The sequence below is a fragment of the Eretmochelys imbricata genome, chromosome 5 (genome assembly GCF_965152235.1).
Source record: "Eretmochelys imbricata isolate rEreImb1 chromosome 5, rEreImb1.hap1, whole genome shotgun sequence".
Lineage (NCBI taxonomy): Eukaryota > Metazoa > Chordata > Testudines > Cheloniidae > Eretmochelys > Eretmochelys imbricata.
This window is the reverse complement of record NC_135576.1, coordinates 135,050,675-135,193,505: the sequence shown is the minus strand read 5'-3', so window position 1 is coordinate 135,193,505 and position 142,831 is coordinate 135,050,675. Positions and strand designations below refer to the sequence as shown.

Here is a 142,831-nt window from a genome sequence, read left to right as displayed (position 1 = left end):
GATATTGAACAAAATCGTTTCCAGGACCGATCCTTGGGGCACTCCGCTTGATACCGGCTGCCAACTAGACATGGAGCCATTGATCACTACCCGTTGACCCTGATGATCTAGCCAGCTTTCTATCCACCTTATCGTCCATTCATCCAGCCCATACTTCTTTAACTTGCTGGCAAGAATACTGTGGGAGACCGTGTCAAAAGCTTTGCTAAAGTCAAGGATCAACATGTCCACCGCTTTCCCCTCATCCACAGAGCCAGTTATCTCATCATAGAAGGCAATTAGATTAGTCAGGCTGGACTTGCCCTTGGTGAATCCACGCTGACTGTTCCTGATCACTTTCCTCTCCTCTAAGTGCTTCAGAATTGATTCCTTGAGGACCTGCTCCATGATTTTTCCAGGGACTGAGGTGAGGCTGACTGGCCTGTAGTTCCCAGGATCCTCCTCCTTCCCTTTTTTAAAGATGGGCACTACATTAGCCTTTTTCCAGTCATCTGGGACCTCCCCCGATCGCCATGAGTTTTCAAAGATAATGGCCAATGGCTCTGCAATCACAGCCGCCAATTCCTTTAGCGCTCTCGGATGCAGCGCGTCCGGCCCCATGGACTTGTGCTTGTCCAGCTTTTCTAAATAGTCCCGAACCACTTCTTTCTCCACAGAGGACTGGTCACCTTCTCCCCATGCTGTGCTGCCCAGTGCAGCAGTCTGGGAGCTGACCTTGTTCGTGAAGACAGAGGCAAAAAAAGCATTGAGTATATTAGCTTTTTCCACATCCTCTGTCACTAGGTTGCCTCCCTCATTCAGTAAGGGGCCCACACTTTCCTTGACTTTCTTCTTGTTGCTACCATACCTGAAGAAACCCTTCTTGTTACTCTTAACATCTCCTGCTAGCTGCAACTCCAGGTGTGATTTGGCCTTCCTGATTTCACTCCTGCAAGCCGGAGCAATATTTTTATACTCATCCCTGGTCATTTGTCCAATCTGCCACTTCTTGTATGCTTCTTTTTTGTATTTAAGAGCAGCAAGGATTTGACTGTTAAGTCAAGCTGGTCGCCTGCCATATTTACTATTCTTTCTACACATCGGGATGGTTTGTCCCTGTAACCTCAATAAGGATTCTTTAAAATACAGCCAGCTCTCCTGGACTCCTTTCCCCCTCATGTTATTCTCCCAGGGGATCTTGCCCATCGGTTCCCTGAGGGAGTCAGTCTGCTTTTCTGAAGTCCAGGGTCTGTATTCTGCTGCTCTCCTTTCTTCCTTGTGTTAGGATCCTGAACTCAACCATTTCATGGTCACTGCCTCCCAGGTTCCCATCCACTTTTGCTTCCCCTACTAATTCTTCCCGGTTTGTGAGCAGCAGGTCAAGAAGAGCTCTGCCCCTACCTGGTTCCTCCATCACTTGCACCAGGAAATTGTCCCCTACATTTTCCAAAAACTTCCTGGATTGCCTGTGCACCACTGTATTGCTCTCCCAGCAGATATGAGGGTGATTGACATCTCCTGTGAGAACCAGGGCCTGAAATCTAGTAACTTCTGCAAGTTGCCGGAAGAAAGCCTCGTCCACCTCATCCCCCTGGTCTGGTGGTCTATAGCAGACTCCCACCACTACATCACCCTTGTTGCTCACACTTCGAAACTTAATCCAGAGACTCTCAGGTTTTTCTGCAGTTTCATACTTGAGCTCTGAGCAGTCATACTGCTCCCTTACATACAGTGCAACTCCCCCACCTTTTCTGCCCTGCCTGTCCTTCCTGAACAGCTTATATCCATCCATGACAGTACTCCAGTCATGTGAGTTATCCCACCAAGTCTCTGTTATTCCAATCACATCATAATTCCTTGACTGTGCCAGGACTTCCAGTTCTCCCTGCTTGTTTCCCAGGCTTCGTGCATTTATATATAGGCACTTGAGGTAACCTGCTGATCGCCCCTCTTTCTCAGTATGAGGCAGGAGCCCTCCCCTCTCACGAGCTCCTGCTCGTGCTTCCTCCCGGTATCCCGCTTCCCCACTTACCTCAGGGCTTTGGTCTCCTTCCCCCTGTGAACCTAGTTTAAAGCCCTCCTCACTAGGTTAGCCAGCCTGCTTGCGAAGATGCTCTTCCCTCTCTTCGTTAGGTGGAGCCCGTCTCTGCCTAGCACTCCTCCTTCTTGGAACACCATCCCATGGTCAAAGAATCCAAAGCTTTCTCTCCGACACCACCTGTGTAGCCATTCGTTGACTTCCATGATTCGATGGTCTCTACCCAGGCCTTTTCCTTCCACGGGGAGGATGGACAAGAAGACCACTTGTGTCTCAAACTCCTTTATCCTTCTTCCCAGAGCCACGTAGTCTGCAGTGATCCGCTCAAGGTCATTCTTGGCAGTATCATTGGTGCCCACGTGGAGAAGCAGGAAGGGGTAGCGATCTGAGGGTTTGATAAGTCTTGGCAGTCTCTCCATCACATCGTGAATCTTAGCCCCTGGCAAGCAGCAGACTTCTCGGTTTTCGCGGTCGGGGCGGCAGATAGATGACTCAGTCCCCCTGAGGAGAGAGTCCCCAACCACCACCACCCGCCTCCTTCTCTTGGGAGCGGTGGTCGTGGAATCCCCAACCCTAGGACAGTGCATCTCATGCCTTCCAATCGGCGGAGTCTCCTGTTCCCTTCCCTCAGACGTATCATCTGGTCCACTCTCCGCATTAGTACCTGTGGAGAGAAAATGAAAACGGTTACTTACCTGTATCTGCCCTGCTGGTACCTGGACGCTCCCCCTTTTTCTTCTGGAGGTCACATGATGCCAAATTTCTTCACCATCCTTCTGACCCCGCAGTGCAGCCTGCTCTGAATCTTCAGAACCTTGTGCCCGTAGAAGCATATCCTGACGTCTGTCCAGGAAATCTTCAGTTTCTCTTATGCAACTCAGGGTCGATACCTGTTGCTCCAGACCTTGAACCTTCTCTTCCAGTATGGAGACCAGCTTGCACTTTGTACAGACAAAGTCGCATCTGTCCTGTGGAAGAAAGACAAACAGGGCACATCCATTGCAGGTCACAACAGCTGAACACCCCCCATCCATATTACCTTCCTTCTACGAGCTTCCCCAGGAGTTGTAGTAACTACTCAGAGAATCCGGCAAGATGTAAGCCTCAGTGGGCTCTCCCCAGGCAAACTCCCAGGCAAACTCCTTTTGTTAGCTGCTCTGCTGTTCGCTGCTGAGCTGGTTCGCAACTGACTGGCTTTTTATGCAGTCAGGCCCACTTAAGGCTCACCTGGAACAAAGCACACCCAGTTCCTGCCCTTTTCAAACAACCATTCAAGCACACAGTCACATTGTCCTCACAGCAAACACTCAGATACTCACCAACACAGCCTCCTTAATGCAGTCCTTAGCGTACCTCCTCTCAGGCAGATCCCAGGCAAACTCCTTTTGATAGCTGCTCTGCTGTTCGCTGCTCAGCTGGTTCGCAACTAATAAACTAAGAGGGAATATCATGATAAACGTCTCCACAATGGGATTTATTCACCTGCGGAATAAGCCCCCAAAGGACAAGGTGGAAGGCCCTTCACTTGGCATGTTTAGCCCTGGGCTGCCCGAGCACCAGTTAATACTCCCACACCAAACCTCCCTCAGGAACAGCACTCTGGTTCATTTCCTAGTGGTGCATTCGCTAAAACCCAGAAATCACCAGCTAGCTCAGTAGCCATGTCCACACACGCCTTCTCCAGCATGTCTTCCCTCCCAGCACCCAGCCTCCTCAGAAAATGCCCTTTCAGAGCCATCTGGCAGCCAGCCACTGTGTACTCAATGCCCAACCTTGGCTTGATATCAGCTGTGAATTACAGAGACCCACGCACTGGCAGAGCCTAGAACTGCGGTACTTGTAGAAGGAGCAGTAAGATGCTGGGGTTAGTGGGATGTGGGGAGCAGGGCTGTACTGAGGGGTTATGGGTAGGGCAGCAAGGCTATGTGGGCATTACAGAAGAAAGAGAACAGGGTTTCTGGTTAGTGGGCACGGGTAGGGGAAGTGGTGGAGAGCAGCATTCCTCAGCTGACCTTTAGGAAGCTCATTGGAGCTCAGCTCCTCTGTGGCTGCATGTCCCCCCTCCCCTGCCCCATAACCTCACTGAACATCCCCTCTGCCCCGGCCCAGTCCCATTCTGCCCATACTCCCCCATGGAAAACCCTGCTCAGTCCCACTTCCAGCCTCCATCTGACCTGAGGGGGGGCAGAGAAGAGCTGGCTCTGATGAATTCCCTGTGGCTTCTCAGCATGCAGCTCTTCTCTGGTCTCACTTCTCCCTCCAAACCATGCCCCCCTCCAGCAGAAGCCCCTTTCAGCTCCCACCACTCCCTGCCCACAGCATCTAGTCAGTGGGCATGTCTGTGAGAATGCAGCTCTGGGGTTGGGGTTTGGCTGGGCAGGGCTGGTGGAGCTGAGCTTTCCCCTACGCTGGCTCTGAAAGCTGCCCTATTCCTGTGCTCTGGCGTTGATCTGTGCGCATCAGAGGACTCGGGGCTCTTTCCTCTGCCATAGTCAGTACATCTTTAGTGAAAAAAAATCATGGAAAATGCTGTTATCCTTGACAGAGGTATGATGATAAATGGAAAGACTAAATTCAGTGCTCACGGTGTAAAATAGAAATGCTTTAAATATCAAGTCACAGCACAACCTTAACTAGCCAACATGCCTCCATAAGACAATAGGGTTCAGAGTAGCAGCCGTGTTAGTCTGTATCCGCAAAAAGGACAGGAGTACTTGTGGCACCTTAGAGACGAACCAATTTATTTGAGCATAAGCATCCGATGAAGTGAGCTGTAGCTCACGAAAGCTCATGCTCAAATAAATTGGTTTGTCTCTAAGGTGCCACAAGTCCTCCTTTGCTTAAGACAATAGGGAACGCTATTACAGTGGTGCAGGATGAAAGTATTATAGGCATTTAGCATCTCCAGAGTCTGAGGTATTAGGAATTATAATTCCTTCCAATTGTCTTTACAGCTAGTTAAACTATTTATAACACTCTGGGGAGGTAGATATGTATTTATGTTAAATTTAGACACAGAGATGTTAAGTGACGTGCCCAAGTTGACAGAGCCAGGAATAGAACCCAAAAGTTGCATGCATGTGCTGGACAATCGTGGCTTTAGTTCCCAGGAGCAGATGGCAGATGAAATTCAGTGTTGATAAGTGTGAAATTATGCACATCGGGAAACATAATCCCAACTCTACATACAGAGTGACGGGGTCTAAATTGGCTATTACCACTCAAGAGAGATCTCGGAGTCATTGTGGAGGGTTCTCTGAAAACACCCACTCCATGTGCAGCCACAATCAAAAAAGCGAACAGAATGTTGGGAACCATTAGGAAGGGCTAGATATTGAGCCAGTAAATATCATGTTGTCTTTATATAAATCCATGGGACGCTCACACCTGCAAATCTGGTTGCCTCATCTCCGAAAAGATCTATTGGAATTGGAAAAGGTTCAGAAAAGGGCACCAAAAATGTTCACGGCTATGGAATGGCTTCCAGATGAGGAGAGATTAAAAAAACTGGACTTTTCACCTTGGAAAAGAGACAGTGGGGGTGGGGGGAATGACAGTCTATAAAATGGTGACTAGTGTGGAGAAAGTGAAAAAGAGGTACCCCTTCACATAGCACAATAACCAGTGTTACCCAGGGATGCTGGAACAATTTGTATAGGAGGGGTGCTGAGAGCCACTGAACCAAACTGTAAACCCTGCATATGAATGGAAACCACTTCAAACCAGAGGGTGTGGCAGCATCCACAGCACCCCTAGTTCCAGCACCTATGGGGTCACCAAATGAAATTCATAGGTAGCAGGTTTAAAAGAAACAAAAGGAAGTGTTTCTTCATACAACAGACAGTCAATCTGTGGAACTCCTTGCCACAGAATGTTGTGAAGGCCAAAATTATAACAGGGTACAAAAAAGAACTAGATAAGTTCATGGAGTATAGGTCTATCAATGGCTATTAGCCAGGAAGGGCAGGGATGTAACCCCATGTTCTGAGAGTGTCCCTAGCCCGTGACTGCCAGAAGCTGGGAATGGGTGACAGGGGATGGATCACTTGATGCTGACCTGTTCTGTTCATTCCCTCTGGGGTGCCTGGCATTGGCCACTGTCAGAAGACAGGATACCGGGCTAGATGGACCTTTGTTCTGACCCAATATGGCTGTTCTTATGTCCAATCACTAGACATGCTCCCTTCCCATGGTACCGAAAAGGATACTAGCAACAGACGCTGGAAAGCAAGTGTTGTTCCAGACAAGTTTAAATTGATCCAGGCAAGTTTAAATTGATCCAAGAATTGTGTGTGTGTGTGTGTACACTACCTTATCTTTAGAGCTGTGCAGAGGACAGAAATTCCATTTTGAGAAGGATTGAGATTGGAACAAACCTGAAAATTCTGAAGTTCTATGCAAAGGAAAATTCCTAAATAAATTTGTTTCCTGTCAGTCAAAACATTTTGTTTCTATTTTGACTTTTTAAATTTTATATTATAGTACAAAATAAACAACAAAAAAATTGGAAATGAGATGTTTTGACATTGTCAGAACACTTTCCTCCCTGGTTTTCTTCGAAAATGAAATTTTGGCAAAAATTATTTGATTTTGTGAGAGAAGGTGTGTGAGGTAATATCTTTTGTTGGAACAACTTCTGCTGGTGAGAGAGACAAAACTTTTGGCTTACGCAGAGCTCTTCTTGAAATCTGGGAAATGTACTCAAGAAGTTGCAGCTAAATTCGAGGTGAAACGGAAGTTGGTCCAATAAAAGATATTACCTCACCCCCTCCTTTCCCCTCCCCATCTTGTGAGGTATAGCTCATATCCTGGGACCAACATGGCGACAGCAACGCTGCATATGTCATTTTGAGTGTGGTAGAACTGCATATTCTGACAGAATGTTATCCCATCGACATTTCTCCGACCAGCTGTAATTTTCTTGTGAAATAAGAGTACCGTGCATTGTTGCTAAGGCTAAGATGATGTAATTGAAATCACAGAAGTCGCGGAATCCATGACTTCTGTGACCTCCGTGACATTTTCCACTTCAGTCTCGGTGTGGAGGGCTGGAGCTGTCAGCTGGCAGAGGCCCTGAAGCTCTGAGCTGCCATGAGCAGAGGGGCCCCCCACAGCTCCCAGCCACCATGGTCTGGACCGGGTCCAAGCTGCCATGGGTGAGGGTGGGGCCCCTGCAGCTTCTAGACACCAGGGGGGGACCTGGAGCTCCCAGCCGCTGTGAGCTACGGGCGACCCAGGGCTCCCAGCTGCAGCCGCGGCAAGGGCTGGACTCCCCCCTCCTTTCCCCTCCTGCAGCGGGGCTGGGGCTCAGGCCCATTTTGTCCCTGTTATTTGTAATAAAAATCAGGGACAGGTCAAGCGCTTCCATGAATTTTTTTTTATTGCCCGTGACCTGTCTGTGACTTTTACTAAAAATAACCGTGACAAAATCTTAACCTTGGTTCTTGCTGATGCACACGCGTGTTACAACGCTGGTCAGGAATCAGACTTCTACGGATGCAGCGATGCAGGTTTAATTCTATGTATCGACTCAGAGCTGAGATTGTCAGTCACTCCAGGCCTTCCAGCCCTTTCAATCGGAAATGCCCCTAGACCAAACGAAGTGCCGTTACGGGAACAGGCCTGACACTTTATTTTTGCCAGAGCGGCGACAGGGCACAGGGAAACTCCTTCCCCTTGCCTCGGCGTAATCACACTCAGAATGGAAAGTGAAAACGGGCCGTTGGATGCAGTGCCGTGCATAGCGCCTTGTGGCTTTCCATTTCATCTTGAGAGACAGCACCAGGCAGCTGCTTCTTTGTGCAGGCTAAATATAGCCCCGTTCAGGCGGGGTGCTGCTTCTTAACAGCTGTGGCATGCAGTCTTTGTTCTCCTTGTCAGTGACTGTGTCCCTGCTGACGCTGCCGTCAGACCCAGGACAGAAATAGTGCCGAGTGACATTCCACGCGGAGAGCCCCGGGCCTGCTATCTCCTTTGCCAGGCCCGTTTCCCGGACGAGTCCTGGTTCCCTGTGTGCTGTGCGTGACTTCTCCCCTTGCACTACCCCTCCCTGCAGCAGCATTCTGGAAGCGCGCCCCTTTGTCTCCTCGGTTGACACGAGCTGTCTAATGCTGCAAGCAAGGCTCCTCCGGGGCGACTGACCCTTCTGGCCAGTGAGAGAAGTCACTGATCTCCCCATGCAGTGCGGGGCGGGGGACGATCTCCCCTCTGGTGCAGGGCTGGCCTCTGGACTCCTGCTCTCACTGCTCAGGGGGACAGACTGGGGGCTCTCTCGCTGGTAAGAGCGACAACCTCCCGACGGGCCCAGCTTCCCCAGCAGCATAGGTGCTGGAACTCGGGGTGATGGGGGGCTGCTGCGCCCCTTGGCTTGAGGCGGTTTCCATCATATGCAGGGTTTACAGTTTGGTTCAATGGCTCTCCCCACCCCCACGATACACCCTGCTCCAGCCCCCCTGCACAGCAGGCCTGTAGCCAGACAGGACGCGGGGAGCCCTCCCTCAGGAAATGCTGAGATGTTCCCCTCCGCGCCGAAAACTCAGGCACTGCACTGCTGCCCTCCTCCCCACACAGACCCATTGGGCGCCTGGCCGCCGCTCTGGTCAGGGTGCTGGGAACGCCAGGGTCTCACTCCCCCTGCCAGCAGGGTGGGCATCCCTGGCGCCCCATTGCCCTGGCGTAGGAGGAGGGGCAGCCCTGGGGTGGGTGGTGGGAAGCGTTAGGATGGCGGAACTGACAAGGGAGGTGGTGGGCAGCCGATGGGGAGGCTGCACCTCCCTGGAGCCACAGGCCTGCCCCTGAAGATAGGGATAGCAGAGGAGTCTGGGGCAGAGGCGCCAACTTTCCAAGTTCCTGGGGGTGCTCGACCCCTGCTCTGCCCCAGGTCCTGCCACCACACCACCCCTACCCCCAAGCCCTCACCCAACCCCACCTCTTCCTGCCCCCGTGGCATGGGAGTTCATCATTACAGTAGCACCTAGAGATCCCCACCATGATCAGGGCCCCCTTGTGTTAAGCACTGTACAGACATAGTCTGAGATTATTCCTGCCCCAAAGAGCTTGCAGTCTAACGGAGCAAAGGTGGGAGGGGAAACTGAGATGCAGAAAGGGGAGTCCCTACCAACTGGCCCTCCAGGGGATTTAAGGGGACCTGGAGCAATGGATGGTTGGGGGCCTGGAGCATGGGGTCATCATGGGACTGTGCGTGAGGCAGCAGGAAGCTCAAGGGTTGCAATGGGAGAGCGCTCTCTGCCTATATCACCAAGCTATCACCTGGTGGGCCAAGATGACCTGACCATCACAGGGGGGGAAACAAGCAAGAGGGGGAAACAAAGCCAGCGAATTCACAGGAATAGTTCTTCAAGGGGGTCAGTGCTCTGTTTATCATCTACACCTGAAAGTGTCTCGTTCCTTTTCCCCAGAGATTTCTGACCTCTACAGCAAGTCCTTGGTTTCCTGGGGAAAGCCTGAGCTGGTGCCCTGCCCTCCCCAAACACAGTGCCTGCTCCATAGGTGTTCGGCTCTATGCAAGCTCCTTTCTGTCCTACATACGACTTCAGGATTGCAGAGCAGGGGTTTTCAACTGGTTTTCATTTGCAGACCCCTTGGAAAATTTCAAATGGAGGCACAGACCCTTTGGAAATCTATTGTCTACAAATAGAGTTGAATGCTGTTCAATCTAATTATTTCACAGCCCCCTTAGATATAGTCCGTGGACCTCAGGTTGAGAACCACTGTTCCAGAGCACTGTCGTGTCGTTCTCTCTCCTCCCTTGCAATGAGCTGGGGCTGCCCCACCACGCCACAGGGGGCCCCACAAAGCTAAGATACATCATAGCTACAGAGTCACTGTGGGTAAATGTCATGCGAGTATGACAGTAATTTCATCTCTACAAGTGGAAATAAAGCACACTAAAGCTGAGGTGTTCAAACTGTGGGGCCCGCAGATAGGGTTCCCTCCTGGCCAGGATTTGATCGGTCTGTTTTTTTTTGTGGCTTTGCCACTTGCCAGAAAAATAATTTAATCTGCTGGGTTTTTTAGGTGGGTGTAAAGATTTGCATTATTCTCCCAATACACGGAGACGGGGAAGGATTGTGTGTCCAGCGAAGGCCGCTGCAGCGTTCGCGGTACCGCGGGTTGAGTGACGACAACTCAGAACTGTTGAGAACAGGGCAGCTGCCCGCCCCCGCCGCGCCAGCCCGGGCCTGGGGGAGAGGGCTTGAGCCACGGGAGAGTGAGGAGCCGACGATGTTCTCAACCCCCTCTGTCTGGGGGCTTTCTCCAGGTCCTGTCGGTGGCTGGCTGACACGAGGGGGGGGTGTTGCCTTCTGGTTGGAAGCTGGAGATTGCCTCGTGGAGGGGGGCGGGTTGCTGGATTTTTGCCTACCCCTAGAGGGTGCAGAGGAATGTTGAGGGAGGCGAGCCTTGCCGGGCGGCTCAGGTTTCAGCCCCAGGCGGTGGGGTTTAGGCTTAGGCTTCGGGTTCTAGGGAGGCATGGGGGGGGGGCCACTGCTTAATTTCTGCCTTGGGCCCCAGCAAGTCTAACCGGGCTGTGGGCCTGCTTCTCCAGGCCCAGACCCCTCCCATGCCCAGCAGCCTCTGAGAGGATGGCTTAATGGAGTGCTCCATGTGACAGGTCACTCTGTCGCAGCCTGGCTCTCCTGCAGTGCGGCCACTGCCCTGTGTGCTGATGGGTGCTAGAGGAAATCCAGTTGGCTCTGCTGGCTTGTGCGCTCCCCATCACTCTCACTGCTGCTTTGCTCCTGCTTTTCCTTCCACCGAGTTCAGCCTGCAGCTTCAAACAGCAGTGATTTGCTCACAGTCTGTGCAAGCTGTGTTGCTCACCAGGTGTCTGCACGTGTTTGGAAGCTGCACGTATTTGATGCTGCATTTGGAGTTTGAGCAAATGTTGTTAGAAAAGGCCACACAGGATAAGACCCATTTATTTCTCCTGGGTCCCTGATCGGCTAAGTCTACCCCTATGTGGCGAGAGAGGCCGTTTCAGTTGGCTTCCCAGAGAACAGTTCTGTTCTAGTCGAGCTCTCTGATCAGATGGCAAATCAGAGCAAACAAACATTTTCTCCCTGCCCCGTCTTCCTTCCATCAGCTGGTGAAAGGCAGCTGTGCTGGTGGTCAGCTCCCTCCAGCAGGCATGTGGCTACAGTTATTACAGCCTGGTTAGAGCTTGTCCAGGAAAATGGTTCCTGACTCCAAGCAGTTGGGCAGGAAGCTTCCCCAGTGCCTCGAGGAAGAAGAATGATCTCTATCGCCGGGACTCAGGGCTGGCGCTGGACTTCCCACCCTGCCATGGTGCAAAGCCTATGGCTGCCTCTGACCCTGGGCAAGTCACCTCAACTTTCTGAGGCTCTGCAGCCACTTGGGTGAGGTAGAGGGAGACATGTGGCAAGGGGACATTCAGGAAAGTCTGTAAAGTGCTTTGAGATTTTTGGATGGCAGCTGCTATAGACCCATAATGATTAGTGTTCTGCACTAGCTGGGTTCAGACTCCCTGCTGCGCAGACTGCCCCTGGGTACCTACCCCCACATCCCCTCTTTGGGGACCACTGTCTTTCCTGACAGTCTGCACACCTTCCCTGCCTCTCTGTTGTCCATAGGTGTTTCCTCATCTCTGTGGTCTTCACTCAGACGCTTCCTCAGACTCCAGTTTCTCTCTCTCTACGACTTTGGTATCCCCTGCACCGCCAGACTCTAGAGTACACTGGTGCCCTGTTAATCTGCAGGGTAAGACTTGCCCCTCCTGGTGCCATTTCCCCTGACAGTGCACATCTGCTCCTATATTCTGTGGCTTCTCTCCCTCTCTCTGCAATACTGTTACCCATGCCCCCTGATTTGCCGTCACTACCTCCGCCCTCCTCTCTCCCCTCCTTTCTCCCACAATTATTTAGAGAACTGTGCCTGTGAATGTGTGTGGTTGCTCTTTCCTGTCTGTTTCCCAGCTAGATAGTTGGTGAAAAGACAATGCTCAGACCCAGATTTGGTCTAGAGGAGGCTTTGGGTTTGGATTAGACAGTCCAAGTCCTTGTGAATTGGTTTTCTGAGATTTTTGGTCCCAAGTGGTGGAAATCTCATGAGATCAGTGTTTCTCACCAGACTTCTCCTGCCTTGGAACTAATCCAGATTGAATATGAAAAACTCAAACTCAGAAACACAGGGGCTGGTTTGGATCTGGGCTTTCTAGTCTGAACCATCAACAACCACCACTCCAGAAACCTGGGGAGGGAGCTTGGAGTTCCAGTTAAGACCTGTCTTTACTCCTATGTAAACCACGGTGATATTTTCCAGTATGGTCAGTGGTCGCAGTGAGCCTGCAATCCCCTGACTGTGTGTGAACCCAAACTTGGCCTGGGGTTCACAGTAACATGGGAGAACTGGGTTACTGGGTTACCCAAGCCCTTTTGAACTTGAGGCCTCTCCTTCCCTAGGTTGCACATGAGCGGAGGTCTCTTGGAGAGATGCTGTGGTGCTATGTTTCCAAGGTCAGTGGAAGGGCAGGACCTGCCTCTGGAACTTGCTCCCCCAACTGCCCTTCAGATCACAGCTTGAGCCAGCTCCAGATCAGGCTGCTAGGCTCTTGGCAAAATGTTGTTTTCTGTTTTTCTATTGTGCATTTGCTGTGGTCTATACTGGTCTGGTTAGCTGAATGCCTTCAGCCAGGCCTATTTCTGTGAAGGGCAGGACACGTATGAGCTCCGGGCACTGTGTGTTTTTGATAAATGTTGTTCAGTTTGTAGGTACTGTTGTTATACAGAGGCCAGTAAATATATAAAATTCCCTGGCCTGAGAAGTCAGGCAAGTCACTTCTGACCCAGAGAGTTGCAGGAGTCCATTTAGAATAAATCTGAGATAGATTTGTAGAGCTCTGGAGTCTGGGCTACATTCTGCTTGCCTGTGACTTCCTAATTCTGATTAGGGTTTCTTTGCTCACTGCTCTAGGATCCATAACTCATCCTCCAGGTAAAGCTAGTCAGAGGGCAGAACACACTCCATGCAGAGGGTCAGCAGCAGGACTAAGCACCGTATACGTCCTTCTGCACTGCAGGGAATTTCACCGAGAATTCTTTGGAAGTGAATCTGTGCACCAAGTAAATCTGACTCAGTGATCGCTAAACAGGAGCCAGCAGCTGGACTGCCATTGACATCACTTTGTATTTATAGGGAAAGTCTGGGTCCCCAAGCAGAAGCCAATCGACCCTGTTTTGGAAAGAGTAACACTGGAACCAGAGCTGGAGGAAGCCCTGGCTAATGCATCTGATGCAGAACTCTGCGACATTGCTGGTAAGATCCAGTTCCAGTTGGGAGGGTCTTACAGACCTGTCTGTTGTTACTCCTCCTCGTTTGTGGTGTGGAACAGGTTACTGCCTTCTTCACAAATGCTGCTTTCTGCTTTTTATTTTAATGTTGTTGCTTAAGATTTGGTTACAAAGTCTACCCTGCGCTGGTAAAGTGTTTGGTAGGATTTACTTAGTGACTACAAAGGAATTATAGAATAAAGTCTGCCTATCTGTCTTTTCCAAACCAGAGGCCAGATTGATCTATGGGTGGGGAGGGTGTTAAAGTATCTACTCAAAAAAAGAGGAAATATTTTCTGCTTTTTCTTCTTTCTCTTTCTGAGTCTCTGCATTTATTGTCAATACTCGCAGCTTCTGCACATGAAAGCACATCCCATGCGAGTGTGTCCTTTAAATGAAGCACATAGAACGTAGTCTGACTCTTGTCCATTATGGGTTTGGTTTGTTCGGGCAACCTATCTGAGAGTTGGTGGATTAGAGCAGTAGAAGGGAGGGGGCCAGTTTCTAAAGGGACCCTTTCTGTGTACTGGAAAGGTTTTGTTTCATTGCAATTCTTTCTGATAGTCAAATTTTGCTATGTTAGCTTCAGAAGAGGGTGAATCCGAATGTAGGAGTGTTGCCCCCTGTAGCACGTCGCGACTCACTGGTGCGGTGTCTCCTGCTGGTCATCCTGGGAATTAGCTCTCCAGCCTCCGGAGCACCCTCTGCAGGCCGGTGTCCCGCTTGCGTCAGGTCCCCGTGTCCCTCCCGGACCCCGGTGTCCCTGCTCTCGGGGTTCTGCCCTCTGCAGTACCCCCGCAGTCACTGGGTCTCCCCGCCCTGGGGAATCCCCACCCTCTATCCCCACCTTGCCTCAGCGGCTACTGCAAGGCTTCATCTAGCCCCTGCACACTGGGGCAGACTGCAGTCTGTACCACTCATCATGGGCAAGGAGGGTTTGGACCTGCTGCCTTTGCCTAACCTTGGGCTGCCCCTCTGCAACCCCAGTACCTGCTTTAGGCCTTCAGCAAGGCCTGCAGGCTGGGGGTTTTCCAGCCTGGAGCCCCCCAGCTCCTCTGGCCTTTCCGCAGCCCTGCTTTACTCTAGGTACCCTGGTGAGCTCCCAAGCAGCCAGGCCCGTCTCTCTCCACAGCTAGAGAGAGACTGCCTGAGCCCCTGGCTCACAGCCTTTTCTAAGGCCAGCTGTGGCCTGATTGGGCCATGGCCCCCGCTGTAGCTGCCTTCCCCATCAGCCTATCCTTTGGCTCCCCTGGAACATCCCTTTCCCGGGGCTGTTTTGACCCCTTCAGGGCTGGAGCGGGTGCCCACCCTGCTACACCCTCTATCTTGCAAACTAGGATTTACTGGGGAATGTCAAGAAGATCAAAAGGTGGCTTTATTACAGTGTGTGTACCAGATACTAAAGAGCTATTTCATTTAGCAGAGAAAGGCATGACAACTACCCATGGCTGAAAGTTAAAGCAAGACAAATTCAGATTAGAAATAGGCACAAATTTGTAACAGTAGGATGATCTCCTTTCATATGCATTGCAAGTCGATCTCTACTTGTTTGGCCATTTAATGGCTGCATCATCAAGGGTAGTCAGGAGTTACAGCCCACCCACCAGTCTTCTGAGTTCTCCTCCACCACGTTGACCGTTTTCATTGCTGCCCCATAGTCACACTGGGAAGATGGGGCTAACCCAAGTTTCTGCATGGTGGCAGCCACTTTGGCCATTCCAGTCACGAGCCAGTTAAGCCTAGTCCAGGATCTGCGTCCCCAGTTGCAAACATATGGATGTACGCAAGGGCTTCTGAACTTCGTTGGCATGCCAGTTTCTCTAGCCCAAAGTTGCTGCGACACTACGAGGACGCAGCCGTCAGCCCTGGCATGCGGCTGTTCATCCGAGATGGCGCTAGACCAGCAGTGCGGTGGTCGTGCATGAACCAGCACCACAAAAGGATGTTGCCAAGTCACTCATGGCAAGTCAGCAGCAACTGCGGGTGTAGGTGTTTTCTTCTGGAGGTGGGTGGATCTTGTGGGAAGTGCATATTGCTCATTTGCACCTACTGGAACCGTTGTCAGCCTTGTGTGCAGCAGGCTGCACGTTATTCCATGGGAGCAAATACCCCTGCCAGGGCCGAGGTTCGTAGAACATTTGCCTCTGCTCCCCAGTAGGTTCCTGCTCGCGTCTGTATCACAGCAGTGCTGGAGGTGATCGTTTCCTTCACGTGTTCCAGGGGCCGCTTTGGTAGAGTGTGGCCCAGCTTGGCTCCTAAGGAAATGACAACTGTCTGGAAAGGGAGAGGATGACCCTCAACACAGATTGTCAGGGGTCGATTGGTCGGGATCCTTCAGCTGGAAGGTTGTGGCCCCTGTCTTAGACGTACTTACCTTTGTGAGTGGAGACTTACATTATGTGGCCAGAGCATTCATGTCCTGGCTGAGTGACCCTTTGCTATCATGTGCATCGTCACCCACATCAGCAAGACAGATGTCATCTGCACATATGTACTTATCGGCCTTACTTCTGGGTAGGTCGTAAGTATGTATGTTGAAGAGGAGAGCAGCTAGTCTGCTACAGAGCTGCCTAAACCAGCTGACTTTGTCTCCAGTTCATAGGCGCCGACTTCCTCTCTACCCGGGGAGTGCTTGACCCCCCCCCCCCCAACACACACACACAGCTTTTCTGCAGCATTCAGGAGGCGCTGGGAGGGAGGGAGAGGAGTTGATCGGCAGGGCCGCCGACGGGCAGGAAGCACTGGGGGAACTGGGGAGCTTGGCTGCCAGTGGGTGCTAAGAACCCACTAATTTTTTTTCATGGGTGCTCAAGCCCTAGAGCACCCACAGAGTCAGCGCCTATGCTCCAGCTAGCAAGATGAAGCTCTGATTTGGTATCATTTTCGTGATAAACCACATCATGGGCCTACAGGGAACAGTCTGCAACAACTTAGTGGTCAACCCCACATGCCAGACGGTATCACCTGCAGCTGACAGAGCCTCCAGAACAGCACCAGCTTTCTTGCTCTTCTCAAAGGCATCCTCAGTGTCTTCTATTAAGTGACAGGTTTCAGAGGAGCAGCCGTGTTAGTCTGTATTCGCAAAAAGAAAAGGAGGACTTGTGGCACCTTAGAGAGTAACCGATTTATTTGAGCATAAGCTTTCCTGAGCTACAGCTCACTTCCACTGAATGCATCCGATGAAGTGAGCTGTAGCTCACGAAAGCTTATGCTCAAATAAATTTGTTAGTCTCTAAGGTGCCACACGTCCTCCTTTTCTATTAAGTATGTGACTTGGTTTTGGGTATAACGTCCTCGTCTGAAGTCAGCCTGAACAAAGGGACAACCACTGAGGATGATGCCCAGGGGAGTGATGGATTCTCCATCTCTTGGTCCTCAGATCATGGCTGGATGCCTTTCTGGAAGGCCTGCTTTCCCCCTTCTCACCATGCATCATAGCCAGTAGCTGCTGTGCTTCTAGCTGAAGAGCACAGGTGTGCTGGAGGTAGCAAGTTGCAGGATTTCTTTTGGAATTTCTCAGCAGTAGAGTCTTTGTTTTTGCTCAGACGGCACAAAGGGAGCAGAGACCAGCCACAAGTCCCCAGTGCGCACCCAACAGCTCTTCTGCAGCCCTGCTTGCAGGTGGAGAGTGAGTGCTGAGCTGCAGCTGACCCCATCTGGCAGGTGGTTCCCTGGGCACCATTACCAGATGGCATAGCGTAAATCAGCCCCTAGGCTCCTCCAAATTGTGCCACGGGTGGCCCAGATCTGGCTAGAGCAGGGGTAGGCAACCTCTGGCACACCTGCCAAAAGTGGCACATGAGCTGATTTTCAGCACCGGTCCTGGGGGCTCTGCATTTTAATTTAATTTTAAATGAAGCTTCTTAAACATTTTAAAAACCTTATTTACTTTACGTACAACAATAGTTTAGTTATATATTATAGACTTATAGAAAGAGACCTTCTAAAAACGTTAAATGTATGCCTGGCACGCGAAACCTTCAATTAGAGGGAATAAATGAAGACTCAGCACGCCACTTCTGAAAGGCTGCCGACCCCTGAGCTAGAGGCTCCGGGAACAAGCATCAAGCTCCCAGGCAGGCTGCCTGTAGTGGAATGCTAAACTGTATGATATGTCCAGCCACTAGGTGGCACTGTGTGCAACAGCCGGTGCATCCGATGAAGTGAGCTGTAGCTCGCAAAAGCTCATGCTCAAATAAATGGGTTCGTCTCTAAGGTGCCACAAGTCCTCCTGTTCTTTTTGCGAATACAGACTAACGCGGCTGCTACTCTGAAACCTATCTTATTTTAGCTAACCTCAGCCATACACCTGTCTCAGTCCTCGTCCTCAAAGGACACCGGCCCAACGCCTTCAAAGGACAAGCCTGGGAGCTTAAATTCATAACTCTCTGGACACTAAAATCACGGTCTTCATAAAGATGCTGGATTTATGGCTTATTACCACAATCTGTAACCCATTAACCCCCCTTTTTTGTCCTATGGCTGCAGGGGTGTTAATAGGCCACTCTACCTTGACCGGTCCTGTAGAATATGTGCTAACTACTTATGCTAAACAATCTATTCCACCTGGCATTTAGCTGTGATGCTCCGTGTATGTTTCCCAGACCTGAAGAAGAGCTCTGTGTAGCTCGAAAGCTTGGCTCTTTCCCTGACAGAAGTTGGTTCAGTAAAAGATGTTACCTCACCTACCTTGTCTCGCTAATATCCAGGGATCAACTCGGCTACAACAACACTGCAAGCAACAGTGGAAGTTATTTGTTGATTGTCTGTTAAAACAATTCCACCTGACTACATGGCCTGGGGAATGCCATAGCACATTAGGGTCACGTCTGCTTGATGCCCTATTAGATCTTTGTGGTGGATGACAGTAAATTCAGTCTCTATTTTAAGTTCTCCATGATTCATCATATGTGAGATAATTAATATAAATGTTTGTGGGGGACCATTTTTTCTTAACAATAGAAATGAAGAATTAAAAAGACTAACTGACTTTTTTAGTAGTTTTAGTGCTCAACCTTCAGTCTCAAGAAACCATGGGTGTGTGCCCCTGAGAGATAAAGAATTTACTCGGTTGGTTTTATGGCAGCCACAGCCATGGCTGAAGAGACCCACTCGAGAGAGACAATCTCTCTCTGCCGCATCTGTCACATTTAAAAGTGGTATTTCAATCCTTTGGACTCTGCCTTCTGCAAGCTCTTTTCTCCTCTGCTAAGCTGGACTGCTTCCTCTCGTAACTCTGGAGATCCCTGTTAAGCCCTTGTTTCCAAAGGCTGCAGTCCTGAGTGTGATCTTCCCAGGTGTCTACATCCATGTCCATTTCTTTGAGGCCTCGCTTGCACATATCCTTGAAATGCAATTTTGGGTGTCCTTTGGGTCTTTTTCCAGATGCCAGTTTGAGGGTGTCCTTTGGGATGCGCCCATCATTCCCTTGGCACACATGCCCAAGCCAGCAGAGGCGTCTCTGTTGGAGGAGTGTTTGCATGCTGGGTATTGCTGGCCCATTTGAGCACCTCAGTGTTGGTGACTCTGTCCCTCCAGGAGATTCCAAAGATTTGACGAAGGCAACGCACATGAAAGCTGTTGAGCCTCTTTTCCTGGTGAGAGTATCAGATCCCTGTCTCGCTCCCGTACAAAAGTGTGCTGATAACACGTGCACAGTATACGCAGATCTTTGTGTGTTCTGTCAGTTTGTTGTTTTGCCAGACCCTCTTGTTCAGTCTAGACATTGTTGTGGTAGCTTTTCCAATATGTATGTTGAATTCTGTTTCACATGCAAGGTTGACTGTGATAGTGGACCCCAGGTATGTGAACTTGTTCACCACTTCAAGTTCTTAGTTGTTGTTCTTGATGGAGGGTGCTTCCTCAACTCCTTGGGATGTTAGGTTTGTCTTTTTTAGGCTTCTAGTAAGGCCGAAGTCTTGGCAGGCTTTGGAAAAACTGTCCATGAGGTTTTGGAGATGGGCTTCTGTGTGGGTTGCCACTGTTGCATCGTCAGCAAAGAGAAGGTGTTGGATGAGGGCCTCCCAAGTCTTGGTTTTAGATCTGAGTCTTGCAAGATTGAATAGCTTTTCATCAGCTCTTGTGTGCAAGTAGATTCCCTCCGTTGAGGAACCAAAAGCTTGTTTTAGTAGCAGGGAGGAGAAGATCCCAAACAGACTTGCGGCACGGCCTTGCTTAACTCCGCTACGAATCTGGAAAGCCTCAGAGACTGAGCCGCCATATTGGACTGTGCTGTACATGTTTTCATGGAAGGATCAAATCATGCTTAAGAGCTTGGGGGAACATCCAATCTTTTCTAGAAGTGCAAATAGTCCACTTCTACTGATAGGGTCAAAAGCCTTTGTGAGATTGGTGAAGGCTATGGAGAGAGGCTTCTTTTGTTCTCTGCATTTCTCTTGTAGTTGTCTCAGCGAGAAGATCATGTCGAGAGTAGACCTTTCAGCTCTGAAGCCGCACTGTGATTCAGCACAGATTTCTCTGCCAGGGCCGGCTCTAGGTTTTTTGCCTCCCCAAGCAAAAAACAAAAAAAACCTCCGAGAGCGCAACTGCCGAAGCAAAAAAAAACAAAAACCCCACCCCACCCGGAATGCCCCCCCCCAGAATTATGCCGCCCCAAGCACATGCTTGGTTTGCTGGTGCGTAGAGCCGGTCCTGCTGTCTGCAAGGGTCTGAATGCTGTTCAGGCCAACTCGGGCAAAGGCTTGTCCCATAGTACTAAGAAGGGAAATGCCACGATAGTTGTTACAGTTGCTCCAGTGACCCTTGTTTTTAGAGAGATGTTGATGGTGATGTTGGTGTCTCTCATTTCTTGTGGTACTTCGCCTTCTTTCCAGCACAGGCAGAGCAGCTCATGAAGCTGTTGCAACAGGACGGGTTTCCACATTTGATGACCTCTGACAGCATGCAGTCTTTTCCAGGGCCATCTATGGCAAGGCTAAGCTCCTCAACTGTTGGTTCATTGTCGAGTTGGTTCATTACAGGTAGGCTTTCGATGGCACTGATGGCTACGTCTGGAACAATATTTTCACAAGAGTAAAGCTCACAGTAGTGTTCTACCCAGCGATCCAGCTGCTTGGTGCGGTTGTTGATTGTTTCCCCTGTTGTTGATTTCAGTAGGGCTGTCTTCTTTGAAGTTGGGTCCAAGGCTTTCTTGATCCCATCATACATATTTCTGATGCTGCTTGCAATCAGCTGCTACCTGGATGCTTTTGCACAAGTGCAGCCAGTAGCCATTGGCGCACCATTGAGCAGTTCGTTGTACCTTGGTTCTTGCTGCTCTCAACACATAAAAGTTTTTATTTGGGCTTGCAGTGGGGCGGTCACCCTGCTCCGGCCCTGAAGGGGTTAAAACTGCCCTGGGAAAGGGCTGCCCCAGGGAGCCAATAAGCTGGGCTGATTGGGGAAGCAGCCGCAGCTGGGGCCACTCCCCAATCAGGCCACAGCTGGCCCTATGAAAGGGCTATGAGCCAGGAGCTCAAGAGGACTCTCTCTAGCTTTGGAGAGAGAAGGACTGGCTGCCTGGGAGAAAAGGGTACCTGGAGTGGAGCAGGGCTGGGGAAAGGCCAGAGGAGCTGGGAAGCTCCAGCCTGGAGAGCCCCCAGGCTGCAGGCCTTGCTAAAGGCTGGGAAAGGTACTGGGGTTGCAGAGGTGCAGCCCAGGGTTAGGCAAAGGCAGCAGGTCCAAACCCCCCTTGCCGATGATGAGTGGTTTACAGACTGCAGTCTGCCCCAGTGAGCGGGGGCTAGATGGTGACTGGCAGTAGCTGCTGAGGCAAGATGGGGATAGAGGGTGGGGGTTCCCCAGGAGGGGAGACCCAGGGACTGCGGGGTACCGCAGAGGCAGAACCCTGAGGTAAGGAGCACCAGGGTCCGGGAGGGACACGGGGGCCTGAGGCAAGCGGGACACCGGCCTGCAGCGGGTGCTCCGGAGGCTGGAGCGCTAATTCCCAAGACGACCAGCAGGAGTCGTCACGTCGCTACAGGGCCTCTCTCGTAGTTGGTTTGGGCTGTGCGTTTGGCCTCTATGGCTGGTATCAATTCACTGGAATATGCATCAGACCAGTCGTTCGTCTTGCTTTCCTTCTTCCCAAAGACTGACAGAGCTGTGTCGTAGATCGTGTTCTTCAGTTGCTCCCGCTTCAGGTGGATGCTTGTGGCACCATCACTGAGTCCAGGACTTACTGTCGTATGTTCTGGTAACTGCTGTGACTTTTCTTGGTCCGCTAAGGCAGCGGTTTTTAAACTTCTTTTCTGGCAACCCAGTTGAAGAAAATTGGCAACCCAACAGAGGTGGGGATGAGGGGTTCGGGGTGTGGGAGGGCCTCAGGGCTGGGGCAGGAGATTGGAGTGCAGGAGGGGACTGGGGTCTGGGCTGGGTGTGTAGGCTCTGGGGTGGGGCCAGGGATGAGGGGTTTGGGGTTCCGGAAGGGGCTCTGGTTTTGGGGGGGCTCAGGGCTGGGGCAGAGGATTGGGACGCGGGCTTGGGGTGCAGGCTTACCTCCAGCCCGGTCAGCGGCACAGCTGGGGGGCAGCGTGCAGAGCCTCGTGCCCCTTCCCCCCCACGGGAGCCAGACCTGCTGCTGGTCGCTTGCAGGGCACAGCGCGGTGTCTGAATTAGCCGGGCAGCACCACCGATGGGACTTCTAACTTCCCAGTCGGCAGTGCTGACCAGAGCCGCTGTGACCAGCGCCTTCCATTCCACAGCCCAGTTCTGGGTCATGACCCACCGTTTGAAAACCACTGTGCTAAGGTACCGATGTTAATACAAGGACGCCCTTTGACTTCAGATCTGTTTATTGTCTTTGGTTTAAGTCTGACCTTGCTGCAGTGAGCACTTTGATAACTGCGGGTAATGAGGACGCTGTTAAGGCTGGTACCCCTTGTGATGATAAGATCCAGTTGGTTCCAATGGCCAGATCTGGGATGTTTCCAAGACCCTTTGTGCTGTGGCTTTGTCTGGAAGAATGAGTTTGTTACACAGAGGTCTTAATAGGAACAAACTTTTAGCAGGCTCTGACCATTTCCATTCTTTTATCAGTTCCGTGTTGACCAAGACAGTTGGTCCATGCTTCATGATCAGCTCCCACCCTTGAGTTGAAGTCCCCTAGCAGGGAAACATATTCGTGCTTCGGAACCCTGCTGATGGTGGTGTTCAACTGGTCGTAGAACTGGTCCTTTGTTGGGGCGAATTCACTCGCAAGGTTGACTGGGCCCTCCGAGGTGAACAAGCGTGGGGCCAGAATTCTCTCTGATCCATTTGTAGGTGGCTCAGTCTTCCCCAGAAGTGAGTTCTTGATGGCAAATCCCACCCTGTGCTCTTGCATTTCTTCAGCACTTTCCTCCTGTCTGAAAAATGGGTCCACGTTAGCAGACCTACAATTACTGGCATTTATTTGTCCCAGCAGGTTTTCACCAGGTAGGTCCCTAGCAAGAACCACCCTTCTCACGACAGTCCCCGCACTCTGCAGCCAAAAAACCACATGGTCAGGGAAGCTCTGGCAATTTCTGCTTCTGGTACCAGCCAGACCCGGGAAGAGCCATTTGTGGAAAAACTAAGAGAAAACAGCTGTTGGGACCTTGAAGGTCTGTTCTGTGTGAAGTTGAGAGGAATTTTTGTTCTTAGTTTATTTTATGATTTGCCCATCCGTAATAAACGTACGTTCCCACACATATCCCTGTGTGTACAAACAGGCATGTGACATTCTATATCGAACCACAGGAGAATGGAAAATTCATTGCTACAGGGCTTTCTCCAAAACGAATTTTCTGAGGGCAGCAGGATTTCTTTTTTAAAACGTTATGTTTGGTCGGTTGGCTCTGTGCTGCTTACTCTAGTAGGCGCTGGACTGCTGAGGTTCTGGAACATACATAGATTGAGGCTGGGTCTACACTTCAGCCGCTACCATGGCACAGTTGCAACATGTCCGTGTAGCCACTCACTGCGGCGACGGGTGGGGATCTGCCATCACCGCAGGTGATCTGTCTCCACGAGAGGCACTAGTTAGATCAACGGAAGGGTTCTTCCGTCGGCTTAGCGCTGTTTTACGCCAGGGTTAGGTCAGCTTAACTGCCTCGCTCAGTGGTATGGGTTTTCACACCCCAGAGCAACGTAGCTGGGTTGACTTAACTTAGTTTTTAGTGTAGGCCAGTCTCTTTCTCTCTCTCTCTCTGTATGTATTGTTTTAGAAAATTAGAGACTGAAATGCGTTTGTTATCTGAAACTTGGCTGCTGTCTTCTCGCAGCATTTTAATTCTGTTTACAGTACTCATGTTTCTGTCTTCAGCAAGTCACCATGGACCCCGGCACTGCTTTCAGGCTTTTGTGACCTGTTAAAGAGTGCAAAGCTCAAGTCAAAGCTGCCTTCAGTTTGTGTTGGGTATAAACAGAATGCCTGTTGCCAAAGCACTTGGGATATATACACTGTTCTGTAGTTGACTGGATGAGAACATCTCATTCTGCCGCCGAGCGTGCCAGGTACAGTGTTGATGCCATTGTCTTAAACAAGTGTGGAGAGCCCCTCCCACCCAGGCTAGTGGCGGGTGGAAGGCACATGGTCAACTGCAGGATCAGGCTTGAGATTGGTAACTCCTCATGGCTGTTTCTATGTTTTGTGATATTTATTCTTCCTCTCACTTTTTTTTTTTTTTGGTTTGGCTCCAACCTAGACACTCCATTCAGCTTGATTATTGGGAAACTGTTCCCACGTCTGTGCCTCCATTTAATATCTTTCGGCATTAATGCACAGCCCAGACCCTTGCTGCCTGCAATGCATATACCTTTCCCTGCACAAATCGTGCTACCCTTTCGTAGAGAGAAAATGGCCATAGCCTCAGTGTGCTGTCGGTACCTGACGTCACTCAGCACAGTGGGACTCAAACTGCGGGCTCATGGGTGCCATCTTTCTAGCTTTTCTACATTCGCACAAAAGCAAATTTCTTACTGTGGAGGCCCACATTTTAGGTCACTTCTGGGAAGCTGTGTGCTCTTGAGGCTTTGCCAGAATCCATCTTTTCTCAGCATAAGGGGCTGCAATAACTTGGTTTTTTTTCCCTTTCTTTTTGATGTAGCCATCCTTGGCATGCATACATTGATGAGTAACCAGCAGTACTACGAGGCACTCGGGAGCACCACTATAGTTAACAAGGAAGGCCTGAACAGTAAGTATGTTTTACAGCTGTTCCGAAGTATTTGCTTGAAAGACTCAAAGTTGCTAGTGGGCTATTGACTGTGAATTATTTTTAATAATATTTTCTAACCTGATTTGTCTCATTATGTCAAATGCCCCTAAGAAGCCTGAACCAACACAGGGCCCTCTTATATTGCCAGAACTGTAAAAGTGTGAGATCTGGTGCATCTGGGATGGGCAAAGGGGAAAGCATGTGGCTTTCATTGCTCGATAGCCCCCCCGATGCTCACCTAATAGCATGGGACTGACCGTGACCGTACAGGAGATGATACGTTCTCTCTAGAGCTAGTCCGAGAATCAACATCTTTCTCACAAGGAATTTCAGACAAGTCCTTGGTTTGGAAGTTTTCAGCTGGAAGATTTCAGTTTTCCCATGGGAAGTTTTAAAACAAAAGGTTTGTTTTGACTTGGAATTTCAATTAAATGTAATTTCATTTTCTTTAAACCAAAAAAACAAAGTGACATTTTAAAAAAAAAAAAGAAAATGTTTGTTTAGATATTTTCCTGTGGACAAAATGAAATTGTGGTTTTTTTGGCCGAGAAAGAACTTTTGGCATGAAAAATGTGGAACACCTTTAGTTCTGTGCTTGGAGTCCGAGCCTGTAACTGGCATGGGGGGAGAACAGTGGCTCCAGACCTCATTTCCAACAGACAGGCAGCAGAAAATAGCAGAATGCAGTCAGAGAAAATCCTAAAATGGCTGAAGCATGCAGGTTGTGACTTGTTTGACTCTTAGTACATATTGCTTCCCCCTCTCCCCACCCTTACTCTACTGTATCCACGTACTCTGGTCCAGGGAAACCAGTGGGTCAGAACCTCCGCTGGTGTAAATCAGTGTGGTGCCACGGAAGTTTAATGGAGAGATGCTGATTTATAGCAGTTGAGGATCTTACCCCATATATGAATTGTAGAAATGTCATTGACTGAGGAACAAACTGGTGACATGCTAATATGTATTAGAATATGGCTTTGTCCGTAGCAACATTCTGATTGGCCTTTGTGATGACATCTGACCTGTCACATGCCAGCTACCAACAATGTTCACGTTGCAGCTGGGACCCCATTGTTAAAAAGAAATAAAAGGAAGATCCTCCCTCAACCCCAGTTGTTAATATTTTTTAAAGGAAAAATACACAGGAAGATTCTTACTCTTTTTACCGTATTTCCCTTCCACCTGCATTTAACACAGTGGCTACAGGGAATTTCCTCAGAAAAGTATTACTCCTTCTTAGAGAAGTTGTCACTGTGGGTGCCCCATGGGAGGTGGGTGCCCCAAGGGAGGTGGGTGCCTGTCTGTGCACTCTTAACAGGGCAGCCCTTATGGCAGATCCACCCTTCACGTTTTTTCACCAGGACAAGGTGACTCCGTCCACATCCTCCTTTCCTGCCCAAGGACTCATCGGACTTTCACATAAACCAGGACGTTTCCAGACTAGCCCGGACTTCACACTTCAAGGGAAGAAGCTAGTTTTCATGCGCCAGATGTGAGACGAGGCCTTGCATTCTACCTCCAGAGAATTAAGCCCTTCAGAGCCTCTCCTAAGCTCTTTGCCCTCTTTCAAAGAGGATGAAGGGAGCCCCTGTTTCCACCCAAATATTATCAAAATGGGTCTTAAAGTGCATTTTAGCACGTTACAAAGTTTCTCAGCTGTGCAGCCCCTGGCTAGGGTGACTGCCCATTCCACAAGGGCACAACCCACCACGATTGTCCATTACGGACACCTGTAAAACTTGTCTGTGGACTGTGCGGCTCTTCACGCCTGCAGGGCCGATGCGGCCTTGGGTGTGGTGGCTCTTCACTAAGTACTAGATCCAGTAGCGTAGCCGGGGGTGGGGGGAGTGTGGGGAGCGGCCGCTCGGCGCCTTTTTAAATTTTTACTCACCCGGCGGCGCCCTGGCTCCTCGGCGGCAGGGGCCTTCACGCGCTCCAGCTCCTTGGCGGCGTTTCGGCGGCGGGGGCCTTCAGTGCCGCCGAGGACCCGGAGCACCACCCGGTGAGTACAAGCAGGTGGCACCTTTGTTTATGTCAGCTGCCCCTGTTGGCTCCACCTCGCTCCGCCACTGACTAGATCCGTCAGCTCAGCTTCACCCCCGTAGTGTGGGCACTGCTTGGGAATCACCTGGAGTGGAACACCCATAGAGACAACTGCTCGAAGAAGAAGGAGGTGTTACTTACTTGTACAGTGTGATCACGGCTTACGTTCTCATATAGTATTTCCTGGAGCCCCCCACCCCAGCATGCTATAAAAACTCCAGGGGGTTTGAAAACGTTTACCAGAGCACCGTTCTGCACCGCTCCAGTGAATTTAAGCGCTGAGTGTGATCTCTGAGGATCACCAGGACCAGTAAGGGGTGTCTCAGCTCCTGCCTTGTGTCTTTCGGTGTTTTAATGTTAGGCTGCTCCGGTTCAGCCTTGACACCAGTCCCCAGCGTACTTGCATACGGTCCCACCCTGGCTCCCACCAGCCAAATCATGCCTTGCAGGGTGACCTCAACTGTCCTTCTGGTGCCAAGTATCCCCAAATCTGTGTACCCCAAGTTCTTAACTACCAGACATTTGGACTTTTCCCCTCTGGTTCCTCACCCCAAAGGAGTGTTCTCAGTTCATTCTCAGTTCACTTTGGCACAGTTTGCACGACAGAGATCTGTTCAGGGTAAAAATAAACAAAAAGTTTATTTAACAGTGAAATCACAGACTCAGAGATGAAATGGCAAGGGAAGCAAACACGGACAGTATGTTTTTAAACCAAATAAACATAAAGTTGCAACCTCAGGCTTATGCTTTGGTATTAGACAAATAAGTTACCTATTTCCCCTGCACACTTTCCCAGTGTGCCTCCTGTCACAGAGGAACTCCATCATTGCCTGGAGAGTACCCCATTTAGACACTGGCCCTCAGTTTCTAGATGTCCTTCACTTCAAACCGTCTCTCTTGCAGACTGTGGTGATTCATGGTGGGGGAAATTCATGGGGGGCCATACTGGCTCAGACCAAAGGTCCATCTAACCCAGTGTCCTGTCTTCCGACCATGGCCAATGCCAGGTGCTTTAGAGGGAAGGACTAGAACAGGGCAATTATCGAGTGATCCATCCTCTATCACCCATTCCCAGCTTCTGAGAAGGAGTAAATAACACTTCCTTATTTACTTTCTCCACACCACTCATGATTTTATAGACCTGAATCATATCCCCCACCCCCTTAATCGTCTCTTTTCCAAGCTGAAAAGTCCCAGTCTTATTAAACTCTCCTCATATGGAAGCTGTTCCATACCCCTGATAATTTTTGTTGCCCTTTTCTGTACCTTTTCCAATTCCAATATATCTTTTTTGAGATGAGGCAACTAGATCTGCACGCAGTATTCAAGATTTGGGCGTTCCATGGATTCATATAGAGGCAATATGATATTTTCTGTCTTATTATCTATCTCTTCTTAATGATTCCCAACATTCTGTTCACTTTTTTGACTGCCGCTGCACATTGAGTGGATGTTTTCAGAGAACTATCCACAATGACTCCAAGATTTCTTTCTTGTGTGGCAACAGCTAATTTAGATCCCATCATTTTATATGAATAGTTGGAATTATGTTTTCCAATGTGCATTACTTTGCATTTATCAACATTGAATTTCATCTGCTGTTTTTGCCCAGTCATCCAGTTTTGTGAGATCCCTTTGTAACTCTTCACAGTCCACTTGTGACTTAACTATCTTGAATAGTTTTGTATCATCTGCAAATTTTGCCACCTCACTCTTTACCCCTTTTCCCAGATCATTTATGAATATGTTGAATTGGACTGGTCCCAGTACAAACCCCTGGGGGACACCACTATTTACCTCTCTCCATTCTGAAAACTGACCATTTATTCCCACCCTTTGTTTCCTATCTTTTAACCAGTTACTGATTCATGAAAAGGCCTTTCCTCTTAAGAGCCTTTGCTTAAGAGCCTTTGGTGGGGGATCTTGTCAAAGGCTTTCTGAAAATCTAGGTACACTATATCCACTGGATCCCCCTCGTCCACAAGCTTGTTGATCCCCTCAAAGAATTCTAGTAGATTGGTGAGGCATGATTTCCCTTTACAAAAACCATGTTGACTCTTCCCCAACAAATCATGTTCATCTATGTATCTGGCAATTTTGTTCTTTACTGTAGTTTCAACCAATTTTCCTGGTACTGAAGTGAGGATTACCAGCCTGTAATTACCAGGATCACCTCTAGAGCCTTTTTTTAAAAATTGGCATCATATTAGCTACCCTCCAGTCATCTGGTACAGAAGCTGATTTAAATTATAGGTTACATACCATAATTAGTAGTTCTGCATTTTCACATTTTGAGTTCCTTCAGAAATCTTGGGTGAATGCCTCCTGGTCCTGGTGACTTCTTATTGTTTAATTTATCAATTTGTTCCAAATTGCCATCTTTCTGAGGCCTTTTCAGAGTTTCATCGAGAAAAGTTATGTCAATGACCAAAAAGCACTATAATAACATTGCTGTTGCATGTTCACACTATGCTGCTTCTATCAGCAGAACACGTCCGTTCTTGGTGCTCTCGCATGGACAGTGAGAGCAGTGCACTGTGGGTAACTATCCCACAGTGCTGCTCCCCACCTTATGCTGCTAGGACTTGGGGGTTGGTGGAATGTACCACAGCGCATCATGCGTGTGGGCTTAACATCCCATGATGCATTGCTTTCTGTCCCAGCATTCTATGGGCTTACAGCTTTGGTTCGCAGCTTATTTCAACGACCTTAGTTTGCTGTCTGCCTGCCATCTCTGTGCGAAAGGATGGATCCTGCATTGCTTTCTACTGCTCTGCTAAATGTCATTAACACATCACAGATGGCAGTGCAGTTAATCATAAAATTCCTAACTGAACAGGATTCAGACTTGCCCGACCTGCTGTGTGATGTGGATAGGAGCAACATATGATGACTTGTGGCATTCACAGAGCAGCTGCACACAGTGGACCACCACTTTTGGGCTCGTGAAACTAGCACTGAGTGGTGGGATCGTATCGTCATGCAGGTCTGGGATGACGAGCAGTGGCTGCAGAACTTTCAGATGTGAAAAGCCACCTTTCTGGAACTGTGTGTGGAGCTCACCCCAGCCCTGTGGCACAAGGACACCAGAATGAGAGCTGCCCTCTCGGTGGAGAAGTGGGTGGCGATTGCAGTGTGGAAGCTGGTGACTCCAGACTGCTACTGGTCAGTCACAAATCAGTTTGAAGTTGGGAAGTTGACTGTTGGGGCTGCGTTAACACAACTGTGCAATTAATCGCATCCTGCTGCAAAGGACCGTGACTCTTGGCAACGTGCATGAGATAGTGGACGGCTTTTCAAAAATGGATTTCCCTAAATGCAGAGGGGCAATAGAGGGCACACATACCCCAATTTTGGCACCAGGCCACCTTGCAATGGAGTCCGGCAATAGAAAGGGGTATTTCTCCATGGTATTGCAGGCATTTGTGGATCACCGCAGCTGTTCACCGACATAAACGCTGGATGGTCTGGGAAGGTGCATGATGCACATATTTTCAGGAACACCAGCCTGTACAGAAAGCTGCAGGTGGGGACTTTCTTTCCAGACCAGAAGATTCCAGTGGGAGATGTTGAAATGCCCATAGTGGTCCTGGGAAACCAGCATACCCCTTACTCCCCTGGCTCAAGAAGTCTTACATGGGAAACCGGGATAGCAATAGGGAGCACTTCAACAATAGGTGCAGGATGACTGTGGAATGTGTGTTTGGCAGATTAAAGGTGTGTTGGCGATGCCTTTCTGGCAGGTTAGATCTGAATGAGGAGAATATTCCCATGGTCATCGCCGCCTATTGCACTCTGCATAATATTTGTGAGGCTAAGGGTGAAAGGTTTGCTCGGGGGTGGACTGCTGATGCACTGGGCCTGGCAGCTGATTTTGAGCAGCCTAATACCAGGGCTATTCAAGGGCACAGCAGGGGGCAATTCAAGTCAAGGAAGCTTTGAGACAACACTTTGAGAATGAGAACCAATAATGTATATTTCTATGCTGCAAACTGCAATGCTTCATTAAATCAAGTTTTCTTAAGATGCACCTGTGATGATTCATGATCTAGGATTTCAGTAAGCAAAGGATTACACTGCTTGTGTATGTCTTGCTGCTGCCTGCTATCCCCGTTTGTAGGACACAAATAAAGACCAGTTATCTTTCAGATTCTTTGTTTTTACTAAACAAACGATCCACACACACACAAACGCTCAGTGGGAAAAGAAGGGACCATGGAAGGGCAGACCGTCAGAGCTGTGCATGGGTCCAGCTATCATTTTGAAAACTGTCTGAGGGGGTGGAATGAATGGAAAATGGAGAAATTCCAGAAAGCATAAGGGAATGCATGGGTGGAGTTGAGAGAGGCATGGAAAACCGTTCTGAATGTGCTGCAGGGGAGGGGAGGCACGCATCTGTTGTGACTGCAGTGTTATGAGAAACTTAAGCATCTCTATTTGCCCCTCCATTACTTTTATCATCTGCTTAGTAGCATCCAAGAAAAAGTCCTGATTTTCTTTTCTGTCCTGCCGTTCAATTTCTCTCCACTCCCTGCGTTCCCTTTTTACTGCATCAGAGTATTGCAGGACTTCCTGGAACATGTCCTCTTTGCTCCATCTTAGCCACTTTCTTATCTGGCAGAAGCGCTCCACTGGTGTGTAGGGGGCTCCCCTGAAGGCCACATCTGCAGAAGCACAAGAAACAATACACAGAAGCATGATTGTTAGTTCATGCACAACATTGAATCATTGCAGTTTAGCACACCCCTTGTAACATACCAAGCACTTTCTCACTGCACTTGGCAAGCACATATCTCGGCGAACACGCCAGGCATGGTGAGATTAGCCCAAGGGGGGAGGGGCATTCTACCTGGGGTAAACAGCAATGGTGCTTATGAAAGGGTCGTGGTGCAGTGACTAGAGACAATATTGTAAATGCTCCAACACTTTTCCCCGGGCAGGGGTCATTGAAGCAGATATCTCACTCCTGAGGGTAACCAAGGAAGCAAGGCTGCAACTGCTGCATGCTTGCAGCTTCCGACTGGTCCCTATGCTGCTCGCCTGTGTGCAGCTTTGGTTTGCACAAGTAATTGCCAAGTGGCACGGGAAAGTTTCATGCAATGGAGGAAGGAACAAAGCAGCTCTGCCTAGGAACCTCCAGCAGAGGACTACCAAGTACCTCCAGGAAAGTTTCCTAGAGATCTCTCTGGAGGATTCCTGTGAAATCTCAGTGTGCATCAACACACTGTTCCACTGCACTGCTTAGATGCACAGGAAAATGTCCAACACACAGAAACACAGCCAGCCTTGTACATTTCTATCCTTTCACCTACTTCTGCAGTACACAAAGCAAATGAAAGCTGAACATCATGAGCACCATCAACTCAAAAAAACCACTTACCAAGGGTCTCCTCTCCTGCTTCTTGCTCGCCAGAGTGGGAGTGCCAGGACTGGCTAGACCTTTCCGGAGTGGAGAACAGTTCTTGACTGGCCAGCCCACCTAGCGAACCCGCCGTGGGAGCCACATAATTCCCTAACTCCACCTCCTCGTCCATGACTTCATCCTCTGAGTTAGGTCCACTTTCTGCCACCTCCAGCCCCGCCAAAGCATCCATGGGACTCTTGGCAGTGGAGGTGGGGTCATCACCAAGGATAGCGTCCAACTCCTTACAGAATAGGCAGAAGGCCTTCAGGACAGCACCAGAGCGTCAGTTTGCCTTTCTTGCTTTCTGGTATGCCGGCCTCAGCTCCTTTCTTTGTTCTGCATTGCTCTGTGTCCTGACTGTATCCCTTTTCACACAAGCCCTGGGAGACCTGCCCATAGGTATCAAACTTCCTATGGAGCATAGCTGCAACTGCATAGCCTCCTCTCCCCAAATACTGAGCAGATCCAAGAGCTCTGCACTGGTCCAAGCGGGAGACGGACCTGGTTTGCAGCGTGGAGCCACCATGGTCAGCTGGGAAGAGGCGATGTGAGCTCTCCACGCTGACCAAACAAGAAGTGGAATTTTAAAAATTTGTGTGACTTTAAATGGGGAGGGGTGGATGGTTGTTTATATGGCTGCAGGGCAGCAGAGTTCGAACTGCTGATCAGAGCTGTCAGGATGGGCACTATGGGACACCTCCTGGAGGCCAATTAAAGTAATCAAATCAAGCGCGGTATCTACACTGGCACTTTGCTGCTAAAAACCCTGTGTCTCTCGTCGAAATGGCTTTATTTTGTCGCCAAAACTGAAGAGTTTTGTCACCGAAAGTGGCATTGCAGTGTGCACACCTCCACCATTTTGCTGCCAAAAGCTGCCTTTTGCCGACGAAACTGTAGGGTAGACAAGGCCTTAGTTTTCCAAGACTGGGGTTTTCTTTTTAGTTTCAAGTTAACTGAAGTCTAATGGTCCACCGTTGTCTTTTCTTGGCTGGACAACGGGGGGTACCTGAAGTGAGGCCTTGCCTACACTACACAATTCTGTTGGCAGAAGGCAGCGTTTGCTGACAAAACAGTGGAGGTGTGGTGTACACACTACTTTTGGTGGCAAAACTCTGCTGTTTTGCCGACAAACTAAAACCACCTCGACGAGAGGCATAGAGCTTTTTGCAGCAAAATTAAAGTGACAAAGCATCAGTGTAGATGCTGCCATTCGTTATGTCGACATAACTGGCCTCCCCCAGTATCCCACAGTGCCCACTGTGACCGCTCTGCTCACTGTTTTGAACTTGGCTGCCCTGTATCTAGCTATGCCTGCAAGCGCCCCTCCCCTTGCAAAGCTCCGGGAAGCTCTGACATTCCTCAGCGGTGAGAGTGGAGGCTGTGGGAGAACCTGGAGGGAATCACAGAGCCATTAATGTGGAATCGGCAGGCAGGCAGAGTGGGCTGCTGCCGTGGGGGGAAGAGACTGCTGTGCTGTGCAGAGCCAGGGGCTGGTGTCCCTCTTCCCCCAGGACTGGTTGCTCAGGCTGCTGTCTGAACTTAGAGAAAGCCTTCCGACACACTGTCCTTCAACACACACACTTCCCCAACATACACTGTCTCTCTCTCTCTCTCTCTCACATATTTCTTCCCCCCTCACACACACACACAACACACACACACATTGTTTCTGTCACTCCTCTCTCTCTCTCACACACACTCCCTGTCACAGACTCACCCCCTCCTCTCTCCACCACACACTTCAGTTGAAAAGCAGCTGGCAATCTAGTTGGATGCCCCTGGAAGGATGGGATTGAGAAATCTGCATCATGTGACACTGTACCTGCCCCATGAGGCATTGCAAACCTCTCCCAAAGTACCCTGCAGCCAGTTGCACAATGGGATAGCTACCCACAGTGCACTGCTCTCTGTGGCAATGCAAGAGGTGCGAGTGTGGACGTGCTCTGCCGACAAAAGGAGCACAGTGTGGACACGCAGCAGCGGTTTAATTAAAGCGGTATAACTTTTATCGACAAAACTCTGTAGTGTAGACAAGGCCTCAGTTTCATGTGAACAGCTAGCTAGGGAGGATCCACTCCCTGCTGGGAAGCATACTTGGCGTCGCAGTGCCGGCCATGAGCATACTATTCTATATACATAAATTATATGTATATAGAATAGTAAATTCTATATATAGAACCCCAGTCTGTGTACAAGTCTCATAGTGATCATCAAGTTCAGACCATTTCATAAAAGACTTTACTCGATACGCTTTTATAGTTGCATAAAATCAGTAGATTCAACGTCTTATTCTTTGGGGTTCAGACCCTGTTCTCCCCTTGGGGCGTCAGGACCCTGATTGTCACATGCAGTTACTGGAGTTCTTTGAGATGTTCTCTCTCTGAGTGCGCCGCTCTCTGCCCTCCTTCCCCTCTACTTTGGAGTCCTTGCCTCTGGCCGGGTTTCGTGGGTGAGAAGGAACTGGAGCAGCGGAGGGGCTGTCCTTCCCGTACGCCCTCAGATTGGGGCACTAGGGTATATACAGCGTGGGCACGGACCCCGCACACTGCTACCACAGATCCCCTCTTGAAAGCGCAGAGTTGCACGCACACCTAAAGGGAAGCGCCCGTAGAGAGGGAACTTCTCAAAGAACTCCAGTTACTATACACGTAAGTAACCTCTCCTTATGTTACAGCCAAGATCCGACTGAGATCAGGACCCCTTTGTGCTAGGCACTGTACGTATTTAACCCACTGGCGAGTGTGTGTTGTAGGGTGTCGTCTGTGCCAATTCTCAGAGGATATGAGTTGTTACTGCCTCCAGATGCAGAGGGGCTTTAGTAGCTTTTAGCGATGGGGGTCCCTTGCCCTCATGTGCCAGCAATGCCTCTTAGCCATGTGCATTGACCAAAACGGACAGTCTCTATGCAAAAGAATAAATGGACACAAATCAGACATCAGGAATGGTAACATTCAAAAACCAGCAGGAAAACACTTCAGTCTCCCTGGACACTCAATAACAGACTTAAAAGTCGCAATTCTTCAACAAAAAAACTTCAAAAACAGAATCCAACAAGAAACTGCAGAACTGGAATTAATGTTCAAACTGGACACCATTAAATTAGGCCTAAATAAAGACTGGGAGTAGCTGGGTCACTACAAAAACTAATTTCTGCCTGCTGATACTCACACCTTCTTGTCAACTGTTTGAAATGGGCCACCTTGATTACATTGGCCTTATTAGCACTACAAAAATGATTTCCCCTCCTTGTCAACTGTTGAAAAAAGCCCACTTCCACCTTAACTGAATTGGCTCGTTAGCACTGACCCCTCCCCCCACGTGGTAAGGCAACTCCCATCTTTTCATGTGCTGTGTATTTATACCTGCCTCTGCATTTTCCACTCCATGCATCTGATGAAGTGGGTTTTAATCCACAAAAGCTTATGCCCAAATAAATTTGTTAATCTCTAAGGTGCCACAAGGACTCCTCATTGTTTTTGCTAGTACATACATTGTAAGGGATAGTCCCTGCCTTGACAAATTTACAGTCTAAATAGACAAGACAGACAAAGTTTACTTAAGTGACCTTCTGTCTTCAGTTAGAACCTTCATCAACCAGTTGATTCCTCCTTTCCTCATGTCCTTTTTATGACAGGGAAAAAATAGCCCAAACCTGAGAGTGGCCTAAAGAAAGTGTCTTTCCACCCCATCTGATTTTTTCATGTTGCTTTTTAATTGCAGGTGTGATTAAGCCCACGCAGTATAAACCAGTTCCCGATGAAGAACCCAATTCAACAGATGTAGAAGAAACTTTGGAACGAGTAAAGAACAATGACCCTAAACTCGAGGAAGTCAACCTTAATAATATTAGGGTATTCAGCCTCCCCTTCCTACGACAATTAACACTTCACAGTGAGACAGGATGTGTGCTATCTAGAGGACAAAGGCCAAGCACACCGTGCTGTGCAGGAGAATAGGTTATTGTCACAGCAGGCTGTGTTGGCCATTATTGGCAAAAGGACAAGTTATGGTTAGGGCTAGATTCTGAATTCCTTGCTTATGTAGAAATCAACAGGGCTGCTTGCAGAATAAGGCACCGCTCAACAGAAGTTAGGCATCGGAATCTGGCCTTGACTAGTTTTAGGATGTTTTTGAGGGGATTTCACAGTATGTCATTAGAGCCTACCTACAGTCAGAAAAAAGTGCTTTGGGTTTGCATTGTATTTCCAGGGAATCCTAATTGTGCATGTGGCTAGATGTCATGTACAAACACACTGCAAGACTGGCAGAGCAAGGATCTTTCAAAATAATACACACTGAGTCCCTAGGTCAATGTTAGCTGCTTCACTGCAGGAATTTCTTAGTGAAACCCTTGCAGAAAAATTACACAGATGTAACACTAAGGCTGGTAATTTAATTACACAAAAGACAGTGTTTCGCATTGCCCTCTTGTGCTAATGATACTGTATTATCTGCCAAAGGCTGTGTGGCACTGAACAGCGTGGCATGGCTTGTAATGAACGAGCTCGTATAGGTATCTGTGCATGGCCGGGATGCTAAAGCTGCTGTGAGAAACCACCATTCTGCATTCCCTGACCTGGCTCATTAAAATCTAGGCTTTTCTCTGGGCTTTTCTAGCTAAAGGTGACATGCAAAGGACAAGCAAATGTGCTTGTACACTCTTCTGTTTCTCTTAAACCTGCTAAAGGAGAGGGTAAGGCGTTCTAGTCAGGCTGTTAAAAACTTGGTTTCTGTTAACTTCTCTTTAACTCCTGTTGTGGGCAACATGCCTTCATTGCTGTTTTCTTTTGGGGGCTGGGAAAGCGCCCGTGACTGTTTTCTAGTCCAGTCCAACCGTGGAGGGTAAAACCAAATACTCAAGTTAAAACAAGCAGAACTTCCCTCTTCCCTACCAGCTGTTTCTTTTCCCCACAGACCTCCCATAAAGAAGCAACTCAGGGCACATGCGCAGCTCGGCAGGTCACCTTTTAAATGCGCTCACGGTACCGAATGCACACACGCCAGCTGCATGATGATGGCTCCCGCGCCTGCCTGCGCCCTCTGTGTGCGTTCGAGGGCGTTGTGTTCAGATACATGCAGATGAGGTTCCTGTGTGTGCAGTTAGTGCTGGTGCCGTTAACTCCATGTGCACAGTCCTTAAACCCTGGCACCTGTGCACAGCCAGCCAGCTGCAACTGTCCATAGATAAGGTACTGCATTTTCAGAAGTGACTTGTGACGTGGGGTGCAACTTGAGACCCCTGGAGAGGAGCCTGACTCACAGGTGGCAGGGGCTCAGCACCTGTGAAAACCTCGAGGTGTCTCTAATTGGACTAAAGATTTGGCGTGCCACTTTTGAAAACCTGGGCCAAAGATACATGACTGCATTATTCACAGATGGGCTTACGGGTAGTGGTGGTAAGGCCATATCATGCCAGCTGATCCCAGGGAAGCACTCCTCGTTGAGGACTATGGAAATAGTCAGTTTGAAATTTTAAAGAGTCCCTTGGAAGTTATCAGAGTCTGAAAAGAGTTTGTCAAGTATTGAACAGGAAAGAAATACTCTGGGCTGGTGAGAGCTCAGAACAGGCACACAGATGTTTGTCAAACTCTCCTAGTTCTCCCCCAAAAGTTACCAGTGACGGAGGGAGAGAGAAGAGTGGGCCTGATTCTGAGAGTTGAGGATGAGCTGCTTAGCTGTCAGGGTCAGGCTGTGATCCTGCAAGTGGATCCTTGCAGGCATAAGCGCCATGCAGGCCTGCTCGCTAGATCGAGGCCTGAGGAGGGTAATTATTTCCCAGCCATGACTTGGCTGTGGCTGGTGCAGTGATATAGCACTGTTAGAACTTGTGTACGCCCAGGGCTTTACCTACTCAAAGCACTCTGTAAACCTCAGCTACGTAAAGCCCCACACTGCCCAGGGAGGTGAGCAGGTGAGTACTGGCCCCATCTGCCAAGTGGGGAGCCCAAAATGTGCTGAGGTGACTTGCCCAAATCCAGGCAGCGAGTGAGGGGCAGCTGGGATCAGAGTGGAGGCATTCCCGTGCAGCTTGGGCCATGCTGACCATTTCAAGCACTACTGTACAATCTAGGTTCAGCTTTCTGTCCCCTCCTGAATATCCAGTTGTGCCATTTCCACTGTACAGTAAGCTGCTTGTATTTCGTACACACAGTGCATGCTCCTTTATACAATACTTTTTTAAGGAGTGTACCAGGAATCTGGATAAGGATGACTGACTAATGCACCTTTCCGGGCCTTCTTTTTGCAGAATATTCCCATACCAACTTTAAAAGCATACGCTGAAGCACTAAAGAATAATTCCTATGTAAAGAAGTTAAGCATAGTAGGAACAAGAAGCAATGACCCGGTAGCCTATGTAAGTACCATACCATGCTGTGTGTGATGACAGGCTAATGGCTGGGGGACGGTTGTTAGTGGAATTGTTTTCTTGCGAGAGAGATTGTTTAAAGCAACCTGAAAAGGGGAAAAAATTGTGGTGCCCTTTTTTGTACTTTTATATTGTATGAAAAATGCCAGAGATGGGAAACTGAGGCATGGAGAGACTAAGTGACTTGCCCAAGGTGTCACAGGCAGTCTATGGAGAAGCAGAGGCTTGAACTCAGGTCTCCAGCATCCCAGGCGAGTGCACTGGGCCACTCTTCCTATTATTTATTATTCAATACTAACACTCTCCCCTTCGTGACTGCAGGCACTGGCAGAAATGTTAAAAGCCAATGGTGTATTGAAGAGCTTGAATGTGGAATCCAACTTCATTTCTGGGTCCGGGATCCTGGCTCTGATCGAAGCACTCCAGTACAATACTTCACTGATCGAGCTCAAAATTGACAACCAGGTAAAACAAATCCCAACTTGACCTCTTAGATTGAATAAAAATGGTTTTGTTGGGAGGCCTTGTATCAGGAAACGTGGGGTTTGGCTCACCTGATATTTTCTGGACAATCACTCTAAAAAAAACCAACTGGTGGGGGGGATAGGGAGAAGTCTGTGTAGTGGGCTTGACAAGTGGCTAGCCCACATAGAGGATTACTGCCAGCTAATGGAGTAACTCCCTTAGGCCGAGCAGTAGAGCACTGTGCTGAAGGTTCTGGGTCCATACCCTGCTGATTGCCTGTGGTTTTGGGCCTTGTGTACATAGTCAAAACTACACAAGGTTTCTCTGATGATTCAGTATTAGTCAGCCAACAAATGACAAGATAATTTAGGGCCTGATCTTTCAAGCTGCCCATTTGCATGGAGCACTTGATGGACTGGACCCTCCATAAATGGAAACAAAATCCTGCAGGCTTCATCCAGTGCCCTTGTGCCATCATTTATAATCCTCTGCGGAGAGCCTTTTGGAGAACTAGGCTCCTAGCTTTTTTCTGAAGAAAGCAGGTTGGGACTTTTTTACAGCAATAAAACAGATGTCTGAAAAGCTGGAAAGCCCAGGATCCAAACACTGGAGATCCGTGGGCATGCCAAGGTGAGTGATGGACCCAGATTCGGTAGCTCGCCCCGATCTCCGCTGAGTTTGCTGTCTCCAGAAGGCTGGGCAGTGGTGGGGGAAGGCCTGTGCAATGTTTGCTGGTACTGATGAGATGTACTGTGGAGTCAGCAGGAGGCAGTCCAGGGATCAAAGACCAAAATAACAGGGCAGCCCTCAGTTGTAACCTGCTTTTCCATTATCTTTTAATAAAGAGCCAGCCGCTGGGCAACAAGGTGGAAATGGAGATTGCAAACATGTTAGAAAAAAATAGCTCCCTTTTGAAGTTCGGGTATCACTTTACACAGCAAGGTCCCCGGCTTCGTGCATCTAACGCCATGATGAACAACAACGACCTGGGTGAGTCTGCCTACACGCCTGCTTGCATGCATTCTTCCATGCTCCCCATAGTCCATGGTGCTGGCGCTCCCCTGCGGTGTGCTTGTCAGGAATTCCTATCAGCTGTGAATGTAGCGGGTGCGTATTTCCCCTCCTGCTCTCTGGCGGGCACATTGACCGAGACTCTATGTAAATACATCTCAAGGAAATAAACAAGTCAGGAGAAATTTCACTTGAATTAGGAAAACATCCGTTTGAATCGGAAGGGGCTGGTGCTTGCTAGGGGAGAACCTGATTCTCTTCCCGCTTTCTCCTGCTGAGAGGTACCGGACTCCACCAGCAGTTCCATTCAGTCATTGGGGCTGGCGGTGGAGTAAAGCGCTACTCACTGTGAGTAAGACAATCGGCTTCTGGCCCAGAGTAAGATGCTGTGCAGGGCAAGGGTGGCAGAATCTGGCCTTAACCAAACAGGGTCTCCCGTGATACTCAGAGGCAGTGAGCTCTAGTGCTGGGGAGTTTGGCATTTCCATGTGCTTTGTTAAGCCGTAGTTGGCAGAGTTAGTGCTGGGAAGCCCGGGCTGCTGCTGGCATGAACTGGATCAGCAGAGCCCTTCGCTTTCCTGGGCTGCCGCCCTTTCACAGACACTGCTTCCATCCCCGCTTTAATGGGGAAAGGACAAGCAGAAGAGTCAAGCTCTGAAGACTGACAAGTTTGGCCCCTGCCTTTGAACAAATCAGGTCTGTTGTTAGTTGTGTTCAGGGGTACAAGGCCAAATTCTGTTCCCAGTTCTATCTGGGCGCCCCAACTGAAGTTAACAGAGCTGTGTGCGATGACAGTACTTCTCACTGATGGGTGCGGTGCTGTAGGCATTCGCTGACGGACGCTTGCTTGGCGACAGCCTCACATGCTGCACTGGAAGACTACCCAGTGGAGCCTGTTGGGACCTGAGAACAGACCTAATTTCCAGAGATCTTACCCGTGGAGGAAATTAACATATAGCTCCCTAGACAGACTGGCTAAGAGGAAGTGCCTGGTGAAAGATTTACCATATAAAAGTCTGCCCTGAATAAACAGCAATAATCTGGAGCCGTATATTTTGCTCTTAACGTGGTTTTCCAGCACAGTCTAACCATTTTGTGTCCTTTATGACATGAGTCTACTTCAATTTAAAAAGCTATTGAATTAGCGTACCTCTAAATGAGACTAAGGAACTGCTGTGCTGAAAAGCACTGACTTATGACTTGGTGCTCTCTGTTCCATGCAGATGTCCGTGTATTACTGTGTGTGCACGCGTGTTCAACCTGTTGAGGTTTTTAAACCAATGGACTGGATTTTGTCTCCAGCTAGTCTGCTGTTCTCATGGCAGTGTAATAATACATTGCATTTACACAGAATACTCCTGGGGGGGATTCTGCACCAAAGAAATGAAAATTCAGCACACAATATTTTAAAATTCTGTAAAAATTTTGCGTATTTTATTTGTCAAAATAACCCAGTATAATCACACCAGTTTCAATTATTTTGGTAATTTATTTCAAAATACGTCAGCAATTATGTCTGTGACAATACAAACAACAAAAAAGATTGAGGAAATGTTTTTTTGACAAATAGATTCCTTACAAGGCATATTAATACAGAACTCTGAGTAATAATTCATTTAAACTTTGGGTTTCCCACTCGTCAGATGGGGCCAATACTCACCTGCTCACCTCCCTGGGCAGTGTGGGGCTTTATGTAGCTGAGGTTTACAGAGTGCTTTGAGTAGGTAAAGCACTGGGTGTATACGAGTTCCAATATATCTATATATATCTAATATATCACTGCACCAGCCACAGCCAAGTCATGGCTAGGAAATAAATGCCCTCCTCAGGCCTCGATTAATCTAAATGCATTTCCTGCAGCCCTTAGAAACAATGTAAAGGTTTGTGGGAGTCAGGGGTAATGGAGGAGCTGAGGGACAGGGAAGTAATTGCAAGGAAGGAGCCTGGGAGTGAGCCTGGAGGGTTCTTGGGTGTGGGTGGGAGAAGTATGGAACAGGTTATTTTGAGGGCAGGGAGGGATTGTTAGGGAGCCTCCCCCATGCAGACCCTGGCTGACCCCTAGCTTCTCCCATTCAGTCAGGTTCATCTGCCCCTGTCCCCATGTGTCCCTGAACCCTCCCATCCCTACGTATCCTTGCACACCCACTCAGGCACCCCTCCTCCCCCCAACCCCATGTGTCCTTGCACCCTCCTACCCTATCCCCATCTGTCCCTGCACCCCTTCGCCCCATCCCCATGTGTTCCTGCACCCCCACTCCCATTCAGTTCCCGCCCCAGTCTGTCCCCACCACTAGCCCTTCTGAATCCCAGTCTGTGACCTCTCCAAACAGCTCCACACTGTCTGTCCCCCCCCAAATGCCATGCCTTCTGACCTGGCCCCACGGGCAGAGCGCTGTGAGGAAGGCAGCCTCTTCTCTTCCCTATCCGCAGCTGGGGCTGGCCCGGGAGTGGCTGCTCTCTGTTCTGGCACCACAGCGGCCCATGGTGGGCAAAAGGCATAACGGCAGCACCTGTCCAGCAGAATGGATTTTCTGCAGAAAGAGAGCTCCGCATGGCACATGAATTATGTATGTGTGCAGTGGTGCAGAATTATGTATGTGTGCAGTGGTGCAGAATTTCCTCAGGAGCAACAGAACCTTACACCTCGGAGTGCTTCCAAATTGTGGCTCTGATTCTGCAGACACTTAAGCGTGTGCATACCTTTATACACATGAGGTGTCCTGTGGGACTACTTGCATGCATAAATGCACACACAATTCCCCAACACAACTAATTTCCCCCTTTGTGCATATGCATTTCACCTCAAATTAAGAGTTTCTTGCATGGCACAGTGCAAGGAGGATTTTCTCTGGAACTAGAAAATGGATAAAAGCCACAATTTCAACTAGAAAGTCACTGCTCACTGACTCTCGGATCAGAGTTGGTTTTCATGAACTTGGAATGTATGCGCGTCACCACGTTACTCATAAAAAAGGCATTACATTTAATTTGTCACTCCTGCTTCTTTTTGGTTGAGAAGTTGGTGACTTTACCTGTCATGCAGCTGTTGTATACTTTGCCTCCTTGATCATGAGAACTGTACAGAAGATATCTGATTTGGATCTTGTTTGCAGCTCGTATACGTCGCTCTGATGGCCCCTGGCATAACTTCTCAGCTCTGCAACTGGACGATGTATAAGTACAGACAGAATATTTTCCCTACTGGCAATAGCTCTCTATCTGTGCTCCACGACTTGTGCTCTCAGCTGCCACCACCTGACTCAACTCAGACTTGGTTTTACTCTCTCTAGCTTCTGTTTTACTGCTCTTGGCTCAGCTGCAGGTGATACATTGTATGATCTAGCACGTTAGATGGAAGGCTTTTTACATTCATCCTATGAGCTAATTTCTGCATTCTCCCTTTTCTGGCTGCTTTTTCTTTCCCTCTGTATTTATTTCAAATATATAAACTGTGTATGTATCCAGTTTAAACACCTTCTCTGAAAATGCTCACTAAAGTGTGGAGGAGCAGAAAAACACAGCTCAGAGATTAATGAGGGAAAACCTGTTTTGGCAAGGGCACTTTTTCTGAGGTAGGAAGGCCTTTATTAAGCTATACAGAAGCAGTAAAAGATAAGGACTGGATAAGAAGCCATACTCTCCTTGCGCAGCTGCAGGCGTTCACCAGCTATTCTCTACCTGCCTCTTATATGCTGATCATTACCTGATGAGAAGCAATCAGGGAGAGATGTAATTGAGCTACCAAACTCTTGTTTAACAGAACCCTGTGAGCTCTGTCCCCATTTGAAGCTGATGACAGTTACTTCAATTTTTGAGCTCTTTTTTAAACGATGTAGATTTTTAAATTGATGTTAAAGACCCTGGTCTGTGTTCTCAAGGTCACACATCAACTTTAATAGAAGAGATGAGGCTAAATCCCCTGGACTGCTTTGAAAATCTCAACCCTGAATCAATGGATGGCAGCTGAAGCCAAATGCATTCAAATTAAAAATTAGGCACAAATTTTTAACGAGGGTGATTAACCACTGGAACAAACACCCACGGGAAGTGGTGGATTTTCCATCTCTTGATGTCTTCTGATCAAGACTGGATGCCTTTCTGGAAGAGATGCTTTAGCCAAACACACATTGTTGGGCTCAATGCGGGCGTAACTGGGTGAAATTCTCTTGCTTGTGCTATACAGGAGGTCAGGCTAGCTTATCTAGTTATCCCTTCTGGCCTTAAAATCTATGGAAAACCCCCCAAACTCTTCCCCTCACATGAGTTTTGTTCTGGTTTTAAACTATCTGTGGATATACCCGCTATCCGCGTGTGCAGCATCTGCCTTGACTGACCCTTGTTCCTGTTCTTTTTCAGTGAGGAAGAGGAGACTTGCAGACTTGAATGGGCCTTTCTATCCCAAGTGCCGAACTGGGGTGTAGTTCCCGGCTGTGAGGCTTGCGCCTGGTGGTTTGTGCTATACCCTGGAAATCCGAAGGCAAAGTGCCTGCACAAAACGTCTGTGGTGCCTCAGTTCTGTGTTGCATAATTATGCACTAAAGGTTTAAATTAACTAGTGAGTGTAGGTGACGATTTGATCAAATATGACTAATGATGTTTTCTTTAGTCAAGCTGAGTCAATCCAGTTACGAGTTGCCAATTTTAAGCAGTCTCGGTTTAGAATACATCACAGCACAAATGTGACTGTTAATTCACCTATGACTTAATTTCTCTTAGGATTTCCTGTGTGGTGTTTCAGATATATTTAGGATGTGTTATGCATGATTGGAAAAATTACTGCTCTATACAAGTTGCATAGGTATTTAAAAAAATATTTTTTCAACTTGCTTTCCTGTTTGACAAGCATTTCTACTCTCCCACCACATTGCTACTATCCCTTTTAAGGACTTGTAAATTACAATTAATTACCAACATTTGCTGACTTTATTTGCAGACAGGATGTCAAAACCACCCATATTTTTTCCCAAAAAGAATTCATGTCTTTTTTACTCCCCCGGCGCCCAAATGAAAAGAACGTAAGGCCACTGATTATAAAGTAATGGCTCCATAAAAACAGAGCAGTAGGTATTATTAGATGGGACGTTAAAATCTTCTTCTCTCCTTTCCCATGGATATGTAAAACCATTGCTTTAAGAGATTAGGAACGAAATCCTGACTTCACTGATGTCAGGAGCAAACTCGCATTGATTTCCCCCTGAATTTTCTCTTGGAAATGTGCCCCATGTGCTTTTACTCAGTCTGGTAATGAGCGTGCTGGAGCCCTCACTTGTAATTCTGGTTTTCTGGCTGGATGACCATTTTATTTATCTGCAAAACTTCTTGTTCTGCTAGAAATTTTATTTTACCAACATCCCAAATTTCTGAGTAGGGCACCCTAATAAAGAAATTACTTGAAAATACCCTGCCTGGGAATCCATGTAGTCCAGGATGCCATTTGAGTAGAGTTGCATAAACACACCAGGCAATTGGGTTTGTGTGGTGATAAAAACCCACTGCCTTTCTAGGGAGGAATTTCCAGCAGCCACATGCAGCCTCTGATCATGCAGTGGTTTCCTCACCTGCAGGCCATTTATACCTACACCAACTCCCATTGACTCCAGTGGGAGCCTGGTCTGCACAGCGTGAAGTCTGCCCATGCAGAGCCATTGCCAGAGGGGGGCCTTTGTTTATACCCCTAAAGAATCCATCCTAGCAATCTTTTTCACGTAATAAACAACCTTCTGCCTGCTGCTGTTCCCAGTGGAGTTCTGCAGTCTGTGCATTGTGTAATACAGCAAAACTGCCACTAATTTCAACAGAATTTTTGCATGAATCAGGATTCAGGCTTTAGCCCTGATTTGCTCTCTCTGAATATTACACTTTAACCTTGAGTGGGAAATACAAACACGTTTGATTGTTGTAATAAATGTGTCAGAAATGACAAATAAAAGGTGTCAGTGCAATTTTTTGTAAAATCCCATACAAAAGATTAGAAAATACTGAAAAACCAGAAAGGGGCATGATTAGCATAATGCCAGATGGACAGCGCTATTCCCACCCGACACCTCCCAAAGGCTTTAGAAAAATCAATGAAAACATCCGTCCAGGTTCCACTTGATAGCTAGCGGCAGAGTTGTCTGCTCAGATTTGCCCAGAACTAACTCGGCATCTGTGTCTGCTCTTCCACTGACTCAGAGGAATGGAAATTGTTCTCCCCCTGTTAAATGCTGCTTGCCCTGATGCCCATGGGGAACCTGGGTCTGTGGGGACAGTGCAGAATGCTCTGAAGGGGACCCTGATGTGAAGACCTGAGAGGATTTTACCCTACGTGAAAATAAAATAGTCCTTAAAAAAAGCAATAACCTTTCCCTTTTTCATGCTGTAGTAGCATCTAAACTCCCCTGGCAGTTGAAACATATTGTGGGATGACTCTGGGCATGTGTGTGAAAGTCACACTCATGCTGGTGAGCCCTCACTTGCTGAGTGGTGACTGTGCTGGGATTACATGGGTAAGTGAGCAAGCACTTACCAAGTAGAGCAAGGACTGGCACAGTTGCCTGGGGAGAAGCATCAGGCTCTGTACCAGCTGTCCTGTCGAGCTGTGATAATGATGAAGGGTCACGAGCTCTTGAGGAAAAGGGGATTCCCTCCCCTTCCAGAACAGCAAAGCACCCCAGTCTCCTGCTCCTCCTCCACAAAGCACTGGAACCACCTCACCCCCGCCATAAAGGAGCCTATTGCTTCTCCTGCCTTGTAGCGGGTCTGAGCACTGGTCCAGCCTCCTTAGCCACTGCCTGCCCACCTGGCCATCCCACCCCCGGCATGGGTAATGGGGAGACTTTCTCAACACTAGGGGAGCAGGACCCAGTGGGGTTTGGGGGTAAAGCCCCTCCTAGAGGCCAGAAACTCTCCATAGACCAGCACCTTGCTAGCAGGCTGCTTGCTTAGGAATGAGCTGAAACCCAGCTGGCATTCACTGGGACACTAACAGGTTTCCAAAGGGTTAAGAGCAGCCCACGCCCTGATGAAGAGCGTTTATACAGCTCTGTGGCAGCATCAAGGATGACGTGTCACCCTGTCATATTTAGAAGTTCATGCTAACATGCAGTTGACACGGTTTCCCGTTCTGTACTGAAAACGGACCTGGCCAGGGCCTTTCATGGGGGTTACAGGACGGTAATTTAGGCGGTAGGTTTGTCAGCTGGTTGGGGGTTTTAAAACATGACATCTGAAAAATACCACAGTGCAACAGACTCGTCGTGGGATCCCGTTCCCAACCACACCTACTGGCAGTGATGTAGGCTGGGAATGCAACATGTGCCTGATGGCAGGACGCTGCTTCTGGGCCAGCTTGCCAACGCAGCTGGGAAAGGTGCTGCAAGCAAAGAGGCATCGACCTAGTGCTAGGAACACCCGCTGCCTAGGGAAATAGGGGCCTCTTCCAAAGGCCATTGTTGTCAGTGGGTGTCACTAGTCACATCAGGGGTTTGGGCTCAGCCCCTGCATTATCAGTATTACCTAACATCAGCTCTAGGGAAGGGTCCCACAGTTGACCTTAGAGCAGATCTGAAAGCCCAGCTTGGAGAACACAAAGCAGCACCCCAGCAATTGTTGAACAGTCATGGGAACAATGTCAGAGAAGACAGGGAATTAATGCAACCAGTGTATTACATTAACGTCAAATCTAAATCTGTTGCAATGCCTTCCTCCCCATGCTTTGGAAAGGGACCATGGCTGTAACTGACAATAAGCAACTGTAGAAACTTGAGTGCGATGGGGCACCGCCCCCCCAGCGCAGGTGTGGTCAAAGTGGCAAGAGAGGCCAATTAGCTTAGGCTGCACCTGCTGGGGAGCTCCGGGGCAAGGCACCTGGTTGAGCGCACGGCTCACCTGGGTGGGAACAGGGGGGGCTGCTATAAAGCCACAGAGCTGAGGTGGGGGTGCAAGGAGGTGAGTCTGCAGGCACCCTCCCTGGTACACATGGGACAGTAGGAGCCTGACAAAGGCAGGCTTGGACACAGTCCAGGGAAGGAGGAGCAGTAAGGGGTGACAGGGACAGACCTGACCTGCTGGGTTGAGGGTCCCTGGGTTGGCGCCTGGTGTAGAGGGCAGGCCCGGATTTCCCTGACAGCCAGTGCGGGAGTGGTGCAGTCAGTGCAGTGGAGATGGACACTGCCTGAGACTTTGAGGAAGGGAGACTCTGATAATAGCCCGGAAGGGGAGGCCCCTGGGGCCTGGACCAGAGGGCTAAGCCATGAAGAAGCAGTGCTGCAGAGAGCGAAGGGCCACAGTGCAAGTGACAGAGGTAACACACTGAACGACCGCCGGATGGTGGCGAGCTAATTCCCCAGATGAGCCACGAGGAGGCGCTGCTGAGCAGCGAGTAGCAGACCCCATGATACTGAGCGAAGGGTTTTTTAAAAGCCATTGTCAGGACATAGCACTAAGTGACTTTACTGGTCATTAGTACGGACGGGGGGATACATTTCAAAGGGGATTTTCTTCACTAGTGACAAGTCTTCCAAACGATTAATAAAATCTCTTTACAAACTTGGCATTGTCAGTGCTTGACAAGCCTGGCTCAAGAGAAGGCCATCTGGTGAGCCTGGCCCTGGCCCAGTGACTTTAGTCAGGGCATCAAGCGATGGGACAAATTCCAGTTCTAGTTCCGTAGGTTCCTGAAGGCCTCTTATGCCTTTAACAAGGGCTGAGAGTCAAGTCTGACATCCCACAGCAGCAGAGCGACACAGGTCCATGCCGGTAAGTGTAACAGTACCACTCTGGGTCCGTGGAGATGCATTACACGGATCTCATGTGTCCATTGTGTGCAATCACGTGGGGACTCCACACATCACCACTCCTACTCCAATGATGCTCATTAATATTTACATCACGTCCCATGCTTTCCTCAGCAAATGGCTGCATTTCAATGCATTTCAGAACCCCGCCGGTGTTCTGCAGCACACACAGCACGATGCAAGTCCTGGGCTAAGGGCTGTATCTTGAACATTTAAAAACTCAGTCACGTGAATTCCCTTCTGCATGGTAACACCTGGGCACTGACTGCCACGAGAGAGGGGCAGTGAGTGGGTTATACTTCTCCCTCTTCCCACACAATATGCCCCGCCAGATGAACTTGACTGAGGTTGTACATGGCCATTGAGTGTTGCCAGCTTTCACTGGGATGAAGTCGTGGGTCCAGGTTCTAGTCTCACACCTGCTGGCTGCTAGTGTAAACCCAGGGACTTGTGTAGCTAGCCTGACTTACACTGGTGTAAGGGAGAGAAGACTCAGGCTGCTGGTGTTTATGTGGAAAATAGCCTCAACCACAGTCTGTTTGTGTTCCCAGTGATTAAAAGCCTGTTACTTCCATCTCCCTAATCCGTGCAGAGTGTGGGGGGTGGGCCCAGGACACACACACGGCTCAGTGATGGTGGCAAAGACAGCATAGACCTTGCTTGTTCCTTCACCTTCTGGCTCCTGTTTGGTTGTGAGTGGCTGAATCCCACGGCATGTACTGTACTCATAAAGTTCTCCCTGGCGCCCATCACATTGTGGGAGGCAGAGCAGTAACTTCAGTGCAGCGGCAGGAATCCTGTAGCACCACTGTTGTTTGATGCTCCATTAATTTACACTTGGCCAGGGGGTAGTTCATGGTGCAATCAAGCGCTAAAGAGACACTGGGGCTGAGCGTTTCAAAGCCACTTCAGGGGTCTCAATGTACAAATCCAATGAAAATAACTGGGAAGCAGGCACCCAAATTTGGAAGCCCCATACCCTAGAACGCGAGTGTATATTATGGAGTGTCTCATGTTTTCCTGTGCTTCTCTTACATGTGTTTGACTGGGACCCGCTGCCGTCTGTCCGTGCATTCACATTCCTCCTTGACCATCCATCCAGAAGGGTTTGAAGACAGCTTGAGTCCTTTCTCCTGACAAACGGGACAGCAAGCCGTCAATCCCTTCACTCGACAGCTTGGGCAGGTCAGGACAAGCTGCCGGCAGTGCAGGCTGGAGCACAATTTGTACTGATCCCATAGCGTCCCGCAGTACCTGCATTCTGGGGAGAGGAGAAGTGGAGTTAAAACCCATCCTGCCCTGCCTATCACACTTGCACTGGGGGCACTGTGGTCTCCTGCTAGGCAATCCTTTGCCACAGGGCTCTGCCTTAAGAATGTCCGGCAGTATGGTCTGAATGGGCTGCCAAAATTCATTCAAATGGTGACCCTTCATCTTCCAGGGTATTGCATTCACGCTCTGGCCCTGCTTCCCTGCCCTTCCTCGCCAGAACGAGAGCTAGCCCCTGCCCACAAAAGGGGCTTTTTATTTTGATTTCGATGTTAACAAACTTAGGACAAACTCCTTCCTGCCATCCAGGGCCCCATGCGCAGCAGCTGGCTGTCCCTAGGCAGTAGCCCATGCCTCCTTGGGGCTATCATGTACAAACACGAATGGTAGTGCTGCATTTGGAATCTGCTCCCAGGCTTGGGGGGACAGAGTCCTAGAGGCTACACATCCCTAAACAACCCAGAGCACTTGTCCTTTACTGAGCAGCTTTCTTCCCGACTCAGCTGCACTGCTGGGAGCTAACCCTGACTAGTCTAGCGTGTAGCTGTTTGCTGAGCCATGCTGCTTCCCCTTCAGTCCCTCTTAAGCATGGCCAGGGCTTCAGAAGGACATTTTATTCCCAGCACAAAGCCTGTCACCTTCAAGATGGATAAACTTATGGCAAATGAATAAGTTGAGTCAGCTGCTATTGAGCTCACAGTGGTTATCCATCTAGAGACAGCAGCACCATCCTCAGAGCATGCACTGACTCCACTTCAGATGCAGCAGACAAGCCACAGGCAAGCTTAGCCCAAGTCCTTTGTTGGTCACTTCTCACCAGCAATGTCATTCCAAGCTGGAGCTGAACAGCTGAAGAGCAACACCAGCTGGAAAGCCAGGGAATGTTCACTCATCTTCAGCTTTTACTAGAGTGAAATACAATTCTCTGGGCTGCGTAAGCCTTGAAAGCTAGAAACAGCTGAGCACCCCATGGGCTGTTGCTACCAGGTTTTCTTCCATAGTGTGGCAGCCTAAGGTTAGTGGAGCCAGCTCTGTGTGGCGGTAGAAGAGTCAATGGCTGGCTCAGAACGGTTTGATCAGTGTAAAGGGGTGACAAAACCAGTACTGAGGGTAGAAGTGCTAGCGACCTACATTACAATCTGCTCCTCCCCAGTGGGACAGTGTGCTGTGCTGTCCACGACGTCACAGAAACATTATCTCATGGCCCCCTGCCCTGCCAGTCCTGAGTGCAGACAACTCCCCTCTCACTCCTGATCACAGAGCGTCCCTGTGCCATTGACTGTCAAAAAAGCCGTATTAGGAAAGCATTCCTTAGATTTTTAGCTGTCTTTAAAGCAATTCAGTAGCTGGAAACAAGGCAGCAAGGCCAGCACCCCTGAGCCCAACCTGCTCTCTGCTGTACGTGCTCCCCAGACCACAGTGTGCGAGCCTCTGTCCTAGAGGGCTCTGTGGTGACTATTACAGCTCTTGTTCTGTGATCTGAGATGTGATGGCCCTACCTGCAAGGACATCTTCATTGGAAGAGATGGTGTAACGTTCGTCAAACACAAACAGCTTCCCCCGGTAGAACCCATCGGGAAACTCCTCCAGGTACTTGTGGATGCCGCCCTTGAGCTGGTAAACCTCCCTGCATACAGCCTGTTTAAAACAAAGAACCAGAAAACCCAGCTTAGGCTGTCCCAGCCAGCTTGTGCCAGACTGCCCAATGCTCAAACAGGGAACTAGACCCCTTGGAAAAGGAGCAATATCCCAGTGACAGCCATAAGACACTATGTATGTGCCCACGGTCAGTCCCTACTGGGTATTACTGTGGCTGCCAATACTGCATAGCGGCTGATTGACACGGAGCCAAAGGGTCACTGCTTTTGTGGTTCATGAATGGTGTTTGTGGTCTGGATTCTGAAAGAATCCAGATCAGCTCCAGAGCCAAGAGGACGCTATCTTGAAGAACGGTCGCTGTATTATACAGTAAAAGCTCTTAGGGCCTGATTCGCCCATTGCTTACACCAGTTTTACACCAATGTAATTCTAGGGACTTCAGTGGAGTTCCTCTGGGTTTACACTGGTGTAAATGGATCAAGCCTCAAATCTCCAGAGAAAGTTTATCTGGACTGATCTCTTGCTCTCTCTGGGCAGGGGATAAGGAATAGAGGTGAGAGAGAGGGAGGATGGTCATGTGAATGGGGTGCTAGACTAGGACCTGGGAGATCTAGACTCCATGTCCAGCTCTGCCACTGATCCACTCTGAGACCTCGGGCCAGTCACTTAATCTATCTAGTTCCTGAGTTCCCTGTCTGTGAAAGGGGGATAAGCCTTCAGAGCTTCCTAGGAGTCTTGTGAGGATTAAGCCTATGATTGTGAGGTGCTCCGATAGTGGGGTGATGACAGCATGGCACAGGGCAGCTGGCCCCAAAGGCAGTCGCTCCCAGCCTACCTGTGCCAGGCTCTGCTGAAGAGGAGCCAGCCCAGACCCATCTGGGGATAACCGACAGCCTAAGCAGCTAGGCAGTAGTTAATCAGTTAAGGAACACCTAGGCCTTATGAAGGATGGTGTGGGCTCCGGCAGGAGAGAACACAGGGAGGAAGTACCTGGGGCATGAACTCCTCAGGAGAACTGGCTAGGCAGCTGCTCCCACGGGGCGTTCCCTAGACAACAGAGGCTTCAGGGAAGAGAAACAGTCCCCAGAACACAGAAAGAGAAAGCTCCTAATGGGAGAACTTCTCAGGGGAGCTGGTGAGAAGGCTCACTGGGAAAGGAAACATGCTCCTAAGTGGGAGAGGCTCTGAAAAGGAGAAAGGATGCCATGTCTCAGTGAAACCTGATCCCAATGGAAGGACTTCACCAGAAAGCAGCAGGAGCCCAAGATCAGAGGAATTATGTGTTCTTCTGAGAAAGGGCCGTCACAGAATCACAGGACTGGAAGGGACCTCGAGAGGTCATCTAGTCCCGTCCCCTGCACTCAAGGCAGGACTAAGTATTATCTAGATCAGTGGTCTCCAAATTTTTTGGCTCATGCACCCCCAGGTGAAGACCTGCCGCAGGCGGGCCGCCGACGGAAGACCTGCCGCAGGCGGGCCGCCGACGGAAGACCTGCCGCAGGCGGGCCGCCGACGGAAGACCTGCCGCAGGCGGGCCGCCGACGGAAGACCTGCCGCAGGCGGGCCGCCGACGGAAGACCTGCCGCAGGCGGGCCGCCGACGGAAGACCTGCCGCAGGCGGGCCGCCGACGGAAGACCTGCCGCAGGCGGGCCGCCGACGGAAGACCTGCCGCAGGCGGGCCGCCGACGGAAGACCTGCCGCAGGCGGGCCGCCGACGGAAGACCTGCCGCAGGCGGGCCGCCGACGGAAGACCTGCCGCAGGCGGGCCGCCGACGGAAGACCTGCCGCAGGCGGGCCGCCGACGGAAGACCTGCCGCAGGCGGGCCGCCGACGGAAGAACGACGGAAGACCTGCCGCAGGCGGGCCGCCGGAGGGGAACACCAGCCGTGGACATGCAGAGCTTCCGCAGAAGAAAAATAAAAACGGCGGAGTACCGTCCAGCAGCACTCCTGCTGCCACGCACCCCCTGGATCATCTCACGCACCCCAGTTTGGAGACCACTGATCTAGACCATCCCTGACAGTGTTTGTCCAACCTACTCTTAAAAATCTCCAATGATGAAGATTCCACAACCTCCCTAGGCAATTTACCTACACTTTGAGCCTGGGCCTCAAGCTTCTCTTCCCAGAAAACAGGATCCCGGAAGTACCTGAGTCTGTCCTCAGCTGCAGGAGGTGCATGTGTGTACATGACATTTCTCTCCACCCAAGCAGGAAGTACACTGGGTTACCCAGCATTCCTTGCACAACAAACACAGTCTCTACATAGGTTAGACTGTACAAGGAGAAGGGGGGGAGGGGGGCTGAAAATTGAGATCCCCCCCATTGTGATTCTCATTTGACAGAAGGCTCCAATGGAATGGTTGTTTTGGGCACATGCCTTCTGCCCTTCTTATGATTCCCACCAGATATACGAACATACGGGCCTGACACTCCATCCACCCTATAAAACACAACTTCACCAACCAGCAACAGAAAAGACCACCCCCATATAGTCCCTCCCAGGCTTGGCAATGAATGCCCCAAGCCCCTGACCCAGGTGCTCCCAGAATGGCTTCTCACCTTGCTCCTGAGGTAGGCGGAGCCACGCTCACAGCGGATCCCTCCTGTGCAGTACATCAACACGCGCTTGTTTTTAAAAAGCTCTAGATTTTCATCTACGTAGCTGGGAAAGTAGCTGAACTTCCTGATGTCTGGAGCCAGGCAGCCCTGGAAATGACCCTGTAACAAGAAGAGATGGCTGTGTGATCGACAGCACTGGCAAAAGGAGTGGGAACACTGGCTGAACTAAAGAAAGAACCAACCCTTTGGGCCTGACCCTCCAGGTCACTGCAGCTACTTTGGCTCCTCAAAGGGTATTTAGGCACCTAACTTCCATTGATTTCAATGGGAATTAGGTGCCTAAATACCTTTGTGCCTCACAGCATCTGGATTCTGGTTCTAAAGCCAAGATATCCTACCCTGTTACCCCAGTGTGAACGGGATCGCCTGGGGAGGGATAGCTCAGTGGTTTGAGCATTGGCCTGCTAAACCCAGGGTTGTGAGTTCAATCCTTGAGGGGGCCATTTAGGGATCTGGGGCAAAATTGGGGATTGGTCCTGCTTTGTGCAGGGGGTGGGACTAGATGATCTCCTGAGGTCCCTTCCAACCCTGATATTCTATGACATAACACTGAGGCTCCTCCCTGCGGCTGGCACAGAGGGCGTGGCTGGAGGATGGGGACTTGGTCAGGATGTCTCTCTGCTGCACTGATGGCCAAGGCAGGGTGGGCTTTGGCTGTCTAAACCAGATTTGAATGGCTTTTCTCTGTTGTTAAAGCTTTGGCATCCCCCGTCTGTTTCACGTCAGACTACACATGCTGCTCCACTGCTGGGCACTGAGCCGTCGGGCCACCCTCAGTACGGCACTGAGAATCCAGGCAGGTCCTTTGCTGCTTGAAGCGACGTACCATTCGTGAATTGGCACCACCAAGCTGCAAGGTAGCATGGCAATCCCTTCCCCTCAGTCACATCACCCACACATGCGGACAGGGTGAAATGATCCCCCCAACCACCAACAATACCTCACAGGGAGCAAATACTCAGCACTTACTATTTTACTTTCATAAAAGTTCCTGCAGTCCAGTAAAATGGTGTCGCTTTGTGCTTGAGGAGCCTGAGATAAATATTTTTCTACTTCTTTATGAAATTCCTCGGGGGATAAATGGATTCCTAAAAATAAAACACATGGAAAGAAGCGCTGAAAAGCTGAGCTGTTTTAAATGCTGACCAGTTTAGCAATTCCGCTTGGCCTCTCTTCTAACCCAGCAGTGACACATGTGCATGACAAGCTTCTCTGGGAAGTGAGCGCTACTGGAATGTCAGCTGGTCTCAGCCCAAACATACTGGGCAAATTTATCTGTAATGTCACTCCACAGGCTTCAGTGAATGAACAAATGCATCACAGCATGAGTCAAGGGAACGAAGGATGCCAAGCTGCCATCTGTCTTACAGTGGGCTGGGTGGAACAGCAGTGCTGAGCCTTTGCTGCCTTGCCCTATCATTTACACCCCTCGTGTGCAAAACACTGCCCTGCTGACTGGTGGCACTTTACACTCACTCCACCTGGGTGTAAATTGTGACACAAGGTGCAGGGCTGGGGAGGATCAGACCCTGAATGGTCTGGGCTAGCAGGATCTGAACAAAGGTAGCACAAAGGTATCCCCACCTGCCGCCTCTACACTAATGAGCCTGCCCTGGAGGAGGTATCAAGAAGTGGCTCACACAGAGCCAACCTGCTCTGTTACGTCAATGTAAGCCCAGACGAACTCCACCTGCTTTCCACAGCATCTCCAAGCAACAGTACCCCAGGCATCATTTGTCTTTGTAGAGGGCTCCGTCACATCTAAGGGAACAGGCTGGTTCGCCTGCCCGCTGGCGCCAAAGATTGGATAACAATGCCGTGTTTACAGAAAGCTACCTTGGGGGACAGCACACGTGCTCATGAAAGGTGTTGCACTGTCAGCCTTGGAGAATGAAGCAGATCAGGGTGGCCCAGCACTTGCTAACCTACCTCAATCCTGACCTAGATGGATGAAAGAAGAGCTTCGTCTCCAGGCCCATTCAGTACTTGCTCTCTGTACGATGATGTCAAGGGTGGGGAGGGGCTTGGTGGTCTCCCGGGAGCTAATTTAAGACCATCCAAGAGTCATGTACTTGCTGCCTTAGATGGTATCTGAATCAGTGGCTTAGCAGTGAGCAGCTCTGTAGCTTCATTTGTCATGCAGATGTTTATGGTCGTTCGGGTCTACAGACTACTGGGGCCACTGTCCGCAGGCAGCACCTAACGCTTTTTGGACATGTTGCAAGGATGCCACAAGACGTTCCAGCGAACGCCATTCTCAGGGTGGTTTGTAACATCCGGGATAAAATTCCGCCAACTGAGGGGTGGAGGCGGCCCAGAGGCAGACCCTCCTGTTACATGGGTTCATCAAGTCTGTTCCGATGTTGGACTCTCAGGCCGTCAAGCCTTTGCAGTTGTGCAGGAACGGACCAAATGGCGAACGATCGCTACAGCCGACTGTCTGGCTCAGTGTTGAAGAAGAAGCTCTGTAGCCCACTACCAATCACTGGAGCCATACAGTCCCTCTTTGGTGGGCTTGCACAAGTCCCACAGACTCTGGGTATTCTAGTGTATTGTGCTACTATTCTACTATCTTCAGCAGATCCTTTACCTTTTTGAAATAAATAGAATCATAGAATATCAGGGTTGGAAGGGACCTCTGGAGGTCACCTAGTCCAACCCCCTGCTCAAAGCAGGACCAATCCCCAACTAAATCATCCCAGTCAGGGCTTTGTCAAGCCTGACCTTAAAAACCTCTAAGGAAGGAGATTCCACCACCTCCCTAAGTAACCCATTCCAGTGCTTAACTACCCTCCTAGTGAAAAAGTTTTTCCTAATATCCAACCTAAACCTCCCCCACTGCAACTTGAGACCATTACTCCTTGTTCTGTCACCTGCTACCACTGAGAACAGTCTGGAGCCATCCTCTTTGGAACCCCCTTTCAGGTAGTTGAAAGCAGCTATCAAATGACCCTCATTCTTCTCTTCTGCAGATTAAATAATCACAGTTCCCTCAGCCTCTCCTCAGAAGTCATGTGTTCCAGTCCCCTAATCATTTTTGTTGCCCTCCGCTGGACACTTTCCAATTTTTCCACATCCTTCTTGTAGTGTGGGGCCCAAAACTGGACACAGTACTACAGAAGAGACCTCACCAATGCCGAATAGAGGGGAATGATCATGTCCCTCGATCTGCTGGCAATGCTCCTACTTATACAGCCCAAAATGCTGTTAGCCTTCTTGGCAACAAGGGCACTCTGTTAACTTACATACAGCTTCTCAGTCACTGTTACCCCTAGGTCCTTTTCTAGCCGCTCGGTCCCCAGCCAGTAGCAGTGCAGGGATTCTTCCATCCTAAGTGCTGGACTCTGCACTTATCCTTCTTGAACCTCATCAGATTTCTTTTGGCCCAATCCTCTAATTTTTCTGGGTCCTTCTGTATCCTATCGCTACCCTCCAGCATATCTACCACTCCTCCCAGTTTAGTGTCATCTGCAAACTTGCTGAGGGTGCAATCCACACCATCCTCCAGATCATTAATGAAGATATTGAACAAAACCAGTCCCAGGACCGACCCTTGGGGCACTCCGCTGTGCTTACTGACGCTCTGGGACATGATATTGTGGGGCAGTGCACAGCTGCACCACAGATGAGGTTGCACCAATGTCTCTGTTTAAAGTCCAATTTTCAAACCTCTTCAAATTCCACAAATAATATCAGATCATCTTGAAAACTGGTACGTCAGCTCCAGGCTCAGGGCAGTTTGTGATGCAAATCTGGGGTCATTTGGGCCAGAGATTCTCTGCCCTCCGCTGCCCCAAAAGACTTGTTTTTAAAATTCCAACTTTCTTATAACACTTTTTTGTGCGGAGTTGAGGGGCAAAACCCATGGATAATATCTATCTGACACTTATAACATGTGCCCGCCCCAGCTGCGATCTAGTGACTGGTACCAAGAACAAGCTTCAACACCTCCTAAATAAAAAATAGCTCTGATTCCAGAGAGCGAATGCCAGGCCCCTGCAAGGGACCCTAGCACTACATGTAGGATCCTGGCTGGAGCTGAGAGAGATTCTCACTCTTGGCACACCCTGGAGTCTAGGGGAATGGACCTGCCCTGCAAGCCAGGAACCCAGGCATTCAAGCCTCTTCTTCCATGACTGCCACACGTGTGTCTGTGCCTCTCGCAACCTTTGTATGAGTCAAGCCTCCACAGCAGCATTGCCCCTATCTTAGAGGTAACAGAGGCCACAAAAGGTGGAGCTAAGAATAAAACCCAGGTTTTGGATACAGCAGATCCAAGTCTCAGCCACTCAACCTCTTCAAATGCACATGCCAGATCTATGGGCTTGTGCAGCCTGTCTCTTACTCCTGCTCTAAACACTAGCCCAGATTTCCCTTCCAGAACCAAGGAATCCTGATTCTCAACACTCTGCTGCTTTCTATCAACTAGCTGCATAACTCACTGGCAAAGTACGTTAGCTCAAGCAACGCCAGGCTGTAGTGTGGTTCTGAGTCCCCTCTTCAAGCCCTCCTGCTGAGCCCTGGGGGGAACACTGGGATGTCCCAGGATGGGACTTCTCCTTTGCCAGTTAATGCTGCAACTCAGTTTCTGTTTAAAACCAAATTTTACATCCTCTCTAAAATCCACCAAATTAGGATAAATCAGCCTGAAAATTGGTAGGTTAGGGGCCTGGCAGCAGCTCTACAAGGTCACTTCTGGCAGAACCAAAATTAGAACCAAATACTTCACATAATAAAGCTAGCGTGTAATCTCTTAGCCAGTTGGGCTTTGAGAAAGGCTAAGCCAAATCTATGTGCTTGTCTATTCTGTCTGTATTGGTGCATGTGGGATTCCTGCACACCAACCTCAGGGCCTTGTGAGACACACCGATTAAGTGCCAAACAGCTGCGCACAGGATGGAATGCCTGTGCAGCGAATGGGGGAAGTCTGGCCTGAAAGAAAAAGGATGGTTCTGTGGCGAAGGTACTGGACAGGCTACGGCACTACCTGACTTTGCCACACACTTCCCGGGTCAGCTACTGTTCTGCTGCTGGAGAACAGGAAACACAGAAGTTACGTTTATTCCATACTCCTCCTTTTCAGTTTGCTCTGCAGTATAATCCAAGAGTGGCTGGCCATAGCACTCATACAGTATAGCTGAGAGTAACTTGCATGCTGGAGGCTGGGTGTGGGCAGACCAGAGGTGGTGGTTCTCTCAGCCAAGCAGTGTAAAAAGCACCCCAGGTCGGACAACTGAGGGGACACAGCATTTAACAGTCCAGATTGTTCCCTGAGTAATGTCACACAGAGGCCTAGGCGAGAAGATCCCAGTGCAGGACTGGGGCCATAATTTGCACTAATCAGCTTGCAGTAAAGACAGCATGAAATAGACTTCACGTATCAATATGATATTCTACAGCAGTAGAATAGCAGAACCCACAGTTAGGGCCTGATCCTGCTCCACTGAAATCAATGGGAGCTTTGCCATTAACTTCAACCAGAGCCAGACTAGGGCCTTCGGTCCCAGTTTAACAAAGCACTTAAGCACATGCTTAAAGTTAAGCACAGGCTTAAGTGCTTTGCAGAATTGGGATGTTAGGATCTGTTCCAAAACCTAGAGTGATAGACCCAGGCCAGTTGGGTACAGCAGAGTAGCCTTATTGGGATCCAGGAAGTGGGCGGGCGAAGCTCGCCCACTGCTAAAGGATCCCCCCCAGCCTAAGGGGGGGATCCACAGGACCTGGGAAACCAAATAATTACGGGGGACAACTAATGAACAACAGGGACGGGAGTGCGGTCAAAGGGTCAAACGAAGGGAACCGGCGGGAACACCGAGCAGAGAACCCCGGACAGCGTCCACCGCTCCTCAAAGGCGTCAAGGGAGTCAGTGGACGCCGCCCAGAGGAACTCTGCCCGGAGGCGTGAACGGACAGAGGATCAGAAATAGGCCCCGCAGTCGCAGGAGACTCCATCGGCCAACCTCCTCACCCTGGTTTTATAGATGGCCACTTTAGCCAGGGCCAGGAGGAGGCTGACCAGGAGGTCCCACGACTTAGTGGGGCCATGGACAGGGAGTGCATAGATAAGGAGGTGAGGAGAAAAGTGCAACCAAAACCTTAACAAAATATTCGTGAGGAGCCGGAATAGGCGTGCGCCAGGGTTTCCCTCACGCCGCAAAAGGGGCAGGTGTCCGGGATTGGGGTGAACCGCGCCAAGTACACGCCCGTGCTCACGGCCCCGTGAAGGAGCTGCCAACTGATATCCCTGGCGGGCCTCGGGACTAAGGTGGAATAGAGGCTGGCCCACCGGGGCCCCTCACCCTCTAGAGGTGGCAGGAGGTCCCGCCACTTTGTGTCAGGGCGGGACGTGAGGGTGAGGACACGAAGGGTGTGGAGCACGAGCGTGTAGAGATGTTGTTTTGGCGTGGTCTGGAACCGGACTGGCTGCAGCTCGCGCAGCCAGCTCACGGTGAAGGGGCGGGGGGGGGGGGGGGGGGGTGTCGGTCGGGTCCACGGGGCAGGGGCCCGATGAAAAGGTCCGGAGGGCCTGGGGTGGAGGGTGGGCGGGGCGCGCCCTCTCGCAGGACCCAGTCGAGGTAAACCCAAGCAGTGGGCGGCAAAGCGGCCCTCACCTCCTGAAGTACGCGCAGGGCAGTACGAGGTCTGGAGAGCCCCATGCGCTGAGCGAGCATCAGGGGATCCAGCCAGTCTCCCCGGTTGTAGTCCAGGAGGTCTCCGACTCTGGTGACTTCTGCCAGGACCAACCTCTGGCACACCGAGGGGGACTCCGCCGCCTGCACAGGGAGCTGGGGGTTGTGTAGCAGGGGCTCCGTGAGGAGATCTTCTCCCACGGAGGCCGCCACGGACCTGGTCGCTGCGAACAGTTTCCAGGTCCGGAGAAGGTCCTGGTAGAAGACCGGCAGCCCGGAGAGGTCTCGCGGAAGACCCCTCGGATGGAGATAAAGGAGCTGCCGGTCATATCGGAGCCCTCGGATACAGCAGAGTAGCAGAAGGCAGATATACTGGCCACTGGGTTAACAGTTTTCTGTTCCCTGACTGACCAGAGCAGGGGCTGCTCCATGCAAATGAGAACACCTGACTCCAATTAACCTGCGAAGAGTCAGGCGAGGCCATTAAGCTAATGTGACCACCTGACTCTAATTAAGGCCCCTCTGATAATTATAAAAGGGCTCACTCCAGTCAGGAAGGGAGTAGCCAGAGGAGAGGAAGTGCAGCTGAAGGGCTGGTTAATGAAGACACCTTCAAGTCTTTAGTAAGGGAGCCCTAAGGTAAGGGTGAAGAAGGGAGAAGCAGGAGAGCTGTGGGGAAGTGGCCCAGGGAAATGTAGCAACTCTGGCAGTAAAAGGTTGGCTGCCAACAGTTGCTACCATTAGGGTCCCTGGGCCGGAACCCCGAGTAGAGAGCAGGCCCGGGTTCCCCCCAACCCACCACTACAGAAACACCTCCTGGGAGGGGAAAAGAGGCCCATCAGGACAGGAGGCTAAACTGTTTTGGCATGAGGCTGTAGGAGCAACAGAAACCGTGGGAATTCTCTCACCAAGCTCCATTGCTGGCTTATGATGAAAAGGGCTCAGTAGACTGTATCCCTGACCCTAGAGAGAGAAGGGCTATGTGGAGGGTTGCAGTGAGCCTCTGAAGCTAGCATAAACCGCCTGGAAGCACGGGACCCATGGGGACAAGGTTGGAGCTCTGCCACACTAGCGACACCAAAAGAGGGTCGCCCATTGACCCCAATGGGCTCTGGATCAGGCCCTTCACGTAGCGTTTGGACCGGAGGAATTAACAACAGGCTACCTGCAGCAATGTTAGGCTCTTTGTGCAATACCAGATGCAGCAGCAATGCTTACACAGCAATCTCTACCAGTCTCTCAGTATTTGTGCCGTAAAGGCAATTTCAGAGCGGTCTGACATATCCACATCTCATGCATATTTAAAGCAATTATAAATATTTCTTGTGCTCAAAAACTCCTCCAAATCATTCCATTATTAATTATATATATTTTCTCCTTACATCCTTTCTTGCCCTGGATGACTTTTCAAGTGTTATGTCAGACTCAGTGACCTTAACTACTACTAATTTGGTGAAATGAAATGGATAGCTTACTCTCGAGCTGCCAAAGTAGCTAAATATTGTGCAAATCAATGACCTGATCCAGCAATTTCCCTATGAAGGGAACCCCCATTGCAAGCACGGCAGCTCCCCTGAACGTTTTCTAACAATGCTATCTATGCTTTTGTCATATCCTGGTTACTGTGCGAAGATGGTGTTCTGTTGACAGTGCGTTACTCTCTCATTTACTTCACAGTTCAGTTCCAATCTCTGTTATTAACAAGTTGTTATTGTTCATAAAATTAATGTACCGGTTTCTTTGTAGGAGACTTTGTTTGGATTGATGCCCATGGGTACGATCTCTTCAAATACGCCAACTCGAAAGTCTGGGAAACAGTGAGCTCCTCCAGCACTGCTCTGGGAAATTAGAAATAAGGTCATGCCACCAAAGAGACACCTTGCCGTCAAATTAAAGACTCGCCAACAAATGTACAGATCCCTTCAGACTTGTTGAGACTCCACTGTATTTCTAGTTTCTAAAATCATGTGAGATGTCAATACAAGCAAGTCGCTTTGGGGGGACTGGATGGCACGAGGGATTGGTGATGGCTTCTCTCTGTTCAAGGTTGCCTCTCTGAATCCACCAGAGAGGGGTGGTGGTTTCAGTCCAGTTCCCAGTGGACAGTTATTTGAATAACTGTTTAAAAAAAAAAAAAGTCAACTGGCCTCTAATGGATGCGCCATGGAAACTGAGCCAGCCACTCCCTGCTAGCAGCAGTTCCTCTTGGCCAGAAACAGACCTGTTAGCAGGCAGTAGAGGGAGTCCTGCCTTGCCACTGTATATGCTGAATCTATTTTGTTGATTAAAGAAAGGTTTTTTTTATCTGGGACTGGCAAGCTGGGACCTTTCACCAACACTAAATTCACGTCAAATTTAAAAGAATAAACAAAATTCCCTTCTGATCTCTGGCTCTGCTGGTGGGTTTGTGGCTCATTGCAATCTTCAGCCAGAACAATCCCTGACACAGAGCACCGTTTGGCCTGGTGTGACTGTATGTAATTGCAATCTGCAGTGATCCATGAGGCTCGCTGGACCCTGATGTAATACATGAGGGACCAGCCAGATTCAGGGTTTTACTAACAGCAATGTGCATGCAGGAGGAGCTCTGTGTGTGAAAATTCCATCCTGTGTGGGCAGGTGTGAGAACGTGCCAATTGCACATGCTGGTGTTTGAGCTGGGAGAATGCGATGCATGAGTGCACATGTGCAACTTTGCACATACACAGGTGAAGACTTTGCTAGGGCCCTAATGAAAAAAGTTTAAAATCAGCACTAGACTTTTATAAGGACTTTTAGTTTAATGATGCTCAATTATTTCATCTGCTTGTCTTATTTACAACATAAAAAAGTTTTCTCACTAGACACGAAACTATCCACAGGACAGTAAATAATAATAAAACAAAACAGTTTATCCACAAATAAACTGTTCCTTGGGCCAATACTGCAGGAGCTGAATTCCTTGTGTTCAATGTGGATTTTCAGTGCAGTAGAAGGATGCTACCAAGAAGTAACATTTATTTCTAAAAGAAATTTTGAGGATGAAAACAAACATTGGAGTAAATAATTCTGTATGTGTGTCCCTTTCTCTTACCTTGAAATCCTCTCTGCACAAAATGTTTTTGAAAAGAGGATGGGAAAGCATTGCCTCTATATAAAGATTGGTAGCTACTTTGCTTCCACCAACTGTCCCATTAATGCCTTCTGAAGCAATGCGCACCTAGAAGCCAGAAAGGAAAGCTAGATTTAAGATCTAGTCATAATGCAAACCAATCAAAATGAAACTAATGAACCAGGACCAGCTGGGAATGAGAGGAGAGTTGTAGAAAAATGTTCAGGAAAAGAGAAGAAGTGGGGAAAAAAACTATAGTGATCCTGAATGAGAGAGGAGAAGTGCAGCTAAAGAAAAACTGCAAAAGGTAGGCATTGTTCTATGGCCAGTTTTGCTCTGTACTCCTAAAAAGGATAATGAGGAAGTCAGAAAACCTTGTGCAGGAAGCAGAAAAAACAATTTACCAGTAAGGGGCAAATTTTGCAGTAATTAGTCAGACACAACCTCCAGTGGGAGTTGTAGCTGAGTGAGGACTGTGGGATTAGTCCCAATAAAGCAAGTTGAAAGCAAGGGCGAAAGTGCCTGTGTCGCAATGAAATCTATCCAACTCGGATGCATCACAGCTCGACCAGTAGAGATTTTTTTTTTTTTTGAGTGAAGAAAATCTCAGAACGTATGGAAGCAAATTTTGACTACATCGAGAGAGAGAGGAAAAGCATGCAGCTGACAAGGGCAAATGTAACACCTGTCTTTGAGAAGGAAGGACTTTATTTTTATTTTTTGGTAGTCTACATTTAACACAGTACTGTACTGTATTTGGGTTTTTTTGGTCTCTGCTGCTTCTGATTGAATACTTCTGGCTCCAAATGAGGTGTGTGGTTGGTGTTCGTAACTCTGAGGTTACACTGTAGTCCATCAACAAGAAGTGTCAGAGGTCACGGACCCAGTTCATAAATAATTTCAAGGAAGATAGACTACACATGTCTGCAAAGGAACTATTTGTACTCTAAGAAGACAGTAGGACAAGGAGCAAAGAGCTGAAGCTAAGGAAGGAAGAGTTTAGGGTAGGCACTGGGGGAAAGACTGTAGGAGCAATGGAGCAGCAGAACAGAGTAGGAAGGCAGGTAGTTAGGGCACCATCACTGCAGATGTTCAGGACAGCCTGGAGAAGATGTTCATGGGTATTATCTACTGTTGCATAGTGACTAACCCTACAAAACGCAGGGAATCAGGCTGGATGAGCCAAGCCCCATCCAGACTGGAAGGGTTAATGTGCTGCTGTGAACTAAATCAGCCCTGCCTGTTGCACTGGTCGGAAGGGAAGGGCTGAAGAGGGGAGAGCCTGCTCAGCGGGGGAGGAACACAGATGGTTGCCCTTCATGTGGTAACAAACGCAGGGCTAGGACTGAAGCCTGATGGAACCGCCTTGGCACAGGACTATTTGGAGGGACCTGGGGACCTGGCAGGGGGTGTCTCACCTGAAGGGGAAGTACAGCGCTTGAGAGCTGAACCCAGAGGGTAGCTGGATGAGTAACTTTAATGGGACTGAGAACTCCCCTTTATTTTGTGTTTGTGACTTTGGACTCTGCTAGCCCAGAAGGGGATTGAGCTTCTGTAGTGACCTGGTTGGAGGGCTGAGCCACATAAACCTCTAGAGTGGGCAAGAAACAGTAGTTGGAGAAACTGAGGTAGAGGCAGGCCTGCAGTACCATGCCTCACCATGAGATGATGGACTGGGGCCCCTAATGTCTGTGAAGTTGTGAGACACAAAACCATGCCTGACAATAAACAATCCTCTCCCTTATGAGGCTCTCCATCGTACAGTTCTCTGTAACTTGTTGAATTCTCTGCTCTCTCCCTCAATACAATAGTGCCGATTACAGCCTGGCTCTCTGGGGCACATCATTTCTCACTAAACAGAGACAAATATGGGGAGGGGAAACAGCCACTCCTTAAAGACTTACCTTGCCAGTAAGATTAAGGTGCTGGCACAGGGACTTCTGCCAAGCACAGAGCCCCCCTGGGTCTTCCACCTCACAGTAACAGTAATATAACAGCACTCCTCCCACGCCGCTGCCACAAGCGCCGCCAGGGAGAACAAACAGGAAGAGTATTTTAGATTCTGCAGCACACAAGACTATGCAGTTAATACAGTGATTGGTGTCAGACAGGGAATTCATCCTTAGAGAACCGGCCATTTTCCTCCAGGCTGTTGTCAAACGGTTTTGTGGGGCTATGCTGTTTATTTTCATTTACTTCAAGAAATGGAAATAAGTCAGAGATGATGCAGATCTCCATAGCCCTAGTTTTTTCTGTAGTGGCCTTGCCAATGTTGACAAAAAACTAATTAACCCTGAATGGCCTGTCAGTGCCAGTAGCTCATACCTCATTCGCATTTGAGAACCAGATTTCTTTAAACACATGCAACGCGAGGACTCGTGTTTTCCAGACATGTCAGAGGCTCCTTGAGGACTACGGCTGAAGTTTGAAAACTAAACTTAAATTTGAATTAGCCAAGTGAAAAAAACATCCACTTCTTTTAAATGGCCAATCAGGGGCCAAATTCTAAGGTGGTGTAAGCTGGACTCTCTTACAATCAGTAACACTCATGTACACCCACAGACAAATGTTATAACCCACAGGCTGGAGAGCCAGGAGAGGATGATAATAGAGGGTAACCTGCATATTCTCACCCTCTCCCGCTAGTTGCTTTCCTTGAGAGATGCCTTTTTATGGCCTCTGAGCGTGAGTTCCTCCACCCCAGGCCTTCTTCGACTCAGTGGGAAAAATACAGAGATGGGGCCTGATTCTCCACCGCCTTGCACGGTGTGCAGTCATTTACGCCAGTGTAAAGCGGTGGTGAAATGCTCCAAGATCAGTACGGTGAGGCTTCACACTCCCTTCGCACAGGTCACAACGGCTGCACAAGGTGCGTTTAGTCAGTGGGAATGAGTCCACGGGGTTCTAGGTCACTAGATAAATCATAAGGGTCCTGGAGGGATGAGATGAAGGTGGGAAGCTGCATCAACTAAGGCCTTGTCATATACAAAAGTTGCATCAGTTTAATTAAAGCTAACTGTAAGTGGCTGTAGTTAAACTGGTGCAAACAGTGACATGGATGCCTTTCCATTGGCTCACCCCAGGCTTACAGTGAGAAACACAGTTTTCATATTGTTGAGGCAATTTCTTACCTTGTCAGTTCATCAAAACTAATGTGGCTTGTGTCTGGGAGCCTATCAGAGAGCTCCTGGCTGTTACAGGTGGGACTGCTTAGCCTATCTGCCTCCTCTGCAGAAGCTGGGTTACTTGAGGTGCTGGCTTCAGCAGCCAATTGCTTTAGAATCAAACCTGTCTGCTGCCGGATGTCGCTGGAATGCTGCGTGGCGACATGTATGTGAATGCTGGTGAGGTCTTTAAAGGTTTGTCTGCAGCATTTCCACCCCAGTCCTGCTCTGCACATGGCTGGAGGGCAGCTAGCTGTTGCCAGCAGTTCCTTTGCTTTGACAAAGAGGGCAAATGCCTGCAAGCATTACAAACACTGTCAATTAGGCTTTGGTTTCTTCCTAGATCCTGTCACACAACTCAAGACTGGATGAAGGACAAATCCCAGTGATGTGGTGCTTTTAAACAGGTCGCCCAGTTACTGGACAGGGTGTTGGGGTAAGTAAATACCCTGGGATTCCTCAGCAATGCCATTTCTCATGATGCTGTCAATCTGCCCTGCCAAGGCTCTTGGTTTCATTAGAAATAGCTACCACATTAACCTGCTGGGGAGTTATTTTCCAGGCCCAGCCTCATGTGCCATATTGGGAAGCTTTGCAGTACTAGGCCCCAAACCATGACAGAAACATAAGCATGTCCTCTTCTTTTGGGGACACTGTTCCAATGCTGCCACAGCACCCCTCATCAGTCCCCACAACATGCACCTACAGCCCCCGACAGAACCCCCGCTGCCTGCCTCATGGAAACATGCTGCTGCCTACGACACGGGCTTGGAACGGTATTTCCATGCATTCCAGTGACCTCAGCATTAACTCTCCAATTTGTCATATAATCACAGCAAGTGGATACACCAATCAGCAACAACTCTGCAGTTTCCAGCCCCATCCACCCGCTGCTGGGGTAATTAAGTCTTATGTTTTAAATACAACCATGCTCTCCTGTTCATGGGCAAGCCCCTCAAGTACCCTGCGGTTCTTGGGACATTACACATTTGGATGGCGGGTCCCACCATCCTGCCACATCCCTAAAATGTCCCACATCTTCTGCCCCCACCACCTCTCGCCTGAGTGCACGCAGCTGCCTACCGCTGAGTCCAGTTAACTCCACTGCCCGGGTGGCTGTGCCTGCCCTCCCTACTGCCTGGCCCCTGTCTGAGGTGCACACTTCCACCAGCAGCCCCCGCCTGAGCCCAGGCAACAAGGGAAACACATGCTTACCTTCCTACTGTGCTCTCCAGCATCACTTGGAGGATGGCAGGGAGGTGGGATATGGGGCAGACTGAGGGAGGATGGGAAAGGGGAGAACAGTGGCGTGATAGGGGCTTAGACTGCAGAGGAAAGGGAAGGAGAATGAGGTGTCACTTCAGGAATCACAACCCTCTCTGCCTCCTATTTTGGGGGACTCTGTCACACATGGCCATTTGGGGAGATGTGTACACAGATATGTGCATGGTGCCACACCACATACTATGTACATTCAGCAACCCAGTGTGTCTGAGTAAGTGTAGCAGATGGTATCGGAAGATAGCTGGCAGTGCATGTCCTTGTGCCTGAGCAGAGCTGAGCCCTCAACTGGGAGCCTTAAATATGCCCCCTGTAGCTTTTAAACGATTGTGAAAAAACCCACACTCCTCAGATCAACATTTTGATCACCTGCATTTGCTCAGTTGGAACAGGAGGTCTATGCTCCAATTATTGCTGAGGCATTCTCTGCACGCTTAGCTTTTCAGCACTGTTCGGGTTTTACTGTAGCTAAGCGATGCAATACATTTGGTTTAGCCTTGGAAATGTCGGGAGCATCCTTGCAGACCATCTTGAAAATGTTGTTTCACATACAAACACCAGTTTTTAGGTACAAAAGTGGGGAATAACATTATTAAAACAAAACTATTCCTTTAATGTGTCATATTTCTGTCTGATAAGGAGTGTCTTTCCCACCCATGATTGTTGCATGCAACCTAGTGATTAAAGACAAAATATTTCTCTCTATTTTGTCAGTGTATTTGACAGTACTCTGTGTAAGTCTGTTTCACTATAATCAGTTGCTATTGTTTACTCTGGAGAGGCAGAATCACTGTATGTAAAGTGCATTTCACTGTTGCACCAGAGGACCCCTGACTGCAGTGAATGTTTGAGTCTTTCATACAGCAACATTAAAATGGAAATTTTTTTTAAAAAATAAGAAGATATTGCTCCACACCTGCAAAAATTGGCAGGAGGAATCAGAGGCAGATTTCAGATTGGAAACTTTTAATCAATTTTTTTCTTTAAACTGACTAGATTTCAAGTGGAGAGTTTCTCTATGTTTGAATTCTATGTTTCAGATTCACCTTTTCATTTATCCTGCAGCAGCAAAACGGTGACAGTTCTTTAATGCACTAACTTCCTCTCTTAGGCCCAATTTCACAAACATATGCTAAACTTTAAGCAAGAGTTTAAAATCCCTAACTATTCAGCAAAGCACTTAAATTTAAGCACATACTTAAGTGCTTTGCTGAATCAGGTCATTATACCAGTTACATCCCCATTTGCCCTAAAGCAATGGTTCTCAACCAGGGGTTTGCATAACTCTGGGAATACGCAGAGGTCTTCCCGGAGGTACAACTCCTCATCTAGATATTTGCCTAGTTTTACAACAGGCTACATAAAAAGCACTAGCAAAGTCAGTAGAAACTAATTTTTCATACAATGACGTGTTTATGCTGCTCTATACACTGAAATGTAAGTACAATATTTATATTCCAATTATTTTATAATTCTGTAGTAACAATGAGAACATAAGCCACTTTTCAGTAACAAGTGTGCTGTGATACTTTTGTATTTTTATGTCTGATTTTGTAAGCCAGTAGTTTTTAAGTGAGGTGAAATTTGGGGGTACACAAGACAAATCATACCCCTGAAAGGGGTACGGTAATCTGAGAGCCACTGCCTTAAATTTAAATATGATACTAATGGAGCCAAATTACTTTTAATTTATTACTATAACAAGAATTAAGAGTGTAGCAGGAATGAAATAGGAACACTGTAAAGCAAGTTCTGACAAGATAAAGAAATTGTGCAGTTGCATAACTTGCATTATGAACATATACAACAAAGTACTATACTAAAATGTACCTTCTTCTTTGCAAATGCATGCTTCTTTCTCACACTGGAATCTGATTCTGCTTTGAGTTTGCTTTTCGCTGTCAAAGGAAGAGGATCTTTCAAGTCCAGATCTGGAAATCTTAAAATACAGCACTCCACTTCTTCTCCTCCATCCAGCAGCACAGAAGAAGGTATCATTGCTGTGTCCCTGCAGTTAGGCATAAATCCTGTTGTGTGATCTAGGGAAGATGCAGGCAAAACACAGATTTGTATATATTCTGATCAAATATACACAGCAAACAACATATTATCAATATTATACATTCAAAATAATAAAAGCACACTAGAGACAGACATTGCTAAAGGCAGTCTTTGTCTTCGCAGCCTTTGTCACTGCCCTACAACAGCAAAAAAGTCAACCAGCAGCAAGCCTTAATCTTTTAAGAATTTAATACTATAAAAACAGTGTTCACAGAAGTTACCAGATAGCTGTCTGGAGATCTTTATGACAGGCTTTCAGAGACAGAAACTTTCAACTAAGTTCAGAACAGTAAGTCCTCATGATCTTTTCCTATCTCACAAACTTTGCTGGGTAGCGGTATACAGAAATAATCATGGTTTCAAAAACCCTGACCAGTTCATTGGAAAGTGTGACTGATCCATATGCTAAATACTGCATAGCAGGCTATGGATTTCCCTCTTCTCTCTGATCTTCCCTGGTAGGCAGATGGTTCAGCTCTCTCTGTACTGGAGGAAGCATGTCTCATCTCACACCTCTATCCTGGAAACACTTCACTTCAGGGACAATTTACAATTCACAATACAATTCACAATTTTACAATAACTATACTGACAAAATAACAGTTATGAACTGCTCATCTTGATGGTGTTACCAGAATCATGTAAAACTACTACAATGAGAGAGAGAGATGTGTCATATCTATGACACCAACATGCATGTACTTCTTGTGTCTCTAGCCTCCTTGTGTCCATCTTGCTCCTCTTCCAGAGCTTTCTAGTGGAGTGCAACAAGAATTCAAATTTTGCCCTCCCAGGGGATGTTCTGTACCATAGGGGACTTTCACGACACACAGAGTATGAAATGCATTCAGTAGAGTTGGCCAGAAAAGGGAATTTACATCCAGCAGGACGTGGCAACATTCTGAAATTTGTTTTAGAACAAAAAGTCGAGTTTTTGAACATTTTCACAGAATGGAAATTCCAAATTTTTTTGATTCAGAACATTTTGTTTTTGATAATGTTGAAACACGATAGTATAATCTAAAATGTGAAATATAATATATAATATAGAAATATATTTAATGTATAATGTCAAAACAAAATATAACAAAACAAGGAAGTCATTAGGAAATATTTTTACCTCACTGAAGCAAAATGTTTTGACATCAAATCAAGAAAGCCAAAATAATTTGACACTTTGCTGTTGAAAATGTACACGTTTCCCCAAAATCTTTTTAGACCAAACTGCATTTTTCAATGGAGAACTGTTTTGTGGGGGAAAAGTTCAACCAGCTCTATTTTTTTCAGTGAATAACATACATTGAACAGATCGTGAGACAGTTTTAAATTTCAGAGTAGCAGCCGTGTTAGTCTGTATTCGCAAAAAGAAAAGGAGTACTTGTGGTTAGTCTCTAAGGTGCCACAAGTACTCCTTTTCTTTTAGTTTTAAATTTGTAATTCCATTTGCAGTATGAAATCCAAGAGGCCACTCCCTGAATAGTGTGAACACTTTAAGGCAGGGGTAGTCAATAAGGAAATAAAAAGATTTCGGGGTCTGTTTGAAAGCATCTGGTGGTCTGGATTTGGCCCGCGGTCCACCTGTTGACTACACCTGCGTTGAGGTATCATCTGGTTCCTGGTACGATTCCTTGTTCGATTTTTACATGACAACGGCATGTCCACGCTCTTACAGGCAACTGACTTTTCCTGGGCCCTTGGACAGCTGATTAAAGATTTACAAAGCCCAGAGAGTCTCCCACACGGATGCATTTGCATGATTGCACCCGAACTATTAACAATGGCCCAGCTCCTCAATGGCATTTAGGAGCCCAGTTTCCAATCATTTCAATCAGAGTCAGGTGCCTAAAGAGCCGAGGGGACTGGGCCAGGAGCGTTTCTGTGAGGGCATTTCACTGGCTGACCCTGGGCCCGGCTGTGCGGGAGCACCCTCCCGCGGTGCGTGCCGCCCACCCTGGGGGCCCGCGCAGGAGCCCGGCAGCCTCAGGCTGTCTGAACCCGCTGCGCCCGTCCCCAGGGGCAACAGGAACAGAAATGCTGGCACCGAACGCTATAAGGCGTCATGGTTTAGTAGGGTTGCCAACTCTGACTGAAGCTATTCCGGGAGATATCCCCCCAACACCACACCATGTCGTTTTCTTAAAATCTCCTATTAAAAGCTCGGGGACGGCGTTCAGTGGTCCCCGGGACATCGAAGCCGATTCCAGGAGGCTCCAGGCCAACCCCTGCCGTGAGCCCTCCGGCTCAGTCTGTCCAGGGGGTGCGAGCGGCACGGGGCGCCCGGGCCCCGATCCTTGCCTCCGGCCCCGCCCCGCTCCTCGGCCCTGGCGGCGGCGCTGGCCTAGCCGGGGCTCAGAATCGGGCCAGCAGGAGCGAAGAGGCCGGCTTCGCTGAGGGCAGGATCGGGGCCTGGCCCGTGCGCCGCGCGGTTCCCTCAGGACCGGGCCCGGGGCGCCCAGAGGCGCCGGCCGCCGCTCCCAGTCCCGGCAGCAGACCCCGCGCCCGCGCCGTCCCCGGGCCCAAGCCGCCCCGCCAGCCCACCGCCGGCGCCCGCCGCTGTGACGGACCCAGGCCGGCAGGTGGCCCCGAGCCCGCGGGAGCGCCAGGCCCTTGGCAGACGCGGCCCCGCCCGCTCCGGACTCGCCGGTGCCGCTTCCCTCCCGCGGGGTTCACGCCGCCCCGCCCCCGCTTGCCCGGGCCGCCCGAGCACGGCCGACGCCTGCCCCGGGCTCTGCGCTCCACGCCACCCACCACGCCCCGCGCGGAGCGGACGAGCTGCCGCCGGGCACTTTCCCGCCTTCACCGGCTTCGCGCACCGCCGGATCGGGCGCTGAGAGCGCCTCGGGATCGGGCCCGTGGGAGCCGGGGGCGTCCGGGGCCGGGCAGGATCGGGCCCATCTTCCCGGAAGTGGGGGGGGCTGCTGTTCCGCCCCGGAAGTGGTCCCCCGGCCCGCCCCGGAAGTAGTCCCCTGGCGGGAAGGAAGGGTGGGGAGTTGGCGCCCCTCTCCCGCCGCCCTTTGCCCCGGAAGCAGCTCGCGGGCGCGGCTGGGCGGAAGCTGGACTGAGACGGCGTTGCCGGGGCCTCTGCTCAGCGCCGCCCGCCTCGCGCCGCCCCCCGCCGCGCCGCCCGGCCCCGCCCCGCCCCGCCCGGCCCGGCTCGGCTCGGCTCGGCTCGGCCAGGCCGCCAGCATGTCGCGCAGGCGGCACAGCGACGAGAACGATGGTGAGCGGGGCGGGCCCGGCGGGGGGCGGCCCGGGGGGCGGGGTGCCGCGCTCGGCCCGGCCGGGACCCGCGGGGCTGGGGGGAAGCGCCCGGGGCGGGGCCGGACTCTGCTCGGCTCTCCCCGGGCCCGGCTCGTCCCGCGCCGCCTCCGAGGCGGACGGACGGACGGACGGAGCGGGTGGCGGGGGCGGGGCGGCCGCTGTGGCCGGGAGCGGAGCGTGTCGCGCCCCCTTTCCCGGCCGGGCTCTGGTGCGGGGCGCCGCCGCCGCCTCCCCCCCCCCCGCTCGCCCACCGTGCCCCCCATGGCTGGGGGGTTAGCGGGGAGCCTGGCGGGGCCACAGCCGCCGCTCCGTCGCGCGGGGCGCCTGGGAGAATAGGCCGCGAGCGCGCCGCAGCCAGGACCCGGCCCCCGCACCCCGGGGGTGGGGGGGGTTACTTTGGTTTCTCGGGTGCGTGTCTAGGGTGTATCTCCCCAAAATGAAAACCTACCCTTAGCGATGCAAGCTGCTTTGTTAGAGGGTCTCCGTTCATTGCTTCTCACTCTGCTACAATAAATTGAGTTCATGTTTCTGTTTCCGGAGCATTAATTTCTGATCTTTAATGTTCTGGAAGGTCATTGCTTACGAAAATTAGGTGATTGCCAGTCCGATGGCATTGCCTCTTATATTCTCTTGATTTATGAAGTGGTGGACACAAGCAAGAACGTTACTTTTGCTAATCTGTTTCACTTAATGGCATAGCAACAGCAGCTTTGAATAGCATTATACCGTTTTAAAAACATTTTAAACTGTCTCTGCCTCCACCTGCTTGCTGTATGTGGCCTAGGAATCTGCATCGGGATCCACTAGTCTAGACCTGTGCAAAACCTATCTGATTGCAGTGCGGGTGTGTATAGGCGGAGGGGAGTGTGCTAGCAGATTGTCATTCAGGAGTTGAATATGGTGAATCATTGTATAGTAGCCTCAGCCACCAATATGCTGGCCCCAAACGTCCCCTTCCTCCCCATCACCACATAGTTTTTTGATAACCTGCTTTAGATGGAGAGAAGATGGAAAACAAAGGCTGAAACAAAGAATTTCTGGCAGCCTATGCTGAGGCTGTGTTACCGACCACAAGAACCTTCCTCTCAGTCTCTGCTGAACCTGTCAAATCATGTTTTAAGGAGCTAAACCACTTGTGTGGGCTGTAGGCCCTCAGTACCAGCACTAAGCACTGTGAAGAACTAGCATTCTGCCTCACTGAAAAGGAGTGCACGCTTAGGATTTCTTCCCAAACAGCATGGATCTGCTGTCATGCCTGCAAACAAACAGGCAACCTCAGTTTCCCCATTTCAGTTGTATGTGCAGCTGCTAGGTAAATTGGTGAGATGATTGGATTCAAGTGCCAGCAATATGCAGATGACAACCAGCTCTACCTATTCTTCACTGCATACAGCCATGCCACTATCACCAAGATAGTCCAGTGCTTGGTGATACGTGAACAGCTGGCTGAAGCTGAACCCAAGCAAGACAGAGTATGATGTTCACTTTGGAGAATTTGCAGACGGGGGCGATCTTTTTGTTAAAGGTACACACTCACAACTGATCAGACTGTCAGTCTGTAGATTAGCGATGCTCCTGGATTCCTTGCTGACACTAATACGATATACCTGGACATAAAGCCATCAGTCCACCTAGTAGAGAATGCTACAACACAGGTTACTGGGAACACATTGAACTTGTCCTGCACTCTACAGTGGCTTCTTAGAGAATGTCACATCAAGGTCCTTTATCTTGAAGGTGCTTAATGGCCTGGGCCCAACATGTCTAAAAGATCAGCTAAAAAGCTCAGGCATGAGAACTGTGGTTAACAGCTTCACTCCCTTAGCACACTAGAATTAAGAATTTTATTAAGATTATGTTAACCAGAAACTGTACCTTTTTTTTATTTTATAAGGGAATAAGGTACAGATTATCAAGGGGTACGAAGTTTGGTTTAGGATCAGATGGTGTAAGGAATACATAATCTGCAATATCCCCAATTGGGGTAAAAAGTTAACAGGTCAAAGTACCCTCATATCTCAATGTCTGTATGTTGTTCATCTAATGGCTACGTTCAGGTGTGGAGTATGAGTGGATACGATGATGAGGATGGATTGACCCTCATTTGGTGAGATCTAATGTTCAGTGAGTTTATGGTTCCAGTTCATATGGTCCAATGGAAAAAGTCTCTCGGTCTTGTTCTTTATTACTATAAGGGGAAGATTCATCTGTGCAGGATGCAGACTTTCTCAGTAGCCAGTTCCAGGCTGGTCACCGAACTCCCATAGGAACTAAGGACCATTACAGACTTCACTACCATTGCTCTAGCTGCAAGGGGCACTACTTCCACCTTGCCTTCTCTACCACCAGTGTGCAGCTTTTAAAACAGATTAAACTCTACTAAAACAAAGTACACAGTATGTACAGTTCTGCCCCGGGGACATGGTGAGAAAATGAACCACATGTGATATCCATCAGTCATGTCGCTTAATGCCCTGGTGATGACAGTGAGATAAGACCATATATAGAATAGAGGCAGCTTTTGGGGCATATATGGTTAACTTGGTGCAACCCTACAGACAGAGAATCTACTGCTTTTTCTAGCAACATTTTCAGCTCTGACACGAGCACTGAGTTTAACTAAAATTGACTCCAAAAGGTCTTTAGTGCTTGCTTGCTTGCTTGTCTAGTCTTTTTTCCAAAATAAAAACCTTGATAAGTAAAAGGCTACATGAGCATCTTTGGTGCCAGATAATCCCATATGGTACTTCGGATGAGCAGTACTTAGGTATTGCTAACTCTATAACATGTGTTTAACTTCACTCTGCATGTACCACCAATACTGTATCTTGCCACTTTAGCAGAAATACACTTCCAAAAACTTTTTTCAAATAAGAAGGTGAAAAGGACTTGAGTAGCTGTGAATAAAATGTCTACAGAAACTGGATATGTTTTAAATAATGTTAGCTTTGTTTTTCATGTTTGTTGGATTTGTCTTAAATAATGGCAATACCTGAATGTCTTGTGGGTAGTTTTTTATTATAGTACAGAACTGGAACATGAGCGGAGGCTGACAGAATTATTCAGAATTTTTTTTTAAAAGCAGTCAAGGAATTATTTAACTGGTATTCTTGGTTTCATGAATGTATTGAAACAGGAGGACAACCTCACAAAAGGAGGAGAACGTCTGAGCCATCTGAAATTGAAGAGAGACTGGAATCTTTAATATGCAGAGTGGGAGAGAAGGTATGAGTAGCAATTTCTTATGACACGTTGGGCTATTGGTTTTGAATCCTTGGATGTAAGAGTTTATGCTTCTGAGAGAGCTCTGTCTACTACAGGGGTGGGCAAACTTTTTGGCCGAAGGGCCACATCTGGGAATGGAAATTGTATGGTGGGCCATGAATGCTTGTGAAATTGGGGGTTGGGGTGCAGGAGGGGCTGAGGGCTCTGGCTGGGGGTGCGGGCTCTGGGGTGGAACCAGAAATGAGGAGTTCAGGGTGCGGGAGGGGGCTCCGGGCTGGGGCAGGGCTCCGGCTGGGGGTACAGGCTCAGCTGGGGATGAGGGTTTGGGGGTGCAGGAGGGTGCTCTGGGCTGGGACCAAGGGGTTTGGAGGCAGGGAGGGGGATCAGGGCAGGGGGTTGGGGTGCGGGAGGGGGTCAGGCGTTCAGGCTCCGGGTGGCGCTTACCTCAAGCAGCTCCCAGAAGCAACAGCATGTCCCCCATTTCGCTCCTATGCGGAGGGGCAGCCAGGCAGTTCAGCATGCTGCCCCATCTGCAGGCGCCGCCCCTGCACCTCCCATTCACCATGGCTTCCGGCCAATGGCAGCTGCGGAGCCCCTTGGCTGACCCTATGCATAGGAGCGGGAGGGGGGCATGCCGCTGCTTCCGTGAGCCGCACAGAGCCACAGGCAGAGTGGGGCAAGCCCCAGACCCTGCTCCCCGGGAGCAGCTCAAGGGCTGGATTAAAATGTCTGAAGGGCCGGATGTGGCTCTCAGGCCATAGTTTGCCCATCCCGGTCTAGTACATGAAATGAGACTTTTGTATCAGTGCTTAGTAGTGTAGTCCTTAATCTAGTGAGTGGGTGTTGAGTGGGAAAAAGATATTGATGGAATAAATTCAAAAAGAGAAGTGCAGGGTTTTTATTGGGGGATTTTGATGGAGGGAAGGTATAAACAAAATATAGGATAAGAGGAAGATCCCAAATGCAGGGGAGACTGCTAAGGATGGGAATCAAAAAGTGAGGGTGGACAGGGAGAGAAGGGGAAAACAGGAAATACACTGAAGACAGCTCCAGAAAAAGACCAGTGTATTATAGAGAAGGAAAAAATGGCATGAAGCCAGGTAATGAAAGAAGGTATAAAATAAGTAGTAAGTAGGACTGACTGGTTAGAGTTTGTAAATAGTAATTTAATTTTAATTTCACGCAGTTTTCTATACATACTTTAATTATATTCTGCTAGCTGTAACTGGATACTACTCCGTGGATATATTGCCTGTTGAACACTGGTGAAATTTATTTGAATAGTATGTTCACTAACTTTTCCTGCTGTCCAGATTGCTGAAATAGTAAAAACCTTAGAAATGCCTTTGTGGAAAGCTAATTGGCAATGTTCAATTAAATACAGTGCACAACTGTTCTGTTTCTTTAAATGTCAGGGAGCATAGCAGCACAGGTATCTCACTTGGAGGGTAGGCCCCTGTATGTTTCAAGACGCAGACTATAGATACTGAAGGGATCTTTTTAGTTTTTCTCTTTTTAAAAACATTTCAATGAGATTAGGATGGTCCTCCCCCTTAATATATTTGCAATAGATTTGGAGTAACAAAGAAATAAAAATGGACTACCTTCAACAGTTCTGTGTGGAATTCAAGAGGTATTACTCACTTTCTTGTTTTATTACTTATCTGCTGTCTACTTTCAGCAAACTAAAAATATCTTGTGTAGCCAGATGAAATTTGAAACTCACTCGCACTAAAAAACAAAATGCAAAATTTTATTCTTACCCAGATTTATCTTTTATCAATAAGAGCACAATAAAATAGTCTTCTAATCAAACAGTCTTGTTACTGAAGGGTTGGCTGGCTATCCCTTGATTTGGTTGTGATGTGTTTCTAATTATCTCCTTTCTTAGAGTACTTCTTCTTTGGAGAGCAACTTGGAAGGCCTAGCTGGTGTCTTGGAGGCAGATCTACCGAACTACAAAAGCAAGATACTAAGAATTCTTTGTACAGTGTATGTATGCAAAAGATTTGTGGAGCCAGGTGATGATGTATTATCTACACTAAATGCTTTTCAAACATATATCACATATTTAAAATGTTCATATGAACAGCTCATACATTACTGACACTTCAAATTGGCAACAGTAACAACTGGAGGGAAAACTAACATACTGTGTATGCACACTACATTCTCTTAAGGACTTAGTCTGCTCTAAGAGCAGTTAAGCAGACAGAGGGTCCCAAACCTACTCCCCACCACGGGAAGCCATCTTTCATTATTGGTAGTGTGGGTCTGCAGGGGAGGGCCTTGATGCTGAGCCACCTCAGATGAAGCTGTCACTGATGTCGCTTCTGGCCCTTGGTGTTGCACTTCTTATACTTTCTGTATCTTGTGTAAGATGAAGTGCTAAGCTCCAGGGTAAGTGAAATTAGAATTGAATGTGCGGTCAAATGATATCACAGCCACGCTTTTCTGAGAATTGTAATGAAACTTACAATCTTAGTCAAGCAGTTAATTTGCTTCCCACAGCAGTAATGCACATGTCAGGGTATAAAAGTACACATGAATATAAAACATAGTTAAGGAGATGACCTAAAATTATCATCAGAACCATCCCTTTGAATTTCTTAAGCACTTTCCATTTAAAATCAGTCATGTGGATGCAATAGCCTTTTTATGTTTAAATTTAAATATGCAATGCAAAATGGTGTTAAGTGTCTTATGTATTCCTGGTGTTTCACTGTATTTAAAGGAATTACACAAGGGCAAACAAAAAGTACTTGTTTAGTAGGGCATACAAATCTTCACAGCCTCTAGCTCTTCAGCTGCTTAGTCATATTCATATAAAAATGTATATGAAAGGGGTGAGAAAAGAAAGTGTGAGAATCACTATTTCTACTCTAGTTTAGTTTTTTAAAAAACCCTACATAAATTGTTTTAGGACTCTATGATCCTAAAATCTACTTCGACCCTTTCAAGTTCAGCTGCTGGTTCACTAAAATTAAATTGTTTTGGTGTGAATCTTCTGTAAAATGATGCTTTCTTGTGGCTTTTAAACTTCAAAGCCTCTTTATAAAATAGTCCTCAAAACACCTCTATAAAGTGTTGTAAAATTTCCAATAAATGCCATTCCAGGCTCTTAATGCCATTTTTATTGTCAATAACAACTTCTATCCAATTCACATTAACTTCAACGTGAGACAGAGGCTACCGCTGGTGGATATTAATGCACAATTGCTGCAGGCTTTAGAACCCAGTAGTTTGAAACCATCTAGTTCTCACCCACTGGAATGAATTGAAGGGAAAATATTTTGAAATTGAATTTAGTAGTAGTTATATTCTCAGTAGGATTGTAGTTTAAAAACATTGGAGAGTATTTTTCAGAGCAAAGTAAACAAATCTAAAGAAAAGTTAATGGTCTGGGTGGTACTTCTTATACTAGAACAAGAAATAGATAAGTTTAACCTACCCTATCCAGAATCTGAGATGTTGTATAATTGTGGCAGGTGGCATATGACAGAGGTTAACATCTGATGCAATATTCTTTCTTTTCTGCGTTTAAATCAGTGCACGTCTGTTACCCGAAAAGCTTACTGTTTACACAACACTAGTTGGGTTGCTGAATGCCAGGAACTACAATTTTGGTGGGGAATTTGTAGAAGCCATGATTCGTCAGCTCAAAGAATGTTTGAAAGCCAATATGTATAATGAAGCTGTGTATCTAGTAAGTATTTTTTTTGCCTCTTATGCTCCTTTCCCCTTAACCTGATGTGCTGTTCCTGTTACACCTGCCAGAAGTAGGGTGTCTCTAATTGTGATCCTGTGGAAACTGGACTGTTCTAGAGTCAACATGTGGTATTCCATAGATGTACTAGGAGAAGATCTGAGGTGTTCAAGAGATTTTTTCCTCCCAAAAGAAATAAAAATTTTAATTCATTCTTTTAGAGAGTGAATATTATTACATAGTTTAAGGGGCAAGGCTTATGAGTTGTTCAGGGAGGGACTCTTTTTACACTCCATGCTTCCTTTGTGCTACTAGGCTAGTGCTAGTAACTTTTTTTGGCCTAGTAGTTTGTTTTAGTAGCTGAATGAATATTTATATTTGTTGTCAGGTCTCAGATTTACTATTTCAAACTTGCTGAAGTTCTTGCAAGAGAATAGTTTAAAAATGTATAACATCAGAACTTTTCTTTACCTCATTAGGTTCGTTTTCTATCTGACCTTGTTAATTGTCATGTAATAGCTGCGCCTTCAATGGTAGCCATGTTTGAGAACTTTGTGAGTGTGACTCAAGAGGAAGACGTGCCCCAGGTAATACAGGAGTCTTTACTTTGTGGATGACTTGCTATTCCATCAGGAATTTTTCACAGCCAGGCACTTACAGTACCAGCAATGTAAGGGGTTAAAATGGGCTGGTGCAATGGTAAATTCCCCAAGTGGGTTGCTGACTGTTTTTCCTTCTAGCCAGACTATGGTAGCAGTGGCAGCTGGAGAAAAAATAAAGTCCTTGGCCCTTCTATGGTCGGTCAGCTCAGGCAGCTTTCTTTACTTTCCAATTTGGCGTATACGTAATCCTCAGTGAGACTCTGCCAAGTTTGTGTTTTGAAACTTTAAAATACTGATCTAATCCGAAAAATGACTCTAAAAATGGCTTTTGTCACTCAGGTTTCAGAGTAACAGCCGTGTTAGTCTGTATTCGCAAAAAGAAAAGGAGTACTTGTGGCACCTTAGAGACTAACCAATTTATTTGAGCATGAGCTTTCGTGAGCTACAGCTCACTTCATCAGATGCATACCGTGGAAACTGCAGCAGACTTTATATATACACAGAGAATATGAAACAATACCTCCTCCCACCCCACTGTCCTGCTGGTAATAGCTTATCTAAAGTAATCATCAGGTTAGGCCATTTCCAGCACAAATCCAGGTTTTCTCACCCTCCACCCCCCCACACAAATTCACTCTCCTGCTGGTGATAGCCCATCCAAAGTGACAACTCTTTACACAATGTGCATGATAATGAAGTTAGGCCATTTCCTGCACAAATCCAGGTTCTCTCACTCCCTCACCCCCCTCCAAAAACCCACCCCCATACACACACAGACTCACTCTCCTGCTGGTAATAGCTCATCCAAACTGACCACTCTCCAAGTTTAAATCCAAGTTAAACCAGAACATCTGGGGGGGGGTAGGAAAAAACAAGAGGAAATAGGCTACCTTGCATAATGACTTAGCCACTCCCAGTCTCTATTTAAGCCTAAATTAACAGTATCCAATTTGCAAATGAATTCCAATTCAGCAGTTTCTCGCTGGAGTCTGGATTTGAAGTTTTTTTGTTTTAAGATAGCGACCTTCACGTCTGTGATTGCGTGACCAGAGAGATTGAAGTGTTCTCCGACTGGTTTATGAATGTTATAATTCTTGACATCTGATTTGTGTCCATTTATTCTTTTACGTAGAGACTGTCCAGTTTGACCAATGTACATGGCAGAGGGGCATTGCTGGCACATGATGGCATAAATCACATTGGTGGATGTGCAGGTGAACGAGCCTCTGATAGTGTGGCTGATGTTATTAGGTGGTATGTGGTTGCGGGGCTGGCCTGTCTCCCAAGATTTGTGAGAGTGTTGGCCAGTCCTTGCCTCCAGACAGCCCCGCAACCTGAAGCAAATACTCACCAACAACCACATACCACACAACAGAACCACTAACCCAGGAACTTATCCTTGCAACAAAGCCCGTTGCCAATTGTGCCCACATATCTATTCAGGGGACACCATCACAGGGCCTAATAACATCAGCCACACTATCAGAGGCTCGTTCACCTGCACATCCACCAATGTGATTTATGCCATCATGTGCCAGCAATGCCCCTCTGCCATGTACATTGGTCAAACTGGACAGTCTCTACATAAAAGAATAAATGGACACAAATCAGATGTCAAGAATTATAACATTCATAAACCAGTCGGAGAACACTTCAATCTCTCTGGTCACGCAATCACAGACATGAAGGTCGCTATCTTAAAACAAAAAAACTTCAAATCCAGACTCCAGCGAGAAACTGCTGAATTGGAATTCATTTGCAAATTGGATACTAATAATTTAGGCTTAAATAGAGACTGGGAGTGGCTAAGTCATTATGCAAGGTAGCCTATTTCCTCTTGTTTTTTCCTACCCCCCCCCCCAGATGTTCTGGTTTAACTTGGATTTAAACTTGGAGAGTGGTCAGTTTGGATGAGCTATTACCAGCAGGAGAGTGAGTTTGTGTGTGTATGGGGGTGGGTTTTTGGAGGGGGGTGAGGGAGTGAGAGAACCTGGATTTGTGCAGGAAATGGCCTAACTTGATTATCATGCACATTGTGTAAAGAGTTGTCACTTTGGATGGGCTATCACCAGCAGGAGAGTGAATTTGTGTGGGGGGGTGGAGGGTGAGAAAACCTGGATTTGTGCTGGAAATGGCCTAACCTGATGATTACTTTAGATAAGCTATTACCAGCAGGACAGTGGGGTGGGAGGAGGTATTGTTTCATATTCTCTGTGTATATATAAAGTCTGCTGCAGTTTCCACAGTATGCATCTGATGAAGTGAGCTGTAGCTCATGAAAGCTCATGCTCAAATAAATTGGTTAGTCTCTAAGGTGCCACAAGTACTCCTTTTCTTTTTGTCACTCAGTGACTTTTAAATTAATTATGACCCAATTTTAGAAGAAAAACGTTTTATTTTCTAACTGCCAGCCATGCAGATCCACCGTGGTCTCTGAGAGTCAGACTGTGCGCTTTGCTGCTTCTGCATCATCATCAGTAGTGTAAAGATTCTGCAGGCCAGATGAGGGCCTCAAGGACACCCATGCAATTCCGTTGTCTTTAAACAGACTTTTCACATAAACGGAAAGTTAGTAAACAATTGTATTGATACAGAAGTCATAACTGAATACAGGTCTCGTCTTTATGAAAGTTGGCAGATATGCTTTTGAGTACACCCATAGGGGAGAACTCATGACGAAAGAGCCCATTTTTACAGACTATTCCTTTAAGGCATAGTTCTGTTTTGAAAAGCAATTGTCAATTTCAATTTGAACGAAAATTTTAACATTGTTAAAAACTAGGTGTTTTTATAATGAGATCCTGAGACTGTGTTAAAAACAGACAATGGAGTTTTATTATGCTTTCCTGCAGTGTTTGAAACAAAACCTGTATGTCAGTGATTGGTTTCACTGGCCAAAGAACACACACAGTGGCAAGTAAATTGATTTTAAAAAAAAAATATATTTACTGCTTCTAATCTAAAATATTGGTAAGAGATAAAGATTGCTTTGTAGTAAAGTCGCAGCTGACTGCTCAATCATTACAATGAATAGTGCTGGTGCACAGTATTTTTGCCGTACCAAGTTAAGTGTGTGTGCAGTGTAGTTGCACTCATGTCAGTCCCAGGATATTAGCAAGACGGGGTGAGCGAGGTAATATCTTCTATTATCTAAATCTTTTAAGAAGTTGGTTCATTTAAAAGATACTACCTTGACCACTTTGTCTTAACCTAAGTGTGCTTATCTAGATACTTAATGTCATGAACATGAACATATCTCAAAAAGAAAAGGAGTACTTGTGTACTTTGTTAGTCTCTGAGGTGCCACAAGTCCTCCTTTTCTTTTTGCGAATACAGACTGACACGGCTGCTGCTCTGAGACCAATGAATGAGTCTGATATCCACATGCTGAAATACATTCACGCTTTCAAACGCAGAGCTGCTGAACACACCTGTGGGTACTGGTGGCTCTGCGAACTAGCACTGAAGTATAGTTGCACTTTTCTCTCCATGGTATTCAAAGGAACTTATTCTTTCTAATCCCTGCCAAGTAAAATAGGATGTTTCTTGAGAAATTCCTTGTTAAAAGTATGGAACTTAATTTTTAAAGTTTTTTTTGTCCTTGTTCTCTGCAGGTGCGATGTGACTGGTATGTGTTTGCGTTTCTGTCATCTCTGCCCTGGGTTGGGAAGGAACTGTATGAGAAAAAGGACGCTGAGATGGACCGCATTTTGTCCCAGACTGAAAGCTATTTGAAGTAAGACTACAGCCAACATCAATCCCCTCTTCCCTGATACCTGGTGAAATGTAGAATAAATAGCTTTGCTTATTGATGATTCAAAATTAATCTAAAATTGTAAAACCTGATAATTCTCAGAAGTCTGACACAGTGAAATGGCATAGATTGTGGGATTCTTTTAATACGAAATTATTTAAGCACCTCTTTCATACTAGTTGATGCTCCAAGTTTTTTCCATTTGTCTAAAACTTGTTTAGCTTTTATAATGGTGATGCAAAAATGATGGAACTCTGTTTATTTTGGACTGTTTTGAGGGTTCCTTTAACAGCAGCTTATTAAAGATATAGGACTTGTCTTTACTGCAGTGTTAGCTTGTGTGGTGCCCCAACCCAACTCCTGTCCACATACAGATCTATAGCTTAAGTTAAATAGTGCTTTAAATTTGAGCTCGCTGGCCAGTTGGGCTATGGGTTGAAGCTTGAGTGCTGCTAACACTCAAGCTAAGGGTATGTCTACACTATATGAAATTAGGTCGAATTTATAGAAGTCGATTTTTTAGAAAGTGATTTTATACCGTTGATTGTGTGTCCCCCCACACTAGTGCACGAAGTGCATTGAGTCGCCGGAGTGCGTCTGCAGTACCGAGGCTAGCGTCGACTTTCGGAGCAGTGCACTGTGGGTAGCTATCCCACAGGTCCCGCAGTCTCCGCCGCCCGTTGGAATTCTGGATTAAGCTCCCAATGCCTGATGGGGCAAAAACATTGTTGCGGGTGGTTTTGGGTATGTGTCGTCAGTCGCCCCTCCCGCCGTGAAAGCAACGGCAGACAATTGTTTCGCGCCTTTTTTCTGTGCGGGTGCCATACTGCTTTCAGCAGATGGTGCAGTAGGACTGCTAACCATCGTCATCATCCACCGCTTCCGCGGCCACTCTGCTCTCCTGATGCTATGAATCCACCTCGCAGGTCCTCTAGGTGACCATTGTCATCCACTGCTTCCGCTGGCACTCTGCTCTCCTGGTGGTCTCGCAGGGCCGCTTCCACTGCAACTCTGCTTGGCTGCTCATGTCTTTCCATACCACGGCAAGCATGCAGTCCGCTCAGCTGTTGTGTCCTGGCAGCAGACGGTGCAGGAGGTCTGCAAAACTGGTCATCCAACCATCGCTTCCCCTGCAACCCTGCTCTCCTGCAGACGCCATTCCACAGCAAGCATGGAGTCCGCTCAGATCAGTGCGGCAGTTATGAGCATTGTAAACATCTCACGCATTTATCATGCAGTATATGCAGAACCAGAACCTGCAAAAGCAGGCAAGGAGGTGATGGCAGCATGGTGACGAGAGTGATGAGGACATGGGCACCTCTCAAAGACGGGCCCCCGCAGTTTGGCCATCCTGGTGGCAGTGGGGCAGGCTCATGCTGTGGAATGCCGATTCTGGGCCTGGGAAACAAGCACAGACTGGTGGGACCGCATAGTGTTGCAGGTCTGGGACGATTCCCAGTGGTTGCGAAACTTTCGCATGCATTAGGGCACTTTCATGGACCTTTGGGACTTGCTTTCCCCTACCCTGAAGCACAAGAATACCAAGATGAGAGCAGCCCTCACAGTTCACAAGCGAGTGGCGACAGCCCTCTGGAAGCTTGCAGTGCCAGACAGCTACCGGTCAGTCGGGAATCAATTTGGAGTGGGCAAATCTACTGTGCGGGCCGCTGTGATTCAAGTAGCCAACACAATCACTGAGCTGCTGCTATCAAGAGTAGGGACTCTGGGAAATGTGCAGGTCATAGTGGATGGCTTTGCTGCAATGGGATTCCCTAACTGTGGTGGGGCTATAGACGGAAGGCATTTCCCTATCTTGGGACCAAACCACCAAGGCAGTGAGTACATAAACCACAAGGGGTACTTTTTCAATGGTGCTGCAAGCACTGATGGATCACAAGGGATGTTTCACCAACATCAATGGGGGATGGCTGGGAAAGATACATGACGCTCGCATCTTCAGGAACTCTGGTCTGTTTCAAAAGCTGCAGGAAGGGACTTTATTCCCAGACCAGAAAATAACTGTTGTGGATGTTGAAATGGCTATAGTTATCCTTGGGGACCCAGCCTACCCCTTAATATCATGGTTCATGAAGCCGTACATAGGCAGCCTGGACAGTAGTCAGGAGCTGTTCAACTACTGGCTGAGCAAGTGCAGAATGGTGGTAGAATGCGCATTTAAAAGCACGCTGGCGCAGTTTACTGACTCGGTTAGACCTCAGCGAAACCAATATTCCCATTGTTACTGCTTGCTGTGTGCTCCACGATATCTATGAGTAAGGGGGAGACGTTTATGGCGGGGTGGGAAGTTGAGGCAAATTGCCTGGCGTCCGATTTTGAGCAGCCAGATACCAGAGCGGTTAGAAGAGCGCAGCAGGGTGCGCTATACATCAGAGAAGCTTTGAAAACCAGTTTCATGGCTGACCAGGCTACAGTGTGACAGTTCTGTTTCTCCTTGTTGAAAACCCACCCCCTTGATTCACTCTACTTCCCTGTAAGTCAACCGCCGTCCCCGTCCCCCTTCAATCACCGTTTGCAGAGGCAATAAAGTCGTTGTTTCAAATTCATACATTCTTTATTCATTTGTCACACAAATAGGGGGATAACTGCTAAGGTAACCTGGGAGGGGTGAGGAGGGAGGGAAGCACTGGGTGGGGTGGTGGATGAGTGAAGGACACGACCACACTGCACTTCAAAACTTATTGAATGCCAGCATTCTGTTGCTTGGGCAGTCCTCTGGGGTGGAGTGGCTGGGTGCCCAGAGGGCCCCCCATGTTCTTGGGCGTCTGGGTGAGGAGGCTATGGAACTTGTGGAGGAGGGCGGTTGGTTATACAGGGGCTTCAGTGGCGGTCTGTGCCTTTCCTGCACATCAACCATATGTCGGAGCATATCGGTTTGATCCTCCAGTAGCCTCAGCATTGCATCCTACCTCTTTTCATCATGCTCCCGCCACCTTTCCTCCTGATCCCGCAACCTCTCCTCGCTCCAGCCATCTATCCTCTCGCGTGTCCCTCCTGTCCTTGCGTTCATTTTGTGCTTTCCTGGACTCTGCCATTGTCTGCCTCCACACATTCTGCTGGGCTCTTTCAGTTTGGGTGGACTACATGAGCTCAGAGAACATTTCATCACAAGTGCGTTTTTTTCGCCGCCTTGTCTGCGCTAGCCTCTGGGACGGAGATCCTAGTTGCAGCATTGAAACATTTACAGCTGCGGGGGGGGATTAAAATTGAAAAAGGCACATTTAGCCATTTAAAAGGAGGGGCTGATGTTTTTGGGTTAATGTGCAACACAAACCCAACTAACCTCCCCCCCCCCGCCCCCAATTCTCTGGGGTGATTGCTTCACCCCTCCCCACACCGAGTGGCCAACAGCGGGGATGATTTCTTTTCAGCCACAGGCAAACAGTCCAGCAGGAACAGCCACCTGTGAATGTCCCCTTAATAAAATTCCCCTATTACAACCAGGTGACCATGAATGATATCACACTCATCAGGATAACACAGAGAGATAAAGAACGGATGTTGCTTGAATGCTAGCAAACATCGGGCAGCCACACGCTGCCATGCTTGCTTATGCAGTGATTCCAGACTATGTGCTACTGGCCTGGCAGGGTAAAGTGTCCTACCATGGAAGACGCAATAAGGCTGCCCTCCCCAGAAACCTTTTGCAAAGGCTTTGGGAGTACCTCCAGGACAGCTTCATTGAGATGTCCCTGGAGGATTTCTGCCCCATCCCCAGACACGTTAACAGACTTTTCCAGGAGCTATACTGGCCATGAATGCATCTCAAGTCTTCAGGGCAAATTAATTGTTAAACGCGCTTGCTTTTAAACCATGTATTATATTTACAAAGGTACACCCACCAGAGCTGCCTTCTCCACCTTCAATGTCCGGGAGCCAGGGTTGGGAGGGTATTGGCTCGAGGGTGATAAACAGTTCCTGTCTGTCGGGGAGAACGGTTTCTCCGCTTGCCTCGTGTGTGCTATCTTCAACCTCCCTCTCCTCCTCATTTTCCTTATCCCCAAAATCCTCATCCCTGTTGCATGAGACTTCCCCCCTCCCTTGCAGGAGTCCATGTACAGGGGTGGGGCAGTGGTAGGAGCACCCCCTACAGTTGCACGCAGCTCATCGTAGAAGCGGCATGTCTGGGGCTCTGACCCCGACCAGGTGTTTGCCTCTTGGGTTTTTTGGTAGGCTTGCTTAAGCTCCTTAAGTTTCATGCCGCACTGCTGCGGGTCCCTGTGATAGCCTCTGTCCTTCATGCCCTTGGAGATTCTTTTCAAATATTTTGGCATTTCGTCTTTTGGAACGGAGTTCTGATAGCACGGATTCGTCTGCCCATACAGCAATCGGATCTAGTACCTCCCGTTCAGTCCATGCTGGAGCTCTTTTGCGATTCTGGGACTCCATGGTCACCTCTGCTGATGAGCTCGCCACACTGGCCAAACAGGAAATAAAATTCAAAAGTTCACGGGGCTTTTCCAGTCTTCCTGGCCAGCGCATCCCAGTTCAGATTGCTGTCCAGAGCTATCACAATGGAGCACTGTGGGATAGCTCCCGGAGGCCAGTACCGTCAAATTGTGTCCACACTGACCCAAATTCAACCCGGCGATGTTGATTTCAGTGCTAATCCCCTCATCGGGGGGGAGTACAGAAATTGATTTTAAGAGCCAATTAAGTCGACAGAAATGGCTTCGTTGTGTGGACGGGTGCAGGGTTAAATCAACCTAGCACTGCTAAATTCGACCTAAACTCGTAGTGTAGACCAGGGCTAAGAATGTGGTGGGGGCTCAACTTCTGTGTTTCTTTTCAAACACTGGATGCTGCTAATCGTCACTCTGTGCTGTGAAATGTCCACTATAACTGGATGCGTTAACTCAAGTGTAGATAACTAAACACTGCAGCGAGGACAATGCATAGTAGCACTTTAAATAATACCTGACAGATTAGTAAATGGTAGTTTACCACAAAGCTACAGAGCTGAAGAGCTCAAATGCTGTACATGCACAATAGAAAAACATTACTTTTTCTAGATTACAGTTTTAAAATGGATAGGCTTTCTCTCTATATGTCATAGACGGCGTCAGAAGATCCATGTACCCATGTTACAAGTTTGGTCTGCTGACAAGCCACATCCACAAGAAGAGGTAAATGGATTTTATTTGTTATGTAGTAACAAAAGTAGAAAAATCTGTGGCTAAAGCACTTTTTTCTTTCCCCTTCTGAAAAAGTGATCTTGTTGAAGCATATATTTCTCCCTTTCCCCGTGGTTTGTGTTATCACCAGTAGGTTCTACGTAACCAGCTGTCTTTAGTTTCTCAGGTCTAACCCTGTGCAAAACATGGCCATTCTACAGGGACACACTTGTTTTCTGGCACACCACTTAGGAAAACACTTGCTGCTCAGCTGAGCAGCGGCTGCAGGCTGAGATCACTGCGGGGAAAGTACTGTGAGGCTCCCTTTTTTGGGGTATCCTGATGCAACTAATTATCTAGTCACCATTTGGGAGAGATACATTGTGTTGGAAACAACACTGACCTTGACGGAAAGGGGACCTGTACTGTTGGCCCTTCAGTGACCTCATTCTTTGCAGCAGTCTTGTGTTGACAGGTAGGTTCAGGGCCTACCTTTTGTCTCCGTCACGCTCAGAAGGACCCACCTGCTGTTGTGTGGCAAGAAGCACAGGCAGCCACTCCTCCCCTTGGAAGACAGGTATGAAGAGGTGCACTGGTAGTGTTGGCCAGGGATCCCAGCTTGGCCCCCCCATGTGGGAAATCAGAGGAACTGTTTTCCTGTGGGAGGCGGGGCTATTAGCGTAGTTCAGCCCCTCTGTAACGTAGCAGGCAATGGAGCAGCGCAAGGGGCTCAGAGAAAGATGCTCCCACTTCAGCGAATGTTTTCAGTACCCTTGCTGCAATCCTGAATGGGAGGGGTCATCTATTCCGGCTCTGAAGCTCGATGTGGCTCTGAAGCTCCCAGGAGAAGCTCTGTTACAGAGTAAGCGTAGGCTCCGAGTAAGAGACAGACAGGGACGATGGATTCTGCCTAAAAGTGTGGGGGGGTCACAAGGCCCCGGTCAAGCCAGAAGCTGGGGTGGGAGCCCCCGAGGGCAGACCCTGGCCCATGCTGTGCCCTTCTCTCCCTCTCCCCCCGGGCGGGTAGAGGGTCCATGGCTCCCCACAGATGCCTGCGTGGCTCATACCCCACTCCAGCTTCCAGCCTGGCAGTGGCGCCAAAGAGCTGGGGCAATGTAAGAGCTGCCCAGGCAGCTGTGGGGAGCCACGGACCCTCCACTTTCCCTGGGTGGAGGAGTCTGGGGGTGGGGACACGGGCCAAGGGCTGCTCGGGGGAGGGTGGGGGGAGGACAGTCCATGCTCCCCACAGCTTCTCTGGTTGCCTCTTACCTGGAACGGGAGCTGCTTCTGGCCTGTCCAACGGGCAGGACCTTAGGGGGAAGAGGAGGGGCAGGGGGTTGAGCCTGTGGCAAAAAGTAGACGGGCCAGACCTCTTGCCCGCCCTCCCCCACGTCCTGGTGCCCCTAGTGAGAGGTAGATACGGACTTCCGCATGTGCTACATTCTGCACTGCAGGCTCATTAAGCAAAGAGGGAATATGACTCCTCACCCTGTGTCCTCATGGGAACATGCTACCATCAGGATATTGAGAAGCTACAGGCAAGATGCAAAATGTACAGGGATGTAGCATGGTTAAAAGTGCTGATTACTGAGTAAATAAAGTATCAATCAATTTCTGAAAGATTCTCTAACAAAGTTTTCATTTTGTTTTCTAAAGTCAAGATATACAGAAAATAAGAATTGTTATAGCTTCTGTTGACCCGAAACATAGAAAATTGTAGTTAGAAGCAATTGTCTCTTGTCTCAGTATTTCCCTTGTTTTCTCTCATTTGTGACTTAAGAGAGAATTTGCTGCTGCTCCTGCTTGTGTTGAATGTATCATAAGCTTATACACGCCCCATCACTAACAATAGTTGAGCACTGGGGTATTTTTTTATTAGTAGAATTTTAAAAGTGGCAACACTTGTGAATGTGTGGAACTATGAAGGCTACTTTCTTCTGTGTATAGAATTACTAAATTTAAACAATCAGTCTCTTATCTCCTAAATGAATAGATGGTTGCTAATAAGCAGCGTAGCCAGATGCCTTGTTTTTCCGAGCGTGTGAGTGATAGAGTTCGGTAATGAGGAAATCCTTTTTTGAAAATGCCTGGCGCTCTGAAGGGCTTTCTGGAGTGGCTGATGGAGGAACTAAGCTCTTGCGAATGACAATATAGAATTTTGTAATTTCCTGAGATACTTTATCTGATATTTAAAAATATTTCCTGTCTTGTTTTTAGTATTTAGACTGCCTTTGGGCCCAGATTCAGAAGTTGAAAAAAGACCGCTGGCAGGAAAGACACATTCTGAGGCCCTACCTTGCCTTTGACAGCATCCTCTGTGAAGCCCTGCAGCACAATCTGCCTCCTTTTACCCCACCCCCTCACACTGAAGATTCGGTTTACCCTATGCCAAGAGTTCTCTTTCGAATGTTTGACTACACAGATGACCCTGAGGTATGTGGTCTTCAGGAGGTGGAGGAAAGCGAGGGTTTTGCATACTGACATCTAAATCTACAGCAAGGGTCATAAAGCTGGTGGAAACTCAGATCAATGCAGGGTGAGACTTCCCCCTCTCCCCCCCTTTTTATGGACTGATAACCAGTGTGAAGGATCAGCGGTAATGTTTTGATGTCGCTGGGAAGACGCCAACATGAAAAATTTACTTTGGCAGTTCATGTAATCATACATGTCAGCTTCGTTTGACAATTGAAAATTGCCAGAGTTAATATTTTAACATGTACAAACACTTATAACAGCAGTGGCCAACCTGGGGCTCCGGAGCCACATGCGGCTCTTCAGAAGTTAATATGCGGCTCCTTGTCTAGGCACCGACTCCGGGGCCGGAGCTACAGGCGTCAATTTTCCAATGTGCCGGGGTGCTCACTGCTTAGCCCCTGGCTCTGCCACAGGCCCTGCCCCCCCTCCACTCCTCTCCTCAGCCTGCAGGGCCCTCCCCCCAGAGCCTCCTGCATGCCACAAAACAGCTGATTGGGAGATAAGGGGGCAGGGGGGGGCTGCTGACGTATCACTGTGGCTCTTTGGCAATATACATTGGTAAATTCTGGCTCCTTCTCAGGCTCAGATTGGCCACCCCTGATTTTATAATATATGTCATAATGTGCATGTAAGATACTGTATGATAAATGAATTTAAGGTGCACCTTTAGCTACCCTCACCTGGTCTTAGCCCACTAATCTGTCTCACTGAGATGATTTCTGATGTTCCAAACCCCTGAGTAGCTTCAAACAGCTGAGTGGGTTTTTTAAAAAGTCTGCCAGAGAAACCTTCCCCCAAATGCATAATGTCCTTTTCTCCCCTCCACCAAAATTATTTACCTGGGCCCAAAGGGGGCAATGTTCTGTCCTAGAACATTAATAACTTTTCCGCAAAAAAAAGTCTCAGCGTTTAAGTCTGTTGTTACACTACCTTGCTGAGCTAGAAACAGGATCCTTATATTGTTGAAAATGGGAGAATCTCCACTTCTGATGAGACCTGGTGCTTGAAATAACTGACTTTGAATTGTGCATTTTTAGGTATAGAAAAAACTACTGGATCACCTGCAGAGCCCTGTACATTTAGGGTGCATGGTAATTGCAGTGCTTTGTTTAACAGGCAGAGGTACATTTAAAAAAAAAAACAAAAAACCTCCATGAAGATTTTATAAAATAATTGTAGAAGTTATTCTATAATATATGGTATGTATAGTATATGATACCATGGTTTAAATGTTTTATTGGTACTCATTTGGGATGGTTGGCCTGCCTCGTGGCTTTTCCAGTTTGTGAGTAGTGAAGTATTATGCCAGACTCTCATTAATAAAACTGTTATACCATGTCATCTATTCTATGTTTAAAAACTTTTAAACAGTGCCAAATACTGCACACGCTAATTTTGACCTCATGTGTATTCAAAAATATTTTCTAAATCTTTCTGTTAACAGAAGTTGGTATCCTAACCATTATGGGAAGAGCAAGTAACTTTCTCACTGCCATGATTGCCTTTCAAGGACTATTGGTATAATCTGAGAATGCATTGCCATTAAATAGCGATACATTTAGTTAACTACTCCTGTCTATTTTAGTGTATTTATGTAACCCTTTCTTTACTATATCTGGAAACATGAAAAGCATGCCCAGCATGGGAAGTGAGAAGTCAGATTTACTTGCTATAAATGTGGGAAGGGGGTGCCTCGAATCTTGGTTTTTTTGGTTGATACGGATGACATAGTCTGACCTTCCTTGTGGTAGCTGAAAAGGATGCAGTATCAATGTGCCTATTGATGCGGTCTTTACATGTGGAGTAACTCTTATTATGAATTGTAGCCATTTTGTGTAATATTCAGAAGCAGTTGGGGTAAAGGTGGTGTGTGGGGCAATGGGGAATATGACAGGAAGAAATTGTGCAGAAGTGCTGAATATATTCTTGGAAGCTTAGGTTAAAAACAACATTTGAGTGATGAAAATGACCAGTAACCAGGTCAAAAGAGGCGCAGCTGAAATTGTATCTGGGTATTAGAACTTTAATATAAGTGAACTGAGGTCTCATCTACAAACAAGACAACCTGATACAAAAAGCTAGGTATGAATTCTAGTGCTGTCTGTTCTTTGTTTGAAATTGTCTTTAAGGATGTCATTTTATTTGAAACTCCCCCTTTGTATTTTAGCAGTTTAAAACACTTGATGAAACAGATTGCTTCGAGGAAGTTTTTATACCCAACAGCAAATAGTGTTCAATCCATGTGAATAATTATTTATAATAGAACTACAAAAACAACGAGGAGTCTGGTGGCACCGTAAAGACTACTAACAGATTTATTGGGGCATAAGCTTTCATGGGTTAAAAAAAACCCACTTCAGATGCGTGGAGTGAAAATTACAGGTATAGGCATAAATATACTGGCACATGAAGAGAAGGGAGTTACCTCACAAGGGGAGAACCAGTGTTGACCAAGCCAGTTCAGTCAGGGTGGATGTGGTCCACTCCCAATAGCTGATGAGGAGGTGTCAATACCCAGAGAGGGAAAATTGCTTTTGTAGTTAGCCAGCCACTCCCAGTCCCTGTTCAGGCCTAAATTAATGGTGTTAAGTTTGCAAATGAATTGCAGTTCTGCAGTTTCTCTTTGAAGTCTGTTTTTGGAGGTTTTTTGTTGAAGGATGGCTACTTTTAAATCTGTTGAATGTCCAGGGAGATTGAAGTGTTCTCCTGGCTTTTGTATGTTACCATTCCTAAAGTCTGATTTGTGTCCATTTATTCTTTTACATAGAGATTGTCTGGTTTGGCCAATGTACATGGTAGAGGGGCATTGCTGGCACATGATAGCGTATATCACGTTAGTAGATGTGCAGGTGAATGAGCCCCTGATGGTGTGGCTGATGTGGTTGGGTCCTCCGATGGTGTCGCAAGAGTAGATATGGGGACAGAGTAGGCAACGGGATTGGTTCCTGGGTTAGTGTTTCTGTGGTGTGTAGTTGCTGGTGAGTATTTGCTTCAGGTTGGGGAGCTGTCTGTAAGCAAGGACTGGCCTGCCTCCCAAGGTCTGTGAGAGTGAGGGATCGTTTTCCGGGGTAGGTTGTAGATCGTTGATGATGAGCTGGAGAGGTTTTAGCTGGAGGCTGTATGTGATGGCCACTGGTGTTCTGTTATTTTCCTAGTTAGGGCCTGTCCTGTAGTAGGTGACTTCTGGGTACCCGTCTCTCTCTGTCATTCTGTTTCCTCACTTCCCCAGGTCGGTATAATAAAACTAGTCGCTTGTAATAGTGGCTTTTCATATATCTTAATTCCTTTTTTAATAGGGTCCTGTTATGCCTGGTAGTCATTCGGTTGAGAGATTTGTAATTGAAGAGAACCTTCACTGCATCATCAAATCCCACTGGAAAGAGAGAAAAACATGGTAAGAAGTCTTTTCACTGAGTGAATAAAGGAAAAGTGGTATGATACCACAATACCCCTTCCTGATTTTTTTTAGCTTTCTATCTTAAGCATCATGACTTTCAGAGGAGACCTTAAAAATCCTGAAATAATGTTGTCCAAAAGCTTGAGATGAAGAAGTTAAGAAATTATATTCCTGCATTCCACTAAGTTTTTAAATTTTAAAATTGCTTCCAAAAAAGAGCCAGTAGCCTTAGTGTAGACATTTAGGGTATGTCTGCACTACGAAATTAGGACGATTTTATAGAAGTCGATTTTATACAGTCGATCACGTATGTCCACACTAAGCACATTAAGTTGGCGGAGTGCGTCCTCATTACCGTGGCTAGCATAGATTTACAGTAGCTATCCCACAGTTCCCGCTGCCCATTAGAATTCTGGGTTAAGCTCCCAATATCTGATGGGGCAAAAACATTGTCGTGGGTGGTTTTGGGTATATGTCGTCAGGCCTCCCTCCCTCCATGAAAGCAATGGCAGACAATGTTTCGCGCCTTTTTTCCTGGGTTACCCATGCAGACGCCATACCACGGCAAGCATGGAGCCCGCTCAGCTCACCATCACCGTTCATCTCCTGGGTGCTGCTGGCAGATGCAGTACTGCATTGCTACACAGCAGCAGCTCCTTGCCTTCGCGGCAGACGGTGCAGTAGGACTGATAGCCATCGTACGTTTCCTGGGTACTCCTGGCAGACCTCGGTGAGGTCGATCGGGGCGCCTGGACAGACATGGCTGTCCTCCTCTTAGAGCACCGAATGGGAGCCAGAGACTCCAGGTCATTCTCCTTTAAGTTTCGTCTCATGGAGATTCAGTCCTGCCTGGAATATCTTGTGAGCTGGAGTCTTCTGCGTAAGGCTGCTCTCCCAGCTGGCAGCACCGCACGGTTGCACCTACCCCAGCCTACCCCTTGCTCCTATGGCTCATGAAGCGTGGACAGTAGTAAGCAGCAGTTCAACTGTAGGCTGAGCAAGTGCAGAATGGTGGTAGACTGTGCCTTTGGACGTTTAAAAGCTCGCTGGCGCTGTTTGCTGACTAGGTCAGACCTCAGTGCAACCAGTGTTCCCATTGTTATTGCTGCTTGCTGTGTGCTCCATATCTGTGAGAGTAAGGGGGAGACGTTTATGGCGGGGTGATTAGAAGAGCACAGCAAGGCGCGCTGCGCAGCAGAGAGGCTTTGAAAACCAGTTTCATGACTGGCCAGGCTTCTGTGTGACAGTTGTTTGTGTTTCTCCTTGATGCAAATCCGCCCCCTTTGTTGATTTTAATTCCCTGTAAGCCAGCCACCCTCCCCTCTTTGAAATAAAGTAACTATTGTTTTGAAACCATGCATTCTTTCTTTCTTAAAAAAAAATAAATAAAAATAAAAGATAACGGACTAGGTAGCCTGGGTGGGGGAGGAGGGAAGGACAAGGCCACGTTGCTTATTGTAGCCACACTGAAAATCAAACAGTTTGAATGACAGCCTTCTGTTGCTTGGGCCATCCTCTGGAGTGGAGTGGCTGGGTGCCTGGAGCCTCACCTCGCCTCCCCTCCCCGTGTTCTTGGGCATCTGGGTGAGGAGGCTACGGAACTTGGGGAGGAGAGTAGGCGGTTATACAGTGGATACAGCGGGAGTCTGTGCTCTTGTTGGCTTTCGTGCACCTCCAACACATGCTTCGTTATGTCAGTTTGCTCCCCCATTAGCCTCAGCATCGTGTCCTGCCTCTACTCTTCGCGCTCACTTATTTCTTTTCTGGCCTCTGCCACTGAATGCCTCCATGCTTTAAGCTGTGCCCTATCCGTGCTGGAGGACTGCATGAGCTCGGAAAACATGTTATCACGAGTGCGTTTTTTTCGCCTTGTAATCTGCGTTTATCTCAGAGACAGAGATGATAGGGGGAGCATAGAAACATTCTACGATTCTGAGGGGACTGCATGGTCACCTATGCTGCTGAGTTCGCCACACTGACCAAACAGGAAATGAAATTCAGAAGTTCCCGGAGCTTTTCCTGTGTACCTGGCTAGTGCATTGGAGTTCAAAGTGCTGTCCAGAGCGGTCACAATGGAGCACTCTGGGATAGCTCCCAGAGGCCAATACCATCGATTTGCATCTGCACTACCTCAAATTCAACCCAGCAAGGTCGATTTTAGCAGTACTCCCCTCGCTGGGGAGGAGTACAGAAGTCGATTTTAAGAGCCCTTTAAGTCGACAGAATGGGCTTGGTTGTGTGGACACATTCATTTTAAAATCGACTTAATGTGGCTAAATTTGACCTAACCCCATAGTGTAGACCAGTGCTTAGTGGTGCTTAGTGATAAACAGGCAGGATTAGTGTTTGTGGCAACGGTTCTTGCACAATGACTGGTAGGATTTCTAGTTTCTGTGGAATCAGAAAGCTCTGTGTTCTTGTGAAGACTTTGACTGTTACGATTAATGGGAGGATTCCGGTCTTAGTCTTTCCACTTTGCTTGTGGAAATTATCTAGAGGTAGTTATAAATAAGTGCAAGTGGACTGGACTTAGACTATTTGAAGAGTGGCATTATTTTCCTTTGGGACGAATGCTGGATAATGAAGTGTTCATTAAATGATATTGCAAAAGTCAGAAGGCCTCTTGTATTTTCCATTAGCTCATCCTATATTCAAATATCAATGGTAAAATAAGGGCCATGGGGAGGTGGCTCGGCAGGCACTTGCTAATGAGATACTCTTCATTTTGGTTCATGAATCAAATCCAGGCAAGGCAAGTGGTGACTGGCAGGTTTTTGTCTGGCTTATATGAGCTGAGTTTGATTTCAGTCCAGCTTTCAGGTGGGCAGGTACCAACATTATGCAAACTACCACAAAACTTATACTAGATGATATCTTTGTTAGTAGTCTGAGTATTCAAGAATTGCATATGCATGAAAATAAACATGTCCCTCCTGGTTATGGTTCAGGCATATCTGTGGGTAAGCGTGCACTGATGCTTGTGTTGCACCTGTTGTGTATAAATAGTTGACTTCAGTCTTCAGACCTGTCAATCTGAGAGCCTTCATGCAAAAAATGAACTATTCCATAAATCATCATTTCTTGGTACCTAGACAATATCTAATGTGTTGCATTCTAACTCGCATGTATTTATTTTTGCAGTGCTGCACAGCTACTGAGCTATCCAGGAAATAACAAGATCCCTTTGAACTATCATATAGTTGAGGTATGCATTTTACACACTGCATCTTGTACAATGATACCTTTACTTCCTAAATAATAGACTCCAAACCATTGTATTCCATTCTTTGGGTATTTGAGTAGCCTGAAGGCTAGGATGTAGTTTCTCACTGTATTAGATTATCGTCCTGCAGTTTTAATAAGTGGATCAAGTTCAGTTACTTCTATTGCAATAGTATTTCAAATAATGGCATTTCTCAAGTTTTACCTGGGTTTTTTCGTAGCTGGCTAACATGCTGATAGGCCATCTCTGAGATGGTCTTTTTTAAAGATTTTTAGTACTGAAAAGAATTTTGTTAATCCAAACCTCCCCCACCTTCCCCCCAACCTTTGTCTCTTACTAGTTAGTTTTCTGAGTTGCTTAAAGCACTGTATGTCACGTCCCAAAAGGTTTTAGCTTTTAATTTGAGGTCAATTTCTGGCTGTTTAGTGATGTTTCTTTTTCCATAGTCACCTCTCCGGGTGGAGGGATTTTTAATAACTACAAATGTGAGTGGGAAGACAAATGTAGGTTCTCAGTCAGTTCCTCTATTCAGAGAACTCTCAAAGGCTGATGCAGTCATGCAGAACTTTGTACGTTAAATTGGATATAAGGTTGAATGTGGTGACTTGAGTGTTAACTGCAACTTGTTTTGCAAGGCCTCTATGAAAAATCAAACATTAAAACTAGGAAGTTCAGTTAAACTTACGAGCAGGTGATAATCTTACGGGTGAATGGCTAAACAAAATCACTCTGGGAATTAAAGGTTTACAATCCAAAATCCCCAAATTTTTTTAAAACCAGGAATCTCATATTATTAGGTCAACCAAACCACCTCGTCTTTACCCCTATTCAGGCCAAAGAAACAGCAGAAATGGAGATTGCTTTATCTCTCCATAATAGTTTTATCTTATCAGTAGCTACAAACCCTAAACTGCCTTTAGTGTTAATCAGAGAGTTGTTGTACAAAGTCTTGTGCTGGCTGTACACAATCTCCATAAGAAATAATTTATCATTCTCAATTAAAGACTGCTTAAAGGCCTTCAAAAAATTCCAAATCAGAAACGTATGCAGGGGCCTCCTCTTCAATCACTAATCTGAGTAGGATATGAAAGTAATAAGGTTTGTAGGTAAGAAGGTAACAAGGGGAAATGGAAAGTGGGTGTTACAGGTTGCTTGACCGTGACTGGTAATCTTCCTGTCTATGAATGTGTCTTTAACAAAACTACAAAGTTCTTTGGTTTCTTTTGTCTGAGAAACTGGAAAATTCAGTGTTAGTAAAAAAAGAAAACTGCTATGCTCTTGTAAGACCTCTAACATTCAAGTCAGTGAAGCATCACTTTCAACCTTAATGCCAGTTTAACGAATGCTTTTGTCTGGGGAATTTCCCTTCTTTTTAAAAAGTCATTTGAATAATAGAAATAATGTGAACTAACCAATAGAAAAGGGAAATGCCATTTAAGCTTCGATACATGTGTACTTCTGCCTCACTGATGGAGGGCTAAGGTGCTCCATCTTTCTTCAAAGTGCTGTGCAAACCATGCCCAGTTATGCTAGGTGCTTAAAGGATTCGTGGCCTAGGCCCTAGGGTTTAGCTCACTTCATCCCATAAAGTTTCTGAAGCCAGGCCTAGAACTCTTCCTTCCTCATTACAACTAGCTGTAAAAAAACTCCAGGTTAGCCACTCAGGTGTGGGGCTCCTGTCCTGCAGTTGATCTCTGATGAACACTCCAGTTATCTAGCACTCAGTGCCTTGATGCATTTGGTACCCTGTCAGCACAAGACACTCAAGTATGTGGGTTAAGTGATGGCCCAGTGTGCCTTACTGTGTGCTGGATGCGATGTTAGTGGAGTGGAGTCATCAGTTTGAACTTGGTAGGGATCATCCTGTGGTTCCTTGGAGTACTGATGGTACTTACAAAGCAGGATGTGCCAATCTGGAGTTCCCATTTCAGCATTTAGTGACCTCTGGCATTTCATTTTAGAAACTTGGTCTTATGCACCACATCTTGGGACACAGACCAGCCTCAATTCTGAGCCTGAATTAAATGAAACTGTTGTTCAATCTTAACTGTGGTTACGTGCCCACCGCTCCTTCATAAACTTACTTAAATCAAGAGATTCTGACTAACGATCCTTTTGGGAAAACTAAAAGTTTTACCTTATTGTCCAGGAGTAAGTTTAATCTTTTAACCTTCTTTTTTGGCGTAAGAAATTCAAGTTGAAAGCGCAGCCACTATTTAAGATGCTAACACGTTTCTCATGTAACTTTTTTTGGAAGTCCATATGATTAGGCATTTATGATGGCAGGATGGGAGAATGCAGTGCTGTTGTAAAGGCCAAGATGGCAATTATGCAAAATACTTGTATTTCATTTTACGACTTTCTCAGTCCAGAAGCAAATTACCTTCATTTCCTTACTGTTCTTTTGACAGGTTTCAGAGTAGCAGCCGTGTTAATCTGTATTGCAAAAAGAAAAGGAGTACTTGTGGCACCTTAGAGACTAACCAATTTATTTGAGCATAAGCTTTCGTGAGCTACAGCTTGCATCCGATGAAGTGAGCTGTAACTCACGAAAGCTTATGCTCAGATAAATTGGTTAGTCTCGAAGGTGCCACAAGTCCTCCTTTTCTTACTGTTCTTGGTTCTCTTCTAATACTGCAGTAGCTCCTGCTGTAAGCACTCTAAACCTCCTCTTTTGATTGTTCATAACTTTGGAAAACATTACTTTTGGGCTGCAGTCTTCCTGGCGTGGTCTGATCAGAGGTGAAATTAGTTTTGGAATCTTTGAGTTAAATTGGTTAAGTAGACATTTGTACATGGTGTTTCTTAAATCACTATGTTTTAATTCGAAATTTTGTGCATACTTAACTCAAACAGCTGTCTAGTTTGAGCTTGCCTCATTTAGGAAACAGCTGCACTTGGAGCAATGTTTGTCAGTTTTAAAAATTGAATAATTGAATGTATGCACAGTAGAATTTACTGTTAAGTCTTCTAAAGCTAGAATCTCAGAATAATAGAGTGCAGTGAAGTGCTTTCACTTTGGATTGATCTTTAACTCTGGTGTAGAATTCGAAGTGGCTGGGTTCTAAGGTATCCGGATCTCCATCAAGGACACACTAGGGTCATATGAAGAATTTACAAAGCCCATTAAGTATTTTCTGTCCTTAAAGGAAATGCAAAGGCATTAGCAGACTAATGGTAGGAACACTAGAGTTGAGTGAACAAGCAGTCAAGCCTAGAAGGCAGGGTTTATGTTGAAAATTGAACCTTAGTTGTGCCTTTTTAGGGAATACAGTAACTCCTCACTTAGTCTTCCTGGTTAATTTTGTTTTGTTGTTACGTTGCTGATCAATTAGGGAACATGCTCATTTAAAGTCATGCAATGCTCCACTCTTATGTTGTTTGGCTGCCAGCTTTCTCCACAGCTGGCAGCCTCCCTACGCCCCCTGGTCCCCGTAGACCCCGTGGATCAGCGCCTTCCCCCTCCTGCCCGCAGCAATCAGCTGGCTTGCAGCATTTCGGAGGGAGGAGCGAGGATTCTGCACGCAGTCTCCCCTCCCCCGCGAGGCCGGGGCAATCAGCTGGCTTGCAGCGTTTAGGCGGCAGGGGGGGGGGGGAGAAGAGGTGTGAGGACTTGGCATGCAGTCTGCCCCTCCTTCCCCTTCCTCCTGAACAATGCAAACCAGCTGATTGCCCCCGGCAGGAGGGAGGGGGAGCCTGCATGCCAAGTCCTCAGTCCTCTTCCCCCCCTCCCCCTCCGCCCCGTCAGCCAGCTGATTGTCCGGGTGCTTCCCCCTCCATCCCCTGCCTCCTGCCCATGGGCTTGCAGTGTTCAGAAGGGAGGGATGAGGAGCGAGGACGCAGTGTGTGAAGTAAAGGGGGAGGGAGGGAGAGAAGAGGCGGGTCAAGGGTGGGGGTTTGGGGGAAGGGGTGGGCTGGATGGGCCGAGGGTTGAGCCCCCTGCCCCCGGCAAAGTCAGTGCCTGTGCATGCAAGAGGAGCAGCTGGACAATCCATCCTCTTCCACTCTCTGACTCCACCACCTCAACCAAGCTTCATACTCCGCGGTGATGACTGTAGTATTAAATTGCTTGTTTAAAATTATTTAAAATGTATATAATGCCTTTTGTCTGGCAAAAAAATTTTTCCCTGGAACCTGACCCCCCCTCCCCCTTTTACATTAATTCTTATGGGGAAATTGGATTCGCTTAACGTAGTTTCACTTAGTCGCATTTTTCAGGAACATAACTACAGCGTTAAGTGAGGAGTTACTGTAACTGCTTATCAAATAAAATTACCTACGAAAAGAACACTCGAGTTGCAAAGTCAGAGACTGAACCTGCATTCTGGCATTTCCTAATTTGGCAATGTTGTAGCTGTGTTGGTCCCACAATATTGGAGCGACTGTGTAATATCTTTTATTGCACTGAGTTCTGTTGCTTACACAGAGTTCTTTAGCGGTGACACTGCGTACCTTTCCTAGATTGTTAAGCATAAGGAACTAACATATTGCAAGGGACCATTCAAGGTGAAGCAGGGAGTTAACACCTCTCTAATAGTATGAAAAAGGAGGGTTAGTGACTCACAGCTTGTAATTATGAGCCATAAATCCATTGTCTTTGAGTCCATGATTTTTAGCTTCTAGCTAAAGTTATGAATTTAAGCTCCCAGGCTTGTTTTTAAGGTGTTGTGCAGGATTTTTTTGAGGATGAGGACTGAGAGGTCTCATATGGAGAGATGGTTTTCGTTAAAAATGTTTGCCCTCAAGTTGTATGGCATTTTTGTCTTTCATCATTTTTCCTGTGTGACTTCATTCATGAGCTTAGTGATTGTCTCATTTCACCCATGTTGTTGTTGTTGGGGAATTAAGGTTCTCTAGGTATTCTTAATTTGGTCCCCTTTGTTCTTATCCATTATGATAGTCTTTATTATATGATCACATGTAATAAAGGACCCCTACTTGATTCAGTGTGCAGAAAAGTGTATGGCTTGACTCTTTCTTTCAGGGTACTTAGCACTTTAATGAATTTCATGAACTTGGAGCACAGCTCTCAATGACTGCAGTTGAAGTTGAGTGTGCTCAGCACTCTTACAAATCAGACTCCAGATGTCTCAGATTGGGCACCCAAAAGTGAGACCAGTGAATACTTGTGAAAATTTGTTTTGTGACTTGCCCATAATCGCTCAAACACTGTGGCAGAGACAGGGATAGAAGCCAGTACTCAAGGGTTGCATTTAATTTTCTAAACCATGAGACCATCCTTCCTTCTTTTGCAGTCCTCTTCCTCACTTCACTATACCGTTCAACTTCTGAAACAAGTGTGTCCAGGGTCAGACAGAAGACAACAGCCTCATTAACTGTACAGCCCTGACTTCATTCCCTTAGCACAATTCATCCTGCTCACTGAATGAGGCTGGAGTTATCGATACATACACACAAGGGAGCCAAAATGAGATTACACAGGCAACCTTAATTTTGTTTTTTCCTTCTCTTGGCTGCTTGCCAGCATGAGATCATGGCGCACACAGATATGAGAGCCTCCCTGCTTGCAGTACCTGTGCCTCATGTCAGAACAGACCTTGGCTTTCAGGAGCCTGGAAAGTCCTGCTCATCCCCAGAATGGAACATGCTTAATACAGATGGGATCTTCAAAGAACTTAGCCTCCAGACTCTAATATGTCTCTACTAAGCATGTACAAACTGCAACTTTTATTGGCTTATAAATTGGCCAGATTGAGGCAGAGTTTCATGAGGACTGCAAATGGCAAATTCCTGACATCAGGGTGACTCTCTTCCAAAAGATGGAGGTGCTGGAACGTCTCACTGAAATGGTTAAGAATTTTTTTAATATGGATAAAACTTATTTTTCCAGACTTCATTCTGTGAAAGAGCTGAACCATTTGCTTGCAGTTTGCCCCCCCAAAATCAGCTTGATGCAGATCCAAATACCTGTTGTGGAGAATTTCAGACCAAACAATTTAACTTTAGAATTTTGACAATCAACTGAAAACAGGGTGTTAAAGCAAGTGTTTGGCATCCTGAACTGTTGGCATCGCTACCTGTGGTACTTACATCAACACAGATTGGATCGAATACAAATGTACGCATTTTAAATTGTAATACGGTGCAATTTTCAGACTGTTTTTTTTTTTAAATCTCATAGAAACTTGCAAAATAAGACAAGCTTAAAGAAAATTACTTCAGTAGCATTAATATTTAAAGCCACCAAGTTGAAACTTTGTTTTGTAGTATAGTTTGGAATGCTCCTAACTACTGAACTTACTTTCTTTCAAATAATTTAATTTATAGATTTTTTTGCAATATCTGAGGACAGCATCAACTTAAATATATTTTAACTGATTTCCTTAACTCCTTTAAATAAAAACTAAATGTTTTATTTTCCCCTTTTTGCTGTTTTACCTTCCGTAACTTCTCTGGATTGGTTCATGAAACTTAACTGTCTACTTTTGTTTATAGTTTCTCATTCAAGTTCTCAGTGATGCAATATTTTGATTGTAGACAATGTAGAACAATAACTCAGTTTAAAAAATGTTCGAATTGATAGTTTTACAAGACTCCTTTGTTTACAAGCCAATAGGGGCTCAAACTTAAGATGTCTCTCTCAAAATCAAGCCAACTTGGAAGACTGTTCACTAAGCTACTGTAGGGGTGTTGAGTGAGCAGGAGAGTGGCATTTAAGGTGGTGGGGTTTTAGTGTCGCATGTGTTGAGGGTCCTGAATGGGTCTTGCGGTAGTTCTTGTTGCAAAAACTTTCACAAGGCTGCGTATGAATAGTATATGCATGCGCTCAGTGGGAGAGGCATTCTTTTGGAGCTATCCATTTTGTAAATACATCTTATAGCCCTCATAGCAAGAGTTTAACAGATGAAACGTGCCTTATTTGTGGTGTATAGTCACTTGATACTGTTGTTCGTCAGAATTGTGCAGACTCGGACATGATGGTGGAAGTGTGTGTGTGTGTGTGTGTCAAGACAGGGCTCTGATCACATGTTTTTTTCCTCCTTCCCCCCACCCAGGTAGTATTCGCAGAACTGTTTCAGCTTCCAGTTCCACCCCACATTGAGGTCATGTACACAACACTTCTGATTGAATTGTGCAAACTTCAACCTGGCTCTTTACCACAAGTTGTATCCTTTCCTTGTTGTTGAGGAACACGGTAGCTTGAATGCTTTTTCCTTTGTTCTCTGGAAAACTGAGCGTTGGCATAAATTTTAGCAGTGACTTCTCCCCTTATTCAATTGAATAAAACAATCAAATACTTTGCCCATCAGTACTGGGTATGTGAAAGAACAATGCAGACAAATAGCCATTGTAGTTCTGTTACTCTAGTGTCAAAGTGATGGGGAAAATCTCCAGTGTTTTAAGCACTAATTTTAAAAATAAATCCCATGTGCTAGAATAGAGATGACTGTAATTATGCCATATTATTGAATCATAATGAAGGAAACACTGTCAGTAAACCTGACATATTTACTCAGTGAACAGAGCACGTTGGTTTCTCAGTTACTTTGTCTCTGCGTATTAACTCTTTGTTAATATCAGGGTCTGAAATTAATTACAAATAGCAGCAGCATTTGTGTAAGTTGTACCACTAGAAATTTCACTTGAAAGTGAATGGAGCTTCTAAGGCTTGTTAATGTTGAGATCACTTCCTGATCAACAGCAAAATGTATGTTTTATAAATAAACTTTTTTAAAAGTAAATTGTTAGACTATATTCTCCTTACTTACCTGCAAAGACTCAGGTAGAGATCTTTGTCCTGGAAGAGATAAGGACATCACTTAAACAGTGCAGGTAGTTTAAAAAGTCTGTATGGTTTAAGACTTATGCAATATCAAGTTTCAGATCCTATTGTGTTGTGTTTTACAGCTTAGATAAAGTTCCTGAAATTTAGAGTTAAGTCTTTGACACACCTGTATCTCAGTGGTGTCATGATCTTAAATGAACCAGCTTTAAAGGCTCACTCTGGCTTCCAGAAGATTAATATTACAAAAAATGTAAAATTGACTGTGGATGACTTGATTGGGTGAAAATTTTCAGTCTGTTTCTAACTCAACCCAGATTAATAGATTTAGCATATACACTTATGCAACAAGTTTGTCACTGAAATAGCTGCTGCAGTTTTCTTGCTGCATCATAGCAGGGATGTCATCCCCTTGCTATCTTACATTGCCCCATGTCTGTAAAAATATTAGCAGTTAAGAATCATGGAGGACTGTCATCCATTTTTGAGCTGCCTTCTGTTTAAATTCTTCCCCAAAAATCTCTGCTAACCCTAGTGGTGAAAACAATGTGGCAAAACAAGTGTAGTATTTAGAGAAATGAAGATAAAAATGAGTGAAGGTGGTTTGTTTTTGTTGCTTCTTACTGAGTTCTTTAATGTGTTAGGCTGCATCCTCTCCAAAAAGCTCTGTCTCTTCAGAAGCCAGAGTGCTTTGCGGTCACTGAAATTTGGGTCTCCATAATAATCTGGATGGCAGCAAGTATCACTAGATGTGCAGCTTCCGTTGTCTTGTAAAGTACTCTCTCTATGAGCAGAGACAAGTGTCTACCTATTGGGAAAACTGCAGTTTCTGTTTTCTGTGAAATTACCAGGACTTGCCCCAGCTTGGGATAGTTGAAAAGTGAGATGTTACTGCGGGGAAAAAAATCCTTCTGCAAACCCTCCTAGGAAAGTGGAAAGAGTTAGTGTAAGCTCTGATTTATTGGACTCCTCTTTACCTTAATTAGACACTTGTAGCTTGCACAAGCCACAGAAATGCTGTACATGCGCTTGGATACAATGAACACTACGTGTATAGACAGGTAAGTGCTTATGCATTTCAGGAACATCAGAACGTTTTCCTCATTGTACATTGATGGATTGAAAATGGGTCACATTATATTCTTCCTACTACCTACTGGCTCCATTAAAAAACCAACTGTAAATCCTAAGTAGAGCGTTTAACATTTGAGCTCTAGTCTTGAGCCTTCTAAACTGAAGAATGGGCATCTGAAGGACGGGCATCTAATTAGCATTTGCTCACCTTTCTCTGCTGTCTGCTGAGACCCTTCTCTCCCTACTCTCAGAAGGGCAGTTGCCTTATACTGCCAACCCACTGCCCTCCAGATCACTGCTCTGCCTACGAGCATGGTGCAGTTGTGAGCTCAGTCCACACACTGCTCTGCTGATGCATGCCACTTCCAGCCTCTGGCCTGAGGGAGGGGTTGAGAGTTGGTTTACAGTGGGATAGCGGGCTAAAGGGGGGTGACAGTTCATTGTTCTACGGGTTACGTGAAGCTTGTGCAACATGTTGTAAGAATTACAACTGCTATGGAGAAAATCATTAAGACAATCTACATATTTGCAGTCAGCTATCTTTGCTTACGTTAATAAACTGATATAATGGGGCCAATGTGGTGAATCTGACAGAGCATGAGACTATCTCCATTCTGTCCCAAAGGCCAAAGTGACTCTCACTAAACCTAAGGCGTGACTGCACTTACGGCGGTGTGTAGAGTGCAGACACTACACGCCCCCACAGCCTGGGTATAAATAGTGTAGACAGCACAGCGCTGCTTAGGTGTGCGGAGTACAGAACTTCAGGGTGCGCTCCCTGCGTGGCTCCCTGCGTGGCTCCCTGCGTGGCTCCCTGCGTGGCTCCCTGCGTGGCTCCCTGCGTTCCCAAGAAGTGCCTGTTTCTAGCAGCGTGGTGTTCTGCTGCTCGAGCCTTTCCCCACTGCCACATGCAGCAACAGGCACCCTGCCCATCGCTGCAAGTGCAGGCATGGCCTTGATGTTTGGTATCTGAGAACACGCATGTTAAGTTTACTCCTTAGAGGTGCCTTACAGACCACTAAGATGGAGCCACCTGGAACCAAATAACAAAGTTTTGTCGTCATTTTGATGGGAGCTTAGGTAGTGGGCTAAGACTGCAGAGTTGTCACTTTTCATTCGTCCTTGTTTGATGCTTCATGGACTCCATGTGAATTTTTTAAGTGTTGCAGGCTAGTAATTGCTCTAAAACCATAAGTTGTGACCTGATTAATCAGTGGCTTCTAGTAATTGAAAGAAAAGCTATATCTTACAAAGGACTATGTAAAGAAAGTTATCTGCCAAATAAGAAAAACTACTCTGCATGTGTGAATCATATTTTAGCTGATAAAATAGTGACAAGAATGAAAAAGAAAAGTCTAATAACCCCCTTTTGAAATTGCCTGTTGCACTTTTATATGAATATATGACCAAAGACCTCTGTAGATAGATCTATACACTTGACAAACTTGGCTTCATTTGGAGTTCAGTGCTTAGCAAGTATTGGAGATGGGGGAGAGGCTGTGTAAGGGGTGATTTTCAAAAGTGCCGAGGGGACTTCGGAACGTAAGTCTCACTTATTTGCAGTGGAAATCCCAAGTCTCTTATGCACTGCTGAAAATATCCCACTTAATTTGGGCACCTAAAGCAAAGAAGCTAAACATTGTTGACCTTAGTATACCAGTGTGTTTCCATTCCGTTATAAACGGTGCTTTAACATCAACTCTGACATACCAGACACGAGTGTGCCTTTTAACCTGAACAGGTGACTCACTAACGACTCTTACTCTGAACTTTTCTTTCTGTTCATCGTTTTTTGGGACACATTTTTCTCGACTATTGAAATGGCTCTAGGCTTGCCTTTGAAAAGTGTAATTGGAACTCTCATCTAATTTTTTGTTCTGTGAGTTGTTGCATATTTAATGGAACTATAACATTTCCCTCTTTAAAAGGTTCATGAACTGGTTTTCCCACCATCTGAGTAACTTTCAGTTCCGTTGGAGCTGGGAAGATTGGTAAGTTTCTTTTTGGGGTCCCCATTTGAGCCATTTGTATTGCATACAACTTTCGAACGTATCCATAACTTGCCAGTGGCGCTGGTAATAGTTGTCCCCAGCTATCTGTAGTTGACATCTCTCTAAAGCACTAATCACCATAGCATCCTCACCACCGTGCCTTAACTTCATAACCATTTAAATTTAGACAGGATGCAAAATATTGTCCTTGTGTAACTAATATATCACAGGTTTCAGAGTAACAGCCGTGTTAGTCTGTATTCGCAAAAAGAAAAGGAGTCCTTGTGGCACCTTAGAGACTAACCAATTTATTTGAGCATGAGCTTTCGTGAGCTACAGCTCACTTCATCGGATGCATACCGTGGAAACTGCAGCAGACTTAGTTTCCACGGTATGCATCCGATGAAGTGAGCTGTAGCTCACGAAAGCTCATGCTCAAATAAATTGGTTAGTCTCTAAGGTGCCACAAGTACTCCTTTTCTTTTTAATATATCACAATGTGCTTAATACAGTTAAACCAGTTTTTATTGTAATTAGAAATCACTTATTTCAATATGTATTTGCAAAGATGAGACTCCATGTTGGCAGTTCATAGATTCTAATACCATTATGTGTTAGTACCCCATCTCAAAATTGCTGACACCCGTAGAGAGCGGGAAAGAGCATTGTAGCTTAACTGTGCTTAACTGTGAACACTTTGTACAGCACTGAGCCAATCTAAGAACAGATTAAGAAGCAATGCTTGTTAAATGCTATCAAATGCTTGTTAAATGCTATCAAATTTTGCACTTTGATAGGTCGGATTGTCTTACTCATGACCTTGATAAGCCCAAACCCAAGTTTGTAAGAGAAGTCTTGGAAAAATGCATGAGGTAAGTGAAGCTTTTCAACACACCACTTTAGGAGTATGGTATTTACTATCAAGTTTGTCTGATAATAGTATCTAAAAGTAAACAAAGAACCAGATTTCTTTCAACTTTGTGCCTGTATATGTACTGATGAACTCTTTCCCATACAGCACATTCTATTAATTCACGTTTTCCGTAGATGTGTCAATCTGTTTTGTTGTCTTGGCTGATAAGACTCCTGGAAATATGCCAGTAATGGGACACTCCCACTCTCCTAATAGGTTGGAGAAGTGATGCCTTTAAATAGGAAGTGAAATATTCACAGCTACAGTTCACTTTTAGATGCAAGTCCAGAGCGTTAGACACTCCCTTTACTTGGACTTAGGTGACGGAAGTTGATTGTGGGGGATGGCAGAGGAAGTAATGTTGCTGGAAAGTATTGGTCATTCATAAACTAAATGTAGGAAGGAACATACTTTTGAGTTCTACCTTATTAATGGCTTTCAAGTAGCACAGGGCCTAATTTGATCGGTGATGAGGATCCAGGATTCTCATTGACTTAAAGGAAATTGTCAGTGCTCAGGATTGGTCCAGCAGCTGGTGAGGGGGAGGGAATAAGGGTAAAATTTTTCAAAGTGCTTACGTGACATGGGCTTGGTTGACACAACAGTTAGGTTGATGTAGGGCAGCTTATGTGAACCTAACTATGGTGGTGTCTATGCTACAGCCTTGCTCCTACCAGTGTGAGTGCCATGTTACACTGACGACAGCAGACCCGCAAGAGGCATAGGGCTTATGCCCATGTAGTTAGGGCGACTGTGTCTGCCTAGGCGTTGCATTGCTTCATTGGCTAAAATTCTTGTCAATTTCAGGGCTCTGTGCTGGAGCTCTGAAATTGACAAGGAAGGTGGGTAGATTTCTCTGCTGTGAACCCTGCACCTGGCTCACAGCTTGGGCTATCACCCTGGGGTGGCTCGGGGGTCCAGCTAGAGCCCAGCTGCCCCCCAAACTCCCAGCTACCTGCTCTTGGGCTCCCCTCTCCCCGCCTGGTAGTTGAAACAATAGTAAAGAATAAAATTGTCAGACACAGAAGAACATAAATTGTTGCGCAAAAGTCAACACGGTTTCTGTAAAGGGAGATCATGTCTTACTAATTTATTAGAGTTCTTTGAGGGGGGTCAACAAACATGTGGACAAGAGGGATCCAGTGGACATAGTGTACTTAGATTTCCAGAAAGCCTTTGACAAGGTCCCTCACCAAAGGCTCTTAGGTAAATTAAGTTGTCATGGGATAAGAGGGAAGATCCTTTCATGGATTGAGAACTGGTTAAAAGACACAGAACAAAGGAATAAATGGTAAATTTTCAGAATGGAGAGGGGTAACTAGTGGTGTTCCCCAAGAGTCAGTCTAAGGACCAATCCTATTCAACTTATTTATAAATGATCTGGAGAAAGGGGTAAACAGTGAGGTGGAAAAGTTTGCAGACAATACTAAACTGCTCAAGATAGTTAAGACCAAAGCAGACTGTGAAGAACTTCAAAAAGATCTCACAAAACTAAGTGATTGGGCAACAAAATGGCAAATGAAATTTAATGTGGATAAATGTAAAGTAATTCACAATGGAAAAAATAACCCTAACTATACATACAATATGACGGGGGGCTAATTTAGCTACAACTAATCAGAAGAAAGATCTTGGAGTCATTGTGGATAGTTCTCTGAAGACGTCCATGCAGTGTGCAGCGGCAGTCAAAAATGCAAACGGGATGTTAGGAATCAGATGTTATCTTGTTCTTTGGTTCTCCCATTCTTGAGGCTGTAGGGTGGATTCCAGTCTGCCCTCTGGGGGGTCCTCTGGTTATTTCCACTTGACGCCTTCTTCAGCCGATGGACACTGCATTCTTAGGCTGGCACCTCCCTGATCGTTCAGTTATTATCCACACCAAGCATCCATCCACATACATATGTCCTCTATCTCTATTTTAATCACAATTGTTAACAAAGCGAGATGAATACAACAAAAGGGCAGGGAGTCTCTCGGTGCTGTTTCTGTTGTTAGAGTATTGTTTTGAGTCTCTTCTCTGTGTGAGTGGTTGTTACAAAGAATTGCTTTGAGAACAGACTCTGTCTTAGAATGTACTAACACAATTAGCAGCTTGCAAGTTTCACGCATAGAGGGAGAGAAACAGTACCAAAAAGCAAGAGACCTCTTAATTAGTAATACGGTGGAATTTAAACTATGGGGAATCAAACTCATTTGTGATTGTAATACAGAACTTCTTTAATATGATCCAACATTAGAATCCCAAGTGAAAACTATTTTCACTTATTCCTTTTTGAGTCAGGAAGCATAGAAGGAGTAAAAGCACTGACTGGCAAAAGAGAAATATTTTGTCTGTGGATCCCTTCCATCTCACCTCAGATGGTGGTAGGCTAATTCTTAAATGTTTATAAAGGTTGGATGGAACTGAGGGTTAAAATGGAGAAGTCAAGATTACTTTATTTCATTGAATTTTAAATTGTAGCACCAGTATTTTGCCTGTGATCCACATAGCATGTGCAGTGTTTTAATAAAATGTGGCCCTGACTGATGGTTCCTCTTAACCTTTCTCTGAACAAAGTTAAATATGTGAAGTTGAGAATATAATTTTTTTAAAGACATTTTTTTAAAATGTCCATTGGAAGGTCAATGCACAATGTGGTTTCATTGACTCTTAATGTCTGGAAGGAACTATCCTCGATAAAATGTAGTAATATTCAGACTTCTTGGTTTTTGTTCTGCCAAAATTAAAACATAATAAAATACGAGCATCTTTAAGGCAACACCATGTGGTATTCCTGAAAATATTCCACTGGTAATTCTATTACAACTGAAATTTTCTCTTGCAGGCTTTCGTACCATCAGCGAATAATTGATATTGTTCCTGCTACCTTCTCTGTCCTTAGTCCTGCAAACCCATCGTGTATTTATAAATACGGAGATGAAAGCAATAGTAAGTATAAAAGCTATTTAGAAGAGTTTAATATTTTGATAGCATTCTGAAGAAAAGGTTATCTGTTTTGAATCTGATCAAGAAAGGAAACACTCTAGTTTCTGGGTCAAATTAGTTATCTTTATAGAAGAAAATTCACAGTGGAAATAAAAAGGCTGACTTTTGACCTGGAAAAATTGCTTGAGTTGGGCACAGTAATATAGTTTAGGTCTAAAACTTTGATTTGGGGCAGGTTGGGAGGGAATTCACTGAAGAAGCGTTCCTAAAAACTTTAAAATGTCAATTACCCTGCAGTGTTTGCTGCCTGAATGCTGCAGCATTGTGCTAGTTGCAAGGAAGCCTAAAAGTCAGTTTGGCTTCTGTTTTTAGTGTCTGAGCTGAGTGATGCACAAAAGTTGAACAGCATAGTGAAGATAACTTACTATTCGTTGAGTGCCACATTTGTTTCAGAAACAAACGAAAGAGCTCTTGGTAAGCTCCAAAGAACTCTGTCTAATAAATGAAGCAAGCAAACAGACAGGAGTAAGACCATAGTTAAGGGGAAAAATGATGTGGAGAGATTATTTGTGAAGAAAAAAAGATGAGTGCCATAAGTATAAGGAGTGTCACGACTGAAGTCACAAGGTGAGCGGGAGAAGGAAACGAAGAGACTCTCCAAGGAAGTAGAAGGAAATTGGAGGACATATGTAGGCAAAGGAACTGTTATGTAAGGCCTCTAAAGTTGAGACCAAGTGGGGACTGAATTTGATGTCACAGATAGGAAGGAAGGATTCTATGGGGCTGCTGATGTGGACAGTGACATGAGGAGCAGGGTGGTAGCAGCAAGATTTTGGGTAGATGTGGGGGGGTGGGGGTGAGTTGAGAGGCAGAAAAGATATGTGTATCTAGGTGTGGATAACTTTTTGCTAATGAAATAGAGGAAAAAGTGGACTTGGGAGGAAGAAAGGACAAAAGGAATTTTGAGTGTACTAGTTTTGCCAAGCTTTAATATGGGGAGGTGCTGCCACAGTTCTTAACATCCTCGCTACCTGGCATTGTGACTGTGGTTTAAAGTGTCATTACGTAATTGAACTATTCACCGACTATTAAAACAAGTTCACATCTTGAGAGAAATTAGAGATTTGTGAGTTGGCTGCGTGTGGTCCAGATGTAGCATTTGAGCCTGCAGATTGCTGCAAAATCCATATTTCCAGCATGCCAAAATCTCAGTTCTATTAATACAAAGCAGTAATTGTTGGGTTTTAATTGTTCAAGGAAAAGTGTGTGCTTTTCTGAGAAATGCACAAGCTGACATAAAAGTAACCCATATTCATTTGCAATTAATTTTGAAGATGATCAGACCTTTTGTCTTATGTTTAGAGTCTCTGCCGGGATATACTGTCGCACTCTGTTTGACCATTGCCATTAAAAACAAGACAAGTAATGATGAAATATTCGGCATCTTAAAAGATGTGCCCAACCCTAACCAGGATGATGACGACGGTAAGGATATCTGACATTAGGCATTACTAGGTCATTTATTCTTTGTTCAAAACTACTTTCACCAGCCTGTCGAACTAGGAGTTGTGCCTGGTACATTGCCTCATGACTTTGTACACTTCCTCCATTTAGCATCACTTGACAGAAAACGGAACCACTATAAAACATTGAGTGTATTTTTGTTTCTCTTGCCCCATGGACAGGATCCATTCTTATCAATGGGATACTGGTAAGAAGGAGTAAACTAGTATTTGAGATGTACTATTGGGTGGCTGTTGCTGACAAAGACAGTATGAAAGAATGAAAAAGTCCCTCAAACTTCACCATCAGGATGCATTTCTTGGCATTAGTTTTGATCTAGAAAATGTAACGTGGTTTGTGTCCTAAGTATGTGAGAGCGCCTCTTTATAGATTACCGTAGCAGTTCAGAACAGCTAAGAGCTCAAGCTGCCATTCCCCTGGTCTAAACAAAATAGACATTCTTGTAAGGGGGCCTTGACTTGAGCTCACTTCCCAGCCTCACCCTTGCCGTAGACATCCAGTGTCTTTCTGTCCAGGGCTTATCTGTTCTCCGATGTCTTAGAAGAGAGATTTGAGAAGTCACATCTAAAGTTGGTAGCTTGGGTGAAAAAGAACTTGAATAATTCAGTAATACGTGAGATTGTACAGGCACCTAGATGAATATATAAAAATCAAAATACATGGAGATAATAAAGTGGTGTAGGAGTGTCCCAAGTCAGGGGAAGAATGGGTTATAGCAGAGGTTCTCAAAGTGTGGTCCGCAAGTTCTATTCAGGTGGTCCGCAGATAGTTCCTTCTAAGGTGCACACCTGGATGGCTGCACACGAGAGAATGAAGGGCCGTAATTAGGTGCCTGGACCCTGGAAAAGATGCACATGTAAGGTGAGGTGGTGGCCTCAGGGGGAATAGGGGGTAGTGGGGTGAGAAGAGGGGGTGGAGAGAATTTGGGACATGCAGGGCTGCAGCGGCCAATGAAAGAGGCGACTTTCTCCAGCTCCAGGGCTGCGGCTGAGGGAGAGACTACTGATATTAAAATATGAGTTCTGTGCTTTTATTTGTGGAAGAAAAACACGTTAATTATTATTTAGGTTTTTTATATAGCTCTTTTATCCAAAGCGCTTTACAATAGTTAGCTAACGGTACAAACAACATTTGGAAAGATCATTAAGTGGTCTGCCAAGACCCTCAGCAATTTTCAAGTGGTCCGCGGGGAAAAGAAGTTTGAGAACCACTGGGTTATAGGAATCCTAAAGGGATTAAACTCCTGTTTATCCTCTGAAAAGAAAGATGTTGCTATGAGTGCTTTTGAAAGTCAGCAGTAGATTTTGCTAGGTTTGATAAAACTTTCAAATTGGAATGGCATCTTCCCTGCTGGTATGAAACGAGTTTGAGAATCGCCTCCTATAGCGGATAAGGGAGCAGTGTAGTGTAGTCCTAAATGTACTCCAGTAGCTACATGTCAGTGACGTAAGACTATCTCTGCAGCCTGAGGGAGTTGCTAATAAAACTGCAGCTTTTAGAAAGCATTGACTGATTCCTTGTTCAGGCTGTAAAGCTCAAATGCTAAATCTTAAATTTTACAAAATAAAGAAATCATGAATTATCTTCAGTGCTTTGTTTGCAGGGTTAGATTTTGATAAATACTTACTATATTGATTTTAATTTAACCCACTGTTTCAATTTGAAAACAACTTTCAGATGAAGGATTCACCTTTAACCCTTTGAAAATAGAAGTTTTTGTACAGACTCTGCTCCATTTAGCTGCCAAGTCCTTCAGCCACTCATTCAGTGCTCTGGCAAAGTAAGTGATAAATGCATTATATTTCTGAGTTTATGGAACACGTTTTGATTAGAACAGTGACTTGCTTGGTAGAGCTATTCTTCCACAAGCTTCAGTGTTTTGTATGTTGCACAGTGTAATGTGCAAGTAAGGAAGGAGAGAAGAGCTGATATTTTTTTTTATTAAAGGGACGGTAGTGTGACTCTTACTATCCAAGCAGAGATAGTAATGTGTATTTTACTCCATGTGGCTAGGTCAAGATTCTGCGCGTTCTGAGACATGCCTTAGCTTGCGGCTCACCTGGAAGAGTGCAGCAATAGATAGCACACTTCCCAGTGCCCACAATGAGCCAAGAGGGCCCCACCAGCATAAAGTACTCAGGAAGGCTTGATGACTCTCACCTATATGGGCTTTCTTGGTGAAACTTAATCTAGTTCTGTATATGTTATGGTCCTGTGGTGTTAACGCTCCATGGTGCAGAGCCAGGTAGGTGCAGGTGGGGAGGCAATGGAGGGGTCTTGTATGAGTAAAGCAGGCGGAAGAGCTACATTCAGAATGCATCTGTGGAGGAATGGGGCCCATTACAGTGCAGCTTGCAAGCTCCATTTGAGATCCTGTCATTGCGCAGTTAAATGTGACTTATCCCCAGGGGAGCTAGGACTTAATTCATAGAGCAGCAGTGGAAATAGTAAATAAATATTACTAAAGGGAAACATGCCTTATTGTAGCGTCCTCAAACACAAATGTTAGCCAGGAAATGCAGATAAAATAATTTTAAAAGAAATCCCTATATAGCTTTAACTGTGGCCCTGTACCATCACACACAGAGCAACCTAAACAAGAAAAGTCTGTCCTCCAGTACCTTTCATCTTCATCTCATTAGTGACTCCAAACATGCAAAGTGACTTATCTGTACTACCAGTCCCTTGCTAAACTGTTCTCTCCTGCATTTAAACGGAAGTTCAGTCTAAGTTTTAATTCCTATATGTTCCTATAAAAATTCTAGTTAGATTGTAAACTTCTCACGGGAGGAATGGTCTTCCTCTTTTACCACAATGTGAAGCATATTGGTGCTCTCTGTAGAACTACTGATGATGCAAAACACTTTAATGTAGCTTGAGGCTGCACAACTGAAGTCGGGGTACAAGGATACAGAGCTGGTGCAAATTTACTGATGTAAGTGCAGTATATTCTAGATCTCTGTACAGTGCTATGTATATTTTAAATCTTAACTGTTAAACCAAGACACCTCACATTTAAATGGCTATCTTGTCTGTCGTCTTCGAGTGATTGCTCACGTGTATTCCACAATAGGTGTGCATGCTCACCACGTGCACCGGTGCCGGAATTTTTTCCCCTAGCAGTACCTGTAGGGGCAGCACCCCAGCGACCCCTGGAGTGGCACCTCCATGGCGCGTTATAAGGTGTGCCTTCCCCCCATCCTCCGTTCCTTCTTGCCTTCGGTGAAGGTGCATCGGAACTGTGCTGCTCCAGCTTTGCTGTAGCTCGTCCCCAGAACTTTTCGTTCGTTCAGTGCTAGTACCTGTCGTTAGTTAGCTGTTACAGTTACTTCATTTAGTTAGAGTACCCAGACCACGGTATGCCCCGCGCCCCGGGTTTTAAGGCGTGCGACACTTGTAGGTGATCTACGCCAAGGAGTGATCCACACGCAGACTGTCTAGGCTGTTTGGGTGAGACCCATATTAGTGATCGTTGCAAAATTTGCAAGTCGTTTAAACCTTGGACTAAGAGAGAAACAGACATTAGGCTTTGGGCCATTCTCATGGAGTTGGTGCTGACCCCGTCTCTGGCACGCCGCTTCCGGTGCCATCGACCAGTCGGCACTGCTCCCCGTCTATGGGTCATAAGAAGGCTAAGAAAGTGCATTCTTCGCAGTGGCACCGAGGTAAACCAGGGGCAGAGACTAGACACTTGTCGGGCAGTCCTCGATCCCCTCCAGCCTCTAGGCTTCCAAATCTTGTTGAGTGGAGTAGCCCGGCCACGTCGGAACAGGCCTCCCCAGATGTCCGGATGCCGTCCACACTGGAGGCCCTGCAGGCAGCCGGAGACGACATGACCATGCCGGTACCAGGAGCGCCGCCATTGTCGGCCTCCTGCTCCAGAGGCAAGCCACCACTGGGTTCTCCACAGTCGCCCCCTGCGTGGCACCGGTCGCGGGAACGTTCCTGACGCTATCCTCTGCCCAGCAACTGTTCAGGACGTAGTCCACGTGGCTCATCCTCGACTCCCACCAGACTGTCTGGTTGGGTAGCGTCTGACCAGGACTCCCGGCACTGCTCCACGCCGCGGAGCAATTACCGATGGGTCCGAGGCAGACCTCACCAGAGGTTCTCGTCTCTCAGGGGTTACCGCAGCCGGTCACAGCACGGACATTGACGCCATTCCCGCTCGGAATCCCGCTCCAAGTCTCTGCCAAGGCACAGTCTCCGCAGCCCGGGGTGTAGATCGCCGGCATCACGCCATCACGGGTCCACCTGTCAGAGCAGATCGCGGAGCAGCAGCTACAGGTGGTACCGGTCCTCTGCATCAAGGTCGCGATACTGTGGACGACACCGCTCCTGGCACCGCCATTCCTCCTGGTCCCGTGGCAGCGGCAGGTTGTTTGTCAGCCCGGGCTCCGCTCGTAGTCGCCCTTCCATGGACCAGGCCGAACAGCCGGGGCCGTCGGTGCCACAGCGGTACCAGTGGGCACAGTGACTTCCAACGCGACCCCTGGTGGGGGCCCTCTCGGTAGCTGGAGCCTCAGAGGTGCCGTCGGCCTCTCTTTCCAGGCCTCCGAGGAGAGGGTCGGTGGGACGTACATCCTCGTCACTGTGCCCGGAGACCGACCAGGTGGTGGACCCTCTGGTGCCAGTGGATACCCAGAGCACCATACCGGCTTCCTCACACCCTCCCCAGATGAGGCGGCCCTGCCCCCTTCTGTCCCACAGGAGGACTTTAGGGCCCATCAAGAACTTTTAAAACGGGTGGCATCGAGCCTTCACCTCCAGGCAGAGGAGCTGGAGGAGCCCTCGGTCTCCCTGTTCAATGTACTGTCATTTTCGGCACCGGGAAGGGTGACATTGCCCCTCCATGAGGGGGTGGCAAGGATCTCAAATACCCTGTGGCAAACGCCGGCTTCCCTGGCCCCCATCTCGAAGAAGGCAGAATACAAGTACTTTGTACCCACCAAGGGGCACAAGTACCTCTACACCCACCCGATGCCCAACTCCCTAGTGGTCGAGTCAGTCAACCACAGGGAGCAGCAGGGCCAACCAGCCCCCTCTCCGAAAAATAAAGACTCAAGGAGGCTGGACTCTTGGCAGAAAGGTTTATTCATCCTCGAGTTTCCAATTGCGGGTGGCAAACCACCAGGCTGTCCTGGGCAGTTACAAATTCAGCTTGTGGGGTTCGCTGCCCAAATTCGAGGACTTCCTTCAGGAGCGCGATAAGAAAGAGTTCAAGGCGCTGGTGGAGGAGGGTGCAGCTGCTGCCAGGGCATCCCTGTAGGCGGCGTCAGATGCGGCAGACATGGCAGCTCGATCCATGGCCTCGGCGGAGTCCATGAGAAGGGCGTTGTGGCTCCTGCTGTCCGGGCTGTCCAGTGAGGTGCAGTCAGTCATGCAGGATCTCCCATTTGACGGCAAGGCTCTGTTTGCGGAACAAACGGATACACAGCTGCATGGCGTGAAGGACTCCCACACGACCCTGCAGACCCTGGGTCTTCATGTTCCGGCTCCAGCCAAAACTAAGTTTAAGTTTAAGCTGCAGCAGGCCCCTGCTCTGGCTGTGCAGCCTAAGTACGAGGCTGCCTATAAAAAGTCGGGAGACTATAAGAGGGCGCGCTCAGCGGCAGTCACGGCCTGCCCCGCAGCCTGGGTCCTCCAAGGGCAAGCAGCCGGGGAAAAGGCAGTTTTGATGGGACGCCGGGGGGCACCCTGACAGTTCCTGAAGGGGATTCCCCCCCTCAATAAAGCTTCCCTTCTGCAATCGGTTGTGTGCTTTTCTCCCGGAGTGGTCGCGACTAACCTCGGACCGCTGGTCCTCAACACGGTCTCCCGGGGCTACAAACTGCAATTTGTTTCGCCCCCACCCAACCATCCCCCACCCCAGTTCCTTCTGGGGGATCCTTCGCACAAAGCGCTGTTAGAGCAGGAGGTGGGGCTGCTCCTAGACCTGGGAGCAGTGGAAATGGTCCCCGGGGAGTTCAGAGGCAAGGGGTTCTACTCCCGCTATTTTCTTATCCCGAAGGCCGAAGGGGGACTCAGGCCCGTCCTGGATCTGCGGGATCTGAACCAGTTTATGGTCAAACTCAAGTTCTGCATGGTCTCCCTGGCCTCCATCATCCCCTCCCTGGATCCAGGGGATTGGTACGCCACCCTGGATCTGCAGGACGCATATTTCCACATCCACATATTCGAGGGGCACAGATGCTTCCTCAGTTTCCTGTTAATAAATGACACCAAGTCCACGTTAGTCCCAGTCCAGCACATAGAGTATATCAGGGAGCTCCTGGCACCTCATTAGCCACGGTCTCCCTTCCACCGGACAGATTCGAGACCCTAAAGGGGCTCATTGACATGGTCAGAGTTCCCTGTGACAACGTCCAGAGCATGCCTCCAGCTCCTGGGTCACATGTCGGTGTGCACGTATATGGTCTGCCATGCCAAGCTCCAAATGAGGCTCCTCCAGCTTTGGCTGGCCTCTGAGTTCTCCCAGGCCCGGGACAGGATGGACAAGGTCCTCACCGTGCCCGACCTGGTGATTGCCTCCCTTCAGTGGTGGTCCACCCTGAACAACATGCTCCAAGGGGTCCCTTTCTGAGGCAGGGCCCTGTCGTTGGAGCTGGTGTCCGATGCATCGGACCTGGGTTGGGGGGCCTTTGGGGGGACCATTCAGACCCAAGGGCTGTGGTCGGCCCTGGAGCTATCCCTACACATAAATGTCAAGGAATTCAGGGCGGTGCGTCTGGTGTGTGCGTGGCCTTCTGCTCGCACTTATAGGGCAAGGTGGTCAGGGTCCTCAAGGACAATACGGCCTCGGTGTTCTATATCAACAGGCAAGGCAGGACCCAATCCTCTGCCGCGAAGCCCTCAGACTGTGGGACTTCTGCATAGCCCACGACATCTCCCTGAGGGCCTTCCACCTGCCGGGTGCCCGCAAGAGCAGGGACTTCTCCTCCCAGCACAAGTGGTCTTTCCACCCAGAAGTGGCTCACCAGCTCTTCCAAGTGTGGGGAACTCCCCAGGTGGACCTGTTCGCGATGAGACAGAACTGGTGCTGCCCCCGGTTCTGCTCCAGGGGGGTCTGGAAAAGGGCGCCATCTCAGATGCCTTTCTCCTGTCCTGGTCGCACCAGTTTCTCTATGTGTTCCCCTCCGTTCCCCCTCATCAGCAGGGTCCTGGAGAAAGTAACAATGGACAAGGCCCGGGTTCTCTTGATTGTCCCGGCATGGCCCCGGCAGCATTGGTACGGGACCCTCATGGCCTGGCAGTGGCTCCGCAGCAGCCATTGCCGCTCCACCCGGACCTGCTCTCCCAGGACCGGGGCTGCCTCCTCCCTCCCAGCCTAGCGGCTCTCCACCTCATGGCGTGGCTGCTCAATGGCTAGGTGGGGAGGAGCGGATGTGTTAGGAGGGGGTCCAGCGCGTTCTTCTGGAAAGTAGACGGCCCTCCACACGCTGTGCCTACGTGGCGAAGTGATCCCGGTTCTCCAGATGGGCCGCCAAGCAGGTGTTTCCCCGGTGGCCGCCCCAATCCAGCTTATCCTGGACTACCTCCTTCACCTTAGAGCCCAAACCCTGGCTTTTTCGTCGGTCAGGGTGCACCTGTTGGCCGTATCGGCCTTCCATCCGCCGGTGCAGGGACACACGGTGTTCTGCCATGCTATGACTGGATGATAGCTTAAGGGATTGAACTGTCTTTTTCCCATGTGCTAGGCCCCCTGTCCTGCCATGGGACCTGAACTTGGTGTTATCCCGTCTCACGGGGCCCCTGTTTGAACCTCTGACCACATGCTCCTGGTCTCACCTCTCGTGGAAGGTGGCCTTCCTGGTTGCTATCACATCGACCAGGCAGGTCTCGGAGCTCAGGGCCCTGACCTCCGAACCCCCGTACATGTTTTTTCATAAGGATAAGGTTCAGCTCCGGCCACACCCCACGTTCCTCCCTACGGTGGTCTCCGCCTATCACTTGGGCCAGGACATTTTCCTGCCTGTCCTCTGCCCCGAGCCCCATGCGTCCAGTGAGGAACGCCGCCTCCACACAGTCGACGTGCGTAGGACGCTGGCCTTCTACCTGGAACGGACTAAGCCGTTCAGGAAGTCCTCTCAACTGTTTGTTGCCTCAGCTGAACGCATGCGGGGTCGGTCGATTTCCACCCAGCGCCTCTCCCACTGGATCACCTCATGCATTCGCACCTGTTACGATCTGGCAGGTGTTCCCCCGCCGCCCATTGTAAAGGCACACTCAGCTCGGGCCCGGGCCCAGGCCTCGTCGGCTGCCTTTGTGGCCCACGTCCCCATCCAGAATATTTGTAGGGCCGCCACTTGGTCTTCGGTTCACATGTTTACCTTGCTCTATGCGATTGTCTCCCAAACCAGGGATGACACCAGGTTCGGCAGGATCCCGTGCTCTGTCCAGGGATCTGTGAACTCCTCCTGCCTCCAACAGGTATAGCTTGGAATCACCTATTGTGGAATACATATGAGCAATCAGTCGAAGAAGAAAAGACAGTTACCTGTTCTGTAACTGGTGTTCTTCGAGGTGTGTTGCTCGTGTCTATTCCACATCCCGCCCTCCTTCCCCTCTGTCGGAGTTGTCTGGCAAGAAGGAACTGAGGGTGGGGGGAGCACGCAGCGCCCCTTATACCACACCATGGAGGCGCCACTCCAGGGGTCGCTGCGGTGCTCCCCCTATGGGTACTGCTAGGGGAAAAACTTCCTGTCTTTTTTGCTGAATCAGTTTCTGTGTAGAATTCAAGCCTTGTGTGAATTTTTGTTTCCCTCTGTAAGGGCCAAAAAAACTAACACACACATTCCTGGGTTTTATTTTCATGTTGGGTTAGTAAACTCTAGCAAAGACCACAATACAATATAAAGACCCCCCCTCCCCCTTGCAGTCTGGCTCTACAATACAAACAGAGCTGTTACCGGATGGTACTTAGGAAAAGTAAGAGTTGGAAATGAGCACAGTGCAATCAGTATCTTATGACTTGTGTCTTTCTAAAAGGTGACTTGCTAGTGCTGTACTTAGTGGTTGCATTATGTTAGGATGCCCCAGATAGCAATTAGATTTCAAAACATACTTGTTACCCTTACTTTCAGATGACCCTGCGCCCTGGTTTCAAGCATCCCCTGCTCCTGGTTAAATGTTCCAGTTGTGCACTGTGCTGGCAACATCCCTACTACCCAGGGGTGGCACAAAGGGGGGCAGGTAAGTGGTGCATTTCTTTACTATATGGCAGAGTTTTGCCAATTTTTTTTACATTACCTTTTGGAATATAAAATACCTCTATATTTGCAAAACCCTGCCATATAGTAGGGAAAATCCCTCATATGACCTCCCCCCCTCCCCCTTGCAGTCTGGCTCTACATGTGAGGTCACGAGCACTGCATATATCGGGACATCTTGGAGCAGGAGCAGCTGATAAATAGGTAAACCTATGTGTTGAATGTCCCAAAGAGCAAGTGGCATAACCTTACGTTAACTGGGTAACACCTGTCTACCAACGATCCTTGGTGTTGCACAATAAAATACCAACTAAGTAATTTTAAATACGACACAAGTAATTGTCAGTATAAAACCATACATTAAATCAAAAGCTTTTCGATAGAAATGTCTTAAATTTGCCTAAGCAAGATAAAATACATCCTAGAATTTTTTTACTGGATTTTTGATTCCGCGCTTCTGGTACAGAAACATTTGAACTCTTAGATATTCTGTTGCAACTGTCTAAAATATGTTCTTTAAATTTCTCTTGATCAGACATTGTGTATGTAGATACAATATGCTGTGCTAAAACGTGGCACTTCATGTAAGTACATTCTGAATCCGTTCACTCCCAAATCAGTATATTGGTTTCTGAACTAGCAGTGAAACCTGACATGTTTTCAGGTTATATTGCTGCTTAAATTCAGAAAGGTGCTACATAAACTGCCACTGGAAGAAGTGTAGCAATTTCGAGCCTGGCTGGCCCCGACCTGCAAGTGATGATACACTGGCAGCCGGCTGTGGCCAGGGAGCCTTCTTGCCATCACTGGCACACCTGGCACCATCAATTGTAGCATTGGGTCTTAAACTGGTAATTTACATTTTATGTCTTAACAACTTCTGTTATGAACACTCACATTCAAACACCAACAAAACTTAGCAGGGGAGTTGTTGGAGGATCATCTGCTGTGGAGTGTATGGGATAATACGCTACAAGGGCATGTCTACACTGGAGCACTCAGATACGTTAAGGCAAATCAACTAAAGGGGTAAGTTAAAATGTTAAATCCATGCGTGGCTGCTCTCATTCAGGAGAAAAGTGGCAATAATTCGCTATAGATTAAATTCCATTAGGGACTTGTCTACATGAACAATTAGACTGCGTCCAACTGGGGTGTGAATTACTCCACACTAGCCTGCTAGTCTAGGTCTAACAGTGGGCACCCTGATGACGCACTTTAACAGTTTGTTAGAGTGCTTCAACACGCATCGTCAGGGCATGCGCAGACCATGAGACCACGCAGGCTAGTGTGGGGAAGATTCACACCCTGGCTTGCCGCAGCCTAATTGCTTCACTTTACTCCGAAGCGAGATCATCCACATGGGGGCTTTACTCTCGTCGGCTTCAAACTAGTAGTTCATCTGCCTTAACTTTCCAAAGTGTTCCTGTGTAGACATGGCCTATCAGAGAATCCCCATGAATGGGTCACAGTGAGAGTGTCTGCACAGCCGGCAGCAGTGAGCCTCCCAGCCTGGGTCCGTGGACTCGGGCTTGCGAGGTTCGTACTACTGTGCTAAAAATGGCTGTACGGACAGCGCTTTGAAGTTGCAGCTTGGCCTCTGAACCCACCCCCCTCCCTAGCTCTAGCCTGAGCTGCAGAGTCTACACAGCCACTTTTAGTGCGAGCCCCGGTCTGTTGACTCGGTCTGTGAGGCTCGCTACCATAGGCTGCGTAGGCATACTCTCAACCAGACTGTTACTGGACCACTTCAACGACTTGCAGTGCATCCACTGATTGCTTTTATTTGTTATAATAAGGTTTCATGAAGTCTTCAAAACACTCGCTGAAAGTGATGAGGGGAAGCTCCATGTGCTGAGGGTTGTGTATGAGGTCTGGAAGAACCATCCACAGGTAAGAGTTGTGGTTTCAGATGTTTATTGAAGCTTGCATTCTCACGATAGTCGGATACAACAAAATGAACACTGAGAAGCCTAGAAACTGAATTGTTTGCAAAGACAGCGTTGCATTTTATGCTCACTTTAAAAAAAAAAAAAAAAAAGAGGCCTGGCCACTGTTTACTTAAATTGTTTAGTAGAAAAAATTCAAACTATTTACTGGTGTTACTAACAGCATCTTAGATTAGATATCACATTTTTAGCTGTTTCTCACTATGCTACCTCCTTTCAGCATTTATTCCAAATTGATGGCAATTTGATGTTCATCTTCTCAGTGCAGCGTTTGAGTTGCTAACCCTGCAAGAGAATGGCTCTTATTAAAACAGCTGTTTCCACTGGGGTGGTTAATATTATGGAATCATTTCTCTTGATCTTAAGTTTTTTGTAAGAGTTTGTATTACAAAATCTAAACTTGGGCCAAATGCTTCAAAGAAATAAAAGTCTATCACTTAGAACTTGCTCTGACTGCAGACATTACTTGAAATTAAAAAAAAAAAAAAAGTGTTACGATAAACTTGGGCTCAAGGCAATGTGTTTGTAGAATTGACTGGATCAACTGATGTGGCAGATTGGTTTTGTGATGTGGCTGTTGCTTAATTGAGGTAAATACAACCTTAATTGTTTGGCTGTGTTACTGAGATTCAGCAGTAGTTAGTGCTCACCAATTGAACCAAATGTAGATACAGATTTAGTTAAATTGTTGCAGGTCTTCTAGTGTTAACACTGTGTGTGGGTGATCTTAAAACTAGTTCAGTGTGACCGTCACACCAACTTACTCGTATCTGGTAAAAATTGCACCTTTAGTTAAACTCCTCTGCACACACTGTTGCCTCAGGCCTCTAGAGAAGCAACTGCCCTTGCAGAGGGCATTCATGCTGCACTAGCTAATGATGGCTGTTAAGCAGAGGGTCACTGGAGAAGCTATAACTGATAGCACCTATTCCTGTGTTTCACACCAGCAATGAACAGGTAGGATTGAATATCTCTTATTACCGTAGGTATCATGATGCTCTAATATAGTAAACAGATTTTTTTTTTCCCCCCCTCTCTCACAAGATGATTGCTGTGCTTGTGGATAAGATGATTCGGACACAGATAGTTGATTGTGCTGCCGTAGCAAACTGGATCTTCTCTCCAGAGCTTGCTCATGATTTTACTAGGTAACAAAACGAATTCTCTGTTGCTGAAACTAATATTCAGTTGGTTTAGACATATTTTCACTTTGTGGATAATGTACACGGAATACCAGTTTACTTTGCTCAAATTCTTGGCTATTATGGTGAGCAAACAATTTTTAAAAAATAAAAATTACCTTTGCACTTCATACACAACCTACCTGTCAACCCCACCAAAAGGATATTTGTCATTCAACATTCTCCATTTAGAGTTGAGGTGCAGGTTTATAAGGAACCCAAGAATCCATCTTGTCTAGTTTCCGGACAATGGCCTATAACTTCAGTGTGCCTCTGAGGAAGGTACACCTCTACAGTCACCATGCAAACTGCTTGTTGGCATAGGGACTGTCTTGGTCTGCACTAGTTTAGCACAATGGGAACATATGTGGCTGAGGTTCCTAGGTGCTGCTGCAATACAAATAATAATAATAATTAATTGGGGGTGGGGAGAACGTCCCAGACGCAGACTGGTTCATGTAACTATCGTCTATAATTGCAGGTACTGTTGTTGCTATACCTTTGTGAATTATACTTATCACTCTCAGTCCTATAAGTTAATAGTACATTGTATTCAGATAATTACTTTTTTAAAGTCAGTTTATTTGTTCATATGGTTAGTTACACTGAGTATCCAAATCATTAAAGAAAAGGATACCACATGACAGTATCCTATGGAGACTCTAGCATCGTGACGTTTTTTAACTCTCTTGACTTAGAACATTCTAACAAAACAAATCCATGATGTGCTTCATGCATTCCTGAATATATTCAAAATAGAACACCACTCATGTTCAAGGAAAAATGGAGGAAAGATCCCACTGTTAGTAATAGGAAGACCCACCTGTTTAAGTGTACTCCCCTAGTATTAATATTGGTACTTCACATGCATAAGTTGCATAAATTGCAAAGGAATTCAGGTTATAGCTGAAACTTTGGAAAATTCTTCCTCTGCATGCATTTCTGTAATAGATTATGTACTCTTAATACGTTCTGGTAACACTTGAAACCCGCACTGTTAGTCTGAATGAGTAAGAAGGTTGGGGCTAAAATACAGCTAAGATTTTTAGATTTTAGACGTGTGATTTTTTCTCTCTGCTCTTTTACAGTTTACTATTTACTGTGTTTTGTATTTTGTTACCGGCTACAATAAGATTATAATTGGTTCTCTGGTAGGTTCTATATCTGGGAGATCTTACACTCCACAATTCGTAAGATGAACAAGCATGTAGTGAAGATCCAAAAGGAACTAGAGGAGACTAAAGCAAGATTAGCCAGGCAACACAAACGAGTAAGTGTCTTGTTTTGTATCTTGTAAATATACTAGTAGCACTAGTCTATTGAAGTAAAGCCATGTAAATTTCACATTTACTGCATTTCAGACTAAATCATACTTTTTCTGTGGCAGGATGCATGTCAACTGATATGAGACGTGCTCTGAGAGTCACAAAATAAATATGCTGTAAATGTTTCTACAACATTATACCCATCAGTAGCACATAGATATTGACTTGGATTCCACAGGGATTGTGATACTAACACGAACTTCAAATACAGCTGTAAAGGCTGTTACAGCCAAGAAGTCAAAGTAAATGGAGCTCAGTTTATGTTCCTTTACTGCTTTTTTAGGTCTTTCTCATGAGGTAACTACAAAAGAACACTAAATTTTTGTTGCCAACTATAGATGCTTCAGTGACAGCTACCTCTCAGCTAACTCACTCTCGTTTTCTGTTACATTCTTGTGTAGCAATGGAAACTGTATTTTCAGTATTTCAGCTTTACTGTAGTTGCAGATAAAAGGTTCATCTTCAAACTTGTAGATATATCATTTAGTAACTAGATAAATATTACAGAAAAGCAAATTAGAGAGGCTAGTCATGGTAGAGAAGCTGGGGGACTCAACTGACCTACTGTCCTATGCTTACGCTGCCACTACGTTCCAGGGCATGCTTCTGGATTTTGACAGTTTCACATACTCTTTTTGTTTGCTCTGACTACATTGTGAATCCCCATGTATGACCTTACCCCCAGAAGTTATTATACAAGATGTTAAAGCTTTAAACACTATCCCTTGTGTGTAACAACTTCAGTATTATTTTAAAACACATTATTTTGGTTCCAAGGATAACTGAATGTCAAAATAGATTAAATGGGAAAGCTGATAATGTCTGAAGAAACTGATTGATTGACATCCCAAACTACACTTGTGGGGAAAAAATTGAGTCTTGCCCCTCCGCATAAAGTCTGTATGTGCATTAGAAGCACTTAGTACCTTGAGTGTCTTCTCCATTATCTTTAGCATAATTAGTTTTATTTAATGCATTTCCGGTTATGTTGGAATTCAGTTCTGAACAATACTGTAGACTGTGTTGTGTGAACGATGCTTCCCTGCACTATATCCTTAGATGACTGGACCTATAATGTGTTAATGCGGATATAAGCCGTTTTGAAGAAAAGTTACATTCAGGGCTGCAGAGGAAGAAAAGTACTTGCTTGTCAGTTTTTATGCAAGCAATCACACCTCTTGGATTACTTAACACAGGGGCCCTAGTTTTGTCATCCTAAATTGGTTTTGCATATAGTATTTCTACAAATATTTGAAGTTTATAGCTGTTCAATTTCTGGACAGATGTGCAGAAAAACAATCTTTCGTGAGAATAACAAAGCAAATAATACCTGCAGTCAAAACCTTCATCTGCCTAATTCCTTATTTCCTACTAAACTACATTTAGTTCTTTGTATAACTTCCCTTGACTGACTCATGGCTAGTTGCTAAGGGTCAAATGGCAGTTCTGAAGATGCTTTTTTTTTTTTAAATAGATTAGGGGGACAGACAGTAACTGTTATCTAAATTTTTCTTTTGTAAGGAGCACCACAGTGAGCCCATGTCACAATTACAAGGGCTAACTGCACCTATCTCCCCTTCCTGGTCTCCGAGTGCACCCTCTCCACTGTCCAGCCTTGTGCCTTTACCTCTCCCGGGGTACTCTTAGACCAGGCCCAGCACGCAGGGTATTAACTATGTGCACACCCAGCAGATTCTACTGTGTTCTGGCACCTGCTGTTCTTCCATTCAGGAGTCTGTGACCAATATTGTGGTTGTTGACCGCGCAGCCTTTCTAAACCAAGATGGTTTTTTAGCAGTAGAAACAAAGCATTTAAAGATTTTAAAACAACCTTACCATCCCTGGCAGGTAAATGAAGCTGGCCTAACTTCTTCAGACATCTCCACTGAGTGTGGGTGTGTCTGTCTGTTTGGTTCCATCGGACAACTCCCCACCTCTCAGGGACGAGGGAGGAGGAATCTTCCTTTTTAAACCTGTCGCAGTTCTTTTGATCTCCTTGTCCTGTCCTGGCAGCATCTCTTCTCAGTGCAAGTGTTTGCTGAAAAGTGGTCTATCCTTAGCTATTCCTCTTCCCTACCAGCCCCATGTAAACTAAAGCAGCATATTCATATAGTAAACAACCCACGAATGCAGTCAATTTACAGTATTGATAAATGATTACAGAGCAGCTCCACTTCCCTTGAGGCCTCATTAGGCAAGTTGCTAGCAGCTATGCACATGTGTTGTAGTATGAGCACTACCAGGATCTCACTAGCTAAACTTTACCATGGTTGGCTGTGTCAGTAACTTTGTTACTTTCACTTCCAGCGAGACAGTGACGACGACGACGACGACGATGACCGAAGCAGCGATAGGGAAGATGGACCATTGGAAGAGCAGATAGAACGCTTGCAGGAGAAAGTAGAGTCTGCTCAGAGTGAACAAAAGAATCTCTTCCTTGTTATATTCCAGGTAACGGTGTGGGATTTTGTCCCTCTGGCAACCCTCAACTTTTAAGGGGGCTAGAATTCGGAGGGTATGGGGAAGGATGAATAGCTTTACTATGGAAGCTAATAATGTGGTCCAGCCACTCCAGAGCAAGAAACTTCTAGGTTTCCCCTAGAGAGGATTTGTTTAACTTCAAAATGTTTGAATAAAGGAGTTCTTATACCAGATTGCGCCTTTCTTGAATAAGCAAAAGGCAGTGTTTGTCTAAATGCAGTGTTTAGTATCTCTTAATTTAAATGAATTCTTCAGACTTGATTGTTCAAAACTTCTGTCTGTAGAATATCTCATGGATTATTTTGTCCAGAATAATAACTCACTAATCTTAGATAAGTATGTTCCTTCATGTTCCAAGACATGCTTAACCAGTACTTCCTCAAAACTATTCTCTTTTTTAGCGTTTCATTATGATATTAACCGAGCATTTAGTGCGGTGTGAAACTGGTGGGATTGATGTAATTACGCCTTGGTACAAGAACTGTATAGAGAGACTGCAACAAATCTTCTTACAGGTTGGTCTCATTCAGCAGGTGGATAATACTTAGTGATTTGAGAATCAGTCCTGTTCATCTAGCCTCATCCACTTCATTTAATTAAGACAGCTGGGTGGGGCAGTGTTGTCCTAATTGGTTAGCACAGGGGGTAGTGCGTAGGTCTCCTTGCTTCTAATCCCAGTTTTGCCAGTGACTGTTACTGTAGGTAAACTATTTGTTTTACATCCATTTTACAATGGAGGGATAGTTAATACAAAGCGTAAGGGATATATCAAGACTCCATGCTTGTAAAGGCACTTGAAGATCCGCTAAGAAGTGCTATTATATGTAAGTGCCAAGAATGGATTGAGAGAGGGTAGTTGTAAAAACTTTATCTGTGAAATGACTGCAGCCCTGGGAGGAAATGTTTAAAGACCCCTATTAAACCACAAGAACTTTGGAACTCTGCTGTCTCTTTTTAATATCTGGTAACCAGTGTAAAAAGACTAAAGTTTTTTGGTGACTTGGCTGAAAGTGACAGGCCAAGAAATTGAAAGTGGTCCTCTCTGTGAATACTAGTTGGTAACTGTACAGGATATGGTATGTAATTCTTCATGTGGATTACTCTCCCATATTTGTAAACAAAGTTTACATGGCCTCCTAGTAGTATATTCAATCCTACAGTTACCTCCATGCATGTGCAGAGGCCCACCCACAACGCACTTCAGGATCAGGACTGCAGAGTCACCATTGCTAGCATTTTCCAGGTTGTTTCGCACAGGGAGAGTACAGCACTTAGCAATACAAGATATAAACGCAAATGCAGTTTCTACATCCTGTCATTTCTCCAGGCTACACCTTCCTTGCAGGTGGTAGAAATTACGTGCATCCCTGCCCAGTACCCAGTGTAGCCCTAAGGTCTGGCCAAAAGTTTGGCTCCTGTGTTTGATGCATGTTCTTTTCTCTGCATGTTTTGGTACATAAAGGCAACTAAGAGTACTAAAGCTGTCTGTCTCTGTCTGCAGCACCACCAGATAATCCAGCAGTACATGCTGACCTTGGAGAACCTTCTGTTTACAGCTGAACTGGACCATCACATATTGGCTGTGTTTCAGCAATTCTGTGCTCTGCAGGCCTGAGAATTTTTCACATGCTGAGTCTTATCTGCAGGACTTAAACTGATTTCATATTTTTAAACAAAAAGGGGAAAACTTGACGTGGGGAAGGAAGAAGCTTTGAATTCAAGATGGCTTAATATGTTCTTCTGCATAAATGATACAGTACAGTACTCTACCAGACATCAACTGTTTTAGCGTCCTAGGCCTTTGCTATGACTGGTAGAGGACTGGTGTGGAATAATTATGAATTCTTTTAATTTGTCCTTTAATTTTAAATGATTTGAATGTTGGCTTCATCATAGCATTTGTTTTTGTTTTTTTTGTTTCTGCCCTCTGTTGTTTATATAAAAATAAATAGGGAAAATATTAGAGAATTGGTTACCTCTGCCTAATCTTAAAACAAACAATTCCCCCAATTACCATAATGTGAAGCAGGTCATAGAGCGTCTTGTGAATGTGATAGACATGCAACTCTTCAGTGAGCAACTCGATACATTCTCTTTAGTTGGGCAGAGGAAAAGTATCTTAACTTCAGGCATGTGAAACGCTGAGTCAAGCTTACAAAGTAGTCTAGAGCATATGATGAGTTTATTACCAAACTGAATAGACTTTCACAGTTTGAAAGAGAATGGTTGAAATACAGTTGAAATATGTTTTTTAAATCTATTGTCTGGTCTTTTTTTATTACAGTAATTACAAACATTATGCTGCTCATAAACATAACTGTTCATTACAAAAGGTTTTGTAGGAACTGTTAACAATTGGGAAGCTTCATGCTGACATCTTCTGAGGAATATATTGCTACTTTCCAACACCCTAAAAAGATGAGTTACCACCTTACAGTGCCTATTCCATACCCCTAATCATTTTTGTTGCCCTTCTGTGTACTTTTTCCACATCTAATACATCTTTTTTGAGATGGGGCAACCAGAACTACATGCAGTATTCAAGGTGTAGGATGTACCATGGATTTATATAGAGGTATTATATTTTCTGTTTTATTATCTATACCTCCTAATGGTTCCTAACATTGTTAGCTTTTTTGACTGCCGCTGCACAGTGGATGGATGTTTTCAGAGAGCTGTCCATGATGACTCCAAGATCTCTTCCTTGGAGAGCTAATTGAGACCCCATCGCTTTGTATGTATAGTTGGGATTATGTTTTCCAATGTTCATTATTTTGCATATATCAACATGGAACTTTATTTACCATTTTATTGCCGAGTCACCCAGTTTTGAGATCTCTTTAACTCTTCGCAGTCTGCTTTGGACTCTACCGTCTTGAGTAATTTTGTATCATCTATAAATTTTACCACCTCACCGTTTACCCCTTTTTCCAGATGATTTATGACTATTTTGAACAGCACTGGTCCCAGCACAGATCCCTGGAGAGCTCTATTTACCCCTCTCCATTCTGAAAACTGACCATTTATTCCTACACTTTGTGTTCTGTCTTTTAACCAGTTACTGATCCATGAGAGAACGTTCCATCTTACACCATGACAGCTTATTTTGCTTAAGAGCCTTTGAGGGACCTTGTCAAAGGCTTTCAAAAGTCTGAGTACACTATCACCCTTGTCCACATTTGTTGACCCTCTTAAAGAATTCTAATAATTGGTGAGGCATGATTTCCCTTTATAAAAGCTGTGTGGACTCTTCCCCAACACATCGTATTCACTTGTGTGATAATTCTGTTCTTTATGTAGTTTCAGCCAGTTTGCATGGTACTGAAGTTAGGCTTACTGGCCTGTAATTGCCAGGATCACCTCTGGAACCTTTCTTAAAAATTGGTGTCAGACTAGCTATCCTCAAGTCATCTGGCACAGAGGCTGATTGAAGTGATAAGTTCATACCACAGTTAGTAGTTCTACTGATTAGAGTTTCAGCCGTGTTAGTCTGTATCTGCAAAAAGAAAAGGAATACTTGTGGCACCTTAGAGACTAACAAATTTATTTGAGCATAAGCTTTCGTGAGCTACAGCTCACTTCGTCGGATGCATTCAGTGGAAAATACAGTGGGGAAATTTATAACTGTAGTTCTACAGTTTCATATTTTAGATCCTTCAGAACTCTCGGGTGAATACCATCTGGTCCCGGTGACTTATTACTATATAATTTATTAATTTTGTTCCAAAACCACCTCTACTCACACCTCAATCTGAGACCAGTCCTCAGATTTGTCACCCAATAGGAATGGTTCAGGTGTGGGAATGTTCCTCAATCCTCTGCAGTGAAGGCCAATGCAAAGAACTCATTTAGCTTCTCTGCTACAGCTTGTCTTCCCTGAGCGCTCCTTTAGCACCTCGCTGTCCATCAGCCCCACTGACTGTTTGGCAGCTTCCTGCTTCTGAGGTACTTAAACATTTTTGCTGTTAGTTTTTATCTTTTGCTAGTTCTTTGAATTTTTTTGGCCTGCTTATTATACTTTGACTTGCCAGAGTTTTTGCTCCTTTCTATTTTCCTCAGAAGGATTTGACTTCCAATTTTTAAAAGATGCTTTTTTTGTCTGTAACTGCCTCTTTTACTCTGTTTAGCCACTGGCATTTTTTGGTCCTCTTACTGGATTTTTTGTATTTGAGATAGACATTTAATTTTAGCCTCTATTAAAAATGTAAAAGTTTCCATGTAGCTGGCAGGCATTTCATGGTCTCCTGTTCATAGCAAGTCCAGCTATATATATATTGCTAATGATTGAATTCCCCATTACTATTACCTGTCTCTTCCTAATAACGGGGCTCCCCTCTCTCGGAGCGGTATCCTCCGTGCAAGCGAGCACCATGACCTCATCTGGAAGGAGGATCCCAATTATGGGATCATTTCCCTTCATTCCAGTTTGATCTCCTTTCCCAAGATATTCCTCTTTCCTTAACAGCACAGCGGCTCTCGGGGCAGGTCTTCACTACAACCCAGATCAACACTCTGAGATTGATCGCCAGCGGTCAATTTAGTGGGTCTAGTGAAGACCCACCAAATCGACAGCAGATCTCTCTCCAGTCGATCTCTGTACTCTACCCGAGATGAGAAGGCCGGGCAGACCCCGTGGTTACTCGACCTAAGGTACGTCGACTCCAGCTACATTTATTCACGTAGCTGGAGTTGCATAGCATAGGTCGACTTGTCGCGGTACTGTAGAAACAGCCTCAGATTGAGGGCAGGACTGCTCTGCTCTGTTCCTCTCTGTCTCCCAGTTCAGCCACTCTGGCCTCCAGAGCTTGTACTCCGTCTCTGAAGGCCATGAGCATGCTTGCAGCAAACGCACACATCCGCCACCTGCCCCCAAGGCAGGTATTCATAGGTGCTGTGTTCAGGGCAGTACATCGGAGAGCCCCCACGCTGCTGCTGGACTTCTGCCTGCATTCTTTTTGCTCCTTCAGCTTTTTTGTAGGCGATGGGGGGCTAATATTGGCTTAAGTTCAGAGAATGTTAATCAGGTGTATCTGGCTTTCACAATCCCTCTCTCCCATCCCTCACAAAACTGCCCTTTGCTGGCCCTGTGTTCGCTGCTCATCTGGTCACTTACAAGCTGGCTTTTTAACCCCCTGTTCTTCGAGTAGCGTCCCTGTGGGTGCTCCACTGTTGGTGTCTGTGTGCCTCTGATCGGAGATTTTTGGTAGCAGTGTCTGTTGAGCCCGCGTCTGTGCCCTCCCTCCTCGTGGTCTGCCTCGAGGCTGTCTAGCACTGCACGGGCGAACCCCCCTCACTTCCTTCTCTGCTGCCTTTGGCCTCAGAGAGCAGTCGTCCCTTCCTTATCTGTGTCATCAGCATAAGTAGTGTTCGTTTTGTTACCTTTGTTCTCCTTAAAAGTAGTTAGGCTAGTGTTCCTTTATTTTATTTTATTCCTTTGGTCGGGGGAGGGGGGGAAGAGAGAGAAAGGAAAAGAACTTCAGTTTCCTACCCTGTCTGGGAGCATTTTCCTCCCCCACACCCAAGGCATCTAGTAGACCAGGGGCGGGCAAACTTTTTGGCCTGAGGGCCGCATCGGATTTCGGAAATTGTATGGAGGGCTGGTTGGGGGCAGGGGTCGTGGCCCGACCCCCACCTCCTATCCATCCTGCCCCCCTATCCACCCCGCACCCCCGGGACTCCTGCCCCATGCACACACCCCCAGTCCCTAACTGCCCCCAGCAACCCCATCCAACCCCTCCTCTCATTCCTGACTGCCCCCCTGGGACCTCTGCCCCATCCAATCACCCCTTCTCCCTGTCCCCTGACTGCCCCCCGGCACCCCATCCAACCTAATTCCAGTTCTGCAGTTTCATGCTGGAGGCTGTTTTTCAAGTTTTTTTTTGTTGAAGAATTGCCACTTTTTTAGGTCTAAGTGACCGGGGAGATTGAAGTATTCTCCTACTGGTTTTTGAATGTTTTAATGCCTGATGTGAGATTTGTGTCCATTTATTCTTTTGCGTAGAGACTGTCTATGAAACTGCGGAACTGGAATTAATTTGCAAACTGGATACCGTCACATTAGGCCTGAATAAAGACCGGGAGTGGTTGGGTCATTACAAAACCCAAACCTAATTTCCCCCTACTGTTACTCACACCTTCTTGTCCACTGTCTGAAATGGGCCACTCTCATTCCCACTGCAAAAGTTATTTTTCCTCCCTTGGTATCCTGCTGTTAATTGAATTGTCTTGTGAGACTGACCTCACACTTAGTAAGGCAACTCCCATCTTTTCATGTATTTATTCCTGCTCCTGTACTTTCCACCCATTGCATCTGATGAAGTGGGTTCTAGTCCACGAAAGCTTATGCCAAAATAAATTTGTTAGTTTCTAAGGTGCCACAAGGACTCCTTGTTATTTTTGCTGATACAGACTAACACGGCTACCCCTCGGAAACCTGTCACAAAAAGAACAGATTCAGACCATTCTTAGAGACGGTCAGTTAATAGCCAGACTGGTCCTAGAGACAGCACTGGATGTAGCTGTTACAGCTGCCTGCCCAGTCTCCATGACAGTGGTACTGAGGTGGGTTGTGGTTTGTGATTTGGGTTTTTTTGGCTACACCTCTCTAGATTGCACAAAGAGCTACAGACTTCCAGTTTGAAGGGACATACTCTTTGCGGAGAAGACAGATTTTTCTCTCCACATCCTGAAGGATTCTCAGACCACATTACACTCCTTAGGAATCCATACTGTGGGACAGAAGAGCAGATAGACCTCTCAACCACACCATAGGTCACAATCTTCTCAATACCCACCATCTCTGTGCTGTTATGAGCCACAGTGTAAGAGGACCAAGGCTCAAAAGTGGGAACAGTCGGCATCCCAGTTAGTGACCTCTCAAACTGCCTCTTTTGTAAGCACTTTTGATGAGCTGGTCGAGAGCCTGAACAATGATACCTTACAGCATCAGCTGCCATCTATACACCTGTCACGCCACTCAGAAGCCCTACTTCACAGCAGTTGGGAAGAATTGACAACCGGGAAAGAATTGTGCATATGCTACATATTAGAAGGACATTAGCATTCTACTTGGACAGAACTTAAGACTTCAGGAAATCCCCTAAACTCTTCCTTTCGTCCACAGAAAGATCCAAAAGCTCTGTGATATCAGCTCAAAGACTATCCAAATGGGTCTTTAGTTGCATTAATCCCTTATCAAGGGTGCAACGTGCTTCCATCCAGAGTCCATACGTACTCCACAAGGTCAGTTTCTACCTCAGTCACATTCCGTAGGGATACCCTTATCTATATAGCAAAGACTTGGGCCTCTGCCCATACTTTCGCAGAACCTTATGCGATCACTGAAGATTTGACTGCTGACACCATCTGCGACTCCACAGTAGTCTCTGTAGTAAAAGACTCCACTCCGAAGTCCCCGCCTCCAGGGGTGGGTGCTGCTCAGGGGTCACCTACCGTGGACCACCCATAAAGACACTACTCGAAGAAGAAGAGGAAGTTACCTTGTGCAGTAAAGATGGTTCTTCGAGATGTATCCCTCTGTGGGTGCTCCACAACCCACCCTCCTCCCCTCTACTTCGAAGTTCTCTATAGGGCTCTGCAGTAGAGAAGGAAGTGAGGGGGGATTTGCCCGTGCAGGGCTAAATAGCCTTGAAGCAGATCACGAGGAAGGGAGAGCACATGCGTGGGTTCAACGGACACTGCTACCAAAAATCTCCGATCAGAGGCACGGGGCGCACAGACACCAACAGTGGAGCACCCACAGGGACACACATCTCAAAGAACCTTCGTTACTGCACAAGGTGAGTAACTTCCTCTTCACCCTTAATTAGCCCAGCCCCCTTGTCAAGGGACCCTAAAGGGGGTAGGGATCAAAGGACAGGATTAGAGCCCCGTTAGGAAGGGCTCAGCGTTGCCTAGCAGGTAACTAGGCTCAGCAGTAGACCAGTGGTTTTCAAATTGTGGGTCGCGACCTAGTTCTGGGTCACGGCGGCTCTGATCAGCACCACTGACCGGGCTGTTAAAAGTCCCATCGGTGGTGCTGCCCGGCTAAGGCAGGCTAGTCCCTACCTGTTCTCACACCACGCTGGGCCCCGGAAGTGGCCAGTGGCAGGTCCGGCTCCTAGGCATGGGGGTCACAGGACTTTGCACACTGCCCCGGCACTGGCTCCACACCCCCATTGGCTGATTTCCGGCCAATGGGAGCTGGGGGGTGGGGTGGTGCCTGTGGGTGAGAGCCGTACGCAGCTGCTTGCGCGCGCCTGCACCTAGGAGCCAGACCTGCTGCTGGCCGCTTCCGGGGTACAACGTGGTCCACGGTGCCAGGACAGGCGGGAAGCCTGCCTCTGCACCCCAGCTGTGCCGCTGACCAGAAGCCACCAGAAGTAAGCCAGCCCTTGCCCCAACTCCACACCCCAATCCCCAGCCTTGAGCCCCCCAACCCAAACCCCCCTCCTGCACCCAAACCCCCCAGCCCAGAGCCCTGACTCCCTCTTGCACCCCAACCCCCTGCCCCAGCCCTGAGCCCCTCCCACACTTCGAACCCCTCATCCCCAGCTCCGTTAGGTTGGCTGATTGTGAGCAAACTGATTACTGCTGGCTGTGCACCAATCCAAAACCATCCCCTCCATATAAAACTATCTTCTGCAGTTCATCTTTCTGTAAGTGAGTGTCCTTGCAGTTAGGCATGCAAGCCACACCCTGACTGTCTGGGTGTAACTCTAGGCTGCCAGCTACCCCCTGGCTCTCACCAGCCTGGGTTATACTGTAGGGTGACCCCAACACACACACTCAGGGTCCGGCTGGCAGGTTGTTTGTAAGCAGCCCAGGTGGGAGCCACTACAGCAAGGCTTTGTAAGGAACCCAAGGCTGCAGGGCAGGGGTGACAACCCCCACCAGTCAGGGTTGTGCCCTGTGTCAGCGATGCAGCAAACTAGGGGTTACGCACAACTTGCTATAAGGTTTACATTTTAAGCACTGAGATAGTAATGTTAAGGGAGGCTCAAGTGTATTGGCTGGAACCAGATAAAGCAAGGTCAGTGTGTGTTTTGTTTTGCTTTGCTTATTTGGGGTAAGGGAAATAGAAACAGGAAAGCAACAATCTGAGCACCAGCGAAACAGCTGCAAAGCAAGAGCTGGCCAGGTTGGAGAAAGAGAGAGGCAAAGAATGTAAACGCCAAAAGTGGCAAGCAGCGATGCAAATCAAAGAGCAGGAAGCTGCCCACTGATGAGCTGAGGACTTGAAGGAAAAAGAAACAGCTCAGCTTCCAAGGAGCCCACAAACAAGCCATGGAGCTGAAAGAAAGAGGCCCTAGAAAAGGAGTGGACGTACAATCTGGACATGCTGGCAAAATGTGGACAGATCCCACAGTCACCAGTCTCTCTCCCTCCATTCAAGAAACCCTCAGCGTGGACAAGATGTGCCCTGAATACCAGGAAATAGACTACACTGAAGAACACCTTTCCACTTTTGAAAGATTGTGAGGCTCATAATAATCCTGAGGATAAGTCCCACACTGACTGCAAAACTCTTGTAAAGCTTTGAATGTAACACATGAGAGGCAGAAGTTCTGAGAGACTCTGAATTTTAAAAAAATCTACTCTGCAAGTTTCAAGTTACTCCTGCTGCCGATAGGCTGAAATTTAGGAAATTTAAGAAAAGTGCTGCCATGAGTCAGGCCACCTGCCTACACAATGTCGCCTCATGTGAAACTGGGTAAACGGGGAAGGGGGCTGAGGATTTTAACCAACTTTTGATGCCTCGATGAGGTTAAGAATATATTCCGGGATAAATCTTGAGATTCCATTCAAGCAATGGCCACTCTGGCTGATTTCTTTGTGCAAGCCCAGGCTACGGAACAAAGGGCACAAACCCAGTATAAAGCGGGAGATCTGTTTTTACCCCTTGGGAAGAAAGGGTAGGTGGGAGCTCAAGCACTCGTACCCCTGCCCTTGAATCGTTCCATTCCTGGAAATCCCTCTCACAAACCTCCTGTGAAGGAAGAGGGTCCAAGAAGGTGTTTCCAGTGTAACTCTCATGAGAACATGAGAAATCAGGGCCGCAAGCTAAAAGAATCTAACCCATATTAATGCAGCTGCCCTTAGCACACAAGCCCCAGTGGTCCCTACAGTTCACCTGGTGAGTCTTGTGAGGACTGACCCTAAGATGGTGGATACAGAATTTATTAAGGTTGCCAAAGTAGTTGCCAAGCAGTGCCTAGGGCAGACACACCGGGCCCCAGATCTCTCTGCTCGAGAGAAGTATAGTCCAAAAGACTGTCTTGTTACCTGACCAGAAAGTGGAGTTTCTGGCAGTAGGTGGTCATAAGATTCCTGTGTCTTTAGCCAAGGTGCATGTGGAATGTGAAAGTTTAGAAGGGGTCTTGACTATCCCTGTTGAAATGCTGAGTGGGGATGCTATTTTACATATGGCTCAGGCTAGTGGCGTGGTAATCCACAGCCAAAGGGAATACTGGGCTGGGGTCCTGGAGGGGAGCTGGAAAGTCCCATAAACTGCTGAGGGTAGAAGGGAAGGTCTCTAGCTCTTCTGCAGAAGAAGCAACCTGTGTTTCCAGCTGTGGGAGAAGCTGAGGCTGGCTCTTGCACAGTAGGGGCTCTCCAGCCACCTGAAACTCAAGAAGGCCCTGCTTGTGCTTTCTTGGCCATGTACCTGATCACCCTGCTGGCCAATGCCCTAAGCAAACTAGATCCTGATCTTCAAACCGCCAAGTATTTCTCTCTGGCCTGGATGTGTTACATGGCCATCTCTGTCCCACCATTACTGCACCATCTCCTTGCCCAGCACAAAGACTACTGCACTGGGCAGCACAGCATGGGGAGGAGGTGACCAGCCCTCTGTGGAGAAAGAAGTGGTTCAGGACTATTTAGAAAAGCTGGACGAGCACAAGTCCCTGGGGCCGGATGCGCTGCATCCGAGAGTGCTAAAAGAGTTGGCGGATGTGATTGCAGAGCCATTGGCCATTATCTTTGAAAACTCATGGCGATCGGGGGAGGTCCTGGACGACTGGAAAAAGGCTTATGTAGTGCCCATCTTTAAAAAAGGGAAGAAGGAGGATCCTGGGAACTACAGGCCAGTCAGCCTCACCTCAGTCCCTGGAAAAATCATGTAGCAGGTCCTCAAGGAATCAATTCTGAAGCACTTAGAGGAGAGGAAAGTGATCAGGAACAGTCAGCATGGATTCACCATGGGCAAGTCATGCCGGACTAATCTAATTGCCTTCTGTGACGAGATAACTGGCTCTGTGGATGAGGGGAAAGCGGTGAACGTGTTGTTCCTTGACTTTAGCAAAGCTTTTGACACGGTCTCCCACAGTATTCTTGCCAGCAAGTTAAAGAAGTATGGGCTGGACGAATGGACTATAAGGTGGATAGAAAGTTGGCTAGATTGTCAGGCTCAACGGGTGGTGGTCAATGGCTCCATGTCTAGTTGGCAGCCGGTA

The 142,831-nt window shown here is 47.1% G+C and overlaps 3 protein-coding genes across 8 annotated transcripts in view; 2 read left to right on the top strand and 1 right to left on the bottom strand.

Moving 5' to 3' along the window:
• TMOD1 (tropomodulin 1) overlaps positions 1-44,211 on the top strand; it is a 54,807-nt gene extending 10,596 nt beyond the window's left edge. The window contains exons 3-9 of the mRNA XM_077816539.1: positions 13,190-13,309; positions 24,390-24,479; positions 35,668-35,798; positions 38,195-38,302; positions 38,636-38,779; positions 39,625-39,769; positions 44,147-44,211. Of these exons, the coding sequence (XP_077672665.1) occupies positions 13,190-13,309; positions 24,390-24,479; positions 35,668-35,798; positions 38,195-38,302; positions 38,636-38,779; positions 39,625-39,769; positions 44,147-44,211 (803 nt within the window). The remainder of the gene's footprint in view (positions 1-13,189; positions 13,310-24,389; positions 24,480-35,667; positions 35,799-38,194; positions 38,303-38,635; positions 38,780-39,624; positions 39,770-44,146) is intronic.
• A 3,996-nt stretch (positions 44,212-48,207) lies between these two features.
• On the bottom strand, positions 48,208-73,220 carry TSTD2 (thiosulfate sulfurtransferase like domain containing 2). 5 transcript variants are annotated; one of them, XM_077817970.1, is made up of 10 exons: positions 73,032-73,220; positions 70,053-70,261; positions 66,909-67,237; positions 65,682-65,790; positions 63,760-63,885; positions 62,419-62,524; positions 55,027-55,145; positions 53,998-54,156; positions 51,336-51,474; positions 48,208-49,828 (listed from the first exon to the last, which is right to left on the bottom strand). In XM_077817970.1, the coding sequence occupies exons 2-10, from the start codon at positions 70,242-70,244 to the stop codon at positions 49,599-49,601; spliced, it is 1,509 nt and encodes a 502-aa protein (XP_077674096.1). In that variant the 5' UTR covers positions 70,245-70,261; positions 73,032-73,220; the 3' UTR covers positions 48,208-49,598. The 5 variants fall into 5 exon arrangements, with proteins under 5 accessions (XP_077674096.1, XP_077674095.1, XP_077674099.1 ...); XM_077817969.1 differs by having other exon boundaries at positions 73,097-73,193; XM_077817973.1 differs by having other exon boundaries at positions 73,084-73,168.
• A 180-nt stretch (positions 73,221-73,400) lies between these two features.
• Positions 73,401-133,631, top strand: NCBP1 (nuclear cap binding protein subunit 1). 2 transcript variants are annotated; one of them, XM_077817968.1, is made up of 23 exons: positions 73,401-73,503; positions 76,681-76,769; positions 78,661-78,790; positions 80,319-80,475; positions 80,955-81,062; positions 84,692-84,813; positions 89,906-89,975; positions 92,181-92,396; positions 95,735-95,832; positions 98,977-99,040; positions 106,075-106,185; positions 107,799-107,863; positions 109,805-109,867; positions 110,665-110,739; positions 113,606-113,709; positions 115,069-115,191; positions 116,908-117,010; positions 126,239-126,332; positions 127,433-127,536; positions 128,725-128,839; positions 131,202-131,345; positions 131,777-131,890; positions 132,877-133,631. In XM_077817968.1, the coding sequence occupies exons 2-23, from the start codon at positions 76,751-76,753 to the stop codon at positions 132,988-132,990; spliced, it is 2,313 nt and encodes a 770-aa protein (XP_077674094.1). In that variant the 5' UTR covers positions 73,401-73,503; positions 76,681-76,750; the 3' UTR covers positions 132,991-133,631. The 2 variants fall into 2 exon arrangements, with proteins under 2 accessions (XP_077674094.1, XP_077674093.1); XM_077817967.1 differs by having other exon boundaries at positions 73,407-73,503; positions 78,661-78,761.
• The last annotated feature ends 9,200 nt before the right edge of the window (positions 133,632-142,831 follow it).

Excerpts from the sequence above, each read along its gene's own strand:
- TSTD2 (XM_077817969.1), bottom strand. The coding sequence starts at position 73,178 with ATGGGCCCGATCCTGCCCGGCCCCGGACGCCCCCGGCTCCCACGGGCC. Across the intron at positions 70,262-73,096 it reads TCTCAGCGCCCGATCCGGCG|ATCACACAACAGGATTTATG; the intron begins GTGCGCGAAGCC and ends CATCTTCCCTAG. Across the intron at positions 55,146-62,418 it reads AGTCTCCTACAAAGAAACCG|GAATCCATTTATCCCCCGAG; the intron begins GTACATTAATTT and ends TTTTATTTTTAG.
- NCBP1 (XM_077817967.1), top strand. The coding sequence starts at position 73,470 with ATGTCGCGCAGGCGGCACAGCGACGAGAACGATG. Across the intron at positions 81,063-84,691 it reads AAGAGGAAGACGTGCCCCAG|GTGCGATGTGACTGGTATGT; the intron begins GTAATACAGGAG and ends TGTTCTCTGCAG. Across the intron at positions 109,868-110,664 it reads CGTTGGAGCTGGGAAGATTG|GTCGGATTGTCTTACTCATG; the intron begins GTAAGTTTCTTT and ends GCACTTTGATAG.